Source organism: Microchirus variegatus, assembly GCF_963457635.1.
Source record: "Microchirus variegatus genome assembly, chromosome: 9".
Taxonomy (NCBI): domain Eukaryota; kingdom Metazoa; phylum Chordata; class Actinopteri; order Pleuronectiformes; family Soleidae; genus Microchirus; species Microchirus variegatus.
In genome coordinates, this window is record NC_139810.1 from 28814670 (window position 1) to 28958848 (window position 144179).

At 42.0% G+C, this 144179-nt stretch overlaps 5 protein-coding genes across 5 annotated transcripts in view; 1 reads left to right on the top strand and 4 right to left on the bottom strand.

Moving 5' to 3' along the window:
• Positions 1 to 3703: 3703 nt before the first annotated feature.
• Positions 3704 to 9852, bottom strand: LOC310931558 (protein-serine O-palmitoleoyltransferase porcupine-like; the record flags this gene model as incomplete). The annotated part of the gene is made up of 14 exons (XM_083894739.1): positions 3704 to 3805; positions 4628 to 4738; positions 5692 to 5777; positions 5973 to 6036; positions 6131 to 6207; positions 6821 to 6921; positions 7012 to 7137; positions 7226 to 7240; positions 7486 to 7506; positions 8815 to 8945; positions 9040 to 9221; positions 9314 to 9357; positions 9435 to 9627; positions 9717 to 9852. 14 exons carry the CDS (start codon positions 9850 to 9852, stop codon positions 3704 to 3706), a joined length of 1389 nt encoding a protein of 462 aa, XP_083750865.1.
• A 19824-nt stretch (positions 9853 to 29676) lies between these two features.
• LOC310931969 (PDZ domain-containing protein 4-like) lies at positions 29677 to 48273 on the top strand (the record flags this gene model as incomplete). Its single annotated transcript, XM_083895223.1, has 8 exons — positions 29677 to 29736; positions 39883 to 39939; positions 41210 to 41562; positions 42897 to 42984; positions 43076 to 43174; positions 43268 to 43330; positions 44373 to 44471; positions 46288 to 48273. The coding sequence occupies 8 exons, from the start codon at positions 29677 to 29679 to the stop codon at positions 48271 to 48273; spliced, it is 2805 nt and encodes a 934-aa protein (XP_083751349.1).
• Positions 48274 to 51769: 3496 nt separating this feature from the next.
• Positions 51770 to 69492, bottom strand: kdm5c (lysine demethylase 5C). The gene is made up of 29 exons (XM_083894542.1): positions 69291 to 69492; positions 67343 to 67490; positions 66122 to 66199; positions 65905 to 66027; positions 65644 to 65814; positions 65384 to 65518; positions 63915 to 63971; positions 61412 to 61535; positions 60873 to 61150; positions 60408 to 60566; positions 60186 to 60305; positions 59942 to 60100; positions 59062 to 59243; positions 58806 to 58968; positions 58601 to 58720; positions 58317 to 58511; positions 58016 to 58197; positions 57792 to 57916; positions 57252 to 57399; positions 57089 to 57179; positions 56557 to 56939; positions 56324 to 56462; positions 56046 to 56225; positions 54987 to 55115; positions 54138 to 54878; positions 53987 to 54029; positions 53683 to 53882; positions 52113 to 52301; positions 51770 to 51999 (listed from the first exon to the last, which is right to left on the bottom strand). Exons 2-29 carry the CDS (start codon positions 67484 to 67486, stop codon positions 51991 to 51993), a joined length of 4767 nt encoding a protein of 1588 aa, XP_083750668.1. The 5' UTR covers positions 67487 to 67490; positions 69291 to 69492; the 3' UTR covers positions 51770 to 51990.
• Positions 69493 to 71636: 2144 nt separating this feature from the next.
• On the bottom strand, positions 71637 to 114864 carry iqsec2b (IQ motif and Sec7 domain ArfGEF 2b). Its single transcript, XM_083894685.1, has 14 exons — positions 114381 to 114864; positions 82422 to 82728; positions 81957 to 82271; positions 80093 to 81147; positions 79821 to 79982; positions 79210 to 79336; positions 78951 to 79113; positions 77737 to 77876; positions 77504 to 77629; positions 77165 to 77264; positions 76904 to 77065; positions 76122 to 76307; positions 75830 to 75879; positions 71637 to 75145 (listed from the first exon to the last, which is right to left on the bottom strand). Exons 1-14 carry the CDS (start codon positions 114830 to 114832, stop codon positions 73958 to 73960), a joined length of 4533 nt encoding a protein of 1510 aa, XP_083750811.1. The 5' UTR covers positions 114833 to 114864; the 3' UTR covers positions 71637 to 73957.
• A 5929-nt stretch (positions 114865 to 120793) lies between these two features.
• The window catches only part of magixb (MAGI family member, X-linked b), a gene marked incomplete at both ends in the record, with an annotated part of 59037 nt that continues 35651 nt past the window's right edge, over positions 120794 to 144179 (bottom strand). The window contains 14 exons of the mRNA XM_083895554.1: positions 120794 to 121353; positions 121564 to 122133; positions 123376 to 123514; positions 124714 to 124860; positions 124938 to 125014; positions 125105 to 125305; positions 130116 to 130496; positions 130585 to 130645; positions 131775 to 132318; positions 133607 to 134132; positions 135104 to 135265; positions 136422 to 136492; positions 139797 to 139986; positions 141831 to 142004. Of these exons, the coding sequence (XP_083751680.1) occupies positions 120794 to 121353; positions 121564 to 122133; positions 123376 to 123514; positions 124714 to 124860; positions 124938 to 125014; positions 125105 to 125305; positions 130116 to 130496; positions 130585 to 130645; positions 131775 to 132318; positions 133607 to 134132; positions 135104 to 135265; positions 136422 to 136492; positions 139797 to 139986; positions 141831 to 142004 (3803 nt within the window). The remainder of the gene's footprint in view (positions 121354 to 121563; positions 122134 to 123375; positions 123515 to 124713; positions 124861 to 124937; positions 125015 to 125104; positions 125306 to 130115; positions 130497 to 130584; positions 130646 to 131774; positions 132319 to 133606; positions 134133 to 135103; positions 135266 to 136421; positions 136493 to 139796; positions 139987 to 141830; positions 142005 to 144179) is intronic.

A 144179-nucleotide genomic window follows, 5' to 3' on the forward strand; every position in this document is an offset into this window, starting at 1 on the left:
TGTTCGCGGGGCTCTTTCGCGAAGGGGCCCCACCGAGCGCGCCGCTCGCAAGCATTCAAAAGCACTGGCCATAAATGAGCGCGGGTGAACGCCACGTTTAACACTGCATTCTCAAACACACAGCAAGGACTTTGGATCACAGCCAAAATGCCAGGAACGAAAGGTAAGTGACGTACGCGAGCGAGAAAGAAATAGAGTCAAATGTTTTATATGCAAACATAGCTTTCTTCTAAAGTATTGGTTCTCAAAGTGCGGCCCGGGGGCCAATGGCGGCCCGCAGAAACATTTCTGGCGGCCCACAATGAATTACAGTTGATAGTTTTAATCCAGGAGCTACTAAGCTTGTTAAATGTTTATTGGACTTTACTGGATACAGACCAATAAGTGTAAACAAAAATACTGGGTATTTACCTGGTTTCTATATGGTGAATTTTAGTGTATTATTGGGTTATAAGCTGGTAATAAGCAGGTAGCTACAGCCCCCAATTACTAGCTATTTACCCAGTAAATATATGGTAACAGAAATGTGTTACTTGGTATTAACCTGTAATTAGAAGGTAAGAACAATGGCCAAAATAATAATTACCCAGTAAATTATAAAGCGTTATATTAACGCTTATATTACTTAACGCTAAACTGTAGAACTGTAATCTGGTCATTAAAATTATTCCAAATGGAATTTCTTTCTGTTTTTTTTTTTCGTTTTTTTTCCTTTGGCGGCCCTCAGCCCAATGTTGGGTTCCTAAATTGGGCCTCAGGTATCAAAACTTTGAGAACCCTTTTCTAATGTTATTCACTTTTTTTTCTCCAGGTAATAAGTCGGACAAGAAGTCAGCTACCAAGGTAGGACAATCACAAATCACAATTATGACGTCTCTCAGTTTGAAAATGTTCCACCTAACCTACGTTTGCTTGGATTTCACAGCAACCTCAGAGTCCTAAAGAGCAGCCGAAGAAAGCTGATCAGAAAGGAGATGACAATAAGAAGCAAGGAGGTAAGCATTTGTACCAACTTCATCGTGATTTGGCCGTGTTGTTGTTTTTTTCTTTGTATGTGTGTCCCCAGTGAAGGATTATCCGTATCCGTGTGTTTCATCCCAATAGCAGGACAGCCGAAGGGAGAGAAGCAGTAACTTCCAGGCGTTTGTGAAAATGGCTTTGGAGACACTGCTGGGGTCCTGTCGACGTAAACACGGGGGTCCTCGGGGCAGACAGGGCTGAGTGCACATCCTCTATCCCCCCCCCCCCCCCCCTGAGCCTGTTGTGTGGCCCTGCTCACCTCTCACACACACACACTGTCCACTGATCCAAAAAGAATCTCAGAAAAATCTTTCCCTGACTGTCAAACAGTCCATGCATTTTTCTTGTAAATAACTATGATTCAAATAAAGAAATATTTGGTACAGCACTCTGACTCATGTGCGTCTCTGACCTCTGACCTCTGACCTCTGACCCCCCCACCCCCTCCCCCTCGACATTCACCAATCAAACAAAGACGTCCGTCCAGGTTTCATGTAAAATTTTTATAAAAATATCACAGGTGTGTCAGTGCCTTCACACTCACAGGAGAAGAAATAACTGAAACAAATAAATATTAGAGTTAAAAACACATACATGTTGGATTAAGTGATATTTGTGCCTAATCCCTGTCCAAACATTGTCAGTTTTTTTTTTGTTTTTTTTTTGAAAGATAGAGACAGAATGTGATCAGTCTGATACAGATTACAGTTACATCATTAAAAGCAGCAGTGACATAAAAAAACTCTGTACTTAAGGATAAATATTTAGTATATCACATTTTAAATATTGTGTTATGAGGTTGGAAGAGAAGTTAAGACATGTTTGCTCGACAGTAACACGCGGATAATACCCTGATTCTTAACTTTTATTTGTCGCACAAATACAAACTAAATACTCTTTTTTCTATCAGCTACATTAACAATTCTTTAAAGGAATTCATCAAACAAACACAATCGGGAAACGGCACCACCACAATAATTCATTTAGAAATGTCGTGATTTGAAATTCACAAAAGAGGAAGTCACAGACGCGATGATAAAACTGCTGCATTAAAACCAGAGCGTGTGCTTTTATCGTTTCCCTTTAAAATTCAACTCTATGTTGTTTAAACATGCTCAAGAGACAATCTCTCTCTCTAAAAAGGTAAAACGTTAAATGTATATTTCTACGTCTTAATAAAAACAAATCCCACAAAAAGACCAAATCTACGGAGCCCCGGACATGACATGGTCAAAAAAAGATTAAATTGTAGCTATATTGTGCGCACAAAATGCTATTTCGTGGCCACAATTGTGTAGCTGTCGCCCCTCTGGCTCTACCCGAGACCTTCGAGAAGGTGCGCTCAATTTGCTTACCCAGCTGCCCAGGAGTTATATTATTATCACTTCATTCGCACATTATATTATTTCGTGGCCTCAAAGTAGTATTTCGTGGCCACAAATTACTATTTTGTGGCCACAAAATAGTATTTTGAGGCCACAATTTAAAGGTGCATTATGTAATAAATCATAAAATCCTCCTAATATGTCACAGAGAATCAGGAATAATGTTCATATAACAAACTGAACTCACCAACAACAACAGTACAGACAAAATATTTGCATTAAAAAATATATTTTGCAGACTGCAAATCATGTTTATGTTTTAAAATCATGTTTTGGCGTCATGTGGCGCCACCTACCGCGGTCTACCAATCATTGCAGTCAGTAGAGTCTCCGCTGCAGAGCAACCACAGGTTGCCAGTTACGTCACGTTACTTTGGTATTTTGAATTTGAATGTAGTAACCGTTTTTGGCCACATTCTTACATATGGACCCTTTCATTTATGTTTTGACCATGTCAGGTCCGGGGCTCTGTACAAATCAAACAATGAGCAATGATTATTCTTCTGTCACAGACACGCATGTGCCACCATTTTTGCTTTAAAAATCGTTCTGCAGCACTCAAGAGCCACCAGAGCGTGTTAGATCGATCTGAAAACTGAACATATTTCCTAAATTGTTAAAAAATGATAGTGTCCAGCTGTTTAAGAAACGATTTAGCCTTTAAACAAAAAAAAAGCATCGTCAAAAGGCTCGGAGCAGAGAATCAGAGGTGTACTGTTGCATTCTTTTCATGGGATTTGTTGCTAATTGTCAGTTTTAAACGTTATAACCTACGATTGTGAAACACTTGTGGTGACTGGGGAGGGAAAAAGGAAAACCTCACCAGACCCCGTAGGGCAAACGCTGCAGTCTGCTGCTGGTGGTGAAAACCTAAGATAATCTTGTGTGTCCACAGAAAGGAGCAGCAGATCTCCACCACCACGCTGACAGGTATTGATTGTGACTCACAGTGAGACATTGGCAACTGCTGTCACAACACGAGGGCTCGATAACTGCGGATCAGATAAAAAGGGATGTGATATGGAGAAAAGGAGGGAGGAGGAAGGAGGGAGGAGGAGGAGGAGGAGGAGGAGGAGGAACGGGGCGACCATTTCATGGATTTCAACACACTAGTCCCCAGCAGGGTTACAGTAATAGATTATCCCCGGGCCAACGTCAGTGCAAACCTGTGTCGGCTCGCTGTTATATACAGGTTGAATGTGATCTAATGCAGGATAAGTTCACAGTGCAGACAGTGGATTAAGCAGCCTGACATCTCTCATTATTGCTTCCTTCATCTCTAACTCTGTCCGTTGTCATTAGAGAACGAGGCGATACAATATCCAGCAGCCAAACGTCACCCAGTGGCTCGTCCAGCTCAGCTCTGACCACTTCTGAATGGTATGATGTGTGATATCGTCCTGTAGGGGGGGGGGGGGGCAAAGAATACATCCTGGGATTCATCTTTCATTTGTTTATACTCGTTTGACAGATTTAGAAATATGTTAATCTAAACCAGAGGTGTCAAAAGAATATTTCTATCAGCTAGTTTATAGAAACTAGGAGGTTTTTGACCATAAAAACAAGTTAATGTATGTAAGTAGACCTCCATAACTAACATTTATGTGCAACAGGACCACTCTATGTGAGCTTTAATCTTCACTGTCTAAATTTCCCCACTGCAGGACAAATAAAGGACTTATCTTATCTTATCGTACATGTGGCTATGGCACAGATGCCAGCGAGGTGATAGAATATAATAGACACAATGAAATACCAATCTATGGACACAATGAAATACTAATACATAAGCGTGTTTACTCTTTTAATCATAGATGTCCATTTACTTTATTTCAGCTGTATTATTTAGACCGTTTTTGATATAGATAGATTTATTTCGCATCACATATATGTATGTTTTTACCCGCGACTGAAAATGGGCCCCCGGGTCATTTGAGTGTGACACCCCTGATCTGAACCCATCACTCAACACATCTCACAGTGCACCACAACAAAGTCCCCCGACCCATAAATACAGCTTTCTATATATTTCTATATAGAGCATTTTACATATTCATGTCATGGTCGTGATCTTAAACTTGAGTAAGAATCAACAGCTTGACCTAAATAAGATGCCACGAGAGTGTTATTTTAATTACTATCCTTTCATTATGCTCCAATCATTTATTATGCTCCTGCTCTGCCCCGGCGATCAATACAGTCGTCTTGTGTTTTCATCTTACCTCGTCCTCCTCGATGTAGTCCACACTGGAGTTGAACACAGAGCCCAGGTATGTCAGGTGGAGAAGCGCCAACGCACTGAACGCTATGTTGATGGTATAGACCCATAGTTTCTGCAGAGGAGGGGGAGACAACACATCGTTTAAGAACTACAGGGAAATTAACCCATTATTTCAGACTTAAAGGGACAGTGTGTAATGTAACATTGAGGGTTTATTGGTAGAAAATGATATATAAACACAAACATGTTTGTATGAGTACAGAACAAAAACAGAATACCTTCACTGGAAATGAATCAACTACAACATTCAACCACTAAAACTAATGTTTCTGTTCAGAAATGCAAGTAAATAACTATACATTTGAAATCATAATCAAGAAATAATGATGTGCGTTACTATTTTTCCATTAGCTCCTTTTAGCTCCTTTTAGCACGCCTACAGTCGAACTGGAGCGGTCTGTTTATTAAAGGTACAGAGCACTATTGAAAATGCATGGAAAACAATAATAATTTTATTTTAGCAGTTAAAGAGGCTCTACATACTGGTATATTAACCATTAAAGAAACATAAAACATTCATTCACATCTATCTATCTATCTATCTATCTATCTATCTATCTATCTATCTATCTATCTATCTATCTATCTATCTATCTATCTATCTATCTATCTATCTATCTATCTATCCTAGCTAGATTAGGCTAGATAGCGCATGTGGCTAGGCTACCTATCTATTACTAGATTTCACTAAAACATTTTTGTGGGAATTAATCAAAAACTCATACATTGAATAAGTTATTGTGTGTGTTTTAGGAGTATGGAAGGTGTTATTGACACATTTTGGGGAGAGAGCCTGGTTCCAGTCTTTATGCTAAGGTTTAGCTGAACCTTCATATGCAGCGTAAACACACAGCGGTCAAAGACAATAGGCTAACAAGCAAGTGAATCAGTGTATTTGCTAAAGTGGTGAACTCGTCTTTTAACATTCAAGCAAAACAGAAAGAGCCCAGTGCTAACAAAAAATGACTTTCTCTAAAAAAAAAAGGGTGAGTGAGCACATTATACCTTTTTGTTTCGGTGAGTGCAGTTTGCTCGACATTGCTTTGACAGCACACAGGCGTCAAAAATGGCCGCGAGCCTCTTCCGCAGCACTACAGCAGAGAACAAGACCAAAGCATTGACATGAAGCTGAGAGAAATATAAGAGATAAATCACAAGCACCGCGGTGAGCAGGAACAGTGTGTAACGGTGGGTGCAATTACCCGTTACTGCAAAGCTAAGCACCTTTTTCTAAGCAGGAATGGTTCTAGTGTGGGAAAGAGACAACATTATAGGCCGACTTTTACCATGTTCAATGTACGTGATGAAGCCCAGGGATATAAGTACTGCGCCCAGATGGAAACTCAAACCCTATCACACACAAGAGGTGGAATTAAAACGAGCCACATGTTGACACAGACACTTTCCAGAATTAAACGGGATTACGGCTTTACACGGTACTCACGTGCAGAAGGGCGCTGGCCGTATACGTCACCATGATGGCGGAGAAGGTCCCAAATTTGAGAGCGCTCTTAAAGACATCTGTGAGATGAGAGCATCGGCTCGCATTAGTGTGTCTCTACAATTTCACTCATAACATGAATAAAGAAGCAGCTGACATCAAGGGTTATTATAGTTAATGACAACTAAGTCTAAAACTAAAACTAGCAGTGAAAAAATAGTTTAGTTAAAGGACTCAAGATAGGACCACCAGAGTCCCAAATATAAGGATTTAAATGATTAAAAAGCTGATTTTGCATAATATGAGAACTTTAACTGAAATAAAAATAAAAATGACAATTTAAAAAAAAAAAAAACTAAAACGAAATGAAAACTACAATGAACATAACTAACTAAAACTAAACTTCATTCTGGAATACAGATCATTTGAAGTTTTACTTTTGATTTACCTGCAGCTGTTAAATGTTAAAGAATGAAATTAAAGGATTTGATCATCCATATTTGGTGTCACGCATTCTTTCATCCTTTTCAGCGTCTACAAGTCAAGGCTTTCTCTTAATACCTGAAAAACTAAGACTAAATAAAAACTAAACTGAAATAAAAAAGCCAACTGAAAGACTAAATAAAAACACAAACTAATAATGAACATTTCAAAACTATAATAACCTCGCTGCCATCGAGCATTTTTACTTACAGGTGTGCAGAAAGCGAGACATGGGCATATTCCATGACGTCACCACCTCCACCATCGACCGGGGGAACTCTATATTCATGGGTTTAGACACAGTCATGTCCCTGTGAAACATATGGTTAAAGGTGAGTTAAGAATGTAAATAAAGACGTTTTTATTCTAATATCATGCATGCACGCAGTATAGTTTCTGACCATTTGACGTTGTCTTTCTCCTCGGTGAAGCCTGCCCCAGCCAGAGTGGCAGTAGTCTCGCTGAAATACCCGACAAAGTAGTTGCTGAAGTGGAAGGACATTGTGTCCTCGTACGCCAGCAGCCACCTAATGTGAACGCAGAAAAAGAAGATGGATTTAACAGTGTAAAATTCAGACTTCATTTGTGAATATTAAGCTAAAATACAGTACGTACTTTGCCAGTGTGCCTCTGGGAAGCAGCAGGAGAAAGAGAGAATGACGTCGACGTTAATGTCAGTGGCACATATCAATTCACACGTTTCTTGATTGAAACTCGCTGTGTGATGATCTACAGTTTATCTCACCACAGTTTTCACGACGGTGAGACAGTTGTGGTGAGTGTGAGGGTGAGACCTGGAGCACATGTGGTGTGGACACATGCATGCAGGTAAAGATGATGCATGAGAAAATTCATTGAGGTGGACAATTAATTACCTGATCTTCCTTTTCCTTTTACTGTAAAAAAAAAGAAAAGAAGAAAAAAGATATTACATAGAAATACAAGTAATACATGAGTGGAAATATTATATGGTTATGGTTATTATACCCTATTTCTACAAGTTAACCTAGTTCCCTGTGTCCTAATGAACATGTCTGTGACATGCTTTGGTCAAAATAGCAGTTCGATCACTCTGCCAAAACAGCCCTGCTCGCTTTTGAGCGCCTGTTTCTTTAAATGCAAATGAGACACAGGAAACTACGTCGGCGTCACTGAGGCTCTGGCAGCTAACAGCAGTTAGCATTTGGAAAAGCGGCAATCATTTGTCGACTCTAGTCGGCACATTGTTGTCATATAAAATGTATCCGCTGGACACGTAAATCCTCTGAGGCTGGAAGTTTGTGTAGAACTCTGTGCTGCACTGTGGAGCCAAGAATAGAACACTTTGCGGACTTCCGCTCTTCCGGATACACTCTTAGAAATAAAAGTGCTCAGTAGAACCATATAAGATTATTTGGCTTGTCCTCATAGGAGAACCTTTTTTGGCTCCAGGTAGAACCCGGAGCACTTGCTTCCGGCGCCGACGCGAGTGGCAGCCTTTCTAGCAGCTCCGGGTGTTCTCACTTTAAATTTCTTTATTTCTACCTTGAAGGTAATTTTCTAACGTCTTTATATTTTTTATATCTTTTTGATTTTTTCTTTTTAAACATTTGTTTCAGTTTATATTTAGACTGTACATATAATTGCATGCCTCTTATGTTTCTATCTTGTAACATATTCTGGAGCTGCTGAACTGTGAATTTCTCTGTGAGATGAATAAAGTATCTATCTATCTATCTAACCTTTTTATAAATGTTCCACCAAGAACCCTTGAAAAACCCTTTATTCGGGAAGTTTTAAAGGGTTCTCTGGATCAAAACAGTTCTTACTGGAACCATTAGTGTTACCAAGAACAACCCTTTCTTAGGGAAAGTGTTTTTCAGAAGCAAATGGTTCCAGGTAGAACCTCAGCCCTTCCAGAAAGACCATTTTGGAACCCTTATTTCTAAGTGTACTATTGCCCTCGCCTGCACTCTTGCGTTTTTAGGGACAAAGTGGAGCTCTGTGAGACAATCATTTTAGGAATTTTGCGTCAGATTGCGTGTGGAAGTCAACATCGCGTGTTTCATCTCCTGTAGGTGGACCACAAAAACATGAGTGAGTCATATTTTTTCACACTTTGCCTACTCATAGGGCCAATATATAAATATTTAAATGATTAAAAAGTTGATTTTGCATAATGTCTCCTTTCAAAAAAAACACATTTTGATGTGTGTTGCACTCACCTTCGTAGTAGTTTGTCTCCGTAAACCGGTATGAAATAAGGGAAGAGGTATGGCGCCACACAGTTGGAAATAACAAGGCAAACTTGGCTCTTCACCCAGCTAACAGAGACTTTTGTAAACCATGAAAAGCTCTAAGGAAGTGGGGGGAAAAAGAATAAGACAGCGGCTAGTGTCAAAAACAATCCTTGTAATAGTCCATAAGAAAGAGTGACGTATCACACCTACCAGCTTACGTCCATCCAGAGCTTCTTTGTAGCTGTTGAAGCTGATCCAGGGCCCAAAGATGACTGTGCCCACAAAGTAAATATAGCCCATAAACTCGATTGGGGAGGGCACACTGTCCACGACACCTCTGTCCAAATCAAAGGCCAGAGAGATGGCTTTCATGGCAACCACCATCTGTGAACCTGGGTGACAGCAGCAGCAGCAGGATTTAAAGAGTCAGCAGAGTCCAAAACAAACATGTGTCTGATAGAACTGTGTCAAACGTGTGGCCCACCTCTCATCTTGTGCCATTTGGTGGTGTCCATCATGTGAAGTTCTCTGATAAGAGTGGAAAAAAGAAGAGTTTCAGTGCTTGAAGCCTCGACTTGCTGAGAATCACAGGAGGTTTGTCTTACCCCAGCAGCAGGTAGATGAGCACGGTGATGGAGAGGAAGGTGCCTCGCATGGTGGAGTGGCGGCACAGGAAGAGGAAGAGGTAGCAGAGGAGGCTGAGAAGGACCACCCAGATCATGTGAAGCTCAAAGAACAGGTAGAGCGCGTAGAAACCTCCGGCCACGGTGCCCAGATGCTTCACGAAAGACGGAAGGCCTGATGAAGAATATACAGTATAACGCGGGGGGTGATTATGCTGACACAGCGCATATATGAAAGGAGCAAAAAGTGAAGTGGACTCTCACCGAACAACCAGAGGAGCCGACACAGCAGGCAGATAACCAGCAGCTGCCATACCTGCTCCAGACCTTGCTGAGCTGTCGGCAGCAGGCAGCCGTGAGTGAGCTCCTGGAAAAACCTCTGGCGGCTTAACGCTGCCATCACTGGACCAAACACTGCATTGTTACAACAACAAGACAGACACGTGTGTGTTACAAGCATTCAGTTCAATCATCAGTGAGCCTTGGAGGTCAGAGGTCAGCCGCGTCATAACAAAGACATGAAAATGGTATCCACAGTCTCTCTCCTTACCAGGATTGAAGAGGAAAACCCTTCATCCATGAATTACTAGGACGCTCCTACATGGAGTTAATGACCAAGACATATAACAGAGTATTTTATACCAAATGATTATGCACCTACACACATGCAATGCAAGCTTTCAGGCGATTATATACATGAACAGCTACTTTATTAGGTACACCTGTTCAACTAATCAGCTGATCACACAGTATGGTGATTTAAGTGACTTTGAACGTGACATCATTGTTGGTGGCAGACAGGCTGGTCTGGGTACTTCAGAAATGGCTAATCTACAGAGATTATTATGCCCAACCATCGCTAGAATGGTCCAAAAAGAGAAAATATCCCGTAACGACAGAAAGGTAACAGTAACTCAAATAACCACTCGTCACATCCAAGTTACACAGAGAACCATGTCTGAATGTACACCATACAGCAGCAGAAGACCACACTGTGTGCGCGTGTGTGTGTGTGATATATTCCTGTGTACCTAATAAAATGGCAGCTGTCTCACTCATTACTGCCATCACTGCTTCAAACTTCAAATCCCAGCATGCAAAGCAACCCGACAAGAAATCAGTGCAATTTGCAGAGCAGATGTTTACAACAATGAGGATTTGCCTTTAAGGGACATTTATTTACATATTATATTAAAATATTCGTAGCAGTTGCTTCACATTTGATCCATATACAGCAATGATCAACATTAGCACCAATCACAATAAGGTGATCCAGTGTCCGCTGTGTTTACAGGGCAACATGATGACAGATATTCGGACACATGCAACTGTGCAAAAGCATTAACCTCTCTCTTTATCTCCGCATTGCAGTTGCCCTACAGCTGCACGAGCACCATGTTACACACACACTCAGTGTGTCCAGCTGTGGTGGTGCACAGCAAAGAAACGTAAACATGCTGTTTGGAGACAGAAATCGCGGAAAGAACGTCACGTAAACCGGCGGCGGCGGCATTAACGCTGCTGCTGCTGATGCTGATGCTGATGCTGATGCTGACTCTGACCCCCAGCCCCCACAGTGACACACAGACATGTCAGTTAGTTTACCCGGGGAAAACTCACCCTCTCTGGGCAGCAGCCGGAGGTTCTTGCCCGCGTGTGTATGTGTGTGTTTGTGTAAGAGAGAAAGTGTGTATGTGTGTACTCAGCTGCTTCTATGTCAGCCTAAGTGTGTGTCTGTATGTATGTGTGTGTGTGTGTGTTTTTCAAACCCACTCGGTCCAGATGATGACTCCCATTGTCAGCAGCATCAGCACCATTTGCCTCCCTCGGCCGCGACGCCACGCCGAACACACGTCGCGCCAATCGGCTGCTGAGACGCGAGGGCTGCAGCCAATCATTGGCTCCGTTTCGTTTGAGCGACAGTTGAGGAGACCAATCGGATTCACGGCCGCTGTGTAACCCGGCGCCTAACAACCAACGGGGTGTGTACAGTTGTGCAGACGGACTCGCTCTTCATCATCACAGTGGGAGACAGTGACCTGTGGTCGAGAAATAAACTGCGTGGATACGAGTGACAATATAACCTCGTGTCGGCAAAAAAAGCTCAGGGAGCGCCGCCGATTTTGTCCACATACCGGTCGCCGGCTTCCCTATTTAACGTATCCCGATAAATTCCACATCCGTTTCGGGATTTTAACATCTTTTTTCTTCATTTTCTTTCTCCCCAACTATGCTTCTTCTCCTCGTTCACTTGCTGTTTGTTTACATTCGCGAAGCCATCAACAATGGCCGCCACGTCCCAGAATGCAACGCGGTGCCCGAGCCCTATTTTAAACTTTATTTAAAAGGTCCAGTTTTGACAATGTCTTTATGAATGTGTAATTTAGTCATTTCAATCCAAGTTTCTATCTATATCTATATGTACTATACATACATATATACATACATACTGTATATATACATACATATACATATATATACATACAAACATATAAATATACATACATTATATAAATATAAACATACACAACGTGAGGATAATTTTTTAAATAACACAGTTACACACACACATCAAAGCCCTTGTTCCGACCAGGTTGCAAACCCAGCACTAACCCTACCACACCGTACGGCTCCTGATATTACTCTATTAACCAATAAAATATGCATTTATTCAGTTCAAAGTCTAAATAAATGATGGCATGAGGGCATTGTATTGTTCTTACACCGAGGTGGAGGACTCTTTTCCTGCAGAGAGACCGTGGCGCTCACAGAAACAAACGCTGGCCACGTTCAGGTTAATGTGACACAATGATTTATATTAAGAGGTTGTTCCAAGAAAAGCAGGCAGACATTTTGGGTCCATCCCACTAGTGCCACCATCAGGATAAATCAGAAAGAAAACATTACTGTAGCTTGTAAACCATGATTCCTTTCCCACCTCTTACTTTCACAAAGACAGATAAATAAACACCTAACTGTATTCATACATTCAGTATAGTGACTTCACATTGTATTTCTTGCATGATAATATTGGTCCATTTCCAAATCAGCCTGGTACAGACACAGTTGTGCACTTTGAGATGATTTTATTTGATGTAAAGTGCCTTATAAAAAACAATGTTTTATTATTGTTATTATTATTATGTATTTGAAGGCATTATGTGTCACGTCTAATACATTTAGTGACATTATTCAGCAGATAAAGCAAATATGAAGTAGATTTTTCGTGAAGTTGATTTTATAATATGGGACCTTTAAGTATCGAGGTCGGACAGCGAGTGAAGTGTGTTCAAAGGTGCACATTCACAGCCCTGCAGCAGAGAAAGAGCTACTGTCAATTCATTATAAATAGATCTCAATAACTCACTTTCTCAACAACAGCGTAGTGTTTTAATATCAAAAACATACATCCACATACAGTGCAAATTATACCCGTATAATATTGTGGGTGTCCCAGTGTAATAGATTACCTTTTTTTTTTTTTACAGTTTACAGCACATAATAACCCTTTATTACAGACACAGTAGAAAACATACAACTCCTAATTGGAGAAGTGACAGCATCTCAACTAGGTTGTTACTAGGTACCAAACTAGGTCATGCAAGTGTTTAAAAGCGTTATGCTCGAGACAAAATGGGTCAAGTCTCACAATTTGACCATTTATTTGTCAGAAACGTTCAACAGTGCTGATCCAAGGCCTTCTGTTAACAGTGTGAAACCTCAGATTTCAATCTCAATGTCATACGCAATTCTTTCCTTCTTGAAAGGCTTCGGGTTTCGTGGAGTAAACAGTGGCAGCTTGTGTGGCTCCTCCTTCACCGCAGCCGCCTTCACCGTTACCGGGTCGCTTACGATATAATCGTAATTTCTTTTAACCTTAAGAAATGCCGACGTGAGGTATTGAGGCGAAAAGATCTTTAGTGAGGTCGAGCGTTCTGGGTGATTGAGGAAGGCAGCAGGACATGGAGCTGGGGGAGGCACATAGAAGTTATTTTTCTTCACCAAGGGCTTGTTTACTGGTGGGTGTGGCATAGGGAAAGGTTTTTTCAACCGTGCTTTAAGGAATTTTGGTTTGATTTCACAGTGTGAGACTGGGTGTGGGACATCCTGGGTCTCAGGTGTAGGTGTGGGGATTGCGGGTGAAGGCACAGTCGTTGTCAGCAAAGGTGTGAGAATCATGGCATTCTGAGCATTTCCATCCACATCATGAGTCTGGCTTTGTTCAAACATCAACAGGACACTGTAGTTTGGTAGAAAATTAGATTCACCAGGTGAATCACTTTCCTCTGGTAACAGATTACTTTCCTCTAGCATCACATTTCTTTCTTCTGACATCACATTACTTTCCTCTGGCATCACATTACTTTCCTCTGACATCACATTACTTTCTTCTGACATCACATTACTTTCTTCTGACATCACATTACTTTCCTCTAGCATCACATTTCTTTCTTCTGGCATCACATTACTTTCCTCTGACATCAGATTACTTTCCTCTGGCATCACATTACTTTCTTCTGACATCAGATTACTTTCCTCTGGCATCAGATTACTTTCTTCTGACATCAGATTACTTTCCTCTGGCATCAGATTACTTTTCTCTGGCATCAGATTCCTTGTTTTGGGTTTTGCTTGACAACCTCCGTTACTTTCTTCATTTTCAGAGGACTCCTCTTCAGTCTGCGGTTCAGCCTTAGCTATGGGATGCGACATAACGTGGTTGTGACGTCGACAGAAGAGCACGCCGCACTTGCCGCACTTCCTGGCATCTCTGACGTGCAGCAGCTTATGACGCTTCAGAGATTTGCTCGACGCGAACGATCGGTCGCACATGTTGCACGCAAAGGACGGCTCGTCGTTTTTGGCACAACGGTGCCGCGCGAGAGTGTCCCGGTTTGTGAACGACATTCCACAATTTACACAAACTAATCGCATTTGTTCTTCGTGCAGTTGTTCGTCTCTTACGAGCCGAGATTCAGCAGTGGAGTCCTCATTGGTCAGCACATGACAGTACCCACTTTCTGGTACAACTATACGTTTTAGAAGCACAGTAGGTTTCATTTTGTTTAGATGTAGAGTGCATGCTGATACTGTTACTGATGGTGATGTCTTGTTTGGGGTGGACGATACTTGTACTGATGGTGATGTCGTGTTTGGGGTGGACGATACTTGTACTGATGGTGACATCTTGTTTGGGGTGGACGATACTTGTACTGATGGTGACATCTTGTTTGGGGTGGACGATACTTGTACTGATGGTGACGTCTTGTTTGGGGTGGACGATACTTGTACTGATGGTATCTTGTTTGGGGTGGACGATGCTTGTTCTGATGGTGACGTCTTGTTTGGGGTGGACGATACGTGTACTGATGGTGATGTCTTGTTTGGGGTGGACGATACTTGTACCGATGATGGTATCTTGTTTGGGGTGGACGATACTTGTACCGATGATGGTATCTTGTTTGGGGTGGGCGATACTTGTACTGATGGTGATGTCGTGTTTGGGGTGGACGATACTTGTACCGATGGTGACGTCTTGTTTGGGGTGGACGATACTTGTACTGATGGTGACGTCTTGTTCGGGGTGGACGATACTTGTACTGATGGTGACGTCTTGTTTGGGGTGGACGATACTTGTACTGATGGTGATGTCTTGTTTGGGGTGGACGATACTTGTACTGATGGTGACGTCTTGTTTGGGGTGGACGATACTTGTACTGATGGTGACGTCTTGTTTGGGGTGGACGATACTTGTACTGATGGTGACGTCTTGTTTGCGGTGGACGATACTTGTACCGATGGTGATGTCTTGTTTGGGGTGGACGATACTTGTACTGATGGTGACGTCTTGTTTGGGGTGGAGGCTTGTGGCTCGATTGTTGTAGCTTCAGTTTCATCCTAGAAAATGAAGATATAGCAAAATAACACATCTTAGAGGAATATATATATACACAGCAAAAATTGCTCACTAAATAGGTTGATGTTCCCTCACATACCACTGCAATGCCTAGAATGCAAAGATGTATGGATATAGATACAGAAAAGTGCGATTACCTTTGGTATGGGAGAGGCTGATGGCGTCTCTATATCCTGTGGAAGTTCAGTGTTAGTGTCCATCAGAACAGACGACTGGTCGTCCACAGGAGAGTCAGCCTTGGACGGAGATTTTATGTTGCCGTCCTGTGTCATGCTGGTTTTGCGGCTACGCCTTCTTTTACCAGATAAGTATCTTTGAAGAAAGAAATTTAAAAAAAATATGGTTGATCTGAATACAAACGTAAATCTATCACACGTGTATCGTGAGCAAGGAAAATTAAATATACTTCCAATTAAACCACGTCCTCCAGAAGTATCAGGCTTTTATGTAAAGCTGCAGTGTGTAACTTCTGATATAACATACTCTAAATTCATTAGAGGTCAAATGTCCACTTTCATACTGTTATAATAACATTACAGATTAATACGTGGATGTGTCATTAAGTCACTGTCCATAATGACTTAAGAGGGAAGTATATTTTAAATATGATGCTTCACAAAAGCTAACGATGCAGCAAAGTCAATAATTTGGCTAACCTTCGACATATCCCCCAGTCCAGAAATAACACAACTTTTTTTTAGTTTAGGTTTTACATAAATAAGCAGTGACATCAAACTGGCATTTAAAGGGATTGAAGGTTTTTGAGTTGTTCAAATGGTTTGTGCAAAAACATTAATTTGTCACATTTTTATAGCAATGTTTTTGTTTTTAATGACCAGAGGGTAGTAAATTAAAGTAGAGCCCGATGGTAAAATATAAAAAGCAAAGTGAATTGAACAGGTCTCGATAAAAAACACATGATTCGAAAGTAGTTGTAACTAAAAGCATGTTCATGTCCTTAAAGCAGGGGTTCTCAAAGTTTTGATACCCGAGGGCCAATTTAGGAACCCAACATTGGACTGAGGGCCGCCAAAGGAAAAATGACCAGATTGCAGTTCTACAGTTTAGCGTTAAGTAATATAAGCGTTAATATAATGTCATTTAAGCGTTAATATAATGACGCTTTATAATTTACTGGGTAATTACCCAGTATTTTGGCCATTGTTCTTACCTTCTAATTACAGGTTAATACCAAATAACACATTTCTGTTACCATATATTTACTGGGTAAATAGCTAGTAATTGGGGGCTGTAGCTACCTGCTTATTACCAGCTTATAACCCAATAATACACTAAAATTCACCATATAGAAACCAGGTAAATACCCAGTATTTTTGTTTACACTTATTGGTCTGTATCCAGTAATGTCCAATAAACATTTAACAAGCTTAGTAGCTCCTGGATTAAAACTATCAACTGTAATTCATTGCGGGCCGCCGGAAATGTTTCTGCGGGCCGCCATTGGCCCCCGGGCTGCACTTTGAGAACCAATGCCTTAAAGTGTTAGACTGTCCATATTGATGAATGTGTGCATGTGAAATTGACTTTTCTAAATGCGTGTGTTTGTTTTACTTTTATGACACTGCGATGCTACACACTTATCATCAGGTTTAAATGCTTTTTTAACTGTGCACTTGTGTATTTACACACCATAAACTGTGATTTCCGTGTCTTACCTCGTCTTCGTCTTTCTCTTTGGGCTCCGTTTAGTAAACACAGAGGGAACAAAGTCAGGATTGTTCGGGTCCCTGGACGCAACTCCTGTAAACAAAACGTAAACACACGGTTTACTGGAGTTAAACCACAAACAGTGTGTATTTTTAAACTATATGATGAACAACGCGCTTATTTCTTACTTGATATAAAATGTTCGTCACAAACGTGAGCATTTCCGTCCAGTTCCTTGCTGCTCTTGTTGGCTTGTTGAATCGCTTGCAGCCACAAAAGTCTCCGTTTGGCCTGATAACCCGACGGTAAGCGGTAAAATTTGACTTCGGTGGACGAAGGACGACTGTTTTCACAGGTAGAAACACAACAGTTCAGGCCCTTCATTTTAAAACAGACTGTGTTTTTAACCGGAGTAAAAGAAAAAAAAAAAACACACACGAGTCAATGGAACAGCAACAACATGCTCCACTTCCGCACGTGCACGCCCGTGGCACGTTGCCGTGATGACGTCATCTAAATATCCACACTTTGTTTTTAATTGTTCGTTTTAAAACAACCGATAAACAACAATTAACGTCCAAATACGGCGTTTACTCGTTATTCAAGCGAAATTCTGCCAACGTTTACTCACATTTTTTATTTATTTTTTATACAAAAGTATGGACTCAGACAAAATGACCCGGAAGTAAAAATTCAATTCCAAAATAAAAGCTTAAATGGGCATCGCAACAGTTAAAGTGAAAATCATAAATTAAAAAAGACAATTGCTTGGTTATTATAACTATATTCATTATGATTTTTTGTATAAGTTCTTCAATTGAAGCTTTTAAATTAATGTCAGTGTTCTCTATAATGTTGGAATTAGTTCTTATGAAGATTTATTTTCTTCTTTTTTTTCCTTCAAAAAGAAAGGTAATTTTGGATGTATCTATGTTGCTGTATAATTTTGACTATTTAGATAAAATGATTTTCAGTTGTTTCAGTGTATTAATTAAAGATGTATTTATTGTATGTATTGGATTTATTTACATTTGCCTTTAATATAAATGCTTGTGCACAACATGGTACAAATAAATACATATATTTTGACCTGTGAAATAAAACATTTTTTTAAAAAGGTATTTCTTTTTTAAAAGCTGATTGTTGAGCACACGCTCAACCATCAGTTTTCCACCAACAGATGTCACTGTTGTGCTACTTGAGGATTTCAAAATTCTAGTACTATATCAACAACACCAGGCACTATATATGTATATATATATATATATATATATTTTAAATACTCATTTAAAATAAACTTTGGTAATGAATGTAAAAATATGCAAACTTTTATAAGCTATCATTAATCCTTCCCAGTCCTTTTGTAATATCCCACTTGAGCTTTTGCCATGCCATAAGTTCACAATAAAGACCTAGTGGAACTTATGGACAGCTCTATTGTTGGAAAAAAGTGCTGCTTTGACATCTCACGGTGTGTTTCTCATACACTCAAATGAAAATCAATCTGTAATGCTGGCTCTGAGAATTGAATCCATATCATTTAATTTCCACTTGCACCTGCAACGAGACAAAGACCAGAGTCGTGCTGAAGAGACAGACTGTGTTTACCAGAGGAAGATTACAGACGATTCTCAAGTATCACATGCTTGAACCTTTTAATCCTATTCTTCACTGCCGACTGCAGTTTCATCGCTCATAGCATGTTCCTCCAATATCAACAAGCTTGTGACCTGGAAAAAAAAAGAAGAAGAGACAAATTGGCATTGCCACTGTGTCCCTCACTTCCCTCCTTCCCCTCTTTCCGCCTCAAGGTGACTCCTCCATCTGCACCCTCGCTGCTTTTGCCAATCCCTCACTCTGCAGTTAATCAAGGTACAGTTATTGGGATTTGCTCTGGTTTGTGAGAGCTATCAACACAACCTGGAGCAGCGCACCTAACTCTTAAGTCTGTGTAAAAACAAAAAAATAAAAACACAATCAGTTATATTTTATCCTGCTGTAGGAATGAGGCGTGTCTTCCTTTCAGGGCACATTTTAATTACCCTCATCTCAACCTTGTCAGGAGGTGAAAGGACAGGACAGGGAAGGAGAATAAAGAGGACATTGAGGAGGAGGAGGAGGAGGAGGAGGAGGAGGAGGAGGAGGAGGAGGAGGAGGAGGAGGGTGGGGTTAGCTGTGGAAGAATGGGTGGCCTGTTTTTGGATGAAGGCTGTGGAGAGAAGAAAGAGACACCGAGAGAGAGAGAGGGATGTGAGGCAACCTGTCTCTGTTTTTGTTCACAAGTAGGTCAGTAATACAGAGCAGATTGATTTTTATTTATTATTATTTTATCAGTCACGATTATCAGAAGTCGTCATCGCGCAGCAGCATCACCTCTGACACGTGCACACGCACAGCGTCTGTGTCTTTGCTGGCATGTTGTTACCTGTTGTAGATGACACCTGTACACTGACACTGTGACAGCCTTTTCTCTTGTTTACCCGCATCAACACACACACACACACACACACACACACACACACACACACAGCCATTTCCTCCTCCGCCGCCCCCTGTTTCTCCGTCATCGCTCGGCTGTGTGGTGAAGGGTTGAGCCCCAACAACGCAATTACACATTCACTTCACCCACACAGTCAGTCAGTCAGTCAGTCAGTCAGGCTCCCCTCCCCCCTCACGCTCCCTATCTCCTCCCTGCTTTTGCTTTGGTTTGCTCTGCTCCCCCACCCCCCCCCCCCCCTTTCATGTTTCTGCAATGTCTGCCCCGAACCCAGCGTCTCTCGCTGTACACGATACGCCTCAGATTCTTCTCTTTACACCTTTAACCTCCTCAGAATCCTGAGGTAACGCTGACACAACATGAGAAATGTGTGCTGGTCGTTGGTGCAAAACAAGACTACAAAGAAAATACAAGAGCAGAGTGCAAAAATATGTGCATTAGAGCTGCAACTAACGATTAAATCTGTCGATTAATTTCTCGATTAATCGTTTGGTCCATAAAATATCAGGAAATATATTAAAAAAAAACGTTGATCAGTTTTGCGTTTGTCAAACCTGCAAATGACGATGTTCTTGAACGTCTTGTTTTGTCCGCAAACCAAAATGATTCAATTTTAATGATTTTTTTTTGTTTATGTGGAGCAAAGAAACTATTTAATATAAAATGTGAAAATATTCACAATTAAGAAGCTAAAAAACAACCAGAAATCTTGTTTTAATCATGGAAAAAAAAATAATAATTAATTGTTTCAGCTCTAATAATGTTCAATATGTATGAGCAGAAATAAAAGAGTGGACAATTTGTCGGAAGTGCAAAGCAGCAGTGTGATGCACGCACACACACACACGCACGCACGCACACACACACAAAGGACAGTGGCTGAGCCAGTGCTACCTGGGGCGAGAGTGTGGAGGTGGAGGTTCACGGCGATGAAGATGAGAGTAAAAGCAGGAAAAAACAACATGAAAAGGAGTGATTGTGATGGGGGGAACATCGTATGAGAGGAGAGGGAGGGAGGGAGGGAGGGAGGTGAGGGTTTTCTGGATGGAGAGTGGGCCGTGAGTGGAGAGAGAGTAGGTAATGATATATTGATTTGCCTGAGCCTGGAGCAAATCAGTCAGAGTACGTGGGAGGCGGAGAGTCACAGCTTGCAGATGTCTTAAAACACCTGGTGGGATAAGTTCAGTTTATTATGTTCCTAGTGAAGAGGTATAATTTATACACATCTTCAAGGCTTAAGCTTATTTAAAAAAACAAACAAACAAACACTATTCATAATTCAGACGAGCATTGCAGCGCTCACATCGACAGAGTGATATGAAGGAGAGACGGGGGTTTAAATTGTTTTTGTGTTACGAAAATGATATTTCAGCTGTCAACGACAAGAGTACAGAGCTGGACCGGAGTTATATCAAAGCTTCTGGCTATAAAAGCAAGCATTAAAAGAGGAGACAGTCACTGGGGATCACATTAAGTGAGATCACTAAGGGGGGGGAAGGAGGAGCGGAGTGGAATTAATGGGATTTTGTCTGTTTTCTCCTCATAATGCATCGAGGTGTACACGTGAGTGCTTGAACATGTGCCCCTGAGGGCAAGGAGGTGAAAAGTGTTCACATATTGATCATTAAATACATTTCTGTTCGCATGATACAGTCGTCATTGATTGGAAGAGTCACTGAAGGATAGGTTTACCATAAACATGATGCATTGTTTCTGTAAACTGTCTAAGGAAAACTAGGCTATTGGCACTTTTACATGGCACGGCACGGCACGGCTCAACACAGTTTCATATGGTTTTCCATGACTATAGGACCTCCTCAACGTGGGCGGAGTCATCATAGTCACATACAAAGTGGACCTTTTTTGGGAAAAACGGGGAACATAGGACCCGGGGAACATAGGTATGACCCCTAGTGTCCACTATTAAAAAGATTTGTTCACAGAATAGTTCAGTACTTCCTGTATAACCGGAGCACAGACTCCGTCTGACACGGTCACCGAACTGAAATACGGCAGAAGAGGTTGTGATGCGGCTCGCGATCTCGGCTTTCGACAGTGCTGTTGCTAAATACACCACACTCCTCTGTTAAATATTGAGATTTTAGAATTTTTTTTGCTAAATGTTGGAGATTAACCCAAGTTTAATTCTTGCGTCGGCGGTTCAATGTACGCAACCGGATGTGCCCGGACTAGTGCCCGGAGCAGGACGATCGGTTGTTCAGGAGAACCGCTGTTTACGTTACTATTACGGGATTTTCAGAGATCTCGTTGAGCCCCGAGATTACAATAAAACACAACGTTCTCAGCAGTGGCTGAACTGTTTGTTTAGAACCTTCAGGCTTCATAAACAAGGTAATGACGCAGATACACACTAAAAAAACAGCGTTAATAGGAACTTCCGGTCTAGTTCCGCTTTAAAACAACCAATCCATCTCTGTATTCTCCCGTTTGTCTTCAAGCTTTAACAGTCTACGGAATGTCCTGGAATTCAACATTTCACACTGTCACAGTGCAAGCAGTTTTAAAAAAAAATGTTTTAATGTGAAATCTGACATGATTTATTAGTTTAGGATATTGAATTAGCTCTCGCTGTCTGAGCCTTTCTTTAATCCAGAACTCTACGTGACTGCTGAGGCAGCGCCGGCAGACTTCCTGTTGTGCTAATACGGCGATAAAGTTTCAGCCCATGCTGTTGCGGCGCGTCGACAGAAGACTGCGGAAGCGGCGGCGAACAGAAAGTGAACAGCGGCACGGGCACTGGATAGGAAGACTCCATATTGTTGTCTCTTTGTTAGCACTCAAATTAATTAGGCCGCTCTCGCTAAGCCTTCCTCCTCCTCCTCCTCTACGGTACCGTGGTAATCACCTTTCCCCCGAGGAAAATCTCAAACGCCTACTACACTTCTTCTATGACTTACTCACCCAAATCCTTTTGTTTCTACATCTGTAGACTCTCCAAACTGCTTCTGTGCTTCCTCTTATTGTTCGCGATGTTTCTTTGCTCTTGAAATCGTCGCTCTCTCCTTCGTATGTGTTTTACAGGTGAGTTATTGCTGTTCAAAGTCACTCCCTCCCCCTTTTTTTCTCCCCCCCTCGACTCCATCTTTGCTCTGCGCTAAGACTTTTGTGACACGGGAGCAGAACACAGTGACAGTTGGGAATTGAAGATCTGGAGGATTTGAGAACAGTGACTGTGCTGCAGAGACGTTAGGGAATAACACTGCTCACGTACAGTACCTGCTGCTCCATCTGTGTGACGAGCAGCAAAAGACGTTAATTTGCGTAAGAGGACTACGGCAGTCGGCGTCTTGAGACAGACAGAAAATTCATTTCTTTTAATAACACTCAAGTGTCTCTGTCTCGCTCATAAAAACATAATTCTTTTTGTACGTGTACGCCTTTTTTTCGGTACACTTCCTTTTAAGGCCCTAACTTGGTTAAATAAAGCTTTTAGTTTAGTCTTCCCAGGTGCTGAGGAGGATAAATAATGACTTTTGTATTTTAGCCATATTAATATATACAGTGTGATGGCTGTTTTGAGTAACGAATCAAACACTGGCACTGTGGTAAATGGGTTTAGCCCAGAATTTTGAGTTAGACGCTAAATATGATTATTTTTGGTGAGAAATTCCATTAATATAGTTCCCCAGACATATCATTACATGTATATAATAATACAAAATGAACAACAAATCCTTTCAACATGAAGACTTTTTTAAAAAGATATTTAAGATCAAATCACAACAGATTATTTGAGGTTAATCACATGATGATGGGCATAAAAAAGTACATTTAATGTGTTTTTAATTAATAGAAAATAGTAGGTGGTTAATACTGGTCCTTGTGGGACACCATTATCAGTCTTCTCAATTCACTCAATTAAGTTATAGTTTTCTTGTAAAAATTAAAAGTTTAAATATGAAAATATTATTATTATTATTAGTAGTAGTAGTAGTAGTAGTAGTAGTAGTAGTAGTAATAATAATAATTAAATATAAAAATGTAAATATTATGTTCAAAAGTAGGGATGGAATCGGTATGGGTCTGATACTGGTCAAAATCAATGCATCAAATATATATATGTATATATACACATGTATATATACATATATATACATGCATGTATATATATGTATATATACATGCATGTATATATATTCATATATGTAAATACAATGAGCAAAAGCATTTTTAGCTGAGTCATGTTTGGCTGTTTATTTCTTCTTTTTGGGAGAACAATATTTCGTTGCACGATGAATGATGTCTTTAAAATGACTCAGCTGATTCATAAATGGTCTAAAATGATAAGTATCGGACTCATATCGGTAACGGTATCTATTGGTTTGTGATATCGGTTTGGACACAAAAAAGTGGCATCGTCCCACTCCTATTCAAAAGAATCAAAGGTTTTGTACATAACAACTGATTTAAGGCCACAATAAAGATAATATATACACAGATGTATGTTTTTCAAGAATAGATCAGTCAACATCTTCAACATAAGTGTTGATTCCTGTCTTGAATCTCTTTTCTTAGTCAGATAATTAACAATTCTGCGTTTCTGCTGAATTTGTTTTCACTCAAAAATGATTAGACACAGTTCACCGTTTTATCGCTCACTCTCCATCTCCGTCTTTTTCTGAATCTTTCTTTCACTTATTTTCCCTCCACAGTCTAAAAGTCTCCATCTTGCGTCATCTCCACGGTGCTTTGCGGTGACCGACCTTCATCGTTATGTCCGTGAAATAGCTTCTTTTTTTTTTCCACACAGTGAGTTTTTTCCAGAATGCGAATGAAGCTGCTGCCCGGGAGTCACTTTCTTGCGACCTGTCACTCATCACCTTTGACTACGATATGGCGGTCGCGTCACAAGGCCGCAGACGTGCACGCGCTCACACTTAAGACGCGAACGACAAAAGGAAATCTGTGGTAGCAGCGTTGTAGTGTGTATTGGCAGTCTATCCCACAGAGAGGTAAATAAATGATGAGAGCACTTAAGATTCTGCCAGTATTTCATCGCTCGGCAGCGTTCAGCCTTCTGCTCGTCTCTGAAGAAAAATAGACTTCACAAAAACAAAGAAGTTGTTTTTCTTTCTTTCTTTACATATATTTCTATTCTCTGAACTCTCTTCAGCTCCTCCCACTTTTATTCCCCCTCCACACACACTCGTCTTCGCCGAGTCGCTGTCAAAACGCTGCTCTTATTACCATTTACTTTCACTCGTGTATGCATGTTACTCCGCATTAACATCAATACAAAGACAAAAAAAAAAAAATCTCACCACTTTTCCCTGATGTGGAATGTGGGGGAAGAACAGCGCGGCACATGAAGATTCAAACATTTCTGACATTTTTTGGACCAAACTATTAATCGAGAAAATAATCGACAGATTAATCGATTATGAAAATAATCGTTAGTTGCAGCTCTACTTCTATTTGTTACCTCTTCTCTGGCATAAACGCTGAACTTGTCAGGACCAGTAGTACCCATGGAGACCAAAAACCTGGTCCTAATGAGGCAGAACCTAATTTCTGCCTCATTAGTACCAGCCTAAAGTGTTAATTTTTTTATCAGTTTCTGAGTAACTGTTAAGGCCACATTATACTTCTCCGACTGCGTATGCGTTATCCGACTGCGTCACCACGGAGACGCCTCAAGCCTTTATACTTCTGCGTCGTGGTGACGGACACGCGCTGCAATTTCCCGCCCGATCAGTAGGGGTCGCTGCGCAAGGTTGTTCTGCTTCAGGCTACAGTGAGCAATGGCGTCCGAGAAAGAAAGAGAGAGAAAGACTGTTGTTGTTGAAACAGTGGCCGTTTCTCACTTTTCTGTGTCACGGAACGCAGTTTTAAGATCATTTGAGGCGAGAAATTGGCCATTTAGAGTCTAAACATGTGCTGTGTGTGTTAAGATATGACGTATTTATAGTTTGGCAGCGGCGTTATCGGCGGGGATCAGCTCCGCGTCTGTGGACGCTCGGTGCTCACTGTGAGCCGGCACAGAGCAGCTTAGCTCGGCCTGTTCCTGAGGACCAATCGCAGCTCTTGCCGTTTCCGTTGTCCCGCAGAGGCTCTTCGACAGGCTCTACGTCGACGCAGAGGACTCTACGTAACCTACGCAGAGCACTTTACGCAGAAGTAAAAATTGGGCTTTAGATTTGAATTGTGTTTAGATTAAGGTCAGGGATTGGCGTTAGGTATAATGCATTTTTTGGCTGTATAAATGAACGGAAGTCAATGCAAGAACAGCTGTGCAAAACCACGCACGCTCACAGAGGTCGCTCTTTATTTCTTGACAGCAGATAAATAACTCTCTCAGACGAAGCAGCGAGATAAAAAGTTCAAGCACACGAACACGGGGGGGAAAAAAACAGGGAAGTTGACAAGTAGAAAATTACAGCATCTCCCTCACAAAGGTCAGCCCTGAGTGCAAATGTGTTCTGTAAACAAAAACTCTCAGCTTGTTGATATTCGGTGCCTCAATCCTCAATCCTAATCCCCTTTTTCTGCCTCCGGGACTGTTCTCGCTTTCCCCCGTGCACAGAGGTTTCCTTGGCATTGGGGCTGCAGCAAATGTGCCAATGAAGCCGTTTTTAAAAAAATAAATAAAAAAAACCCTGGAAATTAGCAAGTGAATGGTGTTCTGAGTGACTGTGCTGAGTGAGAGCAGAGCGTCACGGGGGAAAAGTATCTCTCAGGCTGCGTTGATACTTAAAATGAAATATCTCCATATGTAAACCCCCCCTCGTCCCTCCTTCGTCCCTCCCCCTGCAGGTCATTTTGATTACGGCACAAAACTGTTGTTCCACACCATCTCCGCTCTCTCCCACACACACACACAGTCATTTGCATTTCTCACTCCTGGCTCTCCTCCATATCTTTCAATTCTTCCCGTCACACCTGTTATTCACTTGTTTTCCTCCCTTCCTCCTCCTCCTCCTTCCTCCTAACCCTAATTCCTTTTCCCCTCCTCCTTTGTGGCAACACAGAACCTCATCTAAATGCACTGCCACTCATCAGCTGCTCTGGGCATTTTTTTTTTTTACTGATATGAAGATTTTTATTAACAAATCAAGGTGACGCAGGAACTGCTGAAATACCATGAGATGAATGAACCTCTTCACCCCAGTATTTCATTTACTTTCATGTATAGAATCGATTATTAATCAATGACTAAATGAATCGTCAACTATTTTGATCATCGGTTTGAAGCGTCTTCCAAGATTAAAACAAGATTTCTGATTGTTTTAGCTTCTTAAATGTGAATATTTTCTTAAAACTGAATCATTTTGGCTTGTGGGCAAAACAAGACATTTGAGAACATGGTCATTTCCAGGTTTGACAAACACCGATCAACGTTTTTTTTTTGCATTTTCTATCATTTTCTGGACCATTCATCGATTAATCGTGGAAAATAATGAACAGACGAATCGATTATTGAGCTGCAGCTTTACTTTTATGCAGCTGTTGCGGGTGATCTGGTGCTGTCCTGCTCAAACAGTATGCACAGGCTTTCCTGTGCTTGCTCACTTGCCTGCAGACAAGCAGAGAGGAGGAGGAGGAGGAGGAGGAGGAGGAGGAGGGAGGACGAGGGTAGCAAATGAGGTGTGGGTAAAAATTATGGGGGGCTAGGAAAAGAGAGAGCCGTAGCCCAGCCCTGGATATGTAGAGAAAGAGGGTGGGGATAACACAGAGACAGAGAAAAGGAGAGATTATGCAGTGTAGAATCCAGAGGCGCTTTAGTGGTCGTACAGCGTACACATCATCAGCATCAGACTCCCTCACCGCTGGGGAGCAGCCTGCTTTTGCCGGGCTGCAGTGGGGGGAGTGCGTTTACCGTCGCGCCCAAGGGGAGAACCCAAGAAGTATCCTCCAATCAGCCGTTAGTGATTTCTCTCATCTCGTGAGGGTCCTGATGGTGATTTATCACTGACCCGAGACAGGCGCCGCTGCTGCTGTTCTCTGCTCGGCACTGAAAGCACCTGGAATACCCACCATGCTTTTTATTCCTTCTCTTAAACACAAACACCCTCCTGTGGATCTTTCTCACAGACTGACCGGAGGACAAAAGGAGGATTTAAATGGACTTACTCACTGCCTTTTTCAGCCTTTTCTCTCCCTCTGCAGATTAAAGACGGACTAACTTTTACATGTGGATTTTTGCCATATGAGGGCGTCTTTTTTGTTTGTTTACTCTGTGTTTTTATAACGTTATTTTGAGAGCATATATGTATCATTTTACATGCAATAATCATGTAGGACTGATAACACAGACAGAGACACACCTTCCTGCTGAGCATGTCTCTCTGGGGATTGTCCTGTGTCTGCTTTGACTGATCAGATTGTCTTCAGTGTGTCTCAGTGAGGTGTGCACAGGCTATGTGTGTGTGTGTGTGTGCGTTTGTGCACGATTCGTTGGTCAGGAGCCAGAGCTCAGGATTACACGGCGTCTTTTGTGCAGAATACAGGTGTAGTGGAGCCTCGAATGAGGCTCAGCGGCTCTAACACCTTGTCGTTGGCACCGGCACAGGGCCACGGAGCACTCAGACGAGTCTCTCCAGCTGCGGCTGACCGTTATCTGTCAGGGGATTAAGATAAAAGTTTGAGCGGCGCGATGAGAGGTCAAGGACGGGAGGCTGGAGGGCCGTGGAGAAATGTATTTCAGGTTTTATCCGTGAGGAAATGAGCTAAACATAGAGTGGATAGAATAAAAGTGGGCTGGTTTTTTAGGAGAAATAAAATCCACGCGTTTTAATCACCCGTCAAAATAAGTTCAATTATTGGCTGAACGGTGATAAATAGGCTGAATATCGGCAGTAACTGAGCGAGTACACAAAATCAAATTGATCCATGAATTGGTTCGGATATTGATTTGTGTCGACGGTCAGGAGGACAGAGTCTTCAGAGTCCCTTACTAAAGAGGTCACTCATTTAATCATAATCCATCATTCGGACTCAGTCGGGCCGAGTGTATGCTGAGTATGAGAGTTCTGCTTTGAGAATCAATCTAATGTCTGTCATTATGTCCAACAACACACTCCTGCTGCAGCCTGCAATAGCAATCTGTGGATTATAGATCTCCAGGCGTGTTCTGTTTACGTGTCTTTAATCATATTGAACTGGAAATGATTTTATTCTGCTGACATTTAGAGGAAACTTGTGCGTCGTGAAGACTTGGTGGTGATGCATGTGGAGTTGTTGTGAGCACTTTTTTTTTTACCAGTGTGTGTCTCCCCCGTGCACTCTGCTTATCTTAGCTGCACAGGTGGGGCTTAAGGATTTGGGTTGACAGTGTAATGGTCGTCACCTGTCGTGCCTCATCACTTCAGGGGGAAATTAGGTTTTTAACAATGCATCGATCGCGAAGTGCACGACCAGAGGAAGTAAGGAACGCACACACACACACATGCACTCAGTAGTATGTGGGACACTCAGTGTGGGAGTGAGGAAAAGCAGGAGAGATGAATAAACGAGACTCAGGCAAATTCTTTGATAGCTGCGTTGTTTGCAGAGCACTTGTTCAAAGAGCATCGCTGAATGTTTGCCGTTAGGAGGTCGACAACAAAAGACAACAACTCACAAACAGCGTGAGGGAGGGAGTTCTGCTAAGAAAAAACCTTCTCTATCCCTGCAGTTTTCAACATTAACAAAACAAAACAAAGGTGTGTTAGTCGTGATTTCTTTTTTATCTTATCGAGCCAGAAGGACTCTCACAAGACGTCAAATCTCTAGGTTATGAGATAACCCTGAAGTAAACTTGGACAAATCTGGTCAAACATGTTTTTAAATAAATAAATGGAGAAGGACAAGAGCAGCGCTGAAACAAACTCCACTTTTAAAACGACTCTGGATTTGTGAAAAAGAAGAAGAAGAAGAAGAAGAAGAAGAAGAAGAAGAGGAGAGTAGTGACGCAGCCAATTAAACCGCGTCGCCATCGCTGGCAGGGATGTGCCGCGTGTGACTCGGAGGAAGAAGTGTGATCCACCACAACCCTGTGAATGAGGGTGGGGCTCTCCCACAGCTACAGACAAAGACCGGTACTGGTCTAAGAAGTGGAGCGAGAAAGACGCCCCCCCGGTGTGACAAGTGGTCAGCGGCTTTTGGAAACTGCGGAGGGTCCAGCACTGTGTCAAAAAGTCACAATGGGGTGCAACATGTGTGTGGTTCAAAAGCCCGAGGAGCAGTACAGGGTCATGTTCCAGGTGAGCACTCGTCCCGTTCCGTCTCTCCGTGTTGTTTTTATTTCAAAAGCTTCTTTTTGTGTCTTCATAGCATTATAACTAAAACGGTATGTGCTTTTATTGTGGCACCTGCTGCTGGACGAGTAAAGATCTATAACAAAGATCATGGAGGTCACACTCATACATCCATCTTCATCCTTCACATGAGGGTCATGGATGGGAGCTGTGTCGATCTCTGCTGACATAGGCGATACAGAGACAGGTCACCAGTCCGACCACATATAGAGACAAACAACCGTTCACTCTCACACCTACGTTCAATTTAGAGTAACCAATTTACTAGAGCTAAAACGATCAATCGGCAACTATTTTGATCATTAATTAATCAGTTTGGAGATTTTTTCATAATTAAAACAAGATTTCTGATTATTTCAGCTTCTTAAATGTGAATATTTAGTTTCTTTGCTCCACATAACAAAGGAATCATTAAAAAACTGAATCATTTTGGTTCGTGGACAAAACAAGACGTTCGAGAACATCTTCATTTCCAGGTTTGACAAACACTGATCAATGTTTGTTTGTTTTTAAACCTTTTCTGACAGTTTATGGACCAAACTAGAAAATCCAGCGCTCTTGTCTTTGCAGCAAGAAGACCCCGGTTTGAGCCCCGGTTGGAACAAGGGCCTTCCTGCATGGACTTTGCATGTTCTCTCCCCGTGTGTACGTGGGTTTTCTCCAGGTTCTCAGGCTTCCTCCCACAGTCCAAAAACATGCAGATTTGGGGATTGGGTAAATTGGTCACTCTAAATAAATTGACCATAGGTGTGAGAGTGTGAGGGAATGATTGGTGTGATGGACGGTGTGGCGAACTGTCCAGTTGTACCCCACTTATCGCCCTATGTCAGCTGACGCACAGGATCCCCCGCGACCTTCTGGTAGAGGATAAAGCGGCAGATAATGGATGGATGGATGGAAAGAGAAAATAATCGACAGATTATTCGATTACGAAAATAATCGCTAGTTGCAGCTCTACAATTGACCTAATCCCATTATTGTTTTTGGACTGTGGGAGGAAGCCGGAAAACCAGGAGAAAACCCACTCACACATGGGGAGAACATGCAAACTCCATGAAGAAACGCCCTTGTTCTACACTCACTCAAAATTGCTAAGTAGAACCATATAAGGTTCTTCGGCTTGTCCTCATAGGAGAACCCTTTTGGCTCCAGGTAGAACCTGGAGAACTCTTTTGGAGGGTTCCACCAAGAACCCTTTTAAAACCCTTGATTCAGGAAAGGTGTTTTAAAGGGTTCTCTGGATCAAAATGGTTCTTACTGGAACCATTAGTGTTACCAAGAACCCTTGAAAAAACCTTTATTTGGGCAAGGGTTTTTCAGAAGCAAATGGTTCCAGGTAGAACCTCAGCCCTTGTAGAAGGACAAGTTTGGAACCCTTATTTCTAAGAGTGTATGTCACACTGACTTAACCCTAGATAATTCTGAAATTAAATTCCATGACCAGTCAAACCCAGTTATTTCTACAGTTAAAAGTTAAAATAAACCACCTGTTTATATTATTACAGTCGCTAATTAAAAACCCACCTCATCTCTGCAAAAATAAATCTACCTTTTGTACCAGATTTGTTTTCATCTCTGAGCATAATTCACACAGAAAGAACGAGCCATCGCCGCTTCAACAAGGGTATTAACGACTTCATAGACACTCAGTGAAGATAATAGCGACAATTAGGACAACGATACTTCACAGTGATTAGGATCACGTCTGAGAATCAGAGCCCAGCTTCATGCAGAGCCACAGAGGCAAGCCGGATGGATGGGCTGTTAAAGCTTGGCTAAAGTGTTATGGCAGAGAGGGAGGTTGCCACGGTTACCGCCTCAGCACCACCTGCCAACTGGGACCACAGACTTGTATGTGAGTAAGCTCATCTGGAAGCCAGTGCTCGGTGACTCCATGATAGATGCTTAGTAAGCATGAACGATGGCTCAGCACTCGTGGATGCAACACTTTCAGTATCTGTGGCACCAGGAGCCACAGCTGGGGCTCTGTTGCATGTTTGGAGTCGGTAAACTGGGCCACGTCGCGGTGCCAGAGGCAACAGCAAGAGCCTAAAAGAGGCCCAGTAAGGAGAGTCTGAGAGGGAGACTTAGAGTTAAATGTCAGGCTGATTTTCTGCTGTTTGCCCTCGGTTATCAAAAGGTAATTGATCTGAGCGCTTCACGGAGCAGGAGTAAATAGAAAAAAAGGTTTGAATGACTTCTCAAACTTCTGAGGGGGAGGGGGGAGTAATGTGTGAAGTCTGGAGATGTGATCATAAAAACCAGAGCAGGCTCCATAATTCCATCAGCAGTGAGTGTGTGAAGAGGGTCAGCAGCACTGAGGTCAGACTTTTAGTCTGTTTCAAGTTAAAAAATGAAAAAAGAATCTGCTCTTTGTGACTCTGTGTCTAAAGGTGGTGTCTTTATTCTTTTTTCTTTTTATTTTAATCCCAGAATCTCTTACAGCTCTGTCAGACGCAGCATCCCAACAAGGTGTGGTCATGAGGAGAGTAGAGAACATGCAGGGGAGAGCTGCAACTAATGATTATTTTCGTAATCAATGAATCTGTCAATTATTCTCTCAATAAATCTTTTGGTCCATAAAATGTCAGTAAATATATATTTGGAAAAAAAAAAAAGTTGGAAATGACGATGTTCTCCAATGTCTTGTTTTGTCCACAAACCAAAATGATTCAGTATTAATGATTTCTTTGTTACGTGGAGCAAAGAAAAAAAGAAAATATTCACATTTAAGAAGTTTTTCATGATGTTTCAATCATGAAAAAAGCTCCAAACCGATTTATCGATAATCAAAATAGGTTACGATTCATTTAGTAATCGATTAATAATCAGCTCTAGGTGTGAGCATTCCAAACTTCACTGTGGCGATCTGGATTGTTCAGTACCAGACCAGACTGGGGGAGCGTTTTTGTGTAAACAGAGGTGTCCAAACCTTTGTTAACGAGGGCCAGATTTGATCATGTGAAGATTTCGGGGGGGTCAAAGGTCAGTTACACGTTACAAACAAATGCACTATGTCACAATTAGAACCGCAACTAATGATTATTTTCGTAATCGATGAATCGCGTGGTCCATAAAATGTTAAAAAACATTGATCGGTTTTCGTTGGAAATGACGACGTTTTGTCCACAAACCAAAATGATTCAGTTTTAATGATTTCTTTGTTATGTGGAGCAAAGAAGCGAATAAAATACTCACATTTAAGAAGCTAAAACAATCAGAAATCTTGTTTTAATCATGAATTGTTTCAGCTGTAATGCAGGGTGACTAATACTACGTGGTATATATCTATAGCCTGGTCCAGTAAGCACTCAAACAACAACAAGGCTGGAGGAGACACTGAGGCCACTGAACCAGAGCCAGAGCCCTCGGCTGTGAGATGTTAACTGTAATGAGAGCAGATTCAATAAAACCCTATAAGGAGATTAGATATCGCGTTAGTTATAGAGCACAAAAGAAAGAAAACTCTACGAACCAAAGATTCCAAAATTCCGATAGCAGTCGAGAGGCAACATGCTGCTTTGACCGTTAAATTTTATCTCCGTTATTACATGTAATCATTACAAGCCCAGCAATTTTTACTGCGCAGATGGTCGATTAATGCCACGCTCGTGCCAAGCGAGAGACGAGAGGTGTCCGGTCATTAAGAGAGAATCATCGCGAACCTCGCGTTTATCTCGCCACGTTTTCACGGCGATACCCGTCTTCCACTTTTTAGGAGGTTTTAAGGCTTCGGGGAGGTTTTTTCTCCTTTAACTAACATGTTTAATTATAACCTTCAGATTAGTCTACGATAAACACAGCATTAACAGCTCACGGCTACAACCAGAATGTTTAATTTAACTATATCCAAACACTTGCTTCTCTTGCCAAAGGAATAAAACTCATGTATTATACATGGGGGGGGGGGGCTCTGCCTCACATACACACACACATATGTTTCATGTTGGGGCTTGGTACACACACACACACATTGACATTCTTGCCTCTCTACAGACCCAAGCTTTTTAAAAAGCCATATTTCTTTGTGTGATGATTGACAGCTTTTTTTTTTTTTTTTTACATACATTTCACAGAATTCCTGACCCTCACACTCACTCTTGCAGTAAGCTCCCGCCCCCCCCCCCTCCCTCCCTCCCTCCCTCCCTTCAGCCACTCCCTTCTTTTTTTCCCTTTTCTACCACAGTCCCTGTAAAGCAGGAGGCAGTTTCCGTGGCAACCATGCAGCATCGTTAAACAAACCTAATGTGCCTTCATTCAAATACATGCAGAAACATATGGGGAATCAATACACACTAACAAGCTGATGATGATGATGATGATGATGATAGTCACCGGGTTAGACACACAGATGAGAACACAGTGAGTTAAGGAAACGCCTGGTTGTATAAAGATAGTGTGGTGGAACAAAAGAGACACATATTTTTGTCCTCACTTTGGTGTTTACAGGTGAAGCTGCAACAATCAACCCTCCAGTAAATTAATAACCAGCTATTTTGACAATCGATTCATTTGGTCTGATCGGCATTTTTCACCATTTTCAGACATTTTTGGGACCAAGAAACTGAACGAGAAAATTAAAACAAAACAGTTAGTTGCAGACAATACTGACCCTGTGAAATATACATATATATATATATATATATATATATTTATATATATACACACACACACACACAAAGCTGTCTAACATGTGTATATATACATATATTTTTTTCCTTCCACTATTCTATTATTCCAAGAATATATGTATATATATATATAACTATATATGTACATACATGGATATATACAGTATATACACACATGTACATACATACACACATACATATGTATGTATATATACATGTATATGTATATACTATATATGTGTATATACTGTATGTACATATATACACATATACATATAATTTTCCTTCCATTATACCATGAATTGCCATGTTTAGCTCCTTTTATATACAATATAATCCACTATGTAAGCATTCAATGACATACATACAAATACAACGACATTAGTAGTAACTATTTGTTGTTTTATAATTATTGTCCTTCATTATCTCCAATATGTAGGGGAGTAAAAGTGCAAAAGATGCATCATCAAAATGTAACTCATTAATTCGTTCCCCAAGACAGAAGTCTTTGTCCCTTTGTCATTAACTTTTTATACCAGCGTCCGACCCTGAATGATAACAGGTGGAGTTAAACTTCCTCACCACACATCACACATCACACAGCAGCATAGTATCGTCCCTGTCTGTCAGCTTCCTGATCTTTGGATGAGGAGGACGTCTCACTCATCATTCATTCATTCATAGGAAAAGAAAAATAGAAAGGTTGATGGCATTTATTGTAAGGTAATTTCCATAAGTATTGCGCATTTTTAGCTTTAGCCAACACAACAAATGATGAATACATTGTACATGAATGCATATTCATATAGTCCGTATTCCCACTGCGACTTATTAGCTTCATCAGCATCAATTCAAAGATTCTCTGAGCTGCCTTTGAATCAATATCTCCTCCTCAGTGTTATCAGTATATAATAGGCGGCAAAAACACCCCCCAGTGTGTATATTTAAATGAGATCTGCAATATCAGACAACAGGGGTTATATAGTCTGAGCGGGTCAACGCCGTCTCCAAATTAATTGATTTGCTGAGGATGTTGCTGCTCCAGGCTTCAAAGCGCCGGCGATGAGGAAAAATCAATTACTGAACGAGTGGAATTCAATGTGTTTGGGGGGGAGAAGGTGTTTGAGCCATGCATGAGACGCTTCTGCATGAACAGTTAAAAAAAAAACATGAATTACCACAATTAAGATTAAGACTGTGACATTGTTTTTTTTTGTTTTTCCTGTGAGGGATCATTGGTAGCCACGTCTCATCCTGTTTGTACAGCAACATTCATTTGCTCCTTAAAGAGCTTTCAGATAAAACCTAATTATGCGTCGACTAGTTAATTCCACGCCAGTTTCTGTCGCGCGCGCGTGTGTGTGTGTGTGTGTTTACATACAAGTGAGCGCTTGACGCTATTTGCATTCACCCGGCAGTTCCTTGAACGCTTGTTTTCCTCATTGCTGCTGCATCATTACCCTCTCCTCACCTCCCAGCCTCCTCCCCCCTCCTCATCTCCTCATCTCCTTGTGTTTCTTTCTACACTTTGAACTTTGTGCGTCTCTTTCATGTCTTCACTCACATCTTGGCCCATGTCCACGCCCTCAGCGCCACAGACAACCCCTGCCCTAACCCACCACCTGCTGTGAATTTAGTTTTCTCACATTAGCATTACATTACAATGTTAAACATATACACAGAGGCTATAAAGGCCACATTATACTTCTCCGACTGCGTAATGCGTTATCCGTCTGCGTCACCACGTAGACCACTCGAGCCTTTATACTTCTGCGTCGTGGTGACGGATAGGCGCTGCAATTTCCCGCCCGATCAGTAGGGGTCGCTGCGCAAGGTTGTTGTGCTTTTGGCTACAGTGAGCAATGGCGTCCGAGGGAGAAAGAGAAAGAAAGACTGTTGTTGTTGAAACAGTGGCCGTTTCTCACTTTTCTGTGTCACGGAACGCAGTTTTGAGATAATTTGAGGCGAGAAATTGGCCATTTAGAGTCTAAACATGTGCTGTGTGTGTTAAGATATGACGTATTTATAGTTCGGCATCGACGAAGTCGGCGGTGTTCAGCTTCGCCCTCTGTGGACGCTCGGTGCTCACTGTGAGCCGGCACAGAGCAGCTTCGCTCGGCCTGTCCTGAGGACCAATCGCAGCTCTTGCCGTCTCCGTTGTCCCTTGACGGAGTGACGGACACTTAAAAAATATTCCGTGCAGCCGGAGACGACGCAGAGGCTCTACAACAGGTTCTGCGTCGACGCAGAGGACTCTGCGTAGCCTACGCAGAGCGATTTACGCAGGAGTATAAATTGGGCTTAAGGGCAGGGTGTGGTTCTCCATCACTTGCATATTGTGCAGCTCATAAACAGCAGCTGTACGCCGTGACCTAGTAACCCAGAGATGATAGAGAGCAACACGCGTCGGCGGGTAATGCATTCCCGAAAAAGCTGTCCAACACACACACGCACACACACAACAACCATTACCCTGCATGGAGTCGTCTTCAAAGCAATCTCAGCACCTCTCATTGATAATGAATGAGAAGCCGACCTCTCTTCTCTCTATCAGTATTCATACCTGTCACTCATGACCTCATGGAGCACTTTTCTATTAGCCCCTCTCTAATCCTGCAGAGCTGAGCCATGTGGTCATGAGAACAGTGCACTGGAGCACAAACGCTCTTTGGTGAGTTGGCGATGTTGCCCCGGTGTTTTCCTCTAATCTCCCCACGCGCTCTACACGGCGTTAATTCCTTCATCATCAACGAGAGGAAGCACCTTATTTGTCTCCAAGAGAGGAGGCTCATTAAGAAAGACATCGAGATTTATGAAGGAACATTAGCGTGAGGGGCCACAAACACACACACACACTTGGAGAAGACGGAGAGCTGGAAATAGATGGAAACAGAAGAGTGTGAGTTATCATCTGCAGGGAAGGGACACGGCAGACAGAACTGCTGAGGCAGCGCGGCCAAAGAAGAAGAAGAAGAAGAAGAAGAAGAAGAAGCCAGAGTCTGGAGAGACCGGGGATGAGAGGAAGCAAGAGTGAACATATAGGCAGCGGCGGCAGATAAAAGGACAGGAGGGAAATTAATGTTTGCATTGAAATACAACGGCGAAGGAGGGGAAAGATGCACCAGAGAGGAGCGTCTGTGTGGTGTTGTTGGAGCGGGACAAGCATATATATTAATAATGAAAAAAAGAGTAGGTTTTGAATGTGCTTGGCTGCACAAGGGAAAAACATTGATTTGACATGCAATTACTGCAGGGACGTGAGAGGAGAGAGAGGGAGGTAAAGATGTGGAGAGTCACAGACAGTCAAGGTCAGCGACTGTGCACATGAACGAGGCTCCACAAAGGAAGTCTGGGCTCAGCAACTGTTACTAACATCATGCTACTCTCTGACGCTCATGGAATTCATTCCAGAGAACTGATTTTACTGCACCATCGGATCATAAAGCTTCTATGATGAAAAACCAGCAACAACATACGAGTAGTGTTATCGTTAAAGGAAAGGTAAAGGATTATCTACCCAGACAAACTCACGTCATATTAAACAATAGATGAATAAATCATTTTAATTTGGCTTTGGACTTTAATGCCACATGTTTATGGTATGCACACGTTTATAAACCTTTATCAGTCGGGAAGATACTGGTCTATCTTTTCCAATACATACTAGCAATAAATGTAATGTAATTTATTGTGATATAACACTAGCTAGTTAGTGTTATACAATAAACAAACATGTGGCATTAAAGAAAGCAGTCTAACTCAGCTGTGAACTGTGCAAAAACACACGTTTTAAAATGTTTAAGGTCCAGTGTGTAAAGTTGAAGAGGGTTTATTGGCAGGAAGTGAAAAGAAACTGCTAGAATTATATGTGTATCAAGTGTATATTTAGCCAGAATGTGCCCCAAATGGAATATTGTGGAATACTGCACTAAACACGTAAGAGTCTGGGCTACAGGACGAAACAAGCACAGCTCAAATAACAACTAAATGCATCACTACATATGAAACTCTATACTGTGTCAACACAAGACAAATTTCTAGGTCTAAAACTATGACACTTTATCCAGAACACACGCCCATACAGCTCGAAAGACAGCAGAGGATATTACGTCAAAGTACCACGAAAAAAGATTAAAAATCAAAGAATAAACACAACAGAAATCGGTTCCCACGAATCTGTTGTAAAATCGCTCTTACCTTTGATGTTTATCCATCAAAAGTTGATATTCCGGCGAAAACAGAGTTCTACCCGGTGAGGCGGACTTCCTGTGTTACACTCAAATCATCCCGGGCGTCACTGTGGGAAAGTGGCCGCTTTTCCCGGTCACCTGCCGGCGTTCTGCTGATTCTGATTGGCTGACAAGTGCTGTCGATCACATTTCGGCCATCCCCTCACAGAGATACAGGCCTCACTGTGTGCTCAGTCCTGCCACCTTGTGTTCGTTTTTGGAATGAGCAATATAGAGAAGTCTGCTGGAACATTGAAACAAAGCCATAAAGTGTTTTATTGAAATAAGTAGTTTTATAGATGAGGAAATACAAAATGGCACAGATGACACTTCACCTGTACGATCTGTACTAAAACCTCTCTAATGTCTAAAAAGTCAACCTTTGCAGCTTTGGCCTTAAAATGTTTGTTTTTTTTCTGTAGTTTTTTTTTAGAATTGCTTTACTGAGACCAACATTATTTTATGATGCTCATTAACACAATGTGCAGCTGAGACCAACAGCTCTGTTAATGGGTTAATCAACTAGTTAGTTAGATCAGCTGGTTTGTGCCCCATGTGTTTCAGGATAATCACACAACAAATCCCTAGACTTCGTCTCATCATCAGAATAAAGAGAATATTACTTTTTAAAAAACAATTTCTTATTTTATCGGTTTATAAAATTTAATATGCAATTTAAAAAAAAAGGGACTATCAATTTATCAAATTTCTTGATCAATTTATCAAATTTTATCAAATTTCTTGATCGAGTTATCAAATTTCCACCTAATAATCCTGGTCTGCCGGAGTTTGGACATCAACAAGATCACAGTCTGTTAAAATGTGTGAATACATTCATCACATTCAAATTTAAGCTCAACGTGTCTCAACTAGAAATGTTTCACGTCTTCCAATCTGAAAGAACGAGGCCCCAGAACAAATGACATCAGTACTTTTGAAACCCACTTTGCTTTTTCCAGAATATAATTAGTTTTCTTCTTTTTTTTTGATCCAAACGTATTAGTGGAGAATTTTTTTTCTAATTCACACAAAAGAAAGATAACAATGTTTTGCTGGAAAGTGCTCACCAAGAGACGAGTATGCAAATGTAATGTACAAAACACAAGTCATTTTAATGCCTTTTTCTGTTTGTTCCCTCTTAATGAAAAGAAGAAACGTTTTCTATTCTCTGTTGTAATAACGTTCTGAATCAACCGTTCTCTCCTGCTTTTCTTTGCTTTTTTTCTCCACAGAAGAGTCACAACATAAACGACATGCTTCGCTCTTTTGATGCTGACGGTCGATTAAAGGTCTTTGGTTTAACAGTTTTCTGTTTGTCTTCGTTCGTTCTGTGCTGTTGAAATGTTTCTGTTCCCTAATGTGAGCTCTTTATATTTTAGGTTTGTAGCTGTAGTTTTGCCGTCCTGTTTCCTGTCTTTAACTAACTCTGATAAAAAACCTGTCTTGTTTGTCTTTTCACTGAGCGTAACACACATTTTCCACACCTCTGTCTGTGTCTTGAGTGTTTATTTTCAAGTCCCTGTGTCTAGATCAGGGGTTCTCAAAGTTTTGATACCTGAGGCCAATTTAGGAACCCAACATTGGACTGAGGGCCGCCAAAGGAAAAAAAAACAGAAAGAAATCCCATTTGTAATCATTTTAATGACCAGGTTTCAGTTCTACAGTTTAGCGTTGACTAATATAAACGTTAATATAATGTAATTTCAGTTTCTATGCACCACATATCTAGGTCTGCTGAAACTCTCACCTCTTTTAAATCAAGAGTGAGGACTTTTCTGTTTGCCGCTGCATTTCAGTCATTTCCAATACTGCACTGTAACCTCTATTCCTTTGATACTCTTGATTTTATCTTCTTTTTTTTATCGTTTTATTTTATTTGTATCTATTTTATTTTTTAATCTTAATCTTTAAATTTTACCTGCTTGTTTTTACTTTGATGTTATATCTGATTTTATAAATGTCTCTTGTCTGTGCTTTTAATGTTTTATGTAAAGCACTTACCTTGTTGTTGAAATGTGCAATACAAACAAACTTGCCTTGCCTAATTTAAGCATTAATACAACAACGCTTTATAATTTACTAGGTAATTACCCAGTATTTTGGCCATTGTTCTTACCTTCTAATTACAGGTTAATACCAAGTAACACATTTCTGTTACCATATATTTACTGGGTAAATAGCTAGTAATTGGGGGCTGTAGCTACCTGCTTATTACCAGCTTATAACACAATAATACACTAAAATTCACCATATAGAAACCAGGTAAATACCCAGTATTTTTGTTTACACTTATTGGTCTGTATCCAGTAATGTCCAATAAACATTTAACAAGCTTAGTAGCTCCTGGATTAAAACTATCAACTGTAATTCATTGCGGGGCCGCCAGAAATGTTTCTGCGGGCCGCCATTGGCCCCCGGGCCGCACTTTGAGAACCAACGATTTAGAGTGAAGGTAAACTACTACATCATAGTCTGTGCCACAAGATGGAGTCATTTGTTTTTCACAGAATCGATTTTTTCCTCCATCTCTCTTTGACCTGGATTCATTTTGTTTCCCAGGTAAACGGGAAGGAGTTGTCCCGGCTCTCTGGGGATCCCACTCTGGACATACGGGACCCAGTGCTGTCCAACATACTGAGGCGGGGGGCCCGCAGACGGGCGGGTCAAGCAGGAGCCGCTGCTGGAGTAGTAGGAGGAGGAGGAGGAGGAGGAGGAGGAGGAGGAGGGTTAGGGTTAGTGACCATGGGCATGGCTGACTGTGTGGACAGCTGCACCCAAACGGACATCAGCTTCCAGCATATGTTGACTCTGAACAGGAGCGGCCAGCATCCCTGTGGAGCTCCACCCCCACCTGACCCTCCTCCGTCCCCTCCGCTGCCGCCGTTACTGGAGCCATATCTGTTCAATGAACTGTGAGTCGTGTCCAGCGTGTCCAACTGCACTCTAGTATAAAGTACCTTAAAGTAAAAAAGTACAAATATGTTACCAAAAATGACTTCCTGGAGTTGAAGTCACTTTTGTTTTAGTGCTGGGCACGTTAACGGCGCTAACGTCATCGACGTTAACGCACATTAACGTTTAGATTAAGATTAAGATTAAGAACCCTTTAAGTCCCGCAAGGGGAAATTCAATTCTGCAGTGAGTTAGTGAACACACACAGCACACAGTGAGGTGTAGAACATGTAACCCAGCGCAGTGAGCTGCCATGCCAGTGAGCGGCGCTCGGGGAGCAGTGAGGGGGTTAGGTGCCTTGCTCAACAGCACTTCAGCTGCGGACTGGTCGGGGATTGAACCGGCTACCTTCCGGTCTCGAGCTCGAAGCCCTAACCATTAAGCCACAGCTGCCCTAGCGTTTCCATGACGACTGACCGGAAAAAGATGCACTTGACGTCATGTTTGCGTGACTTCCGATTGTTAAAATTAGTCTCAAAAGAAACGCTAAACCGCTAAACTTCACAAACAGAGGCACACCTACACAGTACACAGGTACGCTGGTTATTTGTAGCGCTGCTCTTTTTGATTATTACACAGACCGCTCCAGTTCGACTGTAGGCGCGCTAACGGCACTAAAGGAGCTAACGCAGCTAAAGGAGCTAACACAGCTAACGGAGCTAAAGGAGCTAACACAGCTAACGGAGCTAACAGACCTAACGCAGCTAACGGAGCTAACGCAGCTAAAGGAGCTAACGGAGCTAACGTAGCTAAAGGAGCTAACGGAGCTAACGCAGCTAACGGAGCTAACTGGTACCGCGGCATGCAAACATGTCGTTTACACTAGCACTACTTCTTTTTATAATATTATTTAAGTATAATAACATTTACTGAGTATCAAAAGTCATTTTCTGATATAAAATGTAAACGGATTGAGCCATGGTAGCTCAGTGGTAGGGCAAGTTGTCTTTCAACTGGAAGGTTGTGGGTTAAATTCCTGGCTCTGCTAATCCATATGTGTCCTTGAGCAAGACACTTAACCCCATGTTGAAGCGTGTGAATGAGTGAATGGCAAAACTATAGTTGTAAAGCAGCTCATCAAGACTAGAAAAGCTCTGTATAAATACAGACGATCACTAACTTTTCTTCTGATTTTATTTGATAGTAACGAGTAACAAAGACCGAGGAAACTGAACTAACCAAAGTATTTGTACTTGGTTACATTACAACACTGTCCAACTGTCACACCAGACCTTTTGGTTCTAGTTTTATTTCACACATTTCACAGTCTTACCCCGACTATTCTCTTCCTCAGCTTCATAGAGCCTGTTTACTACGACCCCACAGACTACTTTGATATCACTCAGCATGAAGTGGACAGACAGGACGAGCTGGAGTATGAGGTAAGAGCCCATTAGCAAGTCCACGTCTCGCACAGAACGCCACCCCCACTGTTTCTCCGTCTGACAGAATCAAACTTTTCCTTCACGGCAGGAGGTGAACCTGTGCAAGTCTCGTCAGCAGGATAAACTGGGCCTGACAGTGTGCTACAGAACCGATGATGAGGAGGACCTGGGGATATATGTGGGAGAGGTAAACACAGTGGTGTGAAATCAAGTGTTCAGACAGTTCTCTCACACTCACCTCAACCTCAACCCAAAAACAAAATCTGTCTATTTCTTCCAGGTGAACCCCAACAGTATTGCTGCGATAGACGGTCGCATCCGCAAGGGAGACAGGATTCTACAGGTGAGGATCTGACATGACAATATGACTCTTTAAAGACAACAACTACAATCTGTCTATGGATAGACAGACAGATAGGGAGGGAGGGAGGAAGGGAGGTAGGTAGGTAGGTAAGGAGGTAGGTAGGTAAGGAGGTTGATAGGATGTAGATCGGTAGGTAGGATGGAGGAGGGAAGGTAGGATGGAGGTGGGTAAGTAGGATGGAGGTGGGTAAGGAGGTTGGTAGGATGTAGGTAGGTAGGTAAGGAGGTTGGTAGGACGTAGGTAGGTGGTGAGGTAAGGAGGTACGTAGGTAGGGTGAATGTAGGTAAGGAGGTTGGTAGGTAAGGAAGTTGGTAGGACATAGGTAGGTAGGTAGGTAGGTAGGTAGGTAGGTAGATAGGTAAGGAGGTTGGTTGGTTGGTTGGTAGGTAGGTAGGTAGGTAGGTAGGTAGGTAGGTAGGTAGGTAGGTAGGTAGGTAAGGAAGTTGGTAGGACATAGGTAGGTAGGTAGGTAGGTAGGTAGGTAGGTAGGTAGGTAGGTAGGTAGGTAGGTAGGTAGGTAGGTAAGGAGGTAGGTAGGACGTAGGTAGAGGGTGAGGTAAGGAAATACGTAGGTAGGGTGAAGGTAGGTAAGGAGGTTGGTAGGTAGGTAGGTAGGTAAGGAAGTTGGTAGGACATAAGTAGGTGGTGAGGTAAGGAGGTAGGTAGGGTGAAGGTAGTAAGGTAGATAGGATGTAGGTCAGTAGGTAGGTAGGAAAGGAGGTAGGTAGGATGTAGGTAAGAAGGTTGCTAGGTAGGTAAGTGAGGAGGTAGTGAGGTTTGTTTTTTGCCAAATAAATAACAATATTCTTAGATAATACAGATTAATCATAGGAAGTTGCTTAGTGCAGCATTTATTCTCAATCCTTTCATAACAGACTAAATGTCTGTTAAAAAAAAAATTCTTCAGTTTTCAAATTCTAAAGAAAACCAGTTTCCCTAAATGAGTTGAATTAATTGAATCCAGCGTTCGTGCAAAAAGCCTCTCATTATCTGACATCAACTCATTTCATTCATTCTTCAGATAAATGGAGTGGACGTCCAGGACAGAGAGGAAGCAGTTGCTATTCTCACCAGAGAGGACACTAATGTCTCCCTGCTGCTCGCACGACCCGAGATAGAGGTGAGGAAATCATGGATATATACACTCAGTCTTTATATTAACCTAAAAAAAAAAAAACATTCTTCTCCTTTTAATCCCTGTATGTACAGTGATTATTATGCATCGTAGTATTTGGTCACGTAGGATTGCTGGTAACACAAGAACAGTCAGTTTCAAGGTGAAGAAAGAGAATAAAACTGGGTCCTCTGCTCCGATCTAACAAGGTTACGAGGTGACCTGCATACAGAGGCATGAAAACATGATGTAAACACAGATTGCTCAAAGACAGAGAGGCAGAGACAAATAGCGCTCGTACTCCTGGTGCTAATGTGGCCCTGCTTTGTTTCCCTCAAGGTCATTTCTTGCTGCAGACGAGGGCATCGTGCACACCGGATGCTCCTCAGTACACTTTGTCCACAGTGTTTGTGAATTTAAAAAGTGCTTTTTTATTATTATTATTATTATTATTATTCACCATCAAAGGATTGGAGACAGACAGAGAGCTCTGTATTCTGGCTGCATTTGTACAGATGGGAGTTCGAGGCCAGATTTAAGAGGCGCTCATTAAAACGGTCCAAGACACACACACACACACACCTCTTCTCTGTTTAAATATGTCCTTGCTTGTAGAAGAGATGAGCACTACCTGTGAAAGGCTGATGAGATTCCTATTGCCCAGACACATTCCCACATTAAGATTCAAGAGCGTGAGAGCAGGAGAATCATCAGAGGGAAAACGCACATGCAGAGATTAAAGCTTGATCTGTTGTCTTTGGGGAGAAAGAGAAAGAGAGAGAGAAGTGAAAGTGAAAGTGGTCGTCGAAGAATAAGAATGAAGACGATGATAATAATCAATACTTCATCTCGCAATCTGCACACAATTCACATGCAAATCAAACCAATTAGCCGAGATGAACTCCACGGCGAGGAGCGGCTCGTTTACTAATTTTGAGCTCAAGTATTTGCTTAATATTTGATCCCAAACAGAACAGAAAAGTAAACAAATTAGAAATAACAAGCACCAAAAAAAAAAAACTATTCATGTGTGAATACTGGAGCAGCATCAGGATCAGCATTTCATCCTCTATGAACAAAAACTACAAAACTAATCCCGTTATACATATACTTGACATATATATGTTTATATGCATATGTATATATATGTCTACATATGCATATATACACACATGTATATAAATATATATATATATATATATACATATACATACATACATACGTATATATATATATATATATATATATATATATATACACACATATGCATATATACACATATATATATATATATATACATATATATATACACTATGTTCCTCTGTTAAATTTCTTTTTATTTTGGTGATTCAGTTCAAACTAAAAGCTGTTGCAGACGTGAGAATGTCACACTGCTCTGACTCCATCTAGTGACAGAAATGAAAACTACCGTTTACTGCCGTTGTACAAACGTGCAAAAGAGAACAAAAAAGCACTCAATGACTTGGTTTTAAGGATTGAGGTTGATAGTGGGTTATCACAACATTTCCACACAGCTTTTTCTTAGCTCATTCATTCATCTTCTAACCGCTTTTATCCTCCACATGAGGGTCAATCCCAGGTGACATAGGACAGTTTGCCAGTCCATCACAGGGTCACATAGAGACTTTAGAATTGTGTTAATGGGCAAATGTTGGGTAAAAAAATCACACAATTCGACTCTTCATCTTTTCCAAACAAAAACAAGAGGCACAGCTTGTTGTCATCGAGTATAAAGACATGAAGATGTTGTTACTGCACATTCTAACACGTGTTTTCTTCAACAATGATCTCTCTTTGACAGAATGACAACCAGCTGGATCCGGATGAGTTGGACCTGGAGCCGCTGGACAACGAGGTCCATCTGTCCAACAGCCACGCATCGAGGAACGGCACGTCTACGCTCGGCGCCGGACCGGACGGCGCGGCGGGCAGAGGTGGACTCGGCGGTCACGGATTCTCGCCCGATTTGCTGCAGACGGTGCTGAGCAACAGCCAGGAGCTGGACAGCGGCGTGGGACGCACGGACGAGAGCACCCGCTACGAAGAGTCGTCGGAACACGACCTCCTGGGAGACGACCACACGAGCGCCTCCAACACAAACGCCACCAATACGCCTGGCAGCATGCGCAAGTTCTTCTCCGGCAGAGGCGACAGTCCGCCTTTGCTGCAGTCCCAGGACCTCCAGTTCAGCACCGACTCCCTCTTAGGGCTGGACTGTGTCAGTGGAGGTGGCTCGGAGCAGGTGGAGCGAGTGGAGAGGAGCTACATGGCAGATCCCATGAGGGTGATGATGCCGGGGCTGACTGAGGAGGAGTGCGAGAGGTACAAAGAGCTGCTGGAGATCAAGTGTTACTACGAGAAGAACAGCAGCGCCCTGCAGATACAAGACGGCGGCTGCGTCCCACTGGACGTGAACAGGAACGAGAGCCTGACGCAGCACGAGATGGCTCTTCTGGAGGAGGAACTGCGCCACTTGGAGTTCAAGTGTCGCAACATCCTGAGGGCTCAGAAGATGCAGCAGCTGAGGGAGCGGTGCATGAAGGCTTGGCCTCTCGAGGAAAAGAACGGAGCGAGCGCCGGTGCGTTGGTCGGCGAGGAGAACCGTCACCACGCTCTGTCGGACATCAACGAGCTTCCGGAGAGAGAGCGCTCGGATAAAGACAGTACCAGTGCCTACAACACTGGAGGGGAAAGCTGCAGGAGCACGCCTCTGGTCCAGGAACAGTTCCCTGCACATTCTACACAGAGCCTGGATGGAGCAGAGTATCTCTACTCAGCGGGCATGCAGGGTCCAACATCCACCAGGCAGAAGGAGAGGGGAACCAGGACCGAACGAGGGGACGGCGTACAAGGAAACTTGAACCAGCTTTACTCGCACTCTCACAGAAGAGCAGCGGATGCCAAGACGTCCAGTCCCGGAGCTAAAGTTCGGTCGCTGTCCCGGGACGGAGGCACGAGGAGGGGCTCGGACGGTGGGATGAGGCGCAACCCGAAAGCCAACGCGCCAGCAGAGAGGTCTGGCGGACGCAGTGCAGAGAACAGCCCGTACCTGTCCCGACGTCAAACTGAAACAAATCCACCTCCGCGCTACATGAGCTGCATGCAACTGAGGTCTCTGTCCACCACTGAGCCGCTCGGTGGACTCAGAGGGACGTTCAGAGACGACAGGGCGGACACCGAGGGAGACGCCAGCCCGATGAGCTTGGGGAGCACATGCAAAGGCGTCGCTCAGGCTCCAGGCGCCGAACCATCGCCCTTGTCCCCTTCTCTGATGCCCGCTTCCCCCCGCATGGAGTGGAAGGTGAAGATCCGCAGCGACGGCTCGCGCTACGTGGCCAAGCGGCCCGTGAGGGATCGTCTCCTGAAGGCGCGCGCCATGAAGATCAGGGAGGAGCGCAGCGGCATGACGACGGACGACGACGCCGTCAGCGAGATGAAGATGGGCCGCTACTGGAGCAAGGAGGAGCGCAAGCAGCAGCTGCAGAAGGCCCGGGAGCAGCGGCGGCGGCGGGAGTTCATGATGCAGAGCCGCCTCGATTGTCTTAGGGAGCGCGAGAGGGAGCAGGGCGGCGGCGGCGGCGGCGGCGGCGGCGGCGGACAGCAGGGGGCGACACAGCAGCAGGAAGCGAACACTATCCTGGAGCTTTGCCACCGCAGGAGCATGAAGAAGCGCAGTCGCAGGATCCTGGACAACTGGATCACGATACAGGAGCTGTTGGCTCACGGGGCCAGGTCTGCTGACGGGAAGAAAGTCTATAACCCTCTGTTATCTGTCACCACAGTCTGAGACTGAACAACAGCCAAGGTTTGCAAGCAGAGAGATAAGAAATGTTTAGACGGAGCCTCCTTCAGTACATCTGAGCACAAACATTTGAAACACTCCGTCAATGACGGATATTTAAAATAGCAAAACCTTAAATCATTGGACTGGAGAGAGAAGAAGAAGAAGAAGAAGCACATGACTGAGACTGTGTCAGGGTTTGTTCAGTGTCCGGGTAACAATCACATCTTCCAAAAATGAAGAAACAAATCACACGCACACTTACAATGTTGTCGCGTTTGAAGCGAGCCTTCGTTGCATAATCACTGGCGCCGGACACGTTAACTCGTTAACGGCAGTTTACGTGACTCCGGATGTGTTAAAATGAGTCTCTAAAGTAACGCTTAACTTTAAAAACAGACACGCTAGCACCGCTCTTTTCCATTAATACGCAGACCGCTCCAGTTCGACTGTAGGCGCGCTAATGGCGCTAAAGGAGCTAACGCAGCTAACTGGTAAACAGTGCCTGGACTCCAACATGACGTCACACGAGTATTCACACACGTCGCAGTGTATTCGTCATAAAGGCCCAGTGTGTAAAATAGAGCATTTACTAATAAAGTTGCATGTCGCGGCCATTGTGAGCTACTTAAAAAAAGACAATAAAAAAAAAAACATGGTGGTCCAGAATGTCATCCTCTGCGGAGCTGACTGATAAACACGAACTGTGATAATGAAAAACAACAATTCACACAATCAGATGATTGTGTAACAGTTTTTATTTTTACTAAAATAATTCCACCTACGTTTTTACGCACTGGGCCTTTAAAAATGTGTCTGATTGTGTGGATCTAAACAAGCATTTTAACGATGCTTCATGTGACGAATATACACTCTTTAATTTCCATCCAAATGAAATGAATTAAAAGAAAACAGGCCTGTTGGACGAGGACCGGTCCAGGGTTTGACCCCCGCCTTTCAGCACGCTCCCCGGGGGGCGACCCTAATGTGGAGGATAAAGCGGTAGAAGATGAGTGAGTGAGTGAGTGAGTGGACAGAGATGAGATGAGGTGGAACACAAACATACTCACATTTTTCAGAGGGAAAAAACCGCTGCAGCGAGAAAAAGAACACATTGTCATTCATGACGTGCCTCTACACAGGGAAGAGATGCAGTGATGGTGATGGTGATGGACGGCACCACCTGCTGTTCAGCCATTAGACGCCGCCGTGTTGTACAAACTCATGAATGACAGAGGAGATAAAAGTCAGGAAACCATGCAGCTGTGAAAAAAAAAGAGAAAACACTTCTGTGCCATGAAATTGTATAGTTAGTGTTCATTCAGGCTTTTGTTCAAAGCAACATCGTGTGTCAGTTAATGTAGTAGAGACATTTTTTTTCCCCTTCTTCCTGTCGCTCGCATGTACAAATGCAACACTGCTGTCACAGCACAAAGGCTTTTTTGTGACAATGAGGAGCTGAGCCGTGCCTTTGTCTCAGGCTGATTTACAGCACAATTTTCCAAGTCTTTAAAGACTGTAGCTGAGAGAGTTCACGTTAAAGCACAGTTACATATGGAGGCATTTAAAGGAGACGTATTATAACCTATTTCTACAAGGATGAAGCACCACAGCAGTTCAATCACTCTGCCAAAACAGCCCTGTTCAGAACGCTCGCTTTTGAGCGTCTGTCTCTTTAAATATGCAAATGAGACACAGGAAACTACGTCAGCGTCACTGAGGCTCGGGCAGCTAACAGCAGTTAGCATTTGGAAAAGCCATCATTTGCCGACTGTAGCCGGCACAGTGCAGTCATATATAAAATGTGATTGTAAATCCTCTGAGGCTGGAAGTTTGTGTAGAACTCTGTGCTGCACTGTGCAGCCAAGAATTAAACACTTTGCAGACTTCCGCTCTTCCGGATACGACTGCCCTCGCCTGCAGTCTCGCGTTTTTTTAGCGAAAAAGCGGAGCTCCGTAAGACAACAATTCCAGGAATGTCACATTGTGACGTAGCAACGAGTGCGGAAGTCAACATCGTGTGTTTTATCTCCTGTACTTAGACTGAGGAGGACCACAAAAACATGAGTTTAGTCCCAAATATAAGTATTAAAATGATTAAAAAGTTGATTTTGCATACGTCTCCTTTGAAACAAAACACAAAAAAGCACAATGCCAATTCTGCTTTACATCGTCAGGTGAACAATGTCCTGCTTTTACACTTTTTTCATCAGTTGCTATTCAATGCAAATAACTTCTCTCCATGTCCTGTCTGATGTTTTTTCCAAATCAGATTTGAGAAACTTGTTTTGACTTTTTAATCCAGTGATCTCTCAGAAACACAGCAGCTGATTATTTTCCCCCCATTTGGCTTAGATGCATGTTTTGATATTGACGCCGTGTAATTTGAGACGAAACGCCTTTAACATAATACAACGTAATTGTGAATGTCTTTCTATGAATGTGTGTCCATTGCATAAAGATTGTGTATTTGTTTGTTGAATATTGTGACGTCCAGTGTCTGCCATTTTGCAGTGAAAGCTTTTCTAAATAAATGCTGTCATCATGAAAAAAAAAAAAGCGGTTGTCGGTTTTACTCGTGACGTTAGAAACGGATGAGTCGTCATGTCCTAAACAATTCTAAACCTTTATTTTTCTAACAAGAGTGAAAAGAAACAAAGGCAACATTTAAATGAAAAGTTTATACACAAACTCACGACAACTGCGTGTCTGCAATATCAATAATAATAATAATAATAATAACAATAATATAATTTGAACCCAGAAAACAAAATAATCTGTGACAAAGTGAGTTACAGTGAAGTTACCTTAAATCTGTAAAAGAGAGGGAGAAAAGGCCAAGTGGAAAGGAATAAAAAGGGCGGAGAGTCGTAAGGATAAGGGGGAGGGGCTTTAAAAAAAAAATCAAATGGAAGGAAAACGGAGGTGAAGGAGAAAAACAAGGAGGTACAGATATTCATTTTGGGAGAGTAGCACCAAAAACATTAATGCCTGTTTATAACACTTCCCAAAATGTACTCAGTTTATTCCAAAAAAATGCATATCCCCTCAGAACCGCATCAAACACAAGATTCAATACAACTAGAAAAAATACAAGTGTAACCACGGTGCTGCCGTTATCTACGACCAGCCTTCAGAACACTGTGCCGCACCGAAGCTTCAGCATTCATTCATCCACGCTCCCTCCCTCCCTCCCCCCCCGCCCCGAACACTGACTCTGTCCCCCGGCGTAACCCCCCCCCCCCCGGCGCAACGGCTCCTCCAGCGTCCAAACCCACGAGCTCGAGCGAAGTGAAACGGCAAATCTGCCAACGCTGACGCAGGCTCCGCTCAAACAAGCGTTTAATACAATTGGGATAACGTATCATACTGACTTGACCTCAGAGACGACTCTAGACCAATAACATTCCTATCACATCCTGTCCTAACATGTTCACGGGGGGGAGGAGGATAAAGTGGGGGGGGGGGGGGGGGCAAGGAGTCTGGAAATAGATGATGGGACAAGATACGTCTGAGTTATGAATGAGGCAAATGGAGTGTAGAAGAAGAGTCATTGCTCTGTTAGTGTCTGAATGCATCAATGACGAATGAGGGGGGGGGGGGGGGGTCAGGGAGAAAGGGGGGGGGGGATGTCCTGCATCTTTCTATAGCTCGACATGGGTTTCTGGCACAGAACGCTCCGTCTCCTTAATCCAATTGAACAGAGCTCCAGCGTCGACTACATCACAAAATCTGTCAAAAAAAAGACAAAAAAAGAATTTAATCATTTCCTGAAAATGAGACGGATATATTTAGAGTAGTGGTAAAGATAGGAGGGTGGTGGGGGGGGGGGGTGGGGCTGTTACCTCTGCATGGGGTTGAACAGGTTGGTGAGGGGAGGGGCTGTGGCTGACAGGACAGGTTTTCTTGGACTCTGAGGCTTTCAGCGACTGTTCTCCTGCTGCCTCTCCACTGCCCCCTCTGTGGCTCTTTCGCTTCCTTTTGGACTCCTTGGTTCGGCCGCGGCTGTTTCGTCTCTGCTCCGCAAGCTCAATCTGGGGGGGGGGGGGGTGTGTGTCGGATGTTAGAGTCTTATCACTGGCTTCCCGTCACGTATAGAATAGACTAAAGTTCTGCTGCTAGTCTACAAATCGCTCTGACACACACACGATTCTAATGAACGGCTCGTTATCAGGCTTTGGCAGAGCTCGACGAGCTGATGTGAATCAGGGGCGTTGGAGCAGGGAAACATAGAAGACATGCAGGGCAGTGGGGAAACGGTGCATTAATTATATATATCTATATATATATAGACCCAGACACAGACACACAGACACAGACACAGACACAGACACAGACACAGAGACAGACACAGAGACAGACAGACAGACAGACAGACAGACAGACAGACAGACAGACAGACAGACACACACACACACACACACTGTTGTGTATATATATGTATGTTGATATATATACACACATACATATATACACATACACATAAATAGTACTTATGTTGCACACAAGTGGAATAAACTACCAGCAGAAATGAATTCAGAACCAAATGTGAATATTTATAAATACAGGATAAAAAAATACAGATATTTCTCAAACTAAACTTCATTTAAGCATTTCTAAATCTTCTGCACATAACATTCTTTTAATATTTTTAATAGACACATTTTATATGTTTATGCTGCATATAATCAACCTTTTTGTTTCCTTCCATTCATTTTATTAGTACGTTTACTTTAAATTGTACATTTTAATGTTTCCAAAGTTTAAATATGATTTATTTCTTTATGTACGGCACAATAAGTTTCCTCAAGCTGCTTCGCCTTAGAGGGAAAAACCGAAATGTAACAAAACACTGCAAAATATACTCACTACGTGGCTCATACACCTTTACTTAAGACGTATGAACTTACTTTTCAAGCACTTCAATGTCTATTTCTAGCATCTTTCAGCTATAGTAAATTAAACACATGTACAGTGTTTTGTCATGAAAGGATGAGAAATGTAAGTGTCTGTAAGTAGGCGTACAAATGAGGCAATTTTTCACTTTACAAATTATTTTCAATCGTCTCTCTAACGCAGACAAATTAACATATTTTATCTAGTGGTTGTGCAAAATCAAAACAATCTGGTGGTAGCTCCTTATATTTCAAACAGACATGAATGTTTTATCTCCTTCATCTGCTCACTCTCTATGAACTATGAGTCAATCATAATGGAGGACAAAGGCTTTTACCTACTGCACTAATGCATTAAATTAAAAAAATAAGTGCTTTTCTATATTTTTACATTAACATTTTATTCTTCAGTTCAATATTAATGTCCGTCTTTGATTATATTGATAATATGTTGCCGGGACTCCTATCTGAGTTTTATGACGTTATCGTTATTAAGTCATGAAGTGTTTCTTATCCAGACCTGAATGAGTGTGTACAGCGTTCCTCTCGGTGGGTCAGATGATGCTTGGAGAACTCTGTTGATGGTATTCGTCTGGTCCAAGGAAACCTCCAGCAGATCTCCTTCCAGCTGCAGCTCCTCCAGCTGGGTCACGGTGGCTGTGGAAAGCTCCAGCACCTGGCCTTTTAGTAAAGGCAGCAGAGGCAGCAGAGACCCCACACCTGGAAGTTATATACACACACAGAGCAACGTTTGACATGACTGGTGGTGTGTGCGGTAAAGAAAATCCTCTGATGGTTATTTTTAAATGAACATCAAATATTACCTGTAACGTTTGACTTCTTGTTGATGCCATTTTCACATCCAGCCTGTGGGGAACATGAGTTGTGTGTTAAAACAGGTAAAAATAGACTGTTCTGTACAGTCTGTGGTGATAAGTCTACGGCGCATTGACACAAGAGGAAGTGGGTGTTAACCTGAATGCCGTTGCTTTGCTTTGTGTTCTTTTTGGGCGAATCTGTCAGATCAATGACATCATCTCCTTCCCCTCCTTCAGAGTCTGACAAAACTATGACCGCACTCTTTTCAGTCGTCTTCTCCATGTCTTCCTCTTCCTCTGCTTCACACTGGAGAGTGTCTTTGAGTTCCTGCAGCTTCTGCAGAGCCTGCTGCAGCTCCGTCGTCTCCAGCGCCTCTTTAGCTCGGCCCTGCCAGGTGATGGCTCGCTCCGTGAGACACTGCAGCGCTTCCCCTTCAGGCAGACGCACCGGCAGCCTCTGCAGGGCGACGAGCAACGCCAGGATCGTTTCCAGGCGCGGGCGCCGCGACCGCTGGCACCGCGGACACAAGAAACGCGAGTCCCAGTCCCACCAGCAGAGGGGGTTAGTCAGTTGTCCGGAGGAGGGGAGCAGGGAGGGGAAAGGGACGCAACTACCATGGAACCAGTCCTTACACAGGCGGCAACGGAGCTGAGGAGCGCAAGGCTGTCCGCCGCACACACACACTGACTGAGGAGGAGTGGCGCCTGTGTGGTTGCTGCTGCCGTTCTCTTTTACAGAGTTCTCTGAGTGGCTGGATGTGTCCGTCTCCATGGCGTCGTCCCACCTCCCGTTCTCCTTGCAACTTGCAGAAATAGTTCCAGGTTTGCACATGTTCATCTGCTGCAACCTTAGTAGCGCGTCTTTCTCCTGGTGCTCTCCTTGTTTGAAGGCCATCACCTGTTGTCGAGACATGGAGATCAGGTGCAGGTCAACAACCAGTTGCTCATGCATCGTGCCCTGATACGGATACGAAAAAGAAAAAAAAGAGACATTTCGTCGACTCACAATAGCTGCAGGGTCCCTCAGGTCATGAGCGGAAAGGCCCAGTGTGTTGGTGTCAGAGTCATCTGACAGATCATCCAACTCCTCTGGAGCGTTTCGCCTCTCCCTTCTTTTTGCACATGGGCATAAGACCTGCAACAGCAACACTGGTGTCAGATGCTTTATGGACAGCTTTTAAAAAGACATAGGTCAACGCTAACACAACATGCCAATATCTCATTCAAACACAAATCTAAACTATCTGGGAGTCAGAGACTCACTTTGACTGAATGCATGGCAGCCATCCGGACAAACAGGTTAAATCTAAACCTGATAAAAATCTACCCTAGCTTGTGTTTGATTAAGAATATGTTTCTTTTCTCGGTAGAAAGCCTTTCCCATGTGGAAACTTAAGTTTGAAACCACTTACTTTCTTTCACTAAAGTCCATAGAGACCATCAGTGTTTATAAACACAGGGACAAAGAAGCTGCTGGGCAACAGCTGTTTTATTTGTTAAAGGACTCGTATTATACCCTATTTCTCCAAGTTAACATAGTTCCCTGGTGTCCTAATGAACTTATTTTGACCAAAGCATGTCATGAAGCACCACAGCAGTTCAATCACTCTGCCAAAACAGCCCTGTTCACAACGCTCGCTTTTGAGCGCCTGTCTCTTTAAATGCAAATGAGACACAGGAAATTACGTCAGCGTCACTGAGACTCCGGCAGCTAACGGCAGTTAGCATTTGGAAAAGCCATCATTTGCCCACATATAAAATGTATCCACTGGACACGTAAATCCTCTGAGGCTGAAAGTTTGTGTAGAACTCTGTGCTGCACTGCGCAGCCATGAATAGAACACTTTGCGGACTTTGGCTCTTCTGGATACTATTGCCCTCGCAGTTTTTTTCCCACAGAAACCCCAGTGCTCAGCAGCATACTCGATGTTGATAATACATGTTAATACTTAAAAAAAAACAGCCATTAAAAGACCTGATCTATCCTTTTAAAGTGGAGTGCAATGTTGATTTAGCTAAACAGACAAATTATATTGTTATATTGTTTTATTTCCTATGTGCTCACCTCCAGCAGACTGTGCTGACTGCTCTTCTTCAGAAAGGTCTTGGTAGCCTTGTCCCTCCAGGAGTGAGCGCTGGCCACCTGCAGTTCCAACTGCCTCAGCTCCTCCATGTAGACCGGCAGGTCCCTTCCAATCGCCACCAGGCCCTCGAGGTCATCCAGACAGGGGTAATGCTCCCCATTCTTCAACAAACAAAGATAATGAATATTAAACATAACATGGTTTAGTGTTTTCACAAAAAAAAAACAGTCTAAAAGACACTCTTTTATTTTTTATTTACCTGGATTTCCTCCAGGTCTGTTACCCAGGCCCGTGCCCGTGTGAGAAAGCTCTGTAGAGCTAGAATGTTGGGAAGCTTGACCGGGATAAGCTGGGCCTCATTTACAATTGCCTCCAGAGTAGAGAGCGGATGTTTTTGCCTGGAAGAACAAAACAGTGACAAAGAAAGACCTTGAAGTCTTTGGAACAGGACAGACTGGTTTTGAAACGATAATCCTGAATTGTTAGCTTTACCTTTGCTCTAAGCAGATCTGTGCCTTCTCCTCCCACCGTTCTGCAATCGTAAGCAATTCCTGAAGCTCTGCCATGGCCGTCTCCACAGATATACTCTGAGGCAAGTTGCAGCCTGCTTGCATGAGGTTCCTCAAAACTTCCAATGTGACCTCCTGCCGTTCACCACCTTCTGTGCCTAGTGTGCGCCTCACCTCTTCCAGCCAGTGGCCTTGCTCCTTCAGGCCCTGAAGCAAATTACACTCTGGCACTACAACAGGCAACTTGCTGCCCTGCTCCAACAATGTCTGCAACTGTTCAGGAGGTGGAGAGTCTCTCCTCCATTCCCTGTCATTGACCAGTGCCTGGGCCTGGCTCTGGAAATCCTCAACTGAATGCAGAATTGCCTTGAAAAGCAGAAGATAGATAGATTAACCTTAGGTGCCCTAAATACAAATGACATTTAAGCCAAGAACATTAAAGCAAAGATATCAAGTACACAAGTGTATACACAAATAAAATATTTGTTTAGCTACTTTCAGTGTGGCATCTTTACCTGTACTCCCTCTAACTGGCTCATCACACAAGGCAGATTTTGCATCTTCTCTACCAACGATTTCAGCTCTGCTAGCATCATCTTGTTTTCACTGAAAGACAAACCACATGTAAGCTCATGTAGCTGTGCAGACAGACAGTGTAAACGTCATGTTCTCCCCTACCTGGTCTTTGTGTCACTGAGGAGTTCAGTACTTGTCTTTTGGCAGTGCTCTATGTCTTTAAGAACTTTGTTGAGTTTCCGGAGAAGTTCGTTGTCTGGAAACTTTTTCTCTGTTGCTTCCATCTTCAGGGTTTCCAGGTCATCAATACCTGCGATTAAAAGAACCATTTGGTCTTAGCATGTTCTTTTAAAAATCACATCTTAATGTCAAAACCAAGGGAATTACATGACCCTTCAAAAGTTTGGGATCACATACAATTTTTCCAAGTTTTCCATTAAAAGTCACACTTTTATTCATTAAAAGAGTTGCAAAATTAATAGAAAATAAAGTCAAGAAATTGACAAGATTAGTAATAATGATTTTCATTCAAAATAATAATTTTGCCCTTTCTTCAAAGAACCAGCAAAAAAATAGAGAGTGCATTTCTGATTTATTTAATATTATATTCATTGAAAAAAAAGTGCTTTTCCTTCAAAAATAAGGACATTTCTAAGTGACTCCAAACTTTTGAACGGTAGTGTAATTGTGTTTGTTTCTCACCTATCTTGCTTCCCTCTTCTTGCTCAAGTGCCTCCTTTACTCTGTTGGCCCAGGAATCGAAAGACTCGGATCGAACCTTTAATCGGTGCAACATGGCTAGCAACTCATCGAGGGTATATCTGTACCTGTAAAGTCAAGAGATGGAATAAAACCACAAGAGTGAGTCAATAGAGAATCGACACGGTGGTAACATTACCGCCAAACGTTATACAACAGGTGATTACCTGAGGTAGAGTTTGTCAGTGGGGCAGTTGCACAGATCCTGAGTGTGATAGAGACACACCAGATGCTCCGGACAATTTGAGCAGGCCAGAGCAGAGAGGAAGCATGTGGTCTTGCATTTATCACACTGTCTCTCGTCATCGGGCAGCAGCTCAAATGCCTCACGCTCTGCTTCAGTAATACCCTGAAGGTACAAAACACATAAGTTAGAAGTTAGACACAGTTAATAAATCAAACCACCATTTGCTTACACAGACAAAAATCAGGGAATAAATAAATGGAGAATCTCCATATGTATCTCACCCTTTCCATCAGAGCCTTCCGCAGCTTCCTCTCTTCCTGAACGATGATGAACATTTCCCGGTGTGTAGCAGCGGCCAGGTTGAGATCGAGTTTCTCTGGGCTGGTGGCCATTTTACAGGTGAGTTCCTCATGGGAGAATACACAATACCTCCGTAAACGCCGGTAGTGCTCGATACAGGAGCGGCCAAGAGGCAGCTGAGAGGGGGAGAGGAATGGTCTTGATGATGGGAGTTTTCGAATGATGTGAGGCGACAACCTGAGACAGACGGTGTAAACAGACTTACCCAGTCTGCAGTGCAGAAGTTGACCGCTTCAGCAAAGTTGTATCCCTGATTGAAGCCACTGTGGTAGGCTCTGGGGAAGGTGATGACAAACTCACCAGCACACTGGTTAGTTCGTACAACCTGCAAATCAAACAACAAAGAATTAATCTTTCAATTTATTGAAGATATTTCTGCTCTATGCGTGCATGTTTGTGGAATAACGGACCGGTACACCGTGAGACATGAGGATATTGGGGTTCATGATGGTGACGAGCTGGTGCAGGAGGTCAGGCTGGAACTCAAACAGCTCTGGAGTGAGCTTGTGCATCACCTCCTCAAGTCGCTCTGCCGCCACAGAGGGAACTCCATACCATGTCTTGGGTTCACCCCTTTAAATAAGAAGACATGGGTAGAAAAGGTTAAGTCTCATAATCATCTACACCTTAAAACACCCACAGAAGCACACAACAAGCATGTTGTACCAGTGCAGGTAGTTGATGGAGTAGCTCCAGTGGTCCTCAATGTGCCAGCAGAAAGCCGAGAAGACCATGCCGACATAAAGCCAAGGGACTTTCATCCCAGAGATGTCACCATTGATGTGGCACAGGAGTGACTGCTCCAGCACGGGCATCACATTCAAGTTCCAGCCACTGCGAGCATAATCCTGACAGAACAGCACAGAGAGGAGCAAATTACAGATCATCGTTTAAAGCAAGCAGTTTCATGGAAAAAAGTACATTTAGACTCAATGAAAACCAATGTCTACAAGTGTTTAATTTCTGTTAATAATTCCTTATCTACCATAAATGTTAAGTCAAGTTTTTGTGAGCGCTTGTACACTATATATGGACCAAAGTATTTGGCCAAGCCTGTTAAATATTGAATTCAGGTGTTTCAATCAGGCTTTGGATTAGGCCCCTTATCTACAATGAAGGGCGATCTTAACGCTTCAGAATACCAAGACATTTTGGACAATGCCATACTTCCCTTTTCCATTCCATCATGACTGTGCCCCAGTGAACAAAGCAAGGACTAAAAAGAATTAGTTTGACGAGTTTGGTGTGGAAGAACTTGACTGGGCGTCACAGAGCGCCTTTGGGATGAACTGGAACACAGATTGTAATCCAGGCATCCTCCTGATCTCACAAATTCTCTACAGAATGAATGAGCACAAATTTCCATAGAAACACTTCAAAAGTCAGAAGTGTGGACGCTGCTATAGCTGCAAGACGGGGACCATATTAAAGTGCTGTATAGGCATCTGAATACTTTTGTCCATATATCGTATATTTTATATAATTATTTGTTAGCCATAAAGACACGTCCTTGTATGGTTGACATCAAAAAATACAATGTACATACGTCCTCTTCCTTTGTGAGCTTCTTCTTGCCATTGTTCATTGGGAAGCCACTGCCAAAGTCCTTGGAGTGTATGTCTGCTCCGTACTCCACAGTCACGTCTTCCTCAATGCTACCGACGAGCCTCCAGAACTCCCTCTCCACAAGTTCAGTGGGGACCATCTACCATAACAAGAGCAACATATCCTTGAGTTTAGTCACCAGAAAGTCATCAGAAATGGGCTGTGACTTGTGTAGGTAGGCTTACATGGACAGGCATATTGAAGTAATCTGCTTTGAATGCATCAGCCATTTCCCCGAAACTCTGCAGAGTGTACTGTCGTGTAGCTTGTTCAAAGCCAAATGCTTCAGTTGGCTTCTTGCACTCCTAAAAGTGGGAAATTCAAACAAACAAAGATGTTGTCAGTTAGGAGAAACCCAACCTACGCTGAGAGTATTACAGACAGAGGAGGACACACTTCCTTCTTACCTCTGCCACACATTTGGGACATCGCCAGTTGCCTTTGGGAGGATCAGAGAGCGGGGGTAGTAGACAGTAGGTGTGGTAGTTATCATCACAGCCATCACACAGCATGAGTTTATCATCATCGTCACCCCGACCACACATTCGACAAACAAACGACTCCACCTTGACAAGAGGGAGAAGAAAAAAAAACATTGGATCTCAGGATTAGAGCCAGAGGAGTAAAGGTTTAAACAATGACTATGTCCCTATTAGGAAGTGTTAGCATGCTTCAGTGCCTATTAAATTCAAAGGATTATACTATGGGTAGAAGAAGTCACTGACCTAGTATTTAGTTTGACAATTAATGAAGAGCAGAGTGCAGGCTGATAGAATTAGCAGACATCTTGTGGTGGTTGAGGATTTAAGGTTAGAGAGTAACACCGCATGTCTCTAAAACAAATTCTGTTGTGCATCTTTTGGAGTACTCACAGACTGTGGGTTGTTGAGGTTGCTTCTAAGCCTCATAGTCATTTTGGTGCACGGCTTATCTGGATCGTCTTCCTCCCCCTCGTTGTATTTTCCATTCTGTGGTTCTTCTTTCTTTACTTCTGGCTTAATAGTGAGGCTCGGCGGAGGCATTTGAGGACTAGACGTGGCCCCTTCACTCTGCTTCACCTGAGGCTCAAGCGGCTCTGCTTTGACTAAGGTATCAGCAGCAGGTGCAGCAGACACATCTTCTTTGATATTAACAGTCTGAGGAAGCTCTTCTAAAAAAAGAACGGGAAGAAAGGAGCATGGAGTGTTCAGAACCAGTTATCACAGACAGTAAAATCTTCACACTATAGGGCTTTGCATGACAGATTTGTGAGATCTAAACTGATAAAAGCTCCCCAATAGCATTTTTTTTTTTTTTTTAAATAATCCCGAACTTCTTGTTCCCTAAGCCATACTTTCTCATTGTTATATATGCCAAACATGCTAAAAGTCAATCAACTGCATGCAAATTAGAAGGTGGTTGCAACACTTGCCTTTCTTCCTGATGCCTTTATACCTCGCAACCAATCCAAGCCCCATCATCTTTGGCCCTGCGCCATAAATCTGTAGCTTCTTCAGTTCTGGGTTCTTCTCTATGTCCTCCTCTGTCGGCTCAGGCTGGATAAAAGCACATTCCCATTAGTAAAGGGAGAGAAAGGCTGCTTCTACGTTACAAAGCAACACAGAGCAAAGCACGGGTTTAGGCCATATGCAGAACAAACAGTAGAAACATAAGAGGCATAGCAGTGCATCACACCAAGGGTTTGTGCTGGGTTAGACAGTATAGAAAAGTTAGCCTACTTCACAGTGAAAGCTTCAAGGTTAAGACCCACCACCAAGACACACAATCACCAGCGGTTGCAACCATACAGTTATACTTGAATGTCTTTCAGATTTTACCCACAGTTGGGGTTTTTTTTTTTTTTTTTTTAAAGAAGTTTTTCGTGTTGGGTAAAAAAAAAATCAGCCAGAAATCATTACTGACAGTATTTTTAAATATTTTCAGTTAAAACGAAGGAACAAGCACAACATACTGTAGGTTTACAACTTAAGTTGGATGTTTTAACAGCAGTTACATTTGAGCCATAAAGTCTGCTGTTAATTTTTTTTTATGACTTAAGAACTTTGGTCTCCATTTGTCCCGTGTGTTTCCTTTTGAAAAGAAAGGCCGCTCTGCAGTCAATTCCCCCAACACTTAAACTGTTGTGTTGTTTCTTTGTCGGGCAAACTCTTATTTTAGAAGATGTAGGCATGTATGGAAACATATGGCATTTTATTAACTGCCTAAGACATTGCTATTCAAATAAAATGTACTATTATTACACTAAAATATTCTGATCACACATTTTAAACTGGACATTCTGAGCCACCAAAGCTATGACAATGGGACATTGGGGCAGACACTTTTACAGAGTTCACTTGTCCTTTCAATCTGCTCAGATTTGGAGAGTTCTGCCACTGCTGCATTCTTGTAACCTTCCAAAACTCTTAAGTCAGCAATTGTCAAATGTCATTTAATATGAATGCATGTCTTCACTGGCTAACATTCTTGAAGCCTCTTCCTAACCAGATGGCATGTGTTATCAGCCCTCTCACTGTATAAGTTTATTCCTTCAAATAATTGTAGTCTTCTCGGTCTCCAGATTATCTTTAGAAGCCTGGCTGCAATGTGGGGGCGCTGGTTTTAGTCAGCCATATGATTGCAAACATCAGCAACAGACACAGGTCTTAACACCACTTTCAATAATCACTCAGTGGAACTGAAAAGCACAAAAAAGTGGAACAAAATTCATACATTTCAATACATTTAGAACATCTCTCCATCTCTGGACTTCAATTTTAAAAGGTGCTATACGCTTAGAGTTCACTCTTCATTCTTTTTACCGTGCACCAAAAACACAGCACATGTAGACCACAACCTTTATTCCCACAGCAAGAACTCATTGAATGCATGTCATGACAACATAGCTCTGTGTGAATTTCTCTGTGAGATGAATAAAGTATCTATCTATCTATCTATCTAGAGTGTCAGTCATATCACAAAAAAACAAGACACAACATCCAAGGTGGATGTGTTAACCACTTGTATGCAATTACACCTTCATCTGTGCAGACATATCTCTGGCTGCCCATCGTGCATTGACCAAGTATCTATCCAAGTGGGATGAGGACAGCAGACAACATCGAACAACAGGAAGTGATGATGAAGTGGATTAAACACAAAGTTTGGTTTCAAAAAAAGCTAAATTTAGGGCCAAAAAATAAACTGGTAAAGCTCTAGTGCTTCAAGACACCCAATCCTGATCCTCCTGTCTGACTAGCACAAGACTATTAAACCAACATGACTGGATTCTTCTGTGAGTGCACCCTAAAGAGAGCGCATGCAGCCAGAAGGCTTAGCTGCTGTATGGAGTACAGAGCAAGGCAAAAAACAGCAAAGGCGCACACAGACAGCCCAGCATTACAAGTCAAGTACAACCACAGAGAAGAAGAAGTGCATGAGTGAAAGAGAGAAAGCTTAAAGTGAAAGTGGACTGTGCTATTGCTAAAGTATTAGCTCACGGTAACAGGAGTGCAGGGATATAAATTTGTTTACCTTTAAGATTTAAATTACTTTTTTGCCTTCAGAAATATGGACTAAAACCTCAATGAAAATGCCACAAGACACCTCTGTTCGACATGAAATAGCATGGTCTTGTTTTGTAAAAACAATTCTCGAGCTTGTTCCTGAAGAACAGAGTTTTAAAAATTAAATTACACAAGCGAGCAGGTAAGGAAAATCTTCCACTTTGTCTACTGTCTGATCTGTGAAACAAAGTGCATGTATTAAACCACCCACTACACAACTACACCTTAGAGTTATGGCTGCGTGTTAATGGAAAAAGTTGGAAGTAGTTGTTGAGGCGGTTTAGGTAAGGAGGCAGAAAAAAGTGTGGGGGGAGGGGGGGAGGGGGGGGGGGGGGCAGAAGGTGAGCTCATGTGCTCAAGAGGCAGTACCGCAGAGATGAGTTCAGAGCCAGTGGTGAGAGGATGGGGGGCCAGATCCTCTGGACCCTGCAAGGGGAGACAATAACAGCAACAATAAACTAAGACAAGAGGGGAGAGAAGTGGAGATGAGAGAGGAAGGAGGGGAGGGGGCGGAAGAGAACAGAACCAGCAATTGTAGGAGGAAATGTGGGACACATTATGAGACATGGGTCAAATTCATTGAAGGATATATTAAATCCAACAGACCAGTGTGTTGCCAGATTCATTTTTACTGGTTTACGTCAATATCTTCTGATTAAAGATAAAAGATACATTAATATCTTTGGAAAAACCTAATTTCTCTGCTGATTATGCTGTAGCACCTACATAATTTGTATGAAATGAGGGTCAGCATGGGAATAGAATTCGTAGGTTGGAATATGATTCTTGTTAAGTAAATGCAGTGTTTGTTTGTGTGGGGGATTTAACAAATGGGAGCAAAACCATGGTACCACAGTCTTGAATAACATAAGAGAATTAGGTAACCAACCATGATATTCTAACCCCAACTTGCTGAAACAGGAGCAGATGGTGCAGCCTGTTGAGCTTTCAACACTTATTGTTTTTTTAATTGATATGAACATTCTCCACTGTAGCGTAGAGGTTTTTATGCAAAACAAAATGTGTATTCCAGCATGAGAAATTAAATGATAATATGATGAGGAAAAAAGGGAGGTTAGGGTTGAAAATGACCATCATTCGCTTGCTTTTCATTAGCATGATTTAACATCATTTTTGCTGGTCCTGCAATGACAGCATTAATGTTAAGCACATGTGAAAACAGTTGAGGGGGGTGGAAGACAGTAGAAAAAACAAAAGCAGACACTTGCGTAAGCCATGGAGCAGAGAGTAAAAACAGCAGGATTAAGCATAGCAGCATGGCAAGATGAAGGATAAGCAAGCTTGGATGCGCTCGGGTGCTGCGTCACGTTTACTCGAACAAATTTAGGAAACAAAAGTTCTGGTTTTGTTTTTATTTCCTGGTACATCTACGGAGATGTACCGAAAAAAAAGACTGAGAACATCGCACATTTTGTCTCAAATGACTTCATTTTTAGGCAATAAATATTGAAATATTGAAAAAAGTAATATGTAATGAGACCAATTCACAAAGCTACAATCATTAAGACACGTACAAGTGACATCATCTGTGGAAATGGTTGTGATATGTGGTTTGGAGCAAGTTCCGTTTAAAGATTACAGGTGAGGACACTGGATTACCTAGTCGTTCAAAGTGGCACTGCTGAGACGGAATCCCTCTTTGACAAACCATACTTCAAAACAATGTTATTTTTGTGTGCTTGAAAAGTGCAATATAATACTGTTTTTTTTCTATCTTGATGTGGTAAGACACACTTGGAAATGTCATCCAACAACCTGTTTAAGTGACAAAGAACAGAGTTACTCAATGACAAGTACGAGCAGGTACGCTCACTCACATCAGGCTGGCATCGGTTTGCTCTGCGCCCATACGTGCTGGTTTTGGACGGCTGCACAGACTGTCGCAGAGGGATCGAGTGGGGTTTGTACTCTTTATCCACATCCTCGCCATCGTAGTGCTTTGGCTTACAATGCTAGAAATGACATAAAGACAGAGTTTACATGAAAACATATCCATAAACATCACCTTACTATTTTTTTTGTATACAATCTATTGACGGATAACACAAAAAGGAGGGACAAGAATGTGAAGACATACCGGCAGGCTGGCACCAGCCTGGAACACTTCAAAAGGGTAGACAATCCTCTCATAATGTGAGCGCAACAGAGAACCAATGTTTTTGCCCGTGGGGTAACCAAGCCTCTGAGCCACACGAGCCCAGCGTCGTTCCTTACAGACCATCTCAAAACCTCCTTCATCTGTTACGATCTGAAAAAAAAAAAGTGAATTTCGTGATCGATTTAGCATCTATATGTCAAAATGTATATTCAGAATAATAACAGTTCTGTTCTAACTTACCCTTGACAGACCAAAAAGATCAAGGATGCGCCTTTCAATGTGTGGGATCTTTAGTGAGGATGCCTGGACTTCCCAAAACCTGGCAATACGGTCCAGATAATTGAGCTTCACCCTGGTCTCCGCCTAGAACAAAACACACGACCACCAAAATTACAGGCCAGTTGAATGAAGGACTTGATCGTATGTCGACAATGCGCACTGTTGAGACAAAACCTACCTCCAGCTCATTAAGCCTCTGGATGCGAGGTGTGAAGTGGAAGCTCTCCAGCTCCACAGAAAACGGTGGTTGCCAGTCCTATGTGGCAGCAAAGACACAATTAAACCTGTAAGCCTTTATGCTAAAGCATCAACAGAGAAATGACCTCTGTCATTCAGGGAGCTTACTAAAAAAAGGCAAATGGGCCCGGGACATTAATGAGATCTTGAGCTTTGTTTGGTCTTCACCATGGTCTGACTCTAGCCTTCAGGCTAAAGAACGTGGCTTCGCTTAAATATAAGTGATAACTAAGGCTGCCTATTATAGAGCATGTGAAGTTCACGCTACAATTAAATGCCTAATTTCTTTCCTATCACCTCATCTTGTGATGGTGATAAGGCTTTAATTAATAAGGCTATGAAATCACAGAAGTTACCTTTCCATATTAAGCAGAGGATTCTTCATTGTCTGTTTTTAAATCTCTACTAAAAATGCACCTCTTTATCTTGATTTTTAAAACAATGTGAGATGTTGCATTCATGCTGCATATCTACTTTGTTTTCTCTTTTTTTGGCTTTTTGCTTGTGTTTTATGGATTTAAATGTTACTGTATAGCACTTTGGCTGACTGTGTGGTTTTTAAAAACACTTTATAAATAAAACTGGATTGGAATGGATGTAATTACACACCATGTGTAGTTTTACACAAGTAACCAGTCAGCTCTCTAGTCTCTGATATTTTGATGTAATTATTGTAAGCATATTAAGTCTCCCTTGTAATTATGGGAGAATGACAAATAGTTATTTATATAACATAAATTCATGTCATTCTTGTTTTGGTGATGAATGTAGAAAAACAGTTTTTTTTCTGGTTCCTGTGACAAAATTAATGAAATCCCTACTGGATTGCATTGCTTATGTACATATTAATATTTTAACTCATGACATAAGAATACGTGCTATTACACGCTCATACCAAGATGACTGACATAACTACAAAAAGCATTCCATCTGTGAGCATACTGGTAATACAGGATCATCAGAGTCATGCTATGTCATTGAGATCTATGTCGTTGACGTCAACAAGAAATTGTGCGTCTTGGATCATTTAGGAAATATCTAGTCTAAAACTGCAATTTCATACACCTTATAATATTCTTCATAAATACTGTATAATCTGTGCACGCTACATGATACGCACAGAACAATAACGATCAATGTACAAGCATAAGCAAATATTTACTTGAGGAGGTCGGATTTTGCAGATTCCAGACTTCTCTGCAATTGGACGTATCTTGGCGATGTAGCCCAGGGGATCCTGAAACTCCTCCCATGATGGCTCAAATACTGGACACTCCGGAGGAGGTATAAACTCTTCTCCTTCCATTGCCCTGACGACAGGAAGGTCAACAATGCAAAACAAGTTAATGAACTCTGGCAGATTGACGAATGGCGGTGACAACAACCCAGGAGCAATTCTGAATTTTGAGAGAGTAAATCATATTTTTCTTTGTTGAGAACAATTGTGACTAAATCACATCTTCACACTGTGTAGTTCTGAGTGGTGTAAAGCCAAAAAAAGACTAAAGGAATATTTTCAAGCATTTTACCTTCACAGACAACATGTATTACAATAAACGTCTCAAATTACAGAAAGCACTCGGAGAGCGCAAACCTAAGAAAAGGAGACTCAGTTTACCGCTGTGTTAATACATTCCTCCATCTGTATCACAATTACAACCTAATACTTCCTTCCATGGGCTCTACCCTACATCCACAGAAAGTTTAAACAAATGTCATCCATTACATTTTCCATTACCCTGCACACAAAACAGACAGAAAAGTAAACAGCCAAAAAAACATAACCTCTTTGGCAGAGGTAATAAAAGGCAAACAAAAACCAACGGCTTGTGGACACATTCAGTTTCATAAAGTTCATGGAAAAGTCAATAAAAAGTCAATACAAACAGGGTTTGCTAAATCTAAGGGCATATTACAAAGTATACAATAACTTTCTGCACTTGTTCAGTCTTATCAATGCATTACTCACTGGCTCAGTGGCACTTACCAACACATTTGTTAGTTTCTATATATATTCATAATTTGGCCAAGCACTACACTGACCTAGTGAATAGTTATTAACTACAGACAACACCGGGATGGGAATTTTTTTGCCCATCAAAGTATTCATTGTTAAACCCCCTCCCCCACCACCAGACACAACAAAACAACTGCCATGCTTTGGTCAATCGGTCTTCCCGTTGTGGGAAGGGGCAACAGTTCTGACTATGTAATGCTTTATCAGACACATTACAACAACAACAACAACAAAAAGCAAATAGTTTAAACACAGAAGATATGACAACGGTTATGCAAGCAAGTAAGTAATATTATTGTGATTGCAATAATCAAAGAATACTGTTCTGTGTTGTCACTGGGGATCCATAGAAGTCATACACAACAAAATGAGAACTTGATGCTGTAGACTGGTGTGGCATGTGTCCCACCTAACTTACTCTTGATTGACTTACAGACAAACAATGGCGTGGAGGCCATGAACCCTGAGGTATGGAGCCCTGGCCATGAAGTCATCACTACCCGTGAACGGGTTGACCGACATAACTATCCTACACCTAAAATAATTAATCCATTATTCTTTTGTCCAATAATGTTATCCGGATGGTTTAAATCACACATGTTACAAACAAGAGTTAGCTTCTAGCAATTAAACTTGGGAGAACTGGCATTAAAACCATGCTCACCTTCCAAGGATAAAATAAGGAAAAATAAAATACTATGACTTTAGTTATTCATATGTGGTCGTCTAGGTGTCAGTCCTGTCTCGTCTTTGGCCAATCATGAGGTCCATTTTATGTCCATTGTTCATCTTTCATGGGCAATAACGCCGCTTACAGCTAACGTTAGCATCGAGGCCTCCACTTCTTCCCTCAGCTCTGTCTCATTGCCTCTCACGGTTTGTCAGACAACTAGCTAGGCTAACATTGTGGGAGGCTTGACAAAACTAAAGTCAACAATATCAACCATTGATAAGCACAACCTCCCAACTAAAACGATGCTAATAACCACATATGTGACAACAATCTGGTCTGTGGAGCAAAAAAACAACAACATATACGGTTACTTGTCGAGCTACTTTCATTTGAGTGTGTGGTTGTATTTCCGAGACTGACCCAAAGACACCTCGATGTCCCGGGGTATGATAAGGCTGCTGGCTGCTCTCCTTCCTCTGTTGTTGTGGTGACTGGTGGTTAGCTAACGTTGGCCAGCTGTGCTCGGTCCAGTTAGCTGCTAGCTACCGCTGCTAGCAAAGTTGACCGTATTTCAGCCTCGGTTCTCCATAGACTCCGTTGTGCCAAACGACACGGGCTCACAACATGAGTGGCAGACGTTCGTTTAATGTTAAATGAGAGTCTCAAACTTAATCGGTTGTGTCGTTCTTGATCATTTCCCGATAATCATCATCACTCTCTTCAGGCCATCCTATCTTTCTTGACGAGACGCCATCTTAGTTTTTTTTCTCACGACCGAAGCACAACCTGTAATCTTCACACCGCGTCCGTCACGTTTACTCCCTGAAAGTAGTCCCCACGTACGCACATCAGTCGTGTAATTATCATATCTGGGTCAGCTGTCATCACATTTTGGAGCTATCAATCAGTATTTTATGCTATTTCTGTCACATTAATAACATTTTTTAAATGAATACACATGCATTTAATGAGTTTCGTTTTTTTCATTTCAAATTTCATGTTAAATGTCGAATGCCTGTTAATCAAAGGACTTTTTATTTTATTTTATTTTATTACTCTCTGTTCTGATGAAGGTCATACTCACTCTCATCCGTCTTCTTGTCTTGCTTAGGATTTAATATTCATTCACGTATTTATTTATTAATTTTTAACGGTGCCTCTTGTGTATCCTCTTTGAAGAAAACACTCTCTCGCAGCATTTCCTCAACTCCTTTTTTGTGTTTTCCTTTTTAAAAAATGACGTATTCTGCCCTTTGTGTGCATGAATTGAGTGTGTTCTATATACACAGTAAACGGAAGACAGCTAAATGTTCGCATAAATAGCTTTTAAAGAGTCAAAAGTGAGCTAAAATCTAGCTGAAAGTTAAACAGACGACAACTGAAGGTTAGCTTAAACTCAGCTGAACCATAGCTTAAAAAGGTCAAAGGTTACATTAAAGTTAGCTGACGCACATTCTAATATTCTGCATTTATATTGTGAGTTTTTAAATGTCATCATGTAATTTTTTTTTAATGTCTGTTAATGAAGGACCTTTAAAGAACACAACATTACATTATTACTCTCTATTTTAATGCAGGTCAATGAAACAATTTAATTTACTTTTTAATTCTAATTCAAGTTCACTCTTATCTGTCGTGTCTTGCTAAGGATTTCATATTCGTTCATGTATCTATTTATTAATTCTTAACAGTACCTCTTGTGTATCCTCGATGAAGACATACCCTTCTTCATTTCCTCAACTCCTTTTTTGTGTTTTCCTTTTTAAAAAAATGACGTATTCTGCCCTGTGTGCATGTATTGAGTGTGTTCTATATATATATAGTAAACGGAAGACAGCTAAATGTTCGTAAGTAAAAAGTGAGCTAAAATCTAGCTGAGAGTTAAACAGACGACAGCTAAAGGTTAGCTTAAACTCAGCTTAAAAAGGTCAAAGGCTAAATTAAAGTTAGCTGATGCACATCAGTCATGTAATTAATTATATCTGGGTCAGCTGTCATCATATTTTGTCTCTATTAGTCAGTATTTTATGTTATTTCCTCCACATTTCTAATATTCTGCATTTATATCATGTCATTTTGAATGTCTGTTAATGAAGGAGCTTTAAAGAAAACATTACATTCTTTACTCTCTATTTTAATGCAGGTCAATGGAACAATTTTATTTACTTTTTAATTCTAATTCATATTCACTTAGGATTTCATATTCATTCATGTATTTATTTATTAATTCTTAACAGTACCTATTGTGTAGCCTCTATGAAGACATACCCTTGTTGAGATAGCATTTCCTCAGCTCCTTTTTGTGTTTTCCACATATTCTGGCCTTCATATACATTCATATATATATATATATATATATATATATATGTATATGAATGTATACCAAAACACACTTATTTTGTGTATGCTCTTTGAAGAAATAATATTCAGATAGCATTTCCCTAGCTCCTTTTTTGTGTTTTCTAGTTTTTGATGACTTGCCGCCTTTGTGTCCATGAATTAAGTGTTACATGCTAAGTATCTAAAAAGAGCTATTTGGAAAAAGGCTTAAGTTTTAATAACAAGCAAAATAATTCATAATAGTAAAAGAATAACTTGTTATTTTGCGATCACAGAACAATCATTTTAGGATCCAGACAAACTACACACAGGCAGGTGACTTCACTGCAAGGACACTTTAATTTATCAGAAGCAATAAATATTCACAATCTCAATTCTCTATTCTTTCGGTACACATAGTACAAACACAAAGGAAAAAATGTAAATAATCTGTTTAAAATAATATCAAGAAGTGCACTGACATATAATGTTTTTTAGGCCTTAATCATTTACGTCATGGTAGCTCATTCTCTCACCTTCGGTCTGAAATGATTAGAAAAAAGAAGAAGCCTGCGTTTCCTTTCGGCCAACATCTATTCCTGTACCTCTTTTATATGTACATACTTAGTGGCACTCACATGCACGCACTTCAATACAGACTGGGAGCAGATCATCCCGTAGTTATGATAAGAAGCCTATCTATAATATAATATGTACATTCAGGTTTATACAGTACAATCTATTCAATAAGTGCAGACATATTCATGCAAGAAGATTTTAAACCGACACCATAAAAATAAAAGGCTAGCCAACACAGCGCTATAAAATAGTCGTCCGACATTCATCACTCGGTCCTAATCTGTGTGAAATTCAAATCGTGTTGAATTTCTTCGTCTTCTGCTTTGACTTGTCCTCGCTGATTCATTCTCTCCTGAATCATCAGAGTATATGTGGCTTCCCTTGGTAATTAATGGCACTGGAGGTAATCCACACCAGTGCTTCATTTCAACTTCAAAAAAAAAATTTGCAGTAGCAAAAGGGGGAAAACACTTGCACAAGGCCCACAGAAAAAAAGGGAAATACAGTATATACCTGCAGGCTATGTTACATTCTTGACTTTGCTCTACTTTTTAAAACACCCCAGGTGCCTTCAACAGGATGCCAGGGCATCCCAAAAAAATATATAATAATACATTTCTAAAAGTGGCAGAAGAGGGAGGATTAGAAGAAGGCCATTTCTGACTTTTAAGACATCACGTGTGCAAAAACCACAAAACCTCATGTAAAAGCGTGCTTCTGCAAAACATAGAAAAACACACATTGACTAAATCTGATGACTACGAGGAAGTGAGCACAGTTACCTGGAGTCATAATGAAGGAATAGCATCTTCCAAAAAATAAAATACTTTTTTTTTTTTTTTTTTTTTCCCACAAACCTGTTTTCTCCTTTACTGGGAGCCTCATAAAACCCAACAGAGAAAGAAATGCCTTCAAGTGCAAGTTTTGTTAATCACCCTGGATGGAAAATTGTGCCCCTGTTTGCTCACGTCAAACAAAATAGAAAGGGAGGAATATTGTGTGTGTTCAAAAATAATCTGAAGAAAACTAAACCTCATTGGTTGTTTTCAACAATCTATAGATCAATACTAATGATTAAAAAGACGAATTGGATGGAAACCATGGTACTGTGTAAATAAATCACACGTCACATATTAGAATACCCTCGCGTCGTTGTGGTAAACTTTCTATATGTGCGTAATATACTCTCTATAACCATGTACAAACATCTGCTGATATAATTTATCACTGATCAAAACAAGTATTGGACAATATTCATCACTCATAGCAGGTATATTATAATATCAATAAAACGGCAAGAAGCTTCAGAAACATTCAAAATATATTATTGATTGTATCATTAATTCCCACCCCCCCACAGGGAATGGCGTACAAAGCCAGGTCGCTCCCGTTGACATGTAAAAGACTGGTAAGCAAAAGACTTGTTAGGAAACCGTGCACTGGTTTTGAAGTTTAAGACAAAGCGACATATCTGAGGTCTTCTTTAGTAAAAAGATGCTTGTCAGTAAAGCAGAATCGGCAAAAGTGGACAGAGACATCATGAAGCCAAGGAAATTATTGCAAAGTCAAGGGACTTCTTTTTGCAACACTCTGCTCTTTTCAATGCCAAACCCCCTTTTTTTAATGCATTTGGGCATTTGGTGGTTTACACTTATCTTTTTTTTTTACTCGAGTCTTTATTTACATCCCCACGTAAGCAGCTGGATAAATATATATATACAGTACATATATATATAGTTCTCTGTTTTCCCCAGTGTCACTTTATCACATCGTGATACTTTACATATGAATATGAATAGTCTCGTACAGACTCGGTGAGATTTCAAACGATTAAAACCGAGGCAATATACCTATATAAATAGTAGTTCCATCTTGGATTATATGGCTATAGACTCTGTTGTGTGTGTGGAAATGTGGGACATGGTTGGTTCTGCGGTTGTGCATATATACTGTAGGTGTTTGTTTTCATGTGCGCAGGCTATTTAACTATAGCTGTGCTCTTTTACCTTCCGCCTACATGTGTGGGAAACGGAGGTGAAAGTAACAGAGGCGGAGCAAACTGCGTTTCCTCTTGTCACTCGAGCCGCTGCTGTTACTTTCTGTCCTGGCGGACTTGGTTCTGACCCTGGTTCTGCCCGCCTCCTCCACTCTGTCGTCCGACCTCTGACCCCTGGGGCCCCACATTCTGCTCATACCACGGTACTTATCCGGTTGATAGGTTTGGATTTGGAGCTGCCCCCTGTACCTGTCGCTCCAGCCCCCGTCACCTGTGGCCCCTGCGGAGGCTGCCCGGGGTGCTGGGGGGGGTGAGGGGAGAGAGGTGTAAGAGGGGTAAGGGGGGACGAAGGGGGGGGTAAAGGGGAGTGCGGTGGGGGAGGGGGGATGGAAGAGAGCGGAGGGTACTGGGGCAGATACGGGCCGGCGGGAGATGCGTGATGCGCATTGACGGTAGCGGACGGTAGATTGTGGGGCAGCGTGCCGAATATGAAGTGTGTTTGATGGGTGGAGTGGCTGGCTGGGTGTGGCGTGAGCACGTGTCCGGGGTGGGTTTGGGAGTGTGCGTGGGGGTGGGGGTGGGAGTGGGACAGGGTTAGTGGCGGTTTGGTACCAGGGCCTCCGACCCCTCTGATAGAGTGTGCGGGCTGCGCGTGGTAGAGCGCAAACTGTGGGTTCGGGGAGTGTTGGGAGAGAGGAGAAAGGGGGGGGGGACACCCCACCACCATGTTGGCGTAGCGACCCGTGAGCCCATGCTGGGAGAGCTGGGAGAGATGGGCCAGCTGTGGGTGCTGGCCGTGGGTGGGGCCAAGCGGCGGACGACAGGGTAGCGGGCCTCTCTGTATAGTATGAGGGAGCACACCTTGCAAAGGAGGCGGCACGGTTGTGTGGACGTGGTAGCGATGGTGATGGTAATAGGGTGGCGGGGGCTGCGCGGGGCCCACGTGACAGAATTGTGTGTGCAGCGCCTGGATCTTGGAAGGCCCCCCCTCCACCTGGCACAGAGATGAAGGGGAGTGAGGAGGGGGCCCTCCCGTAGTCAGTGGGGGTACAGGTGCGGGGTAAGGTGGCCCCGGTGGGATAAGGGGCCCTGGCGGTTTGGCGCGTTTGCTGCCAAACAGGGAACCCAGGAAGGAAGTGCTGTTGTTGTTGCTGCTGCTCCCCCCAGGACCGCTCCCCGCTCCTGCTCTCTCTACACTGCTGGAGACTCCCCCAACTCCTGTCCCAGCAGTGGTATGTTGCTGCCCCGGCCCACCCCCCACCCCCATTCCGGGGCTCAGGATGGGGCGGTGAGGCCGGAAATCTTCTGTGCCGTAGCAGCCAGGGACTACGCCTGGCACTGGATAGCGCTGGTGAGGCTGTGGGCTGCTAATGATGGAGCCCTGGGAGGATAAGTCATCATCATGCTTCAGAAAAAAATACACCATCAGAGAATTGTAACGCGGCTTCTGGTCCCAGGTACAGCATCATTGACAGGAAATATTTGTATTTGGAGAGGAGAGACATGCTGAGGGTAAATATGGAAGCTCACAGCCATGCAAAAGTTGTCAGATGTGAGACAGTTGCACATGCATGTACACAATATCCACATGCACACATGGAGCTTGCTTGGGAAGATAAAGCAATGAGTGAGGGGAAATGTCCAATACCGTACAAAAGTTTGGGCTCACCTATACAATTTTTTTTGTGTTTTCCACTAAAAGTCACACTTTTATTCATCAAAAGAGTTGCAAAATGAATAGAAAATATAGTCAAGACATTTTTTTTGTGCTGCACAAAGGTTTTCTAATCATCCAATAGTCTTCTAACGCCATTAGCAAACACAATGTACCATTAGAACACTGGAAATGGGCCTCTATACACCTATGTACATATTCCATTAAAACCCAGACGTTTGCAGCTAGAATAGTCGTTTACCACATTAACAATGTATAGAGTGTATTTATGATTCATTTAATTTAAAAAAAAGTGCTTTTCCTTCAAAAATAAGGACATTTCTAAGTGAGCCCAAACCTTTGAACGGTAGTGTGTAGGTCTGTTAAACATCTAGTCTGACTGAGACTTACTTCCATGGTACTGTCCAGAGAACCAACACTGTTCCTGCGACCACGTTTCCCTGCACCCGACCAGGAAGAATCAAGTTAGCAAAGAGTGAAAGGCAGGAATGTTTGCTCAAGTGGGTTTTTCTTTTGAAAAAAGATAAGATCTGTGTACGCTGTGTCTAAATGTCGGCAAGAAAGAGGAACAGGATGTAAGCAGAGATACAAATCATTGTAGGAGCCCTGCGATTCCACCAAGCTGACAGGAAGGAAACGGAATTGTACCCCCATCTTCTGTGGTTCTGCTGCCGTCTCTCACCTGTCTCCGATAGGTCCCTGAGAGATGAGCTGAGCGCCGTGCGTTTCAGACCCTCGCCCACTGAGCAGTTGTCGTCGAAACTCGTCCTTCCCAGGGTGCCGTTCACGACGTCACCCTTCACACCTACTCCCACACCTCCAGTCAGCAAACTGGGCCGCATTACACCTTTCTGTTTCTCCAACTCGGCTGCAAATAAATGACAGAGGGACACAGAATGCAGAAGAATGAGCCAAAAACACTCAACACGAAAATCACCAGATCATCAATCTAATCTAATATAGAGCTGCAACTAACGGTTATTTTTGGAATCGATTAATCTGTCAGTCATTTTCCGCGATTAATTGATTAATCATTTGGTCCATAAAATGTCAGACAATGTTAAAAACGTTGATCAGCGTTTGTCAAACCCTGGAAATGACGATGTTCTCGATTGTCTCGTTTTGTCCACAAACCAAAATGATTCAGTTCTAGTGATTTTTTTTGTTATTGTGGAGCAAAGAAACAAAGAAAACATTCACATTTAAGAAGCTGAAACAACCAGAAATCTTGTTTTAATAATGCTTCAAACCGGTCAATCGATTATCAAAATAGTTGACGATTAATTTCGTAACCAATAATTTATCAATTCAGCTCTGATCTAATACTTCCTTCCTTGGACGACAACCGACATCCCCAGAAAATGCCATCAAAATCTGTTCTTAACTTGTGTGAGGTATGGTAACAACGACGATGCCTCCCACAAGACACACTTCACAGTAGTGACCAGTAGATGGCGTACTTACACTCAACCCTGTATTTCTCCATCTCCTGCACTTCAGCAATACTCTCCCTGAGGTCGCTAACAAAGCGGGTGCGGTCTTGCTGACTGGGCGCCATAAAGACGATAAGAACCTTCCTCTCCCCGCTCAGAACTGCTGAAGTCAGGCGGATACCGTGAGGATAGTCTGAATACGTAAACAGAGAGAGAAATAAACCCGAGATCATTATACAGGGTGAGCACAAAGAGTTTGAATTTGCAAAAGGACAAAAAAACGGTTTCTCACATGAGTTCTGGAACATGTGCACTTGCATCTCGACCAAAGGGAATGATTGTCTGAAACTGTAAGTCACTGAGGTTTTCTTCTTCTGGAAGATTTTGGTCACCTGTCGCACACAAAACACATGGCAATTTTTATACAGGGTCAAGTCAGACTCAATGAAAACATACTATAAAGTCTGAAGTGTGTCTCTAATTAAAGGGTGGAGACGCCAGAGTCGCGACAGGAGATGCATTCAGGGCACATTCGAATGACAGGCGTGAACAGTTCTATGTATCGCTGTCCATATGTGAACTATGTGTATTTCTGAAAAAAAACAAACAAAAAAACGAGTGTCGCTCTTACCACCAGAAGGTCATTAAAGAGGAAGACCTCTCGTTGGTGCACTCCTGTTCTCTGAGGTCTGTTTGGATCGGGCACCTCATAAAGCTGGCAGCAACACACCAGCCTACGATGGGGGAGGGACAGCACCTGCATCGACAAAGAATGGAACTTTTAACTTGGGAGTGACAGCGTCGCATTGCAGGTTATGACTAGATCTGGCACAATAACACAAGAATTTGCCCCATGTAACTCACAGGCTTCTTGCCCACAATGACCCTCTCCACCGCTTGCACCTGGGACACATGGTCGTCATTGGTCCGAAGTTCCCATTTCTGTATCCGCTGATAAATCCCAACGAGCAGGTCCCTGGGTATATCTTGACCGTTGTCAACACCTATGGTTGGATACAAGGGAGGTTAGAAGATTAGCAGGTGAAATCAAAAACTGCTCTGCACCGTACGAGTTACAAATTATACCGTGTATTGTTATGGAAAAGTTCAAGTGACTTTACAGTTTTCATACACAAGAGGGAGCCAGCCCACTGAAAAAACTTAAATCCACCTGTGAAATATCTAAACTGCTTAACTAAAATGACTAAATCATAAAACTGAAACTGAAATAAAAAAGCAAATTGAAGACCAAATAAAAATAAAAACTAATGAAAATTTCAATACGATAATAACCTTGGCACACACACACACACACTGACAGCAGACACATCTGTCCAGTTAGACTCAATGAAAACGTAATATAAAGTCAAAATAAAGGGTGTAGACGCCAGATTTGATCATATGTGGCGACAGGAGATGCATTCAGGGCACATTTGAATGACAGGGGTGAACATTTCTAGAGCTGAAACGATTAATCGATGAAACGATTAATCGATGAATCGATTATTAATCGATTACTAAATTAATCGGCAACTATTTTGATAATCGATTAATCGGTTTGAAGCTTTTTTCATGATTAAAACAAGATTTCTGGTTGTTTTAGCTTCTTAAATGTGAATATTTTCTTAGTGTTTGCTCCACATAAAGAAATTATTGAAACTGAATAATTTTGGTTTGTGGACAAAACAAGACATTCAAGAACATCGTCATTTCCAGGTTTGACAAACACTGATCAATGTTTTTTTAACATTTTCTGACATTTTATGGACCAAACGATTCATCGATTAATCGAGAAAATAATCCACAGATTAATCGATTATGAAAATAATCGTTAGTTGCAGCTCTAAACATTTCTATTTATCGCTGTCTGCAAGTGAACAGATCTTTAACAGAAGAGTTAAAATTAGGTCTGAACAGGACCTTAGAGTCTCAAATGACCCTGACCACATCTTCCTGTCTTTGGACTGAGGGAGGAAGCCTGAGCACGGGGAGGAGAACACCCACAAACATTCAAACTACACACACAAAGACCAGGAATGTCGTGCGTGAAGTGTATCTGTGTTTCCGTGCAGCAGCACCTCTCAAGTTCTTGATGAAATCGTCCAGTTTCATCTTCCTCTCCGCTTTGACGTTGGGACTGTACATGTCGGTGTTGAGGAGGATTATGGCAAAGGCCAAGATGAAGATGGTGTCCGGGTTCTGGAACTGCCGCACCAGGGTGGGATTGCACACACAGTATCTCTGACTGCATGAGGAACAGAACCATCGACACGTTCAAACATTACGCTTTTCATACTCCAGCCACAGTGACAGAAACCCTTTGTATCTGACATACACAGACCTGAACGCCTCGATGAGCCGCTCCACTTTCTGAGCTTCTCCCTGGACTTTAATCTGAGCCTGGAACTTTCTCAGAGCGTCATCCAGGTCCATTCCTGAGAAGTCCATCTCATCCACCACACAGCTGAAAGAACACAGAGGACAGTATTTATTTTAAAGCTGCCGTCAGTAAATCTATCTGCACTCTGAGAAATAAGGGTTCCAAAAGGGTTCTTCTACAAGGGCTGAGGTTCTACCTGGAACCATTTGCTTCTGAAAAACCCTTTAGCGAAGAAAGAGTTATTCAAGGGTTCTTGGTAAAACTAATAGTTCCAGTGAGAACCATATTGATCAAGAGAACCCTTTAAAACCCCTTTCCTGAATAAAGGGTTTTAAAAGGGTTTTTGGTGGAACCCGGGTTCTCCTATGAGGACAAGCCAAAGAACCTTATATGGTTCTACTTAGCACTTTTATTTCTAAGAGTGCAGTATCTACTTCAGCTATCACTGATATCAGGTCTATCAGTAAATCTAGAGGAAACATTTAGAGTATTTCACATCACTTTATCAAAACAAGAACTCTATAAAGAGGTTTTCTCTGCTGACAGCAGCGTTCAGTTTCGTACTCACTCTAAAACATCTTTGTTGAACTGTTTCTGTCGGTTTCCCAGGAACTCTCCGATCATCTGCCTGCTGAGGCCCTTCCTCTCCAGGATGAAGCGAGCAATCCCAACCGGAGTGTCAGACACAAACCCTCTTTCAATCAGATACTGGATCCCTTTCTCCGGCTTCCTACAGTCAATGCAAAGTGAACACAAAGATTTTCCCTTTGTACTGTAACTGTATAAATTGCCATGAAAATAGTTGCTATACTCTGGCTAATAAGAGCTTGATTATCTTACTTGTTGTAGAGGTTGAGACCAATGCGGTACTGGCGCCTCTGCACCACATCACTGTTGAAGGGCGGAGAGTCCCAGCTGTGGCGGCTCTCTCTCTGGTACGTCTGCTTGCCCAAAGGCGGCAAAGGCTCCCGCAGGCTGTCCTGCGACGACGAGCCCGAGCTGCAGTTGACCGTCTCGTTGGAGTTGGTGGTGGAGTTGAGCGAGTCGTTGTCGCCGTCCGAGCAGCACGGCTGCTCCAGACCGCCGGGGGGAAGAGCCGTAGAGGAGGAGGACGACAGCGGCGTGGTGGGGGGCTGCTGCGGGGACGAGGAGGACGAAGGTGTGTCCGAGTACTGATGGTGGTGGATGGGATGGTGGTGGTGATGGTGGTGAGCAGCCACCTGGTGAGGGATATGTGTCGGTATGGGTCTGCTGGGGGCCCGTGTTTGACCCTGGGCCGCTGCTGTGGAGGACTGGCGGGGCCCTGTGTTAGGGGAGTGTTTGAGGGTTCCCTGAGGGGAGCCAGCTCCCACGCCAGGCTCCTGCTCATAGACCAGCTGTCTACTCAGAGACCCGCGGTCTGAGCGGTCGCTCATGTCCACTGAACTGTCACTGGGCGGCTCGATGGTGAGGAGAGGCAGATGTGCGCCCCTCAGACGATAGTCCCTGCACTCTGTGCACGGAGTGCTGCGCCGACTGTTACTGCTGCCCCCTCCCTCAGTGTCCCTGCTGTCCTCGCGCCCTCCGACGCCACCACCGGGGCCCCAGTACTCTGTATCCGTGCTGCTGGGCGCTCGGTCCAGGGACAGCGGAGACGTAGGCATCCCGTCATCCATGTACAGGGTGACGTCGCTGTACGAGGTGGCCGTACTGTCGCCGTGCATGCTCAGGCCTCCTCCAGCTCCCCTCGCTCTCTCGCCCAGACCTCTTTGGGAGGAAGGATTGCTGCTACTACTCCACACACACTCGCCAAAGTCTTCGCTTATGCCTCCACCCTCCCTGCTGCCCTCCTGGGAGTCGTTGCGACCTGCACGGCAGGTAAGGGCGTCATCTATCGAGTCAGCTAAAGACTTGACCTGAAGGAAACACAAAGTGGAATCATCAGCATTACACTTAAAGTAGACATCCTAAAGGATGAAGCACCACAGCAGTTCAAACACAGCCCTGTTCAGAACGCTCGCTTTTCAGCGCCTGTCTCTTTAAATGCAAATGAGACACAGGAAACTACGTCACTGAGGCTCCGGCAGCCAACAGCAGTTAGCATTTTGGAAAAGCCATCATTTGCAGACTCTAGCCGGCACATTGCCGTCATATATAAAATGTATCCACTGGACACGTAAATCCTCCGAGGCTGGAAGTTTGTGTAGAACTCTGTGCTGCACTGTGCAGCCAAGAATAGAACACTTTGCAGACTCTCGCTCTTCTGGATACTATTTCCCCTCGCCTGCACTCTCACGTTTTTTAGGGACAAAGCGAAGCTCCGCGAGACAATAATCTTGTGTTTTATCTCCTGTACTTAGACCGGGGCGGACCACAAAAAGTCCCAAATATAAGTATTAAAATGATTAGAAAGTTGATTTTGCATAATATGTCTCCTTTAAAACATGGGTGTATACTATATTGGTTACATGTTTGATAATACACACAAGATAACACTTGAGACGACGTCTTTTACTTGTAACTCTTTTCATAATTCTATTTGTTTGTATATTGTAACGTTGTAACTTTTGCCGCCTCTTGGCCAGGACTCCCTCGAAAAAGAGGTTTTTAATCTCAATGGGACTTTCCTGGTAAAATAAAGGTTAAATAATAAAAAAAAAAAATAGACAAGCAATAGAGGATGTATTCTTTTCAGCACAGAAAAGAAAAGCCATAACATTGTTACCTGTTTGGAGAAGGAGTCCTCCAGGTGGGTGTAGTCTCCTGCACGCTCAGTGTCTGGGGAGTGAGGAGGCCCGATGGCCACACTGTGGGTGAAGTTGGTCTGTGTCTGGGCCTGCTGCTGAGGTCGCTCATCGAAGGAATACTGCAGTCTCATGTTGGACAGGATGATGCGGCGCGTCATGCGGCTCTCCGAGGCGGAGCTCCTGAGGCGCTCAAAGTTCTTGTTCATGCGATACTGCCTGAAGGCCGTCTGGATGGTCCTCGCGGCTCTGCGACTTACAAAAGAGCCACCGTACTTTCTCTCCAGCATCTCCACCTGGCAAAGAAACGGAAACGGATGAGGATGAACTCAGTTTGCATTTTCACTGTATGAAAAACTATGATTCCCCATTGGAAGGAATTTAGGGAATTTAGCTCATGCTAACGTTTCATTCATTCAAACCATTATTTGACTAGGGATTCATACCTTCTTGTCCTGCAGATCTGTCGAGAGTTCATAGCTGTCTGAAAGGGCCTTGCACCTCTTGTTCTCCTCTTCCTCTTGCTTGCGGAGGGCCAGGCTAGCAGGTTGGTGCCGCGTACGTAGCGCCCAGGCCAAGCTGGCTGCGCTGGAGCTGGCCACGCATTGAGGGCCTCTGACACCAGAGGGTACACCGCTGCTGCTGCCGCTGTTGTTGTCACCGTAGAGGTCGGAGCTGCGCAGGTATGGCATCTGGCTGAACGAGCCGTCTTTGTGGGCGCCCGTCTCCGGACACTGGGACTCACCTTCAACACTGCAGGAGCAAACGCAGAAGCAAAAAGATCAGTTGGCAGAAATGACACCAAGCGTGAGGAGGACACACGACAGGATAAACGACAGGATTCAATGGGACTTACATGTAGATTTTAAAGCGACGTGAACCTAACCATCGCTTGGTGGAAGACATGATGAACTTGTATCACCGGTTAACTTCTACTGCTTCAAGGCAATGTCAAACCCTGAGTCCACAACGTTCCCCTCTCTATATTACACGTTAACGATCCAGTGCAGTAAAGGCCTCGGCGCTCTTTCCTTTAATGAGTTCCGAGGATGGGTTAATCTTTAGAGAGTCATTCACTGCTTCTCACCTTCTTCTTCCCTCTTTCAGTTTCTGTTTTTTTTCCTCAGCCTGTGCCGAGCTCCGTCTGACAGACATCGCAGTGACGACACATTTTCGAGGAATCACCCGGCACCGAAACACACTCCTCCTCTGACACATACCAGCAACACCATACTGACAGGAAAAACCAGGTCGTTATGTCAGTAAAACAGGCACCTGCGATATGTTCGTTAAATATCGTGTGACAAAACACATGGAAGCAGCGTCTCTCACTCAAGTCTGTCGGTCCAAAAGAACCGGCCACAAATTCTGCCACCAAATCACTTGCAAAGTCTGTCTGGATCAATCTGAAATCAGTCCTTACTGCAGTCAGAATAGAAGAAAACAAGTGAGACGAGGAGAAATCCTCTGGTGCCCTGCTACAAGTTGTTGCCCCAACAAATTCCAGCCAGAATCCAAAAACTCTGTGAGGACTATACAGTCACATGCTCCTGCCCATATTTCCTGCACTAGTAATGGCCACACCCCCTCCTGTCAGCTGTGACCTGTCCCATAACAATACAAACAGGAGGAGGACAGGGTCAAAGATGTGTTTGTAGTCATTCAGCACATGACACATGACAATGACAAGTCAGATTTTGTGTGTGTTGTTTCTAGATTGTGTATAGTTTAGGTTCTTTAATAAACACTGAGGGAAAAAAAGGACTGAAATGATGCTTTGTTGACATCGACACAACTCGACTATGTCTGCTTCCCTTCCGTGTTTTTTTGCGTTCCGTTGGATTGCAGACATTTCCTGTTGAAGTGTTGACTTGAGACAAGAAGGAAAAGCCGTCTATGAACATAGAAATACCGTGTACAGTTACAGATTTTAATCTTGTGAGTAGCACAACTAAGATACAACAAACACTGCATTTTCCTCCTTCCTGTGCTAAAACGGAGGGAGGAAATACTGCACAATGTCTTTCAGTAGGACATCCTGCCCAGGCTAAGATATTGTCGAGTCTCACAGCAACACTGAGGATAACTCCCATTATGTTGCATAACGTGAGTCATATAAAATGCCAGGAATAAAACTAGACAATCCTGACATCTGCAGGACACCGCACGTCGCAGCAGCTCAACCATGTAACATTTAACAGGTTGCATTGGCAGGAAGTGGATATACTCACCGAGAGTGTGTGGAATGAATAAAACAAGTGTTTTATATATAAAGGGCCTTGCAATTTTTTTGCGCATCCTGAACCGTCGTGTGTTTCGAATCAATAGCTTAAGACACAAATGAGGAAGAATGAGGTTCTTTCTCGTACGCCAAGGCCACAGTAGTTTCCCTGAAGCCCAATCTGTCGTCTCACCATTAGATGTCACTAATCCTCACACACCGGACCTTTAATTCAACTGTTCGCATAGGAATTAATGGTAATATTTTGTTTGTTTTAGTCTGTTTGTTTAGTTTGTAAATCAATTTACACGCAACATGTTCCATCTTGTTTTTTTTTTTCCCAGTGCAGTATCATTTACCATTCCACCTCCTCCTCCTCCTCCTCTTCTCCTTAAATAGAGAAGCTGAGAGGAGGAGGGGGGGGGGGTGGGGGTTGCTTGGTGACGGTTGCTGTGGGACCTTTGTGGGCGTGAGGTAGTTGTTAGGATGAGAAGTGTAGTTGCCATGACAATGTATTGACTGTTATTACCATTGAGGTGGGTGTTGGAAGATGCTGCACAGGTTGTGAATGACAGTCCACATAATATAGTTTTCTTCATATGAAAAAAACTGTGATATAAACATTATATACGTTCGCAGAATGAGCCGTGAAAATATATAACATCAACCCAACAGCGAATGCTTGAATTAAATCCTGAATTAATCTTTGAATAAACTGTGAAAAAAAAAAAAAAGCTGCATGAAACTGCTCCTTTTAAGGAATGGAAAGTGTAGCCACATGATGATGATGATGATGATGATGATGATGATGATGAGTGCCTCTGCACAGTGCCAACAGGTACACACTGCAGGCAGGGACTCAGCCGAACTTCCTGCCATCCACATCAGCAGGCACAGATGGTGTTTTCATCCACTGAGTCACAGAAACCTTAAAATACATGCAACACAGCAGTAGCGCGCGCGACAACGCCGCTTTCATCAGTGTGGTAAATGTTGAGTTTTGGACTGATTTTACTTCCACTTAATCAGATACTAATCTAATACAATCAAAGCAGTTACAGGCAATTTTACATCTCGGAAAAAAGGAAAATACTTTGGGTAGAAAAGACACTATCTCTTCTGGTTCAATCACAACAAAACATGACATTTTTTCTATCTATCTATCTATCTATCTATCTATCTATCTATCTATCTATCTATCTATCTATCTATCTATCTATCTATCTATCTATCTATCTATCTATCTATCTAGCTAGTTAGCTTATGATCTATCTATCTATCTATCTATCTATCTATCTATCTATCTATCTATCTATCTATCTATCTATCAACTTCTCTATCTTGCTAGTTAGCTTACGAGCTATCATCTATCTATATTTCTAGTTAGCTTATGAGCTATCTATCATCTATATCCATCTATCTATATTATATACATGCTTTCTATCAAGTTATCTATCTATCTTGCTAGTTACCATGCTAGTTAGCTTACGAGCTATCTATCTATCTATCTTGCAAGTTTTCTTACGAGCTATCTATAAATCTAACAACTTATATCTATCTATCTATCTATCTATCTATCTATCTATCTATCTATCTATCTATCTATCTATCTATCTATCTATCTATCTATCTATCTTACAAGCTATCTATCAACTTATCTATCTTGCTAGTTAGCTTATGATCTATCTATCTAGCTCTCTATCTTGCTAGTTAGCTTAAGAGCTATCTATCTATCTATCTATCTATCTATCTATCTATCTATCTATCTATCTATCTATCTATCTATCTATCTATCTATCTATCTATCTATCTATCTATCTATCTATCTATCTATCTATCTAGCTAGTTAGCTTATGATCTATCTATCTATCTATCTATCTATCTATCTATCTATCTATCTATCTATCTATCTATCTATCTATCTATCTATCTATCTATCTATCTATCTATCAACTTCTCTATCTTGCTAGTTAGCTTACGAGCTATCATCTATCTATATTTCTAGTTAGCTTATGAGCTATCTATCATCTATATCCATCTATCTATATTATATACATGCTTTCTATCAAGTTATCTATCTATCTTGCTAGTTACCATGCTAGTTAGCTTACGAGCTATCTATCTATCTATCTTGCAAGTTTTCTTACGAGCCATCTATAAATCTAACAACTTATATCTATCTATCTATCTATCTATCTATCTATCTATCTATCTATCTATCTATCTATCTATCTATCTATCTATCTATCTATCTATCTATCTATCTATCTATCTATCTATCTATCTATCTAACAAGCTATCTATCAACTTATCTATCTTGCTAGTTAGCTTATGATCTATCTATCTAGCTCTCTATCTTGCTAGTTAGCTTAAGAGCTATCTATCTATCTATCTATCTATCTATCTATCTATCTATCTATCTATCTATCTATCTATCTATCTATCTATCTATCTATCTATCTATCTATCTATCTATCTATCTATCTATCTATCTATCTATCTATCTATCTATCCATCCATCCATCCATCCATCCATCCATCTATCTCTCGTTTCTATGCAGCGAGAACATTCCACTGTTTCCTTAAAGCCAATCAAATCTCTCGTATGTTTCAGCATTGACTTGTTTTTCTTCTCTAAGTGAGACACAGTGCACACACACACACACACACAAACAGCCTCTAAGGACACATGCATTAAAGAAAACTTTCATTTGTTTTTGCCTGTGGCAATAATATATGGCGAGGATGATAGAGGGTAAAAAAAAGAAAAAGTTTCTTGTATAAAACATGAGTGTGACCATATCACAGCTGACATCTGCGCCTCATTATTTATGTAGTAAACCCTGTATTCCTGTTACAGGTCTCTCTCTCTCTCTCTCTCTCTCTCTCTCTCTCTCTCTCTCTCTCTCTCTCTCTCTCTCTCTCTCTCTCTCTCTCTCTCTCTCTCTCTCTCTCTCTCTCTCTCTCTCTCTCTCTCTCTCTCTCTCTCTCTCTCTCTCTCTCTCTCTCTCTCTCTCTCTCTGTAGAATACCTGTAGTCATTTAAATGACGCTGAAACAGAAAGTAGGAAATTAATTCAGAATGGAGCGATCACTGGTATGTGTTAAAGCAGGGGTTCTCAAAGTGTTGATACCTGAGGCCAATTTAGGAACCCAACATTGGACTGAGGGCCACCAAAGGTAAAAAAAAACAGAAATAAATCCCATTTGTAATAATTTTAATGACCAGATTGCAGTTCTACAGTTTAGCGTTAAGTAATTTAAGCATTAATATAATAACGCTTTATAATTTACTGGGTAATTACCCAGTATTTTGGCCATTGTTCTTACCTTCTAATTACAGGTTAATACCAAGTAACACATTTCTGTTACCATATATTTACTGGGTAAATAGCTAGTAATTGGGGGCTGTAGCTACCTGCTTATTACCAGCTTATAACACAATAATACACTAAAATTCACCATATAGAAACCAGGTAAATACCCAGTATTTTTGTTTACACTTATTGGTCTGTATCCAGTAATGTCCAATAAACATTTAACAAGCTTAGTATATACTTAGAAATAAAAGTGCTAAGTAGAACCATATAAGGTTCTTCAGCTTATCCTCATAGGAGAACCCTTTTTGGTTGAAAACCAAATAGTTCCAGGTAGAACCTCAGCCTTTGTAGAAGAACACTTTTGGAACTCTTATTTCATATTAGTGTACATTGTTAATGTGGTAAACGACTATTCTAGGTGCAAACGTCTGGTTTTGCCTGTATAGAGGCCCATTCCCAGGGTTCTAATGGTACATTGTGTTTGCTAATGGCGTTAGAACGCTATTGGATGATTAGAAAACCCTTGAAAATTGACATATTGACATATAGAAACCAGGTAAATACCCAGTATTTTTGTTTACACTTATTGGTCTGTATCCAGTAATGTCCAATAAACATTTAACAAGCTTAGTAGCTCCTGGATTATTATAACTATCAACTGTAATTCACTGCGGGGCCGCCAGAAATGCTTCTGCGGGCCGCCATTGGCCCCCGGGCCGCACTTTGAGAACCAATGTGTTAAAGGAACAGAAGTGAACGAAACAGTCAAATAGCTGCATGCCGAGCCCAGACTCATCTCCCTTGCTCATATAATAATAATGAGTGTGTGTGTGTGTGTGTGTGTGTGTGTGTGTGTGTGTGTGTGTGTGAAAGCACGGCAGTGGGTCTGACTGTGCCATTGAACCCACAGCAGGACATGAAGAGCGAGGGATTAACCTCACTGCTGCCAGCCGTGGAGACGCCAATAACCGCATCGATCTGCCCGTTTACTCGGCCTCAAGCCCGAGTGTCGACTCACAGAGTCGTTATCTCAAATCTTTACTCGTTACTTCGCTGCCGGCATTGGTGTCAAATGCATTTACTTTCTTCTTAAAAAGTCAAGGACTCTGAGAACTGACTGTTTCATAGAGAACAAAACACCCGTTGGTCACTTTAATGCGTCTAAAACAAAGTCAAAGTTTTTAAATCCTCTCAATGGTTTATTATTTATTTATTTATTTGAATTAGTAATTAATGCATATTCATCAACATTTCAGCATAGAGCAACAATGTAAGTGTGCCGGAGTTTGCACAATCTTCATCCGTTGTCCTAAGGCAGTTATTAATCGATGACTAAAATAATCGTCAACTATTTTGATCACTGATTAAACGGTTGGAAGCTTTAACCCTTTACGCACCAAGAAAAAAGCAAAGGAAACATTATTTCTTTGCATTTTTTTTGAAATGTACTTATGATAACAATAACAACAATCAATATATATATATATATATATACTTTTTATTTTTATTTTATTATTAATTAGACCCTACAGCAGGGGTCTCAAACTCAAATGACCTGGGGGCCAAGTGTGAAAAAAAGTGCGGAAAAAAATAACTGTTCCCAATATTACATCATGATATCAAAAAAACATATACTTAATAATACTATTTATGATGCAAAATTAATGTTTTAATATCAAAAACAGACATTTATTTTAAATTACATAAATAATAGTGTGGACAACTGTTATTAAAATTCATACCAGTAGCCGTTTAAGGCCTCTAACAAGTGTATTTATATATGTAATTGAACGTTGTATATGATACATTTAATAATGGGATAATAATGACCAAATGTCTTATTCTTACTGTTATAAAAAACATTGCTAGCAAACACACTCGACCAAATGGTTGAGTAGCACCTTAAAGGGTTAAAAAACAAGATTTCTGATTGTTTCAGCTTCTTAAATGTGAATATTTTCTTTGTTTCTTTGCTCCACATAACAAAGAAGTCATTAAAACTGAATCATTTTAGTTTGTGGACAAAACAAGACATTGGAGAACATCGTCATGTCCAAGTTTGACAAACACTGATCATTTTCATTTTATGAACCAAGCGATTAAACGAGAAAATACTCGACGGATCAATCGCTTAATCGAACCCGTTGAATGCAAGACGCACGAAGGCCTTCAGCAAGATGGAGGCTCATCGCTTTGGCACTTGCCATTCGTTGAAAATAAACTTTGAAATGCTCCGTCCTCACTGCTGTGAACTCGTCGTCACGTGTGAATTCCACTCTTTCAAAAAACGGCCAAACTGACAAGAGACAATCGAGATCATTCATGGGTCAGATCGGCACATTCCGCACAACCGCCAACGCTCCCGGGGCCACTTCGCCGTCTCAAGCTGTGAGCTTTCCCATCACACACACACACACACTCACACACACACACTCCTCAGAGCCTCCAGTACAGTCAGACTCAGTGGATTTATCAGCGGAGGTTTGCAATTTCATACCGACGCCAAGCAGTGGATTAACATTTAAAAAGGCTTACGTAAACGTGTAGGACGCAGCTGAAAGTTGGCAGTGTCGCGATAAAGGGCCGGATAATCTCACTGACACTGAAGCGGGGAAAGAATAAAAGAGACGAAGAAGAGTTTTGCATCGAGAGAAAACGTCGTCGTCGCTGACTTTTCGTCTTTTTCTTATTGTTGTGACAGTTTGTATTGGACATCTGCTGCGGCATCTTTTGTGACCGCCCTCCGCATAATTTGAATTTTCTTCTTTGGCCTCGTCAGAGCTTGCGCTTACATAATCAGGCAGACTATAGCTGACAAATCCTCTAAATGACCATCAAACTAACACGTCAAGCCTTTTCTATCACTTTAATTATTACTCAAAAAGCCATTATACCACTGTGTTCTTGCAGCTGTATGCTGTGAGCCAGTGTATTGGACCGTATATAGTGTCATTTCTGCATTGTTACTGCCTTTTTGGTGCTATTTTGAACAGGTAAACCAACCATTTTCAAAAGATATGTGAACATTTTATGACAAGATACTCGTACATCTGCCAAAAATGACTGCTGTTTAGGTTGTATGTGTGCGTCTGTCCCGTAATTCAGACTTTTAAAAGTGTGTGATCCGTCATCTGTCACATGGGTCACCAAGTGTCACTTTCCCACCAAACAGATAACTTAAATAAATAATATATAATATAATAATAATAATAATACATAAAATAACATACAAGGCTGTACACTCTTAGAAATAAAAGTGCCAAGTAGAACCATATAAGGCTTGTCCTCATAGGAGAACCCTCCACGTAGTACCTTCTTATAAAGATTCCCCTTGGAACCCTTTTGGAGGGTTCTACCAAGGGTTATCTGGATCCAAATGGTTCTTACTTGAACTATTAGTGTTACCAAGAACCCTTTCCTCTGGAAAGTGTTTTTCAGACGCAAATGGTTCCAGGTAGAACCTCAGCCCTTGCAGAAGGACCATTTTGGAACCCTTATTTCTAAGAGTGTGAGTCAGTGATGACTCAGGCGTATTGTATGCAGGTAATCTACCGCACAGACCGCGCCAACGTCGCTGTATACAAACACACCCATGTACGACAACGCCACGCTGCCAAAGTGAATAAAGTATTTCGGTGACAGTGTTACAAGAAAGTGGACAAAAAGCTGAGTTCTTACCATGCTGCAACTGTCAGAGAACAGTCCCACACTGGCTGCAGCCTCGTAATATAAACACTCCCTCAGTCTCTCTCTCTCTCTTTTTTGTCTTCCCTCGTTCTCGCTCATCCACTCACTTTCACTCAGGCTCTTGTTCGCCCTGCAAAGCTGTACAGGTTACATTCTTGACGGCAGTGAACTTCCCGTCTCCCTGCTGCTGCACCACTGACACCTTTTATTACACAAGACCAAACGGCAAAAAAAAAAGAAACAACAACACGTACAAGACAAGTACAAGTGCATTATTTATTGAAATCAGAGACGGACGGACGGACGCATGTCGTTAGTTTCAATTAAAAAGGATTATGAATTAATTAAAACACGTGGTTTAGCTTGATAGATGCAGCGGAGAGCAAGGACACATGGGTCGTGTTCTGATGGCTTAGGGTAAGAAAGAGCTGCTTTTTAAACAGAATGCATGGACAATATTCCAAATAATAGTTTTTCTTTAAATGATACATGATATGGTTCAGGCACGACAGTGCAGCAGACTATACAGACAATAAAAACCTTATAATGAACGCACATATACAGTATAAGTGTACATGCATGCATGTACTATACTTATTAACGTTAATATTCATTACTTATCAACATTATTATTATCATTATTTGTGTGTTTGGGCGTTTTTTTTCTGTTCATGTACGTCGCATGTGTCAAACTCAAGGCCCGGGGGCCAGATGTGGCCCGCCACGTCATTTTATGTGGCCCTGCGAGCGATTAATTGGTCTTGAAAATCTGTGTTAAAATAGGTCTATGCTGCTTTAAGGCGTGTTGACCATAAACTACGTTTCCCACAATGCACGGCGATTGCGTTACCCGCAAAGTGACGGCATCCCTCCACTAGATCGCAGTGTATCATTGTATATGCATCACGCAACGAGTGAAACTGAGATTGAGACCGTGATTGGGGTAATATCTATAATGCATCATATTTGTAACTTGAATAAGTAATAAATACAGAAAGTTATTTAGAAATATGTTACAGAGTAGTTACCTTTAATATATTTGGTTACATTTAGTTACATTTATTCTGTATGACAGTTACATCTGGCCCTTTGAGGGTAACCATGATGCTGATGTGAGTTTGACACCTTTGATGTACGTGAACAAAAACTGCAAAATAAATAGAATTAAAAAACATTTCCATGCTGAAAATGAATAAATAAAATAAAAGATTGCATGCTCTCATTTTAGTGTGTCTCTTAAGTTTACTAAACTACAAAATCTGGCTAAAAAACCCCCCACAAAAAAACGGAGATGATTTTCAACCAAAAATAGAGATGCAACGTTTCCATGCAACAGCACTAATAATATGCTAATCAGGCTACCAGCAATTATGGGATAGGTACTGAGTGTTCTTCAGAGGGGACGGGGACGGGGGGCACACTGACAATTCAAGGATTCAAGGATTAAGTGCACCACCACACCATCAATACATCACTGGAAATAGAGTTTCTATTATTAATTTTTCCCCGTTTGTGCACGGACGAGCTGAGGCGAATGTGTACGAGCGACATTCTTGCACCGACACAGAACGAGTATTTCACCTTCAGACGTTTTTTTAAAAAAAAAGAAAGAAACGAAAGTGTCTAAAGAACGACAGAGGTGTTGGTTTTGTTGAAGGTCAAAAATAAACATAATATGACAAGAGGATGTGGTGCGGCGTCTGATGTGTCGGAACATTTGAATAAAAAAAGAACTATTAAAGGGTCTCTGCAGGTTTCAACAAGTCAAATTTAAGACTTTTTAAGTCTTTTTTAAGATCATAATGAACACAATTGAAGACCCATTTCAAATCCATACTGGCAAAAAAAGTACAAAAGACATGAAGGAAAATTGGAGCCACAAATCGTTGAACTTGCAATTGGGCTTAAGCCGTGGGCTTTCATCAAGTTTTCTCCGCTGCTATGCTAAGCTGTAACACACCGCGGCGCGCACAGCACGCTAGCTAGTTAGTGCTCGATGAATATTCACCGGGCAGCACAGGTGGACTACTTTAGTTCCGTGTTGTAGTTAAGTTATCGCATCCTCAAAAATAGAAACATTTCAAAGCGAGACTGAAATTTATGCATGTTTTAAATAAAAGTAACATTTTTAAGACCTTTCAAATTTGTATTTAAAGGTGCATTATGTAATAAATCTAAAGCAACTGGCCATAAAATCCTCCTAATATGTCACAGAGACTCAGGAATAATGTTCATATAACAAACTGAACTCACCAACAACAACAGTACAGTTGTTTGCAGACTGCAAATCATGTTTTCATGATTCATGAACTTATTCTGTACATTTATTGATATGTTTATAATGATGTCTACAATGTTTCACTGCTTTTAAATTAGATTTTGTAAGAACTTATTCTGAAAATGTACTGATGATACTTATAATTATGTCTGCAATGTTTCACTGCTTTTAGATTTTGTAAGAACTTATTTGTGGACCCCAGGAAGACTAGCTTGTCTAACGTTGGTGACAGCTAATGGGGATCCTTTTAAATAAACAAATAAAAAAAATGTTTATGTTTTGAAATCATGTTTTGGCATGTGGCGCCACCTACCAATCATTGCAGTCAGTAGAGTCTCAGCTGCCGAGCAACCACGGGTTGCCAGTTGCGTCAGAAAACGAAAAATACCTAAAAGACCTCGGTATTTTATCCGTTTTTGGCCACATTCTTACATATGGCAACTTTAAGACCTTTTATGAGATTTTAGGAGAATTTAAGACATTTTAAGGCCTTAAATTCAAATGATTGGATTTAAGACTTTTTAAGAGCCCGCGGATACCCTGTATTATATCACATGTGAGGCTGCTGATGCCAAAGTGACATGACAGTAATGAGCAGATACAGGTGATGCATTCTGACTGCAAGTAAAGAAATAAACAGCAGACACACACACACACACATGGAGAGACAACAACAACAACAACAACAGGCTTCTTCAAAATGTAAATTGTGTGACACAAACAGAAGCTGCAACACAGCGTTGCATGCAAATCTGTCCGTTTTTTCCTGCTTAAAATAAACTATTTGTTCCTGGCAGCATAAACTGTGATGTAGCCACAGACAGGTGTGTACAGTACAGACGGAAGAAGTGCGACGTGGTCGCGGTCAGTCGCACATCAGGCTCAGCGGGAGGACGGGCTGCTGCAGCCTGAGGCAGAGCAGCAGAATCGGTGGGCGCCCTCGTCCTCAGCGTTCGCTCTTGGAAAAGCAACGAGTTTGGGGATTAAAAATAAAAATAAAAATACAAATACAAATAAAAGGAGGAGGAGATGGCAGAGGAGACAAGGTAAGACACAAGACAAAAGAAAGGGCAGAGAGTGAAAAGCAGCGTGAGACGCAACCAAGCAGAGAGAAAACACACACACACACTACATCTGGCATCTTTTATGATGAATGTCCACAGCGGTGCACTGCCATTAGGTGGCAGTGTTGCAGCACAAAGCGCTGATGTGTCAGCCTCACTTAAAAGGGCAGATGAGGGAGAAGAAGAGAATAAGAAGAAGAAGGTGAGAATTCACCAGGTTCACTTGTGACTCAGTCCACCTCAGTCCCACAGCTTATTGAAGATAACTGCTGCTCCCTCTTTCCAGAAAAGGTGCTAAATGTGCCAAACTTCAGCGATTAGTCACCGCTGGGAGCAGCAAGAGAACCAGAGCACAGGCTTGAAATGAAATTGAAAACTGAAATGGTGGAGTCTTATAAATACTTAGGCACGATTATTGACAATAAACTCTCATTTGGAAAAAATACAGACTGGGTGTAAAAGAAAAGCCAGCGACGCCTTTTCTGTCTTCGAAAACTCCTCTAAATTCCAGGTTGATTCTTCCCTCATGACTATGTTTTATCATTCTTTTATCGAATCTGTCGTCACATTCTCCTCAATTTGTTGGTATCAATCTCTGAAAGTTAAAGACAGAAACCTTCTGAATAAGGTTGTCAGTGTTAGCAGTAAAATCATCGGGTCCATACAACAAACTCTACAAGAACTTTACAACAAACAGCTGATCAAGAAAGCAAACTCCATCTTGTCCGATTGCTCTCACCCTCTTACATGGTCAGTTTCAGTTCTTACCATCAGGTTCGCTGCTTAGACTCACATTTGCAAAGTCAAATAGATTTAAACATTCCTTTGTACCTTCTGCCGTTCGTGTTTTAAATGCCAGGAGGAAAAGGTAGCCATGGTGAAATGGCCTTACCTTCTAACCATAGTGTTTTAAAAATTTGTTTTTTTTATTACTATTTGTAAGTTATTGTAATTTACGTGTTTCATGCGCGTATAATTTGTGATATGTGCTTTGTGTTCCCTTACTGCTGCAAAACGAATCGCCCCCTTGGGGACAAATAAACACATTGATTGATTGATTGAAAGCACAGGCTTTTTGGAAGGGTGGTGATGGGGTACAGTGATGATGATGATGATGATGATGATGATGATGATGATGATGATGATGATGATGGACAGGTTTGAGGGAGAGCTGGAGGCTGTTGAAAGGCTTTGGGAGATATTTAAGGGACGTGCAAGGCTTCTTATGGGATTTTAAAATATTTAAAGGGATACTTCACCGATTTGGATGTGGCTTTGTATTGCTATTTGCTTTTTGAAATTCACAAACGTCATTTTTTGTCCTGAAGACCCGAAACTAATCAGAAAATGGTTATTAATAGATAATTATTGCTCTTCCTCGGCTTCAGTTTTCAAACCAGAAGACTGAGTCACTTTCTTCATACAGTCTATGGTTGTGTTGACCGTACTCCGGCCGTGCGTCGGCCCTTACCTGTGCTGCTGCTGCTGCTGCTGTGAGCTTTGGTCAGTGGTCGGGCAGCAGTACTGATGGAGGCTGATGAAGCTGTGAGCTCTCAGACTGGCCGGGAACAGCGCGGCAAAGGCAGCGGCGCCGCTTGCCGCTGTGGGAGTGGCGGGAGCCGAGGTGGGCTGCCCCCCCGAGAAAGACGGCAGCCGGAGACTTATACGGAGGACGAGCCAGAGACGGACGAGACCAGACCAAGCACAACATGGCAGAGACGTGACGAAAGCAGAGAAAGAGACAAGACACACACACACACACACACACACACACAGAGTCAGCGACGAAGCAGAATGAAAGACAGAAAGAGGCAGAAAAAGAGCGAGAATGAACTTGAAGCTGCACATCGTCATAGAGCGCCAATGCTAGCACGAGGAATGACACATTCAAAAGAAGAAAAGACAGGTAGACGTGTGATCTTTTGAAAAAGAGAGTGTTACAACAGCAAGGTGACACTCACTCACTCACTGACAGACACGGAGCTTGTGAAAAGGCAGGGCAGGAAACTGCTTGGGGCCCCCCGAGAACGTTAGCATCAAAGCGCTAGCTGAAGCTAACACTAGTAGAAGCAGTGATTAAGGTACTGATGAGGAAAACTATTTAACTTCTATACTTTACATTGTTTTTAAGTTTATAATGTGAGTTAGTTACAGTGTAATGTATAAGTTTATATAAGGTTTTTTAAAGTTATTAACAGTATTTTATTGTTCTATTGTCTTATAATCGGTTCTTTACAGTGTAATGTATAGTTTATATAGGTTTTTTATGTTATTTACAGTATTTTATTGTTCTTTAAATTTATATTTTCACATACTTTATTTTCAAAATTACACGTTTTCAGCTAACATTAGCGTCAGAATGCTAGCTGATGCTAACGAGTAGAAGCAGTGCTTAAAAGGTGCTGATGAAGAATTGTCTCTTTAACTTCTATAATTTACATTTTGTTTATAAGTTTATAATGTGAGTTATTTACAGTGTAATGTATATGTTTTACTAAGTTTATATAAGGCTGTTTTTTTTTTAAAGTTATTTCCAGTATTTTATTGTTCTATATATTTATATTGTCTTATAATGTTGGTTCTTAACAGTGTAATGTATATTTGTTTTACTAAGTTTATAGGCTGTTATTTACAGTATTGTATTGTTCTATACGTTTGTATTTTCACATACTTAGATACAGTTATTTACAGTCATTTTAAATTGTTTATACACTATTTTAATAGATATTGAAAGTTATTCTGGTATACTCAAAGGATCATTTTCTGGCCCTTTTATGGTTAAAATAATAAGAAAAAAAAAAGTCCAGACGGATATTTTGAGGCTTAGGTGTTCAGCCACGGCGCCAGGATTTTTTTCTCTCCCGGGGCTAATGGGGAGCTTGAAGATAGGTGGGGGTGCTAAGAAAATAATAGATTTTCACGACTTCAGTTACTTTATACAGAGGTTCTGTTTTGTTTTTTTTACACGAGCATGTTCGATATACAAGTAGTTTTAACTGAATTTGGCCAAAGAATATTCAACAAAATAGCTAAGCCTAATACAAGCGACCACAAGGCAATAGGAAAAATGTTTCAAGTGCAAAGGTGAGAGATTCAGCACCGGACAGCGACCACGCACCTGCCAATAACCGGACAATACATCCAAAGTGTTTATGCATATTTAATGAAAACAAACAATTATGCATCGGCAATATTGTCTCGGATCACAACATCATAAGGTCAAAAATGGAATTAATATACAAAGCCACAGCGACAAGTGCAAACAGCCTAAGGCGCCAAACTCCCGACTCCTGACCTTGTCCCCTCACACACACACACACACACCCACAGGTACACTAATCAATGGGGTACAGGCGCAGCACAAACACGCAAGCGGGGATTGGATTGGAACAAAATGGCTGCTTGTGAACTTTAAATGTTTTTTAACTTAAAAAATGTATAAATTTCTACATTATATATTTTATAAAATATAAAATAAAATGCTTAACTGGGGCTACACAGATTTTTGACGGGGCTATAGCCCCCCCTAGCCCCGGTGTAGCGCTGTCCCTGTAGGTGTTAAAGGGTTAACCTCTAGTTGAATATATAAGATATAGCTCTTTTAAAGGGACACTGTGTAGTATTTATGGGTTTATATAACCCAAAATCCACTTTTTTATACATATTATGTGCTCCTGCATTGTCTAGTCACTGTATAATAGTTTTTGTATCATTTTTGTAGTGTTTCAAAAAGTCATGTAAAATAACATGGTCGCGGGCCGCGGTTGCATAGCCACTGTTAGCAGAGAGACGCCATGTTTCTACGGGAGCCTGTAAGGACAAACGCGAGAGAACAAATCAAGCGTCTCTTTACTTGTAGCTGAAGTCCCGCCTCCTCTCTCTCGCTTCGTCTGCTACGGCCGCGGTAGCTCCGCCCTCTCCCTCGCCTCACGAACCTCATCTGCTGACACGGAGAAAGACGACGAGGACGACATTTGACCCTCTGAGGACACCGTAGTGCTCAGGGAAGGGAGGGGGTGAGCAGAGGAGCAGTTCTTTGTTGTAAATTTCAGCGTCTCCTCTAGATGGCACTATAAACTACTTACTTCACCTTTAATAGATATTGAAAGTTATTCTGGTATACTCAAAGGATAATTTTCTGGCCCTTTTATGGTTAAAATAATAAGAAAAAAAAAGTCCAGACGGACATTTTGAGGCTAAGTTGTTAAAGGGTTAACCTCTAGTTGAATATCTAAGATATAGCTCTTTTAAAATGTTTTTTATTTCTTCATGAAACATCAAACAGCAGCAGACTTAACAGGGAAACAGCGCGTGTATGAGAACGGTAAAAACTCTCTCCGTATTAATGCATGCACACAGAATACAAAAAGCCTCTCTGCGACTGGAGATGTTCCATGTGCAGATTGCAGAGTGTGCAGCTGATGAGTGAGCAGTGGTTGAGATAAGTATGTAAATGGCTGCTTTCTCACTGGGGTCCAGCTGCTGTCAAGGACATGCAGTCCCTGTCATTTTAGCATGGGAACACTCTCAAGCCCTTTCTTTTTTTATTTTGTACATGGCTCATTCAGAGAAGCATAGGGACGGAGATGGGATGCAGAGACGAGGGCGAGCACGGGGGCAGCGGCAACACTCGAGCAATTCTCTGCAGTGTGTGTGTGTGTGTGTGTGTGCCGCTTGTTTCACGGCCAGCTGTGAAAGACGAGGCGGCCAAACGGAACAACAGAATGTGTTATTCAGTTTAAAAAAACAACAACAAAAAGGCTGAAACAGGGAAAACCATGTTTTCAACTTGAAGCAGTAGATTCTCTTATCGAGCGGCGCTGGGCTCGTACTCGCCTTCTGAGCTTCTGAGCGCTATTTTTGTCCACAAACTATTAAAAGCGAAAATCACTGAGCCAGAACATGGAACTGGGAATCATGTTGCCTAATTACCGTGATCACAGACACTGTAGATGGAGTTAATTTGGAATCAAACCCCACACACACACACACACTGTTGTGCTTACGCCAGTTTGCATTGCGTTTGCTAAAAAAAAATGTCCATGATGAAGTTTTTCCTTCTCTAAACACACACAGAGCAGCTCTAATCAGAATTCTGCATAATAAGCATCTATCAAATGACAATATATGGGATCATCTCAAGTAAATAAGGTGTTATATTAATGCTTAAAGGTGCATTATGTAATAAATCATAAAATCCTCCTAATATGTCACAGAGACTCAGGAATAATGTTCATGTAACAAACTGAACTCACCAACAACAACAGTACAGACAAAATATTCGCGTTAAAAATATATATTTTGCAGACTGCAAATCATGTTTATGTTTTTTGGCATGTGGCGCCACCTACCGCCATCTACCAATCATTGCAGTCAGTAGAGTCTCAGCTGCCGAGCAACCACGGGTTGCCAGTTACGTCAGAAAACGAAACCTAAAAGGCCTTGGTATTTTGAATTTGAATGTAGTAACCGTTTTTGGCCACAATCTTACATATGGCACCTTTAATATTGACTAATAAAGGGTGAGTACGCTACTTTTATGCAAGTTAGTAAGCACCTAGTTAATGGTGAATATGTGTTCCCTGATATAAAGTGTTGTTATAGACTGATAAGTTGAGAAATTTGGAAATAATCACACTTTCGTACATTACACTCTTAGAAATAAAAGTGCTAAGTAGAACAATATAAGGTTCTTCGGCTTGTCCTCATAGGAGAACCCTTTTTTGGCTCTAGTTAGAACCTTTGAGGGTTCCACAAAGAACCCTTTTGGAACCCTTATTTCTAAGAGTGTAGTTTATATGTGCAGTAACAGGATTATATTATTCTCACTATTCCTTTTGAACATGAAGACGTGGCTCTATCAGACTGAACAGTGAGTGCTGTGAGGGAGTTTAATGCTTTCTAACCAGAGGGGAATGAGAGTGGTAAAAAAATAAAAATAAAGTGTTTAAGGATATAATCATGTAGGCGGAGCACTCGTTTGTTTCTTAAGTGATGATAAAAAAAAGTTCGAATTAAAATGAGAATGAGCTGCTCCGGCTATTTTAACTGTGAGGAATAATAAGTAATAATAGGACGATGAGATGACGATGAGATTAAAGCCCAATTTATACTTCTGCGTAAAGTGCTCTGCGTCGACGCAGAGCCTGTCTCAGAGCCTCTGCGTCGTCTCTGACTGCACCAAATATTTTTTAAGTGTCCGTCACTCCGTCAAGGGACAACGGAGACGGCAAGAGCTGTGATTGGTCCTCAGGACAGGCCGAGCTAACGCTGCTCTGTGCCGGCTCACAGTGAGCACCGAGCGTCCACATCCCCGCCGATAACGCCGCTGCCAAACTATAAATACGTCATATCTTAACACACACAGCACATGTTTAGACTCTAAATGGCCAATTTCTCGCCTCAAATTATCTTAAAACTGCGTTCCGTCACACAGAAAAGTGACAAACGGCCACTGTTTCAACAACAACAGTCTTTCTCTCTCTTTCTCTCTCGGACACCATTGCTCACTGTAGCCTGAAGCACAACAATCCTTGGTGCAGCGACCCCTACTGATCTGGCAGGAAATTGCAGCACGTGTCCGTCACCACGACGCAGAAGTATGAAGGCTCGAGGTTAACGCAGACGGATAACGCATTTCGCAGTCGGAGAAGTATAATGTGGCCTTAAGATCGGAACCGTCTGTAAAAACAGACACGCAGAATAATCTGGACTTGTTGTGGAGATGTGATTATGAAGAGAGCGAGGCAGAGGTGCTGTTATGTAAGCGTGAGCCACGCTCGCACACATGTGGGGCTTTTTGCGCTGCCAACAATTTGAGTTTCTCCAGCTGTAACTGATGCCTTCTGTTCCAGTAAACCCCGCTGTGACAGGTGTTGAAAGTCCCAGAGTGCCATAAAAAAAATTAAAAAATAAAAATCACACAGTGGTCCTCCTCCATAGAAGAACAAAACACACACACAACCCACACACACACACACACTCTGTATGTATAAATGTCTCATTCTGTTAGCAGGTGCACACAAAATAACACAATTATATGGACGCACAAAAAAATCCAGTTATGAATTAACACGGCAGAGACGGGTCAAAAGAGCAGAGAAGACACAGGACGTCCAGGTGGCACATGGGGAGTGTGTGTGTTCTTGTACTTGCGACATACTGAGGACAAGTGAGGGTTTTTAACCAACATGAAAACAAAGTGAGGACCAGCCAAAATGTCCTCACTTTGTTTTCATTAAAATCACTTCCTTAGGTCGTAAACATGCTATACTCAATTTGTCAAAAAAAAAAAAAAAAAAATTTGGGACGACATAGTATAGTTTGAAGTTTTTGTCAAATTATGGACCAAAAATTTTGGGTCATTTTTTTTTTTCAAATTTTGGACGACATAGTATGTATGACATTTTTGTCAAATTTTGGACCAAATTATTTAAAAAATATATTTTTTTAAACTTTTGGATGACATAGTATAGTATGACGTTTTTGTCAAATTTTGGACGAAAATTACAAAAAAAAATAAATAATTGAAAACGTTTTCCAGCCCTTTTTGCTCTGGGGCTACACCTGCAGACATTGTATGGTACTGCAACCAGTAGTTCTTTGTAGATGTTATTCATGAAGTAGATATTTGTAATTATGTTGATTTATAAAGTGGAAATGTTGGTCCTCAGTATGCAGCAAGTACAAGAATGTGTGTGTGTGTGAGTGTGTGTGTGTGTTTTGGTGAGTTGACAGGAGAGAGTGGGAGGAGGAAGAGAGAGAGAAACACACAAGTGTGGGAGAGGTTGAATACGGAGGAGGGCAAGGGTGAAAATAATCAAGAGAGGAGGAATTGAACGGAAGGAGGACATGGAGGAGAGGAGGAGGAGAGGAGGAGGAGAAGGAGGAGAGAGAAATGGAAACAGGATGTGTGTGAGTGAAGATGGCCGTTGCTGGAATAAGTGTTTCCTTGAACGTGTGCACTGGTGTGGGGGAGTGAGTGTGTAGGTGAGTCTATGTATAGACGAACGAGCGGAGAGAAAAACAAAGAAAGACAGATGTAGTGTTGTGTAGGGCTTAAACATTTGGCTTGATTTAAAGGACAAGTAAGTAGTTTATAGTGCCATCTAGAGGAGAGGCTGAAATTTACAACAAAGAACTGCTCCTCTGCTCACCCCCCCCCCCCTTCCCTGAGCGCTACGGTGTCCTCAGCTGGTCAAATGTCGTCCTCGTCGTCTTGACGAAGCGGAGAGAGTGGAGGCGGGACTGTATACATATGTATACATATATGTATATATGTATGTATGTATATATATATATATACATTTATACGTGTATGTATGTATACATATATACATATATACGCGTATATATATATATACATACATACATACATATACATACATATATACATATATACACATACATATATACGTGTATGTATATATATATATATATACATATATACGTATATATATATATATAAAAATATATATATATATATATACACATACATATACATATATACATATATACACATATATATATATACACACATACATATAAAATGTTACAACCCAAGGGTCATTTCAAGGTTCTTTTCCTTGTTTGTATCTGTAAATGAGTGTATGATGAGTTGCAGGTGTGCGTGCTTGATTGTGAGTGTCTAGCAGCTGATTGGCTCCTGCACAGGAGGAGGAGGAGGAGGAGGAGGAGGAGGAGGAGGAGGTTACACACAAGAGGCCTGATGATCACTCAGTGATGATGAAGTCCACTGCAGCTGGGGCCGATCAGGCCTCTTGTGCAGGACACACACACACGTCATTTAAATCAAGCGCACACACCTGCAAAATCATCTCACACACATATACAGGGAAACATGTATATATAAATATTATTTATATATACATGTTTCCCTGTGGCCATCATAGCGGCAGATGTTGGTGTGTTAGTCGATATATCTGTAAATTGTAAATCCAATATCTGCGGATACTGAAAATATTGTGCATCCCTACTAACTAGATATCCCTTTAACTACACTATTCATTTATCCTATCAATATTTTTAGACCCATTACATATTTTATGTATTATTTTATACAGTTTCTGGTTCAGTGTGGGTAGAGCTGAAACAATTAATTAATTAATCGATATGAATCGATTCTTAAATCAATTGTCAACTATTTTGATAATCGATGAATTGGTTTGAAGCTTTTTTCAAGATTAAAACAACATTTCTGATTGACATTGGAGAACCTCATCATTTCCAGGTTTGACAAACACTGATCGACGTTTTCTGACATTTTATGGACCATACGATTAATCAATGAAAATAAACATTCTAAGTGTGGGTATCTTTGCCGTCTTCTTGTGTTATTGTTTTTCCACGTGCTGCAGATCAAATTTCCTTCAGGATCACAACAATAACAGCCCAAGTTGAAAAAAGTGATGATGGAGCTTTTGCCACACGTCGCCAACAAAACACTAACTTTTACGTCATACTCTGCTGCACGTGTGTTTGTTTAATCGCAAAGAAGATAAAACAAAAAGGCAAAAACCCCAACGTCTGCTAATTGCTAATCTCAAACGGCGATCGGCCAATCGTCGGAGAGACGCTCCCCGTCTTCGTCCGCGTGGCTTTACAGGAATATAATCTGACAATCGCTCCATCTATTTCGACTGCAGTGTGATGCCAAACTGTGATTTTCACCATCCACCCCCCCCCCATTGTCTATGAAATAAGAGTGTGGGAGCAGCACTGCGTCATCCCACCTCCAGCGCGTGACCCACCTGACTCCTGCTGACAAACAGAGATGTTTGATAACCACACATGCTGCATCGTAGCCTAAAGTTAAGTGTATTTCTTTTAAATACACACATCCCCCCCCCCTCTCCATCTCCCCCTTTTTTTCTTTTCTCCCTATCACCAGCCCTGCCTTCCACTGCGAGCCTCGAGTCTCCTGCTGCTTGGCAACAGCGCAAACTGACTGCGTGGGCGTTCGGCGTCGAGCGCCAGGCCGAAAAAAGGAGGGGCACGGTTACTGTTACGGCTAAACTACGCAACAACCAGGCACCTGCTGTACGCTGTGTGTGCATCTGATCTGTGTGTGTGTGTGTGTGTGTTTGTGTGATTTCACCCAGATTTCCATGAAACGTCATGTGGGAGAAACAGAAGGACCAAGTTGAGGAATTACACTCCTGCAAATCACCGAAGGGAGATTCTGGGTGTTGGAGAATCCCGGTGATAATTGGTCTGTGTTTTCTCGTCCACTCTGAAACTCACTGAAGAAGGAAGAACACTGATCTGTCTTCAATATGTCTCCTCGTCACTCAATCCTTCTCCTGTCTTTCACCCCTCTCCCACACTCCTACCCTCCTTCTTCTTCTCTTCACTTCATCTCTCTATTCTGTGTCTCTCGCCCACAGAGTTCTTCACAGAAGAGCTCGCAGCGTTCCCACGGTAACCGTTCTCCCTAATCTGCTCCGTGTGCACGAGTGTTTGACAAACATCCCGCCTGAAAGTGACACTTATCTGGTTTTCTTTATTTTCTTTTTTTTGACGGGGGGGGGGGGGGGGAAAAAAAACCAATAATGATTAAAGTCATAGTAGGAGCTGAGGAAAGAGAAAAGTGGGTCGTGTGAGTGTGATTAGATCCACAGTGATGGTTAACCCGCTAATGAAGGGGCCAGCGAGCCCCGGCACTCTGCCTTCCACAATAATAACAAAGCAAGCATCAATCTCTGCTCTAACTGACCATGGCTGCTGTTTAGACACAAGTGCCACTTAAAGCTGAGCAAAGAGAGGCTGATTCACGACGACAGACGGGGTATAAAAGAAGGAGGAGGAGGCAGGAAGTCAGGATGAGGAAATGTCAGCGCCGTACCTTCACCTCACACCTGGATAGGTGATGGGAGCTGGAAGTGGAGGGAGGGAGGGAGGGAAGAGGAAAATGCAGTATAATAACTGCGTCGATGACAGTTTCCACAGCAACTATAGCTCTCACAGGCAGCACTCTCCGAGTCCAAGGACATTTCTCTTCCTGATAGAAAGTTTGCATCACAGCTACAGCAGGCACTCGTCTTGTTGCCATTTTAAGAACAAAGACGAAGATGATGAAGATACGGGCTATAAATGATACGGACAATGTCACCATGTGGACAACGATCACAACAGGAGTCAGTCAAACCCACACCCGTGTAGTTCTGAGGAGCATACGTGTGCAGGTAACAGTCTTCTTCTAATAAACATAATAATAATAACATGTAGAAGCACTCAGAGAGCGCAGACCTCCGCCAAGGCAGCTCAGCCCCCCAAGAAATAGCGATAAAAATAGTGATAGCGTTCGCCAGGGGTGTCAAACTCACTTTCTCACATCAGCATAATGGTTACCCTCAAAGGGCCAGATGTAACCGTCATACAGAATATATGGAACCAAATATAATGTAAACTAAAGCTAACTACTGTAACATATTGCTACATAACTTTTTCTGTATTTATTACTTATTCAAGTTACAAATATGATGCATTATAGATGTAACCCTGGTCCGCGATGCTGTTTCTTGACAAACTAACAGTTTTAAAAGTCTGTATGTGTTCAGGTCAGACCTGCTCACACACCTTCAACATGCACTGCTACAAAAACACACCCTCAGAAAAAGACTTTGAAGCACGAGTGATTTCTTCAGCCACAATAAAACGAGCTTTCGCTGCTGCATCGTTTTTTTTGGTTGTGGCTTTTGTGAACACATTCTGCTGCGATCACACTCTCAATCTCGATTTCCCTCTTCGCGTGATGCGTATACAATGATACACTGCCATCTAGTGGCGGGAAATGTAGTTTATGTTCAACGCACGCCTTAAAGCAGCATAGACATATTTTAACAGATTTTTAAAGCTCACATAGAGTGGTCCTGTTGCACATATGTGTTAGTTATGGAGGTCTACTTACATACATTATCTTCAAAAAAACCTCCTAGTTGCTGTAAACGAGCCGATAGAAATCTCTCCTGACTGACACTCTCCTCAGCCGCGGTGTTTCAGACTGAAATCTCACACCCAGAAAACAGACAGTGGTGTGATTGGCCAGCCAGCGTAGAGCCTTCCCAACTGTCTTGTGATTGGCCAATTCTTTGTCCACGAGTATCTCGATTTACCTCTTTACTTTGTAAACAAGTGTTCATTTGTTTATTTTGGGCTTTTTTGTGGTCAAAATTAAGCGTGAAAAGGGGCTATTCCCCCCCCAAACGTGTGGTTTGAAAAGTACTATATAAATACTATGTAATATATACTATATAAAGGAATCTCGCCGGAATCTTTAAAGCATTCAATTCTAATATGCATGTTAATACAAATGCGGGTATTTTTTGCACGTAAACCTGTAAAAATGCTGCATTATGCTGAACATAAACATCTGCAAGGAGAGAAAGATTGACGAGGTCAACGCTGGTCAGTGTACAGCAGAAACTGTTTTGTATTTGGCCACTGCTACTTCAGAAGTGACTTTATTCACAATTTACATTTACGCTAAATGACTCTTTGGAAGGGTGGAAAATACAAAACCAGTGTAATAGTGTGTGCGACTGCGCTGCGTGAGGCCATCACTCAGAGACGCAGAGTAAAAGGCAAAAAACACCACCTACGTACACGTGGCCTCCAACGCACACATCCATCATTTGAATTCACATCATTAGCTCCATTGTGATGCTTTAATTTTGTAGACAAATTAGAAACACTGTTTAATCCAAACGGCTGCATATCCTGAAATAGCGTCGAGAGCTGAAGAAAAACGGCTGCTTTCGCGGCTTCACTTTGTTTGTTTTTCTATAAAAGTTGTTGAGGACTCCAGAGAGATCATCTCATCATCTCTCATCATATCTCACAGTGTTTGGAGAAGGTTAGCGCAGCCTCAGCTCAGGCTTACCCACACATTCGCCTGAGGCCGCTCGCTTTCTCTTTTAGAGACGCATCTGAATTTATCCTAGCAACAGCAACAGGATGGAAAAACAGAACAGGTGGAAAAGGAATATTTCATTAACTTTCCTAATCTGATAAAAAAAATGGAAGGATAAAGAGAGGGTAAGCGGGTGAGTAAAGACGGGAAGAAGAAGAGAAATAATACAATAGTACAACAAGAGTAATTTCTGCAGTTTCTCTGAGTCATATCTGCAGCAGTGGGAAACAGGAGCAGTGATGGAGGGGGGGGGGGGGGAGAGTGAATGTGTACAGTATGTGTGGGTATGTGAGCGAGGGAGAGAGCAGGGTTTGTAGAGAGGGATGGACAATTATGCTCCTGCAGGAACAAAAGCCAATTACTGTTCACCAAATTCCCCCGGAACTCCGTTAACGTCTGAGAGATGCTCACAGTGACTCCTGTGAGAACGGAATACGAACTCACACAGTCTGAGCAAAGTGAAGAAGGGAAATGATAGCTCTCCTTTTTTTAGTGTGTGTGTTATATAATTACACTGCTCTGATTTTTCAGCATCACAGGAGCTGTCATCAAGTCCTGCTGCTGCTGGCCCCGCCTCTCATCATCACATGAGCTGCTGCGTGTGTGTGTTCTTGTACTTGCTGCATACTGAGGACCAGTGAGGGTTTTAAACCAACAAAGTGAGGTCATTTTTACGGAGTGAGGACATTTTGGCCGGTCCTCACTTTGTTTTCATTGAAATCACTTCCTTAGGTTGCTATAACATGCTATACTCAATTTGTCAAAATGTTTAATTTTGGACGACTTTTTCTCAAATTTTGGACCATAATTTTTTTTTTCAAATTTTGGACCATAATTTTTTTTTTCAAATTTTGGAACAAAATTTTTTTTTTCAAATTTTGGACCAAAATTTTTTTTTTCAAATTTTGGAACAAATTTTTTTTTTTTTTTTTGGACCAAATTTTTTTTTCCCAATTTTGGACCAAATTTTTTTTTTCTTCAAATTTTGGACCAAATTTTTTTTCGTTCGAATTTTGGACCATAATTTTTTTTTTTCAAATTTTGGACCCAATTTTTTTTTTTCCAATTTTGGAACAAATTTTTTTTTTCCAATTTTGGACCAAATTTTTTTTTTCCAATTTTGGACCAAATTTTTTTTTTCTTCAAATTTTGGACCAAATTTTTTTTCGTTCGAATTTTGGACCATAATTTTTTTTTTTCAAATTTTGGACCCAATTTTTTTTTTTCCAATTTTGGAACAAATTTTTTTTTTCCAATTTTGGACCAAATTTTTTTTTTCCAATTTTGGACCAAATTTTTTTTTTTTCAAATTTTGGACCAAACATTTTGGGTCAATTTTTCTTTTTAAATTTTGGGTCAATTTTCTGTTTTCAATTTTTTTTCAAAATTTGGGTCAAAATTTTTGTTCAAATTTTGGGTCAAAATTTTTGTTAAAATTTTGGGTCAAAATTTTTGTTAAAATTTTGGGTCAAAATTTTTGTTAAAATTTTGGGTCAAAATTTTTTTAATTTTGAGTCAATTTTTTTTTCAAATTTTGTTCGACCTAGTATAGTATGACGTTTTTGTAAAATGTTGGACCAAAAATTTAAAAAATAAAATAAAATCGAAAAAGTTTTCCAGCCCTTTTTGCTCTGGGGCTCCACCTGCAGACATTTTATGGAACCAGTAGTTCTTTGTAGATGTTATTCATGAAGTATATATTTGTAATTGTGTTGATTTATAAAGTGGAAATGCTGGTCCTCAGTATGCAGCAAGTACAAGAATGTGTGTGTGTGTGTGTGTGTGTTGCGTACGGCGGTGTACTCTGCCATGTCTAGCATGCTAACTTCAGCAAGGTTAAAAAGAAATGGCGATAAGATAAGTGTAAACTTAACGCGAGGACTCAATAGAAAAAGTAGGCTAATTAAGTTAGCACTTTTTTAGAGTGTGTGTGTGTGTGTGTGTGTGTGTGTAGCACATCGCGGACGATACAGCGAGACCTGTCGCAAGCACTGAAACATGACTGCCTGTAAGGCAGACTGCAGGGTCACACATGAATATGGGCTGCTTAATAATGGACATCCCAGGTGATGATCTACAGCACACACACACGTGCACATCAATCACACACACACACACACACACACACACACACACACACACACACACACACAGTAGTAATTATCACCCCTGGCCTGGTGGTAATGATGACTCTGGTCACACTAATTAATCTCTGCTTCGCTCACACACACACACACACACAGGGGGGTGAGAATATATAGATGCATGAAAATGTCATGATATTTCACAGCACTGTGTTGATTCTTTGAAGCTCTGTATCGACCCGACAGCAGTTTTCTTTTCTTGCCGTTGTAGTTGTTGTCGTAGTTAAGCCTCCAACCACTAGTTGGCAGCACATTTTCGGCCATTTGACTCAATCCTGGTCCTGCGGACCCACTGTCCTGCTCCAACACACCTGATTCAAATAAATGGTGGAGAAAGCTACGTTAAGAGATGCTCCATCCACGCTTGCGATATATTGATTATCACAGAATCGTCGTACCGTGATAGTATTGGTAGAGCTGAAACGATTTTTAATTGTTTTGTTTACATTTTCTGACATTTTATGGACCAAACGATTAATTGAGGAAATAATCGACAGATTAATCGATTACGTAAATAATCGTTAGTTGCAGCTAATTCTTGGTATCGTGTCATGCGGGGGTTCCCCGCGATTCCCATCCCTACGCAAGCACGACCTCTGCAAAAAATAAAAACATACGAAAGACATAAAAAACATCTGCCTTTGCTCACAACAGGCTGTGGCAAAGCCTTCAGTCCTGCTGCTACTTGGAGGAGGGACATAAAAAGTCAAATATCATTTCACCCTGAGGCGTCAGACTCACATTGTTCACACACTGCCGTTAACAGGAGGAGAGGAAAGAGCGAGGGTTAGCATTGGGGACAGCTGTTTATTTACATACTGCTGAGAGATTGTTTTGATGCAGTTGCAACGAAAAAATGGGAAACGTTTTATTCCGACTTCCTTGTCTGAAATCAAAATAGTGAGAGAGATGAGGAGTGAGGACTCCTGCTGGCTGGAAATAATAACTAATTGGGTAAAAACACAGACTTCTCTGGTCCAGGTTGCCCTCTCATCTCTCTGTTGACAGATGGCAAATCAGTGTGTGTGTTCCACCTCTTCTCTCGTAGATGGAGTCACGCCGAGCGAGGTTACGCCGTCGCTTCCCTCTCCCCCCCCCGTCGTCTTCTTCCTCCTCTGAACCACGCCACATTTAGAGTGTCACGACCACGGAACGACGGAGGCGACTCGTCGTCTGGCGTTTCTGTATCTGATCCATTATTAGAGCGGAGGGTGTTTGTGGCTGACCTGAACTAATAGGGCAGCTTTGTGCCGGAGCTGAGTCACAGCCAGACGGGGACAATATGGCTCTGCTGTGTGGGCGACTCTTTATTAAATGTGACAATTCTTACGACACTCTCGTCTCAGCCTGGATTCAGAGTCAACTACTGCCACAACGGGGGGGGGGGGGGGGGGGAATAACAAGGGAGGCACTGGCAAAGATTATTACATCTGCAAGACACAGTTGCAGTTAGTTCCTCACTGGTGGTGAGAGCTGAGTCTGGAGGTGTTGGGGAATTCAGTTGGAGTCAGACACAGTCAGGGAAAAGTTCAGTTCTTTCTTCTCATGCGAGCATGAAGGAGTCAACAATAGAGCTGAAACAATTCATCCATGACTAAATTAATCGGTTTGAAGCTTTTTTTTAAAGCGGAACTAGACCAGAAGTTCCTATTAACGCTGTTTTTTTGGTGTGTATCTGCGTCATTACCTTGTTTATGAAGCCCTGAAGGTTCTAAACAAACAGTTCAGCCACTGCTGAGAACGTTGTGTTTTATTGTAATCTCGGGGCTCAACGAGATCTCTGAAAATCCCGTAATAGTAATGTAAACAGCGGTTCTCCTGAACTGCTCCGGGCACTAGTCCGGGCACATCCGGTTGCGTACATTGAACCGCAGAAGAAGAATAACGTCCGTTGTGGAGGTGTTTCACGAGCGACAGTGTCTTCTGACTCTGGGTCTGACTCCGGTTCAAAGTCATCAAAGGGACTGAGGCGGGGAGTCGTGAAGAAGCTATTTTTAAACACTGTTAAAACAATGTTTTGATAACGAGTAGCAGTGCATCCACCGTTCCAGAGGGGGGCGCTGCGCTTCTGAGAACGGATGTGCTGGATAGTACTGGCCAATCACAAGACTCTGTCTTCTGGGGGTGAAAGTTCACTCTGAAATCTCTCAGCAGAAAAACACCGTCAGAAAAGAGGATTTCTATCGGCTCGTTTACAGAAACTAGGAGGTTTTTGAGCATAAAAACAAGTTAATATATGTAAGTAGACCTCCATAACTAACATTTATGTGCAACAGGACCACTCTATGTGACCTTTAATGATTGCGGGTGCTTTCACACCTATAGTTCGATTGCTTTGGTCTGCACCAGTCAGAAGAATGTTACAATGTAGCAAACAGACGTGGGTACGGTTTGCTTTCACATATGCATGGTTCTAAACCAACCAAAATAGACCGTGAAGACCATCGGCGCTGGAATCGGACTAACCCCCGATTTCCACCGGGCGCATCACCGGAGCTGATCTCTGCCACTCTAATCAATGTAAGCATTTCCACCAGGCGCGCCGCGGTTTATTGTGTGAATACCTTGCTTATACTCGCGCGCTTGTGGCTCGGGGCTCCGCAGCTGACGCAGCCCGGTGGAAATTCGGGGTAATCCCGTACCTCATCTCATAGCCATAATGCATTAAACTGGACGGTTTCGTCCCATTTGGTTTGGTTGCTTTCACACCAGAGGAACCGTACCAAAGTATAGCAGATAAAGCAGATAAAGCGGTCCGAGACCGACCGTTTGATTTGGTGCGCACCAAAGTACCAAGGTTACATTCACACCTACGCAAATGAACCGAACCAAGGGACCAAACACATATTTTCTTTGTTTCTTTGCTCCACATAACAAAGAAATCATTAAAACTGAACCATTTTGGTTTGTAGACAAAACTAGGAATTGGAGAACATCGTCATTTCCAGGTTTGAAAAACGCTGATCAGCGTTTGTTTTTTGTTTTTTTAAATTTTCTGACATTTTATGGACCAACGATTCATCGAGAAAACAATCATTAGTTTCAGCTCTCGTCAACAAGTGCAAGTAGGGCTAGAACTTATATATCAGCCATATCAGAATCTCTGTGGATCTATTATGGATGTTGTAGTCATTCACCAGCACAGAAAAGCCAAACAACATACATAGAGAATATCATCCTCTACAGCACTGGTTTCCAACCAAGGACAAACCAGACCTCCACAACCCACACACCAAGAGAATAAAGTGAATAACTACAAAGATTTACATACAGCAATTGTACGTTTTTTGGTCCTATTCTCGCAGAAACTGTCCTGCGCTTCCACAAAAGCAAACCTTTGGAGATACTCACAAAAGACATTTGTCAGTAATCTTCACAAAGGTGTTGGTTGATAAATAGCTGAATCAATTTAAACGGTGGGCCAAAACAAATGGTTTTAATTTGGGTGATAGCGATTTCTGATTATCCACTAGACGTTTATAATTGGGATTTTCTAAATGTGATACATGCAAATGTCATTATTACAACCTCACAACCTCAGATCTTGGTCCCCACGTTGGGAACCAGCCAGGGCTCTAGAGCCAAATCCATCCATCCATCCATCGGCCTGACATAGGGTGATCGGTGGGGTTCACCCTGGACAGTTCTAGAGCCAAACTCTACCCACAAATTTGCTGCAATAGCTTCCATTTCTGAGCGTCGCATTCACACGGAGGACACATGTCGGACACTTGTCGCTGGTAATCTCAGCCAAGTGCACACAATGAATGCACTATAGCTCTCTGTGATTGGAATTGAAGACATCATGAGCCAGTGTGAAGTCATGCTTGTTTCTGTCCATAAATGGATACATGGAAAAATCATATTTTAAGCCTTTTTACGTCATACTACTAAGATATGAACGCACATGTGAAGCGCAAGTGGGCACACGTACATGCATACTGACTTTATCATCTCACTGTCGAACACCCACATGAATAACTAATATGTGCTTCTGTGTAATGACTCAATCACCACCTGGGAGGAGGGCAGAGATTCAGACTCTCATCATTAAGGGATTTGGTCAGATTTGAATAAACCACCGATCCAGCGAGGATTGCCGAGGTGATCGCGCGAAGGTAAAAGTTGTGTTGAAGGCACACGAGCTACAGTTACACAGTGTGCTTTTTCACATTCATATCTGCCTACTCACAAAGCGTAACGCTTCCAGAACAAAAGCCTTCTCTCTCTCTCTCGCTCTCTCTCTCTCTCGCTGAGCAACTAAAAGTAGAAGACAGATCCACTTGCTGTTTGCCAACGCTGTGTTTGCGGCAATCTGACATCAGGTTGGCCTTGAGTTTGGGGGGGGGGGGGGGTGGGCGGAGCAAACAGTGGGTGTATTTTTCCTCTTACAGAAAAGTTCACATCATCATAAAGAAAACATTAGGACTCTAATCCTTCAAGCCTGGGCTGCAGTTTCCCCCTTCAGCACACTACTATGCAACTCCTACGCACATCATTACACAAATCAAACCCTCTGTGGGCATGAGGGGGAAAAAAAAAATGGACAACACTTGCACTTACCACTCTTCCCATAATCCACCAAGATTCTGCACATGGATACTGAGCAGCATATTAAGAATATCTATTCATAGGTTAAGTAAGCATCATGAAAGGATTATCTGTGGTGACTGGAAGGTCTGCAGCAGCGATAAAAGGCTTAGTATCCGTCACCGAAACCTGGACAAAGATCAGCGAAAAGAGTCATGAAGGAGAACTTACTTTCTGCGTAGGGTGGAGCTGGCGTTGGTGTCCGTGCTGTCGGTGCGTTCCAGCCGCTCTCGCTCGGCGGTGGACGAGCCGCAGGAGAGACCTCTGGTCAGCCTGGTGTGGGTCCTCCTCTCTCTGCCGGGCGCCGGCGTCGCGGTCGATCCTGTCGTCGCCTGAGCTGGTTGGGCGCTACCGTTCCCGCCACCGCCGCCGCCATGATGGCTGGTGAGCGACAGGGGCTGACCGTGGCTGTGGTTCTGCTCCGGCGCGTCCGAACCCGGCGTACGCGGGCTGCGGTCTTGCCTCAGGCCCTGGTTCTCCTGGCTGACCCGGTCCAGCTGGCCCTCCAGCTCTTCGATGCGGCGGCGCTGGGTCTCCAGGAGCTTGGCCTGGCTCTCGATGATGTTGTTGAGCTCCAGGAGGTACTCCACCGCCCGGTTAGGGCTCTCCGGGCTGGTCTCCATGGTGGACACCCTGCCTCTGAGGGTATGACCACCGCCGCCGCCGCCGGCCGCCGCCACCACCACAATTTTGACCCCGTGGGGGCCCGGATCCACCCCCCCCACCAGCCCTGATGAGTGGGGGGGAGGGAGGCACCGAGGAATGCTCTGGCGGAAGCGAACAGTGAGCTCTTCAGGTGTTCACAAACAGGAAGTCACTGAGGTTTAAAAAAAAAAAAGGGGGAGGTTGATTACGTCAGCGTGACTACATGTCCTCAAACGTGAGGACCATTAGAGCATCTCAGCGGCCGTCGGAAACGATGCATGACGAGAGTTCAAAGATGGAAAAGAAGCTCAGCGCGATGGTTCCACGCCCTGAAGTCAACATCTTCTGATAAGACCTCATCACGTCAGCAGGGAGAAGTTTGAGATTTAGGGGCGTCATGGGGAATTTGGAGGTTGAACCGAATTATGAATGGAATAAAGTGATATTTGTTAATGCACTTCTTCTTCTTCTATAATAGCATCAAATACATGAAGAACGTTCTAGACAAGCAGGGGAAAAGGGGGGGGCGGGGGTGGGGGGGATGGGGGGGTAATTAGGGGAGGGTGGTGCTATAGTTATCCGTCACTAATGAGGCTGTCAAGTGCTGTCAATCATTACATAAGACAGAGAAATCCGCTCCCTCCCACGGAGACAAACATCCCCACAGTCTCTGTCACTTTCAACCCATGGTTTTGTGCGTCTTTAAGGCGCAGAAACTGAGCTCAGGAATCTGAATAAGTTCATGACTGAGGAACAAAAAACAAAATAACAACAACAACTACATCCCAGTGTCTTATTCTCACATCAGTTCCCGCATCAGAGCGCGTCTCCGAGGAAAAAACCGCGAGTTAATTTCCACGTCACGCATTCACAAGGACTGAGATTTAAAAAAAAAACTAAAAAAAAACTTGACCTTTATCAGTTATCCAGAGTTCTTTTTTTGGTTTTTTTCTCGACTGTCTGAAAGTCAGTAATATGCTGTTAAATCTGCACAAACCAGAGGCTACTTTTAGTTGTTGTTGTTGTTGTTGCTCAGAAATGCGTCACGACAAAACAAGGATTCTTCATTTCCTACTTATCTGTGGAGACGAGTTTCAGTCGCGTCGTGTCGGTAAATCCACGCAGCAGCAGCGGTGTGTCGGTGTCGGTGTGTCGGTGTGTCGGTTGTGGAGCCTCTTGTTTGCGTACAATCTCGTGGAGGTTCCGCTAAAACCCTTTGGCGTCTGCAATTCAAAGAAGCGTGCGGGCTGTTTCCCTTCAGCCACCTCTGTCAAGTCAGCCGGAACAACACACGCGCGACTTCCACCGCGGACTTTCAAAATAAAAGTCGCAGGGAACGTAGCAGGTGGAAACTAGTTGAATCTAGATCCAAAAGAAAATGTCCGCAAAATACGTGGACTTACAGCATAATCTTGATCAGGGGTTCTCAGAGTTTTGTTACCCGAGGGCCAATTTAGGAACCCAACGTTGGACTGAGGGCCGCCAAAGGAAAATAAACAGAAATAAATCCCATTCGTAATCATTTTAATGACCAGATTGCAATTCTACAGTTTACACTTATTGCAGGGTATCCGCAGAATTTGAATTTAAGGCCTTAAAATGTCATAAATTCTCCTAAAAGGTCTTAAAAATCTATTGACGTTACTTTTATTTAAAACATGCATAAACTTCAGTCTCGCTTTGAAATGTTTCTGTTTTTGAGGATGCGATAACAACAATAACTACAACACGGAACTAAAGTAGGTCACCTGTGCTGCCCGGGGAGAATTTATCGAGCACCACTAGCTAGTGGTGTGTTACAGCTTAGCTTAGCATAGCAGCGGTGAAAACTTAATGAAAGCCCACAGCTAAGCCCAATTGCTTGCTAAATTCAACGATTTGTGGCTCCAATTTTCCTTCATGTCTTTTGCACTTTTTTGCCAGTACGGATTTGAAATGGGTCTTAAATTGTATTCATTATGGTCTTAAACAAGTCTTAAAAAGTCTTAAATTTGACTTGTTGAAACCTGCAGAGACCCTGTATTGGTCTGTATCCAGTAATGTCCAATAAACATTTAACAAGCTTAGTAGCTCCTGGATTAAAACTATCAACTGTAATTCATTGCGGGGCCACCAGAAATGTTTCAGATTTAAAAATTAAAATAATAATAATGATAATTTATGCAAAAAAACACCTGACCCATTTGAACTGAACACAGCCATCATCAATGTGATGAGTAACACCTGTGTTTTCCTTAATAACATATGAAACATGTCTGCTGTTAATCCATAATTCAATGAACTGCTCAGATTAATATGGTAAATATAATTTTTTCCATATGCTAATATCAGTCCTGAACATCTGAACAGCCAAACTGTCACTTATACACCAGAATGACAACTGTTTAATTAATAACAGTTTGTACAAGACAAAAGAAAAGATTAAGCAGTTTTGTATAAAGTACCTTAAAGGGATAACTGAGTAAAATGTAAAAGTATCTTACCAGAAATTGACTTTGGGAGAGGGTGAAGTCACTTTTTTAAATAATATTATTCAACTAAAAGTCTTAAAGTATATGAAATTTACTGCACTTAAGTATCTAAAGTCATTTCCTAAAAGTAAAAGTATTACAAAGCCATGGTGGCTCAGTGGTAGGGAAAGTTGTCTTTCAACTGGAAGGTTGTGGGTTTAATTCCCGCCTCTGCTAGTCTATGCGACACTGAGCCTTAATGTTGCAGCGTGTGAATGAGTAAATTGCAAAATGATAGAGTAAAGCAGTTCATCAAGACTAGAGAAGCTCTGTATAAATACAGACCATAATACCAACTCTTCTTCTTCTTCTTCTGATTTTCTTTGGTAGTAACGAGTAACAAAGACGGTTAGAGGAAATGTAGTGAAGTAAAAGTAAAAGTTAAAAGCTAGAAATATAAATAACAAAGTACAGATACATGGCCGTAAAGGGGATGTTTTATTTTGAAGGCACAGAGTCTTGAATTTTCATCCTTATTAATAACTTTACATCCTTCACAAATCCTGTTGAGTGACTCAGAGCCAAACACAAAGTAAAGCAATGCCTTCAGGACAGTGTTGGTATGATATGATGTGTATTTAATATTACATTTAGCAGTTGATTGTCTGAATGTGAATAATTAGAACAGTTAAAAGTGCAATTATTTAAATGTATATCCTTATGCAACATACACACACACTCACACACATGTATGTGTCTGATACCAGAATTTGCCTGAGATTTTTTTTTGGAATCTGAACAGACATGAACAGAAGGATGGAGATTAGGACAAGAGAGAAAGACAGGCCCCAGAGCGCTGTTATTTTTAGTGGCTTAAGTGCACATATTCTGAGCTGAGATGCAGTAAATTCCTTTGTGTGTGCATGTGTGTGTGTGTGTGTGTGTGTGTGTATGTGTGCACCCCATGGCCACAGATGAAGCTCTTGCTGCTGCTGCTTTACAGTATAACAAATAGAGATAAATCCTGTTTTTGCAAAAGGCAGATTCAATTATTCACCTTTCTACCACCTGGGTGCATCTCTTCTTCTGATTTCTATGCATGCATTTTATGGAATTCTTCAAATAATAATCAGATTTCTCCCTCTCTGCTACACACACACACACACACAGCATCATCTCATCTCTGTAGCCTATCGTTTTGCTGCCCTCTGCTGTCCATTACTGCAGCTCCCGTGGCGTTGAAAGAACGACATGCGTCATCACCACTGAGGGGGAAATAGGTTCAGCAGTTTTATTTGTGTTTTTATTATTAGAATACAGTTTGAATACAGTTCAGCCATTTAATCCCTCATAGGAAACAAAAGTCTAAAAAAGAAAAGAAAAGAAGAATAAACAGAAGTTTAGCAAACATTATAAAATAACTCTTACATAACAGGCGACTAAAGCTTCTCTGTGTGTGTGTGTGGTTGCAGGATGCAGTCACTGTTTGGATCAAGGGGCACAAATGAGGGAATGACTTCTTTCAACACCATCCAGCCTTTAGGATATTATGGTCTGGTCATGAACAGCTGTAACAGTCTGCGTCTTCAAATGCCACTGATTTAACACCGAGGTCGTTTAAATCCGCCGGCGTGTTATTACGAAACTGATGTGAAGTCGCTCTACGTCCCAAAAAAGTGTAATGAAGACCTGAGTATTTTTTTCTGGAAAAAAAAAAAAGATAGTTTCATAGAAAAATAACATCTCACAGTATCCACTCAGCCTCGGCTCCTGCTTTTAATAACAGAAAGAAGAACAATAAAACAACAATATGTGCTATTCTGTCATCTCAGATTCTGCAGAGGCTGATGAGGCTTTTTTTATTTCCGTGGATTTACTTATTACTTTCTTCTTTCTGTTGGCGTGACTGACATTACTAAGCAGCCCGCCCACCTCTTATATTAGAGACCTCGGAGCAAGGGTTTTTCACAGTAAGAAAAAAAATCTGCAGTTAAGATAAAGTGGTTTATGTTACCAAGGCAACTGTACGTGGCACGATGAGCACAGCACTCTCTAGAATCTAGACAGTGATTTCTCTGTTCTGACTGCACATACACGATATTAACAGTACTGGAAATATGCACAACGGATGCATATTTTTGGCATCTTTTATTTATTTATTTTTTGTCTGAAGGAGAATATGACGGAGAGCGTCCCTAATCCACGCTCAAGCAGCATATTTTTGCGGAAAACATTCAGTGTAAAATCAGGGTGAGGTTAATATAATATGATTGTGTTTAAATTTGAATCCTTCACAAAAGCTATATCGCAGTTGTCATATTTTGTCATCACACAGTAATATATAATATGAACTTTTAGCTGTTGTAATATAGAGATATAATGCACGTCTTCACATATAGTTATTTAGAACTTATCATGTATTACGATACAGTAATACAAACCAGTACTTGGCTCCAGTCAGTATATATATCTATATATATCTATCTCTATATGTATATGTATATGTATATATACATATATATAATGTTTCTGTTCTGTCATTTATTTCTCTAGAAATGTACAGAATATAGATTTCACACCTGCTGTCTAAAAGGGGGATCTGCATCATCACAATCGTATAGAACAGCATTACAGTTTGAGGCGAGGTCCACAAAAGACAAAGAGGTTAATGTACAAAAAGAATAATGTGGCACCGTCTCCTCCTCTCGGACAAGTTTGACACGTCGCAGTGGACGTGAATGTCTGACGGTGCGTTATTATTGCTCTGTATCTTCATGAGGTATAAGTGAAAGGGGGGAATCACTGTGCTGATATAGCCAGAGAAGCAGAAAGTGAATAAATGTGTCTGGAAAAACTACTAAAAATATCTACGGCGACGACTGCGAATGTGAAGGTAATGAGTGTAACACAGTGTGTGTTTGTGGGGTCCCACAGATTGTTGTTGACAAGTGGGAAAAAAAACACACGACTTCACCACAAAGTCAAAATATACGAGAGTGACATTTTAAACACATCAGCCGAGAGTTTAGCTGCAAAAAGGCACAAAGTATGTATATGACGTCACACGGTGGCACAATACAGTTAGATATCAAAGTGACTGAGAGAGGAGGAACACGTGGGCTATAGCTGCATAAAAAAAACAAGTCAAGGTCTCGCAGTGTGTGAGATGGTACGGCTTCCCGTTTACAACTTAAAGGGGCTTAAACGTTATAGTTTTTCCATAACGATACGTGGCTGTGACTGTAAGTGCAGCTTCCGCATCCTGAGCTCCAGCTGAAACAGTGACAGAGGAGACTGCAGTGTTTAGGGTTTACTCACAGACACTGATGAGGTAACTAAAGCAAACGCTCCAGTGTTTGCTTCGTCATGTGGAGTCAGTGTCTGTTGACATTAGCAGACTCTGTTCTTATTCAAACTTCAACAAGTCATGCACTAGTTGCTTCGGTCGACCACATCACATCTGTCCCTCATTGCTATTAAATAACTCATCTATGACACAGCACTTCTTCCTCCCCCTCCCTGCCTCTTCTGTCCTACATGGCGCCTCCCGCCCCTCGCTGTCACCTGTTCTGAGCGCTCTGGGCTGGGTGTGAGCCAGGGGCCCGGCAGCACCGCGGCCCCTCGCCTGCCTGCGCCCGTGGCAGCCAGAGAAAGGCCTGAGATGCTGGCGGCAGACACGCTGCCATCAGACTGGCTGCCCCCAGACTCGGACTCATCGTCCGCCAGCTGCTCCACGGACGGCGTGGAGGTGAGGAAGGAGAACAGCTCTCTCTGGGACGCCGCTGGATCTGTCAGATCGATGCCTGGTAGAGGCCTTTCTGTGCGCCCACTCTCAGCGTCATCATCATCATCATCACCATCATCATCTCTGTTGTCACCATTCACCTCTGTGTCTTCATTTTCACCACCATCGTTAACCCATGACCTCTCCTGCTCCTGCTCCTGCTGCAGGTTCCTCTCCTTCCTCAGCTCCCTGTATTCTGTTGCCATGTCCCAGTTCTCCTCTTTCGACGCCTCCCAGTTTTCTTTGGGTCTAGGAAGCTTTTGGTCTGAACTTGGAATGGGTAAATTTACATTTTCTTCACTGCCTTTTCCCTCAAATTTTGCTCTCATCTCCTGCACCTGCTGTTCCTGCTGTTCCTCATCCTCCTGCTGCTCCTGTTCCTGCACATGCTGTTCCTCCTCCTGCTGCTCCTGTTCCTTATGTTCCTCCTCCTCCTCCTGCTGCTGCCGCTGCTCCCGTTCCTCCTCATCGTTACCTTCCAGCCTCTCCTGAACAGACGTTGCCCTCTCTTCTTCCTGAGGCTCCTCGTCAACCTCTGCCGTCCTCTCCCTCTCCTTACTCCTGCTTTTCCTGCCTCTGCTTCTGCTCCTCCTCTCCTTACTCCTGCTTTTCCTGCTTCTGCTCCTCCTCTCCTTACTCCTGCTTTTCCTGCTTCTGCTCCTCCTCTCCCTACTCCTGCTTTTACTGCCTCTGCTCCTGCTCCTCCTCTCCCTCTCCACTGTTCCTTTTTCTGTCTCACTCCCATCATCGCTCCTGACAACATCTCTGGGTAAACTCTGAGATCTCCTCCTCCTCCTCCTCCTCCTGTCGCTGGCCTCCTGGGACGTCTCTCCCAGCTCAGAGACTGGGCTCTGTAAACCCGAGCGCCCCCCTCCGTCCGAGTGTCGCCTTCTCCTCCCTTTTTCTTTCTCGCGTCCGTCTGCAGACCTGCTTCTCCTCTTCTGCTTGGTGCTGCGCCCCCTCTGCCCAGTGGAGTCTACTGCAGCCAAACTCTGCTTCTTGGGGTGATGCAGGACTGAGGGGGAAGTGATTCTGCGCTCATGGCCTGGACGGGACAACAAAAAAAGAGATTTAATGAGCAGAAAACACTGTGGAAATCTCTTGTTAAACAGTTCTGTAATCATTTTTTTTCATTATTTTTGTAAGAGGTACATTGGGTAATCTTATGAAATTGGTGATTTTCTTTCTTCTTTTTTGGACAAAAACCTTACGAGAAACACAGATAATAACTATCAGTGTTATATAATACTGCACTTTGTTCATTCTCTATAATACTTGCATAAATACAGACTGTAAAGGCCAATAAGCACACTACCGTTCAAGTTTGGGGTCACCTATATCATTTTTTGTGGTTTGCCATTAAAAGTCACACTTTCATTCATCAAAAGAGTTGCAAAATGAATAGAAAATATAGTCAAAACATTGACAAGGTTAGAAATAATGATTTTTATTCCAAATAATAATTTTGCCCTTTCGTCAAAGAACCAGCAAAACTGTTTTCAGCTGTGCTAACATCATTGCACAAGGGTTTTCTAATCATCAATAGTCTTCTAACGCGATTAGCAAACACAATGTACCATTAGAACAGTGGAAATGGGCCTCTATACACCTATGTACATATTACATTAAAAACCAGACGTTTGCAGCTAAAATAGTCGTTTACCACATTAACAATGTATAGAATTTTTTTTCCGATTAATTTAATGTTATATTCATTGAATAAAAGTGCTTTTCCTTCAAAAATAAGGACATTTCTAAGTGAGCCCAAACTTTGGAACGGTAGCGTACATTTCTACGTAACATGAAGATCATGCGATCGTGAGGAGGTTTTCACAGACTCGTTTCACTACAAGTGACGACAGCAGCGGTGAAGTGAGCGAGCAGAGGGAATGTAGAGAGAGAGAAAATGGGAGAACTAACAGGAACCATTACCAACCGCGTATTCTCTGTCCGTCCAATGACATAGAAGCAAGGTTCGCCTAGCTTGGAGTTGGTCATACATAGAGACAAACTGGAGAGCTCCACTGAGAGACAAAGAGAGAAGAGAGTGGAGGGGAAAGGAACGTTTGGAGGGGGGAAAAATTCCAAAAGAGGGGAAACCAAGAAAGCTCAAATGGAGGGAGAAATAAAGTGGGTATGTAAAGTAAAAAAAAGGATAAACCAGTAATGTAAGGGAAAAGGAAATAGAAGTACTTTAGTTAGAATTAGTACCACAGAAAAAAGTAGAAAGGACATTCTACACATGGCAAAGACGGCTCCACTGACGACTTTATCAAAATGTTCTCACCATAGTCAGGCACGTAGCCGTTGCCTCTCTTGAGCACCAGGTGGATGCGGTGGCCTCCTCTGCGGATCTGCTCCACAGCCTGACTGTGGGTCATCCCTGCCGTGCTGTCGCCGTTGATCTCCACGAGCTGATCGCTCACCTGCAGTCACAGCCACGCACAGACAACACAGAGGCGTCACGTCACTCAGTGGAAATGGGATTCAGCCATCACTCGTTTCCTTTCTCTGACCCGCTAAGATCACAGTGGTGTAGTGACTGACCGGCACATTAGTCACTTTGATTCACTCAAGACTTGACAGTTTCACAGAAGCTGTGTGTGGCTTTACTAAAAGCTACAGTTAGAATGGAATTATACACTAAATATGGAAGAAATAAAAATGATGAATTACCAAGTGATCTGATTAATCTGAAGTCACTTTGATTAAATCTAATGCAAACGAAGCCATTCATCATTAATTTAGACAAAGTTGCAATTAGGCTATGATTTCACCATCTTTGTTTGGCTTTTTATTGATTTGCCAATTAAAATAAAGACTCTTTATCGATCGTCACGGAGGGAAATTTAGGAGTAACAGACGCGTCCTGGTCGGACAAAAGAAGTGACTTGACTTCCACTCGAGGTGGAAAAACGTTGAAACGACAGTTTTACAGAAGCCGTGTGTAGTTTTACTAAAAGCTACAGTTAGAATGGTATTATACACACACTGGTAATAACACTCCTATGTGGAACAAAATATGGAAGAAATTAAAATGAAAGTAAATGTGGGGAAATTTGGAGTTACAGAAGCTTTGTACAGAATAAACAAGAGGTAAAAGTGATCATAGTGAATAAATAATAGGGCTATAATAACAATTGAGACAAATTTGAGACAATGACATACAAATACGGTCTTATTAATATAGTATGCACACATAGTGAAACATGTACAATAATATAACATAACATACTATACTGTAACATAACATACAACCCAATACTATAATATGATATAACATAACATACTATACTATACTGTACTGTAACATAACATAACTTAATATACTATACTATACTATATTGTAACATAACAACATTTTATACTATAATATACTATAATATAACATAACATGAATAAATATACTATACTATACTGTAACATAACATAACATGATATAACATAATATGTTACATAGTGATAATAGTACCTAGTATGTTGTAAATACATTTCAATATAAGAGCAGTATATGTTCTTGTTTGCTCCCAACTCCCCTGCTGTAATAAGTGAGATAACTAAGTCAAATCTAATCTAATCTAATCTGTATATATTTGTATAAATGCAGCAGACAGCAGACACAAACCTGGATTTTCTGGCTCCGTGAGGCCGGTCCTCCCTCCATCAGCCCCAGGACGTAGAGGCCCATGTTGTACTCGCTGCCTCCTCTGAGGCTAAAGCCGAAACCTGAGGAACCGCGGTCCAGGTCCACGCTGTAATATCTGGAGTCACGCTGGAAAAACAAGGGCAGAGTCAGATAAAATCAGAGAACATATGAACTCAATGAGCTGATGGATATAATGACCTCACCTTTGGACGTGACCGCTGACCCTTTCTGCTCCTGTGACCCAGGTCATTTTCTGCTGTTTCTGAAAGGCTTGAAGTGTCTGGAAGAATTAGGACACTTGGATTAGATCGAGAATTAAAGAGCCAGGGCTGCAGATTACACTGGATCTAGGGTGCGAGTTGGCGCTCACATGTGCTTGGACGGGGGACGATGGTGAGCCTCAGGGTGTTACCCGCTCGCCGCAGTATCTGAGCGAGCTCCCGGTGAGGCAGCTTGACCACCGGGCGTCCCTCTACAGCTTCCAGTCGATCTCCGGGCCGGATCTGCCCGCTTTTAGCGGCCGGGCTGCCTCGACGCACCGTCACGAACCGGTGAGGGAGGAGAGAAACAGCTGAGGAGAGGACGAAAACAAACAGTTACCTAACACGACTACCTTATAAATACTGATACGATTAATATCAGAGAGATTTATCTCACTTATGACTACGCCAGAGTTTCTAAACCTAGCTGTAATTAAGCTTTGGATTGCTTTTGGCAGCGTTTCCATGATAAATGATGTCCCACAAAAGCCTGTCTTTAGACCTGCACCACCACAACCACCACCACCACCACTGTCTCCTTGAAACACTCTCCCCTTCTCCTTCATCTTTATCTCTGCCATCTATCAACCCACATCTCCACCCGCTGACACAACGGGAACTGTTCTTTTTTTCAACGTTAAATGATAATCTGTCTTTGAAAAGAAAAACTGTCCCGAATCTGTCAGATTTCATATGATAACAGACTTCAGAGAGTTGCACACACAGAGTTACTCAGCTCTCTCTCCAGAGATCCCACGAGTGTCTGCATTGACGTGGCCACTGGCATACAAAAATACAAATAAACACAGAGGGATACTCGCTGCCACCACAGAACAACATAGAGAAAAGACACCATGTATACTGTAGCGTCTAGATAAACATGTTACTGTGACGCTGAAGTTGTAAATTATGTAGAGCTGCAACAATTAATCGATTATTAATCAGTTAAACGTCAACTATTTACTGTTTAAAGCTTTTTTTCATGATTAATACAAGATTTCTGATCGTTTTCTTTGCTTCTTTGCTTTGAGAACGTTGTCATTTCCAGGTTCGACAAATACTGACCAAGGATTTTTAACATTTTCAGACATTTTATGGACTAAACGATGAACGGATTAACGGAGAATGAAAATAATCGTTAGTTGCAGCTCTAAAATAACGTGTGTTCTGTGTTGTCTTATGTCATCATAAACTCATTCCTGTCCTCTGGACAAAGCGACTGCTCACAAATAATCTTGTCTTTTAATCCCCTGCACCAAATAATAATAAAAAAAAGCTTTTTAAACAGTTTTTAGTGAGACAATTTGTCCCCGTCTGCTGATTCTTCATAATCTAGCATCTCTCTCTGCTCCTGTATCTTACTAAACTCTCTATTACTCGACTCGTGACCCCCACTTTAAGGCTATGCTGTGCTTTGCTGACAGCTGGGGCCTCTAGAGGCTGATGTCAACCTTTTTTTTTAAAGACTCATTCAGCGTTTTTTTTTTTTTTTAAGTAGAAAATATATTGTTAACAGAAGAAAAAACTGTGTCATATGAGCCCAGAGACACAATCTGTCTGGGCCTAATCTGGGTGACCCAGGCAGAAATGGCAATCAGGTCAAATTTAAAGCAAAAGGCAGCTTTGCAAATAGTCTTCTTATCGTGCATTAAAACATCAGCCGAGCATCAAGAGTCGCTTTAAAACACACAAGTGCACATGCAAACACACAGACACACAGTGACACACACACACACAGGCAAAGGGATTGGGACAGATGTGGTCATCCTGCACACACACACACAGATTTAAGCTACACAGATGCATCCAAATGGACTGATTTATGCCTTTTTCTCTGGCTCTAGGTGCACTCCAGTCTACAGTAATCCCACTGCAGTACGGGCAGCAGACTCTGACACCCCCCCCCCCCCCCCACCATCACCACATCCCCTCCATGGGATCGTAAAAATCCCGCTCTGCAGCCACAGAAGCACTGGCCGGTGCAGACATTTCCTCCACGCAGCAAAACTGATTAAACTGAGATGTTTTACGACAGCGTGAGCGCAGGTTAGTTGCTGCTCAATAAGGAGTCTAATGCACAGACGTCATCATATCATGCTGCTTTAATCCTAGCTGGATTATAAAAACATATATATATATATATATATATATCTTTTACATGCTCCTTAATCTCTTGTCACTGCAAATATCAGTTTGTAGAACTGTTAAAAAAAAAAAATCACCATTTGTTAATGAGAACATGTGAGCTAACTTTCACACACTGACAAAGTCAACAGGGCAAACTTTACACACACACACACACACACACACACACACACACACACACACACACACACACACACACACACACACACACACACACACACACACAACATACACAAAAGCTGAATGTGAAACACTGCACCAAATCAAATCATCACCCTCCCTCCCTGCATTTTTAAAGGTAAACATACAAACAAGAATACAACAAGGGAGCGTATAATTACGTTTGGACTCCTTGACAGTTTTTAAAGCAGACTGTAGTCTCTCCAGCATGGCTCTCTCTCATTAGCAACGTGCAGAAAAACAAAAAAAAACAAAACAAAAAAAAACAAAACAACAATCCTATTTTCCACGTCCTGAGGACGTTGAGATTCACGTGTGATCGGGTTTTTGCTGTTTCGCTCTGTTGCTCCTCTGCGAGGGAAATGCTCAGACGCTGAGAATGGGAGGTGGGAGTGAGGGAGAGATGGATGGCAAGAGAGAGAGAGAGAGAGCGATGGGGAGAGTTTTAATGTAAAAAAAAAAAAAAAAAAAAGCAGACGGGATGCTTTTACTGCAGAGTAAGAAGGAGAGAGAGAGAGAGAGAGAGAGAGAGAGAGAGAGAGAGAGAGAGTGGGCGGGAGCAGTGCAGGGAGAGAAGAGGAAAAGATGTGTGGAGGCAAAGGGGGATTTCTTTTCTCTGATATGACGGGAGTGAGATGAAGGGGTGAATGAGGACACGGAGGTGTGAGGAGACACACGAGCATCCAACAGCCTTAAGATCACCATAAAATACATAAACGTGTGCTCGCTCAGGCCATAAAGCAAATTGAACCGCATCACACTGGAAGAATGCAGCCAATATATGAGGCACGGCCCGGGAAGCAGGAGAGGCAGTAATACATCAGTGATGTCATGCTGCTGCGCTTAATGCTGATATAGTCAGGATATGGACGCATGTCAGCTCAGAATGGGAAAAAAAGTGGACATGGATGTGATACTTTAAGAAAAGTTCATTCTCAAAGAGACAATACAGCTCAAATGCACCTCAGAAGGGCATAAATAACTTATATATTCACAGTTTTATGAGGTACTGGGGGAGGTTTGTTTTAGCCTTTGGATCAAGCTACACTATCGACGAAACAGCTGGAAGCAGTCGTGAGATCAGTGCACGTCTGGGAGCAGCGCGGACAGCCCTTAGTTCCCTGGAGACCATCTGGAAGGACAGGGCACAGCGGATGTCCACCAAGCTGAGGGTGCGGAAAGCCCTGGTCTGGCCCGTAGTGACATATGGCTGCGAAGCGTGGACACTTCACGCTAAGGACACACAGAAGATCCAAGCCTTCGAGATGAAGTGTTACAGGAAACTACTAAAGGTCAGCTGGACAGAACATTGCATGAACAACTCAGTGCTAGAAGAGCTGGGGATCCAAAGGACACTACTAGACATGGTAAAGAGAAGGAAGCTGCCGTATTTTGGTCACGTCACTCGAGCCCAGAACATCTCAACCCACATCCTGCAAGGGAAGATCTGCGGCACCAGAAACAGAGGGAGGCCACGCAGGAGATGGGTAGATGACATCAGAGACTGGACAGGAAGGTCACTTGCAGACTGTACTCAGAGGGCGAAGGACGGGGAAGGATGGAGGAAGCTCGTGCTAGATGCGACCATGGTCCCCGACCCTCAAGATGAGGATGGGACTAGGTGAAGGTGAAAGCTACACTAGTTATTTCTCCACTCTACCTGAGAATGGCATCAGTGCTGTGATCTAAAATGATATAAGTAAATATAAAAATGTAATGCGTGTACGTATAATATGCAAGAATTGAATGATTAAAGTAAGCCATGTTACGAGAAGAGAATCTGACTCATCCAGTCCCAGAGCCTGGATCAGCTCATCCCTGAGGAGGAGCAGACCATTCATGTAAAAATCCACAGCGGAGAGAAAATGTGTTCTTGTGGGAATGGAAACAAAGGCAAACGCGTGTGTGTGTGTTTGTGTGTGTGTGTGTGTGTGTGTGTGTGTAAAACAAAACATGAGGCAGTGTAAAATCTCAGGAAAACGCATATCTGGGGGATTTTAACCTACAAATCCTCTCCAGTAACACAGGTTAGGGAGCACATAAGTCTCATACTAGCCCTTTATTAGTATATATTTTAAGCACGTGTTAACACCTTAAATAAGAAAAATCTTAATTCATGTCGTAATAGAGGTAGAATAATGTTAATGAAATAAAGAGCTAGTATGCGACTTATATATGTTAGTAAGCACCTAGGGGTGAATATGTGTTCCCTAACCTAAAGTGTTACCATAAGAAGGTAAATTGTACACTCTAAATTGACCATAAGTGTAAGAGAGTGGATGGTCGTTTGTCTCTATGTGTCCCTGTTCCCCAAACTTTCACCCTATGTCAGCTGGGATTGGCACCAGCGCCCCCCTGTGACGCTCATGTGGAGGATAAAGCAGTAGATGGATGAAAACCAAGCAGACCTAAAAGGATCATGGATCATCTACTTTCATTTTCCGGAAAAACAGAGATTACACACTGATATATTTATGCCAAATCCTAAAGTCTAGGATAAAGTCCAGTCACTGACATCATAAAACAACCTGAGGGTTAAGAGTGAACCATGACTCAGCTGTTTTCACGTGGGCCACGTTCACCACTGTGTGACCTGTAATTACCTAATGGTGCATCTGTGCACAAAGGCATCCAAAGGAAACCTTTCCCGTTTCCCCGGGCATGTGACCAAATGCTTCTATTGGCCCAGAAAAACTAAGGCCCCGTTCTTTTACATAAGCAGTTTCATTAAAAAAATAAACTTGATTGACGGCACTCTCTGCACAATATAATAATGAATCACTTGTTGGCTCTCACCTTTGCCATTCTCCACATCCTGAGAGGCGATGACGAAACCAAAGCCCTCGCCCGGTTTCCTCCTGAGCTCCACATCGAACCCTCGCAGTGGCCGGGTCTGCTCTGCAGTCTGTCTCCCCAGACCAGAATCAGGCTCGTCCTCCAGGCCCGTGTTGATCCAGTCTTTGGGCTCCATCGTCAGCGTCACGGGGATCGACTCCAGGAAACTGGTGCTCTGGATCAGCGAGGATCGCGTCGGGGTTGGAGGCGTGCTCGAGGAGGTGCGGGGCACGGGCAGCGTCTCCGGGAGCCTGCTGGAGTCTTCTGAGCCGTCGGGCGGGGGAGGCGGGTGGAGAAGAGGCGGCGGGAGTCTCCGACCAGAGCCGGGCGAGTGATAGATACCTGATGAAGACGACAGGGACAATAAGTGTGAGGTAGATTGAGCCACACTGAGAAAAATCACAGTCTGCAATACACATGAATAATTTACCTCTGTAAACCAGTAAGATGACTTCTCCCAGTTTGGTGTGTTCTTGGAGAACTGTTTGTACCTGTAAGCAAACGCAGTACATTTAGTATAATTTGCTAATACATTAACATTTAAGCATTTAGCAGACGCTTTTATCCAAAGTGAGTTACAAAAGAGTTATAAGCTACACAGAAGAAGTCTTGGAAAGAACTCCTACATAGGAACAGTGGACTGATAGTGAGAGGGTGAGAGTGCAGAAGGTGGATCCAAGTGCAGAAGGAGATTGTGCTGAGGTAGGTGCTAGGACAGAAGGAAGAGCTGGAAGAGCTGGGCTTTCAAGAGTCAAAAGTTTGGACACACGCTGCAGAGTGAAGGCAAAAGGGCCAACAAGTGCTCAGCATCTCTGGGAACTCCTTCAAGACTGTTGGAAAACCTTTCAGGTGACGACCTCATGAAGCTCATCGAGAGAATGCCAAGAGTTTGCAAAGCAGTAATCGAGGAATTGAGGAATCTCAAATATGAAACATATTTAGAGTTATTTCACACTTTTTTGTTTACTACATAACTCCATATGTGTTCATTCACAGTTTTGATGCCTTCAGTGAGAATCTACAATGTAAAAAGTCATGAAAGACCATTCAAATGAGAAGGTGTGTCCAAACTTTTGCCATTTACTCTCATTTGCAAACACATTCACAGAGCAAATCTGTATAACTACCACATATCTTGCCCAGGGACACTGCCATTTAGCCAGGAATCAACCCCCCACCCTTACAGTTGGTAAACAACCCCCTCTAACACAGCCACTGTGTTATATTTTCAAATAGTCTTCGAGTAATCAGACTCAATTTAACAATACCTCATTCACACTGGTATCCACTCATATGTGCAGCGCTTTTTTGTCTGTTTTCCTCTTAATTACAAAATTGACATATTGTGCTACTGAAAAAGACCTAAAACTAGCAACTGAGAGCATTAACTGCCCAGGAAAATGTTTACTGACTGTTTAACTATTGTAAATCGAGGGAGAAATAGGCTATTTTTCCCTTAGACCTGATTCAAATGAAAAGACTGTGTCCATTTAATTGCAGTCCATTGTCTTAACCTATAGGGATTACATGTAAGATGAATAATAGTATTATTATCATTTTTAAATTCTTGTTTGTTTGATAGAAGAAAGGGATTGTTCAGATTCCATTATTTCTCATTACCTGTGAAAAGCTCAGACTCTGAACATCAGCACCGTTGATTTTTACAATAGCGTCCCCCGGCTGCAGAGAGCTGCACTGCGCCCTGTCCCACACTCGCCTCACGACAGTCATCCTGCCTCCAGAGCCTCCGGCCGTCACGCTGAAGCCGAGGCCTCTGTCTCCGTCGGACTGAGCCAGGACCACTGGCACCAGTTCTCCTCCACTCCTCGCACCGGGAGACGACGCCCTGTGCGGACTGGCAGTGGGGCTGACGCTGTTGCCGTGGAAACCGCCGACGCTGTGGTGGTGGTGGTAGTGGTGGTTGTCAGAGGTGGAGGGAGGTCTGAGGTGGGAGGTCTGCGGTCTGTATAGGTGGGACTGAGAGCCGCGGGGGCCGCCGGGCGAGGACTCTGCTGCTCTTCTGGGCGACTGAGGCAGCGGCAGACGGGATCCGGACAGCGTGCAGGTGGAGAGGTCGCTCTCGGACGACTTAGAGGTGCCGTATCGTACGTGATGTTGGGGCGTTGAGAGGGAGTTGTTGTTGTGATTACGAATCATTGATGCCCTGATGGAGAAGAGGAAGCAGAATTGTAATCATGATAAGTGGACTCTTTGAGTCTGAAGCAGATTCTGATGAGCACGTGTGACAGGTCTGATACACATATAGATAATAAGGCTTGTGAAATCAGGTGCATGGTGCCTTGGTATCAAGGGAGGGAACCTTGAAAGGCACCTAGTTTGTGTCTTATTGTAAGTTCTGGCTGTTTACATTGAACAACAGGTCTGGTTATAAGAAGAATATGTGAGTTATTAACCTCAAACATTCAAATTTTCTTTGTTACAACTGATGATTACTGTATATTTATGATCAATCATTCAGCCAATTACTGTCTCAATTAATCATTTAGCTTTGTGTGATGAAACCGGCTCATTTACAGTCTCATGCAGCAAAAAAGTACTGTTTTCTGGATTTTTATTTTTGTGAGAGAGAGAAAAGAATCAAAGATAAAGCTTACACATAAACATATTTTAATCATAGAAAACAAAAATAACTATTTATTGACAAAACAAAATCATAAATGATGACAGTTGCTAACAAATATGATTAAGTTTGGACTTTTGTTGTGTTTTGTTGAGAAATAAAAGTGCTCAGTAGAACCATATAAGGTTCTTCGGCTTTTGGAGGGTTCCACCAAGAACCCGTTTAAAACACTTTATTCAGGAAAGGGGTTTTAAAGGATTCTCTGGATCAAAATGGTTCTTACTGGAACCATTAGTGTTACCAAGAATCCCTGAAAAACCCTTGGTTCCAGGTAGAACCTCAGCCCTTGTAGAAGGACCCTTTTGGAACCCTTATTTCTAAGAGCGTATGCTTGGCTTTTGTTTTTCTGGATTTTCTGCTGTTTTCATGGACTTTGGGTTGGTTTTTTCCTCGTGTGTATCTTTCACAGCTTATCACTCTGTGTTAATGTGATGTGCATCACCTGTGTTTAATTATATCTCCTTCTCCCTCGTGTTTTAAGTCTCTTAATCAATGTTTCTGTTCTGAATACGTCTGGTTTCCTGTTCCTGCTCCTTCTCCCATGATTTAATATATATTTTTTATTATTAAATACTCTTTTTGTTCATAACTCAGCCTTTATGTGGGTCCTGTTTTTAGTATTTGTGTCAATCTCTCCAGGTATTAACGTTGCATGTGTGTGGATCCTTGCATGTCTTAGATGTTTCCCCACTCCAGCACACCTGTTTCAAATAAGAGGCTTGTAAGCAGGCTTCTGCAGAGCTTGTTGATGAGCTCCTCTATTTGAATCAGGTGTGTTACAGCATCCATCCCACTGATATAAGATGTTTACCTGTGAGAACCAATCGCTGAAACAACTTCACTGTCGCTCTGGCTGGCCTGGTCAAGAGACTGCAGCCTGGCCAGTCTTCTCAGGGACCGAGGCGGATGCGCGGGGGACAGTGTGGCGCCGTTGCTCAGGCTGGAGCGTCTGTACGGCGGCGGCTGCCTGAACACGGAAGGATGCATGGCGTTTCCGTTGGCGTCCAGAGTCACTCCCGGCTCCATGTAGTTCACGTCACCGTGGACCCCGTTGAAGTCGAAATGCTGGGTGTGGTGGGTGGGCGTCGGGAGGCGAGGTAGCTGGTGAAGAGGCTGAGGCTGCGTGGTGGTGGCGGGTGGCAGGATGAGGGCGCCGCCATCCAGCGGCCTCGGCGGGGACTGCTTGGGACAACCGTCTGGGTTGTAGAGCATCGGATAGCCACGTCTGACCTCCACGTCCACGCTGTGGCCCGCGGGCACCGACTTCAGCATCTCCACGGCTTCTTTGTGAGACGCTCCCAACACGCAGACGTCATTGATGTAGACGAGGATGTCCGCTGATAAAATACACACACAGACACCTTATTACATTTTTATGACACAACACATATATGGTCTGCTTTAATCTTTTAAATCAGAAGTTTTGAAAAGCCACATCTAACCGTTTTTTTTGTTCATATGCTTGATTGTAAGTGTTGATTGCAGCGTCTGTGTGTTTTTATGTGGGTGTGAATTAATCCAGCAAACTAATCCCTCTAAACCAGCCTATTAACTGATATGAACTAGAGACGTCCCTGCAGAGACGTCACCCTCTGCTCTGGCTTCACAGTGTGGTATTAACTGTGATAAAAGTGGTATTAATACTGTTTTGTTAACCTAAATTTCACAGGATGTGGATTTGGTGAGGGGTTAGGGTTAGACATGAATTAGTTAATACTGAAATTTGAAGCCATGGAATCACGTATTTGTGTGTGTGTGTGTCCTAAATGAGTAGAGTGGCATATGTGTGTGTAATAATAGCTAGATTATGCTGTGCTACGTCATAATTACTCACCTCAGTCTGCAGCTATAACAAGCAAATTATTACCGAATGAACAAAGACTTCAGAGTATATCTAATTTCGTTCAAAAGTTTTGGGGTCATTATTTTTGAAGGAAAATCACTTTTTTAATGGAATATGTACATAGGTGTATAGAGGCCCATTTTCACTGTTCTAATGGTACATTGTGTTTGCTAATCTTGTTAGAAGGTTATTGGATGATTAGAAAACCATTGACAACCTTTGTGCAATTATGTTAGAAAAACAAAATTATTATTATTATTTAGAATAAAAATCATTATTTCTAATCTTGTCAATGTCTTGACTATATTTCTATTCATTTTGCAACTCTTTTGATGAATAAAAGTGTGACTTTTAATGGAAAACACAAAACAATTGTATAGGTGACCCCAAACTTTTGAACGATAGTGTACATATATTCTTTTTTTTTTACAGCAGGACTGCATAACATCATTGTATATTTTTTACCTGTCTTGAGCGCCGACGGTCCAATCTCAGTCACACTGTAGACCTGGAGGAACTCTCTGGGCCTGCTGCCCCCGACAATGTTGAAACCGAACCCTCTCGATCCTTTGGTCAAGTGCGTGTGCACGGGAAATCCGCGGAGGTCCTCGGGCAGATCTGTGAACCCTGACCACAGACACAGACACACAGAGAAAGAGACTAGACTTAAGTTTTTGTTTGAGAGATTAAAGATAAAAGAAAAAAAGGTTTAAATATGTATAATGCTCCGCCTTCTTCTCCGCCCACGTCTCCTCCAATCAGGTCCCAAACTTATCATCAAGCCTCTACTTACGTCCTGGTTCTGCTGCCTCTCGTCGCCTGATTGTTACAGACCTCTCTGTGGGAAATGTCACGGCTCTCTAGAAGATATCTCCGTTCTCTAGTGCTAGTTATTTGTTTATATTCTGCTTTTTGTAAACTGTTAAACTGCCTACTGCCTCCTCCTGGGTCCAGCAACACCTCACCCTAACATAGATCACTCAATACTGTGATAAAATATGAGATAATTATAGATTAAGCTTTGCTTGTGGGTGAAGGCTGAACAAAATGATTTAAACGTCTTCATGGGCACAAATGTTTCATAAATCTGAGGCAATTATGTATTGTGTGTCTCCACGAGAATGAATAAACATTAAATCAGGATATAACACTAATTGTATTGATATAAATATATACTTATAATTACACATATTTTGGTTTCTTCCTTTCCTTTAACCCTGTTTTGTTAAGTGTTTGCAGGTTTCTTAAGCATATTTACACAACTGTGATTGTTATTTGTACCAAAATCCACACTAATCCCTTAACACGCAGGCAACTGTTGGTTGCAACAACAGTGCTTATACCACCTCCTCCTGGTGAGATGGGTGTACTGCACTTGGCTGAGACTATCTGATGGCTTTCCTGCATTTGGCAATCAACAATATTTATAAAAAAACCTCATCAAAAATGGACACCATACTTGTTCTTTATATGATTCATGTGATCAAATTGTATATGTTTTTTTTTTTTTAATTGCTAGTCACATGTCATCCATGTGCCGACCTCAGCAGTGAGCCTGGCTCTGTGCCAGCAGCGCCGAGCTTCGGGCCTTAATCACTTACGTTCTCTGATCGCCCGAAAGCTCATTCCGTCTCATTTGTCTCTAGCGAGCCCGGCTGTGTCTCTGATTTCCGTTTCTGAACAAAACACGCGGCTTCGACGTCGACAGCGAAATGTGTCGCCAGTGTTAAAATAACTGCAAAAGAAAAAAGAAAAAAGAAAAATAGAGCGAACAGAGGCTCACAGTCGTTTTTGTAGACGGTCTCCCTGCTGAAGGCTCGAGGACGCTGCCAGCTGCTCCTCCTTGGGTTTCGACTAAAGAGACAAAAGAGAAGACACTCTCGTCAGAAGCCTAATATTACTGGATGTAATATGACAGTCACAGTTGGAACGAGAGCGAGATGACTTCCACTGCAGCAAGAGCATGTTTAATAATTAGTTTGACATTTTAGGTTACAGGTTTAATAGCTTTTCTGTCTGAGAACTAGACCAGCAGATCAATACTGCTCACTCAACAGCCCATTAAATACCAAAGGCAGAGGCAGGAGATAATTAGCTATAACATAATTAAGCTTGATTTTAATCCGTGCTGCTAAAAATGAGAGTCTCATTTGGCTCCCAGTGATGTTCTGTTTCCTCCTCAAATAGAGAATTAACACAAACACTGTGTGTCTGCTCTGCTTTTAAATTCTGCTTCCTGTGCGACTGGCCTCTGTGCTCAGGATTCAAGCTCAGGTTATACTGTATTTAGAATTAGATTTAAGACATGTGCTGGTATGTTCCCTTTGAATAGAAAAAGAATAAAATGCAAATAGAATCAGAATAAGAATGGAAATACAAGGGGATATTATATATTGTGAATATATGTCACCTTTTGTCAAACTTGAAACTTCCTGCAACTCAAATCACAATAACAACAAATGTAAATGAGCAATTTCCAAGACATACAGTATGTGAGGGTCTGGTTCGTTGTTTCTTGTGTTTTCTCCTGCAGGTCTGGAGAGTCGCAGAGGCCGGGCTGACCTACTTTCTCTGGAGTGCAATGATCACTCACCTGGCTGAAATCATCCACACACCTGAGTCCTATCTACTCCTCATCTCTGTATAAGCCAGCTCAGACTTTACTCCAGTGCCGGAGAGTTTCAGTCCAGTGCAGTAGTACTAGTTTCCTTTGGAGGTTTTGTGACAGAGTGTCCAACTCCAGTGATTTTGTGTCTTTTCTCATATCAGAGACCTCTGCTTTTGAGTTCCTGTCCCCTGCCGAGACATCTCTCAGTGCAGGAGTCTTCTTTTTGCCTTTTGGGTCAATTCAGTCCTCCAGGTTGTAACGACGTACAGTATATGTTTGATAAATGAATGAACTCTATTTAAAACAGTTTTTATCAGTTGAGGCAAATGGCTAAAATGAGGTCCGTTCTGTGTGGTGTGGACTTTGAAAGGCTTATTCATGCTTTTATCACGAGCCGTCTGGATATTGTAATGTCCTTTATGTTGGGGTATGCTGGGCTGCCCTGTCACACCTTCAGCTTGTCCTTGTCCCTTAGAAAACAGAGCATTTTGGCTGCTTTTTTCCATTACTTTGTTAAAACGTACAGTATATATATACAGAGGCTGTGAGAATATATATAATATGTGTTTTATATCCTTTTTTTTCAGCACAACCTATAGGTAATCTGATGAACTATATTAACACACCTGAGCAAAAAAAGTACTCAAAATGTTTAAAATCGGATTAAATTTGTGAGCTATGTCACAGTTCAATTCTGTTTTGTGACTTCTGCACAGTTATTGCTACTTTATATCACTACTAAAAAATGTATATAAAATGAATCATAACTTTGACTCAACAAAGAAGCAAAGAAGACGAAAAAAAGTGTATTATTCCCACAGCAAATTACCATGGGCAGCGTGAGCTGGTACATGAAAGATTTTTAAATTATTTATTTATTATTGTTATTATTATGTGTAATACTACTGTACAGCACTTTGGTTAACTGTGTGTTGTTTTTTAAAAGTGTGCTTCATAAATAAAATTGGATTGGACTGGATTATGGTGACCCACTTTCATACATTATAAATAACAGACTCCAACCAACCAAATGAATAATACACTGCAAATTGTGACACGATCAAATTTGTGCATACTATTACGTTTCTGACTGCCATTTCTGTGACATCTAATATTATATTAAAGAGGTAAGTCAGCCGTTTTAATGAAGTAATGACTTATTTAAAACACATGAAACATTAATATGTAAATCTTCAGTAAAAAAAAAGGCTTGGAAAACAAGTTATTTTGCTATTTTATTCCCCAAAACATTTCCTCCCCGAGATCCAGTCTCTGTAAATGACTGCTCTAGATCAATGATACAGTAACTGTCAGAATATACTGTATTTTACACAAAGGGATTTTCCCTGACAGCAGCAAGTGATTGGGTGAGAGGGAAATGTTGGATTGTGCTTATGCACACAGAAAGTAAAAATTTTTTTTACTTCATTAATGTTAATGTTGTTGTGTTTCCTGCTTTTGTCGTTGTGTTTTATGTTAATGTTGTTGTGTTTTCCTATTTGCGCTTCACGGTAAGGACTAAAGAGGAAAGTTTCTTTCCTCCAGACAGTCTTATGAAGCCGTTTCCACCCTTTTATTCCAGACTTCATGCTAATTCTCCCCTTGCTTCACCTTTATATTGTGCAAATGGACTTAAATGATGAAGGAACCGTTCCTTTAAAGCATTGGTTCTCAAAGTGCGGCCCGGGGGCCAATGGCGGCCCGCAGAAACATTTCTGGCGGCCCGCAATGAATTACAGTTGATAGTTTTAATCCAGGAGCTACTAAGCTTGTTAAATGTTTATTGGACATTACTGGATACAGAACAATAAGTGTAAACAAACATACTGGGTATTTACCTGGTTTTTATATGGTGAATTTTAGTGTATTATTGGGTTATAAGCTGGTAATAAGCAGGTAGCTACAGCCCCCAATTACTAGCTATTTACCCAGTAAATATATGGTAACAGAAATGTGTTACTTGGTATTAACCTGTAATTAGAAGGTAAGAACAATGGCCAAAATACTGGGTAATTACCCAGTTAATTATAAAGCGTTATTATATTAATGCTTTAATTACATTTTATTAACGGTTATATTACTTAACGCTAAACTGTAGAACTGCAATCTGGTCATTAAAATGAGTACAAATGGGATTTCTTTCTGGTTTTTTTTCCTTCGGCAGCCCTCAGTCCAATGTTGGGTTCCTAAATTGGCCCTCAGGTATCAAAACTTTGAGAACCCCTGCTTTAAAGGTCCAGTGTGTAACAGTAAGGAGGGTTTATTGGCAGAAATGCAATCAACTACCCATGAGAATGTTTGTGTAGGTGTACAATCGTTGTAAATAAAGTGTTAGCGCCTTAGAATAGGCCTTTAATTAGTACTTTAGGCAGGGCTCTTGCTTTATGGAGGCTGCCACACTATGTTGCTGCATTTTTACGGCAAGCCTGAAGGAACAAACCAGCCAGAGTGAGCATTGTCAACATCCTCCTGTTTGCAAAGGTCACTGCAGTTCCCTGAGGAGGCTATGGAAGTGTTAGAATGTGCAGTGTCAGAGATGTGGACACTCACTCGATGTACAGAGACTCTCCTGGATCACTGAAGGCCTGCTCCCAGTGATCGGGCATGGCCGCCCTCACCCTGGCCCCGCGCCTGCTGCCGACGACCCCATTCTCTATGACGCTGCCGTCCCCGCCGCTGCTGGACGCGCGGGGCCGACCGGAGGAGCGGTGGCTGCTGTTGATGCCTCCTGCAGAACCTCCTGTCATGATAGGTGATTTAAAAAAAAGAAGAAAGGTGTTGAAAACTAAACACTGCGGCTCCTCATTATCGAACAGATGCAGTAGGTGAGAAAGTGTCTCCTGTGCTCTGTAATGACCTGATGCCGGGGGAATTCCGTGGGGGTTGTGAGGCAAAAAAAAAAGACCTGTGGTCAGCATCTTAGTCTGCTTTGTCCTCACTTTGAGGAGGAAACAGTGTGTGTGTGTGTGTGTGTGTGATTCTAGCAGAGGGGGGAAATATAAGCGCAGCTGTCCTTGTAGCTGTCCTTCAGCTGTGAGCTCGACCGTGGATCTGAGACACATCAGACGGAACGTGCGGCGCCACGAGTCCTGCTGCACATGAAAGGCTCTGGCCAAACTCAACCGCCCACAGTATAACACCTTAGAAAGTGACTCAGCAGAGGTCAGGGTGTTGGATAACTCTCGTCCACTCCCCTCCTGTTTTCATCCTACACCTGATGCCAAACTACATGCCGTCTGTTTTTAACACGTCCCTAATTATCTGGATCTCTAGCTGCCTGCATCTCTCACCTCCCACCATTCTGGCTCCCTGCCTTCACCTTTTCTACCTCTGTCATTACGACCCCTACGATATTATGCCTTGTCATCTTACCCCAAAAACAGCTTATAATGTCACCACAAATTTTTTTTAACTATAGTGGATTTATTCAAGAAGTGTACTTAGATACAAATCCTGCTTGTCTATTTCCATGAAAGGATATTTTTATTCTTCTATATCCTTCATTAGGTCTCTAGATACACACTGTATTAACTTATAATAAACATATATTGAACCTTTTCAGGTCAGGTGGGGCATTTCTCCTCTTGACCCTTTAACAACTCAGCCTCAAAATGTCCGTCTGGTCTTATTTTTTGCATATTTTAACCAGAAAATGACCAGAGAATGTCCTCTAACTAGGTGATTTTGTCCATTTTTCCAGAATAACTTCCAATATCTTGCAGTTATTTACAATTTACTGCATGTTACGATGATGTATTAACAATTTAAAATTAAGAAAGTTGTACGTGAACACCAGATTTTTACATGTTAAATTTGAAATTTGAACAGTATAAAACATATTTAAAATCAAATTTGTTTGAAATGGAAATTATGTACAGGTGTTTTCTCTCTGCTGATTCACAGAGTTTGTTTATGAAGTAGTAAGAATAACACCCACATCACGTCAGTGCATCAATATTCACCATGAAATATCAGTCACAGTGTTCGACAAAACTAAGTTAAATTTGCTGTCAATACTTCTGTACTTTTAAGTATGTACATTTGGAGTAAAGAGCTTTTTTTTCTCTTCCCTTTCTGATCTTATATCTGAAATGTTAAGCTATAATCATGAATCATCCCTCACAGGCAGATTAAATTGCTTTATCATGGTGAAAAAGTATCTCCAATAACCCTGTGTTGGTTACTGATCAGCATTATTATTTAAATTTATCTAAAAATACTTTGTTTCTTCTGCATCACATCCATATGTGCAACCTTGCCTCCTTGCCTCCTTCCCCGTGCAGCCTAAGGCTAATGACCTTCCCTTGGATGTGATTCAGCAATCGATGAGGCCACAGCCCCGCTGAGAGTTTACAGCATACTAATCGTGCTAAGGATTGATTCATGCGAGTATCAGTGTAAGGAGCCGTAGATACAGGGACAAGTTAGCATTTAGCCGCTGGCAACTGTGCATCGTTTAACAGACACATTTTCAATACTGTCGATACTTCTTTTGATTCTTAAACCCGTTGCATTACAACTATTACCCCCTCGGTTTGTCGTCATAGTTTTTTGTTGTTGTGCCGTGTGCATAAGCCACGTTACCTGACAGGCCTGAGTCGTCCTCGCTGTTTTCACCTTCGTCCACGCTCTTCTCCAGGTTGCTGAGCGATTTGCTGCGCGTGCGGAAGTTTCTGAGGAGATTTCGGTGTTCCTGGTAGGTGATGGGAGGACTCTCTGTGCTGATGTGGACGGGCCGAGGAGTGCCGTAGTAATTCCCTGAGACGGAGAAACAGAAAGATGAAAAATCAGATACATAAGTGAATAGCCGTATGCAAAAAAAAAAAAACATGAAATATCCATAGCAGTTCACAGTCTGTATAGTAGTAGTAATAGTACTTTATTCAGTCATATGCATGCAAACAGCACTGACTGAAAAGCCACAGACAGAAGTAAAGTGCTTATACGTAACGTGTCTCCCTTATATTATCCCCCCAAAAACTGAAAATTAAAGAAAGAAAAAGAAAAATGTAAAACGATACAGTATATACAGTTGTCCATATATGTACACATAGGAATACACACACGTAAATCCCTCAAAAATAACACATTATATAACACATATCCCGTGGTTCTCAAACTTTTTATACCAAGTACCACCTGAGACACATAAAACCAATCTTTCAAACGGAAATAACAATAACAAAAAATGTAAAGAATTTGATTTTTAAATTACATTTAAAAAAAAAAATCAATTAAAATCGGTATGTTAAGGAAATACAATGAAATATGTTCAATTTGAATAACGTGGATTTTAGTTGTGCTTGTACAGGAGTAAAGTGGCTGTGTTGGACAAGGACTATTTTATTTACTTTCAATTTTATTTTGTGTATATTATTGTAATTTTGTTTTATATAATATGTACATTGATTACTTGGTATAAAGGGGCAGAGTATATAAGATTACTCTCCTTTCTGCTCCTTTTCATTCAGGATTTGGACAATCTTGTGAAATGAAATCAATAAAGTAAACTAAACTAAAACGATTGAAAAGAAGCAGAGAGTGGAAATCATAAATATCTGCCCCTCTTTTTGTACAAGAAGAAAAACAAAACAAAACATGGAAATACAACCAAACTAAGGCTGAATTTTGTCATATTTGTAAGAACACATACCACAGTTTGAGAACCATGGCTCTATTCCACCCTCCGTACATTACAGTACAGTATATTGTTAACATAACGATTTGAGTTCCTGATTTTATACTCTATCCTTCATGTCTGTGTTGTACATACATGATGTCTCCCTGGAGATCACCTGCTGTCTGTATATGCTGCTCTATGTTTCTGCTGCAGCTCCTTAAGAACAAATGAAATTACCTCCACCTCCATTCGGCTCAGGGAGATCCAAATGGGATGAGGGGAAAACATTAGATTAGTGAACTCGGCAACAGGGTCACCAGCCGTCGCCCATTTACTGTAGTTTCTGTAAAACACCCCCCGCTGCTCTGCTGTAGGGATGTGTCTGTCAATGTCACTCGTAAGGCAGGGGAGGGTGACATTTATCACAGTGGCTATGCATCCGCGGCCCGCGACCATGTTATTTTACATGACTTTTTGAAACACTACGAAAATGAAACAAAAACTATTATACAGCGACTAGACAATGCAGGAGCACATAATATGTATAAAAAAGTGGATTTTGGGTTATATAAACCCATAAATACTACACATTGTCCCTTTAAGACAACAGAGTCTAAAGTCTGTAGTTCGCACATTAAAATACAAACATACAAACATGAGAACACCCACAAAATTAGCACAGCAACAGGAATAAAAGTTCAACAAATGTATTTTTAGGTGTCTATTTTTAGGTGTTTTTTTGTGTCAATAAAACCCACAATAAACTGGTTTCTTCAACTTTCCCTCAACCACAAACACCTGTCTTTAATCACCTGACAATTGTCATAAAAAATATTTATATTGACTGATTTTAATAAGTTTATCATGAAAACTGATCACCCTAAAACGGAGTATTAGGGCCAAACTTATGAATAAAGTCGTAATATTATGAGAATAAAGCTGTAATATTATGAGAATAATGTTGTAATATTATAACAATAAAATTGCAATATTATGGGAATAAAGTCGCAATATTATGAGAATAAAGTCGTAATATTCTAAGAATAAAGTCGTAATATTATGAGAATAAAGTTGTAATATGGGAATAAAGTTGTAATATTATGAGAAAAAAGATCGTAATATTATGAGAATAAAGTTGTAATATTATAACAATAAAATTGTAATATTCTAAGAATAAAGTCCTAATATTATGAGAATAAACCGTAGTTTCTGTAAAACACCCCCCCCCCCCCCCCCCCTGCTGCTCTGCTGTAGGGATGTGTCTGTCAATGTCACTCGTGAGGCAGGGGAGGGTGACATTTATCGCTGCCATT

Bases quoted from the DNA above. Each gene is read 5' to 3' on its own strand.
- iqsec2b (XM_083894685.1), bottom strand. From the start codon at position 114,832: ATGGAGACCAGCCCGGAGAGCCCTAACCGGGCGGTGGAGTACCTCCTG. The intron at 75,880-76,121 runs GTGAGAGACGGC...GGTCGGGTGCAG, and splicing joins CAGGGACCTATCGGAGACAG to GGAAACGTGGTCGCAGGAAC. The intron at 75,146-75,829 runs GTAAGTCTCAGT...TTATCCTCCCAG, and splicing joins CTCTGGACAGTACCATGGAA to GGCTCCATCATTAGCAGCCC.
- kdm5c (XM_083894542.1), bottom strand. From the start codon at position 67,486: ATGGAAGGAGAAGAGTTTATACCTCCTCCGGAGTGTCCAGTATTTGAG. The intron at 60,101-60,185 runs GTAAGCCTACCT...TTGTTATGGTAG, and splicing joins ACTTCAATATGCCTGTCCAT to ATGGTCCCCACTGAACTTGT. The intron at 57,917-58,015 runs GTAATCACCTGT...TTGACTTTACAG, and splicing joins ACTGACAAACTCTACCTCAG to GTACAGATATACCCTCGATG.